The sequence below is a fragment of the Arvicanthis niloticus genome, chromosome 10, assembly GCF_011762505.2.
Source record: "Arvicanthis niloticus isolate mArvNil1 chromosome 10, mArvNil1.pat.X, whole genome shotgun sequence".
NCBI classification, from domain to species: Eukaryota; Metazoa; Chordata; class Mammalia; order Rodentia; family Muridae; genus Arvicanthis; species Arvicanthis niloticus.
Genome location: NC_047667.1, coordinates 17,114,414 through 17,236,309, shown reverse-complemented (window position 1 = coordinate 17,236,309; position 121,896 = coordinate 17,114,414). Strand labels below are relative to the sequence as shown.

Genomic DNA, 121,896 nt, shown 5'->3' with positions numbered 1-121,896 from the left:
CTTCTCAGACATTCTGTTTAAAGATCTGTACTACGTGAGTGCCTGCATATATGCGCACGTTGCAGGAGAGTGCTGGATCCTGGGACTGCATCAGGGATGGTTGTCAGCCACCATGGGGTGCTGAGATCTGAAACGGGTCCTCTACAAGAGCAGATAGTGCTGCTCTGAGATTTTCATTTACATTTTCTTATAGATGTGTACATGTGTGCCAGGGGACACCCGAAGGTATTGTTTTTCAGGTCTCAACCCTGAGCCTGAGAAACCCTTCTCCTCATGGTTTAGCCCGGTCATCACTAGTGAAGAGTGGGTGGGCTCACAGGGTGCATGCAGCACCTCTAAGCACAGCTCAGAGTTTTCTGTGCTTCACACTTCATGGACTTGTCCTGGGCCAACTACCTTATGCTACAGTGGCCTTAGTTCAGTCTTCCCCCACCCTCAGGAAGAGCAGAGCAAAGGGGGACATTGCACACTAGCTTTTTTGCACGTTGTAGCATTTGTCTGTATGTCATTAGTACAACACTGATACAGCGGGTATTTTCTAATATCTGAAATGAATAGCAGTAAGACCAAAACAACTGGATAACCACACTTCAAAAGGCAGAAAGGACAGACTGCAGACACTTCCAGTGACATCAGAAACAGCTGAAGCAGCAGAAATGATGAAGTAACAGAAAGGCTCCCAGGAAGAAAATCACAAGTCCATTTTATTAGGTAAACAATGCTATTTTAGACCAACCCCACATTGTAGAGTTCTCTCATCACTACCCAGAAAAGCAGACACTGCTGTCCTCTAGTTGTTCTGGCCCTCAGGCCTCAGCCCGTATCTGAGTTTCTAAGAAGCAAAGTCCAACATTTCAGAGGAGAGAGCAGTGTGAAGCCTAGGGGTCGGCCCCTGGCCCTCCTATTCACAGACAGACATGCGTCTGTGCACAACATACAGATAAATATATATATATATACTCTTTTTTTCTTATAAAAATAGCACAGGGGTTGTGCGGGTCTATTAACTTCTAAAAGTCACCAGGTGGAATTTACACTTCAGCAAAACCATTTTTTACTTTGGATTCAAGTGGGAATTTTAGGTCCCAGAATAACTTACAATCACCCAGGAGAGGCCCCGCAGCGTACTGAATGCACTCTGAGCTGCACAGAGGACAGAGCCGTCACCCTGCACCGGGTGCTTTAGCCCCAACTGCTCACAGCTACAAGAGCCAAGCAGCCCGAGTCATTCATTGCCTCGGCTCACCCACCACAGCTCACTAACTGCTCGGTGATCTATGTTCCCAGGATGTGTGTTCAACATGTGTCATATGACATCATTAAATATCATCCCTAGCCAGCAACGCAGAGACGTAAAGTGCAAAGGCAGGGGTGCAACCAAGAGGACTAGGAGAGCCTATAAGACAGACACAGAGAGAAAGCGCTAATCTGCAGCCACATTTCATGTACAGATTGATCAAAAGAAATACATTTGGTTAGTGACACGGGAAAACAAAACTGAAATTCTAGTTTTCTTCCTGGAATATTCAAATGCTCATCAAATAGCATAATAAAGCTGACCATCCATCTGGTGACTGAATAAACAGAATGTCACATGGCAGTTTAAAAACACAGATTCTGAGACTAAAGGCTCTACCACCAAATATCCAGAATGTTAACAGATAATCTATCTTGCATGTATAATACTAATAAGGCCAGCCACTAAGTGTCTACACAGATGACTGTATGACTGTCTCCCCAACGTGAGAGGCCTGCTGCTGATGCGTAGTTTCCCCCAACACAGGCCGTCTCCCCCAGGTGGAAGTCTCTGACACCTCTAATCTATCCATCTGGCTCAAGCTTGGTACTAGAGATGCCTCTGGATGCTGGTGTGACTCCTGCTGCTGGTTTGACAAAGTCGTCTCAGGTGCCCATGGCAGGAGCTGCCTCTCATCCTCCCCCTAGAAGAAGGAGGTGTCTGAGGAAAAGGCACCGGCAAGTCTGAAGTCCTCCTTGGTGAGCACGCTGTACATGCGCTGTGGCAGGGCCTTGGAGTAGGGAGCAGGTCGTGGCACAGTGGCCCTCAGGATCAGCTCCCGGCCTGCAGGTGGTGGGAAGTCTGACACCAAGGTCTGCCTTCTCTCCTCTGGGCAGCCTGACCTCTTCAGCTCCTCCTCTGGCAGAGCTACTGCGGCAGCCTTGAACAGAACCAAACACCAAATTCAAGAGCCAGTTGAAAGCTAAGTTACCCAAGGGCAGATGGATAAATACAAGAAACACACAATGACCTGCGTTACTTGGAAATGCATTATGTCCACTGTGTGTTATGATTGCTCAAAAGAACAAAAAAACAGAAAAGCAGAAAGCTGGAAAAGCTTGGGCACTAGTGAGGCAGCAGAGGTGGGTGGCTGGCACCCTGCTCTGAAAAGCAAGGGCCCCTCAGCAATGGCGGAGCAGCACTGGTGCCTGCATATCAGCAGGCAGTGACTCCCGTCTGAGTTAGACGTTAACAGGGCAGACTTACTCAAGTCTGGAAAGTCGATTTTTATCTCTGCTCTCTCAGTTCTTTTTCAGATTATCTTGCCAAATTAGAACCAGGACCACTGGCTTTGATTGCTGGGCAGCTAATGTGACAGCAAGCTAACAGATGGCCATGGCAATCACCACAGAGGAAAAGTGCTCAAGCTTGAAGGCACTGCTTGTTCATTCAAACTGCACCAGGGCAGCCAATCAGAGCCTTCAGAACGCAATACTGTCCTCCTTCCATGATTCCACTGCTTGGGAAAATTCTTTGGGCAATGGAAACATGAAGTCCCATTAAGCTGTACAGGCAGAGGGGATGCCAGATCCAGCCGGTTAGAGATGGTTAGTTAAGATGACCTAATGAAATTAGAGGGATGGGGAAGGACAAAGAACTATGAGGGACATAAGGCCATGTTGTTACCTCATCAGAAGATTCAGTCAGCTTGAGAAAGGTGAGAAAAGAAACAGTGATGAAGGGGCCGAGGGAGCTAAGGAGCTGGGCAGACTTGAGGGCACGTCAGGAGCGGCATGCACTGTGGGGCACGACTCCATCCAAGGTACTTGAAGGCGCACAAAACCACACCAGACACCAGACATGGCCAGCGCTCAGGCTCATGCATCTGATGGCCCAACCGGTGAAGGGGTCATTTAATGAGGAAATGACTGAAAACCCTCACTCTTTCAAACAAGATGCTGTTTCAAAAGGTGGCTTGACAGACAAACCATATATTTAAGGACAGATGTGTAGAAATAATTCAACTTAGCAAGACTGGAAGAAAGCAGCCATTTTTTGCTGAATTCTATTTAAATATATACATACCCAGACCTATATAGTCTCAGTCAACTTTATTACACTTCAGAATTTTAATATTTTACACTTTGGGTTGGGGGTGGGGCGATCATATGTGCATATGCCACAGCACACATGTGGAGGTCAGAGGACAACGTTCAGGAGTGGCTTCTCTCCACTTACCATGTAGGGTCTGGAGAATAAACTGCCCAACAGACCTGTGTTTACCCCTGAGCTGTGTCACTGGGCCTACAATGTATAATTCTGAAGAAAAGGTCTAATGTGTTATAAAAATTCAGCTATGCCTTAAATACAATTAAATCTTCATTCTTTAGTAAAATTGGTACAAGTATCTGCTCATCATGAGAAGTTACATAAACTCAACAGTTCACTGGAGTCAGACAGCTAGAGCTGAGTTAAAACACAACAATGTACTGATCATTACATGGGTCCCTGAAAGCACTGACTACCAGGGTAGACTGTGACGTGTTGCACTGTGTGAGACACACTCACAACATGAGGTCCATAGGGAGGACCCTAGAAGGCAGCACCCTCCTCTCGGCTGTGACAAACAACCTAAATAGAAACAATACAGATCACAGCAGCCCGAGTGATGAAACATGCTTTGGTGTGTAAGACGTGAGACTGAAATGATCTTCGGTTTCCTAGCCACTGTGTGGTTAGGAAAGGACTGAGGAGGCTGCCCCAGTTGAGGGGAATGATTCTGATCACCCCAAACAAGCAACACTCTTAACACTAAAAACCTAGACATTTCTGATTTTAAAACTTCTTAACTCACGATTTTCTTAAAAATCAGTAAAGAGTTTGAGTCTTCCCTGTTGAGGAGAAGCTGCAGCAGGGGTGACAAGGACACTCTTGTCAGCCTGTGTGTGATGATGGTGGAGATGTACAACATGTGAGAACAGAATCAGAGAGGAGGACAAAGCAGATCAGTGCTGCCTCCTCCTACACGTCATTAATTTATAAGCCAATAAGGTAAGTTTGTGTTTAGCTTTCAACATTCAGAACAATGTGTTTGACTGTATCTTTGAGTTTCTCAATAGGGACGATGCAAATGCTAGTCCATGTTCTGGTTAGATTATGTCAATTTGACACAAGTTACAGTGATCTGAGAGGAGGGAGCCTCAATTGAGGAAATGCCTCCATAAGATGCAGCTCTGAGGAAGCCCGTAGGGAATTTTCTTATTTACTGATTGATAAGGGGTTTGGGGTATTCCTGGGTTCTATAAGAAAGCAGGCTGAGCAAGTCATGGGGAGCAAGCAGCACCCCTCCATGGCCTCTGCATCAGCTCCTGCCCAGTCTGAGTTCTTGCTCCAGGGATTTCCTCCCCAAATTGATTTTGGTCTCAGTGTTTTATCACAGCAATAGTAACCCTAAGAAAGCCCATGTGTGCAGCAAGAACATTCTTACTTGGTGGAGAATGACTATTTCAAGGCTGAGCTGGTGTCCTTGTTTCCAGTGTCATCTTGTTCCAGGTCAGTGAAAACTGTATTTAGTGCACATCATACTGTCACCTGTCAATATTAATGTGCCCCAAAGGAATACTGCATTTTCGTGTGTGTGTGTGTGTGTATGTGTGTACCCCAAACTGGATTTCCTCCTGTGCTGAAGCTGTTTATACAGTTTTCACAGCCTGCAATCCTTTTCCTTTTGATGCAATCTCTATTACAGACTAGTCGGAAACTGAGGCTATACACACCTTTTCCCATACCATAGCTCTGGCCATTGCTAAAAATCCCTACAAGCTTCTAGAACAATGGGTGTGCGAGCCTTCTCATTTCCATAGTTAGGTCTGAAATACTCATCACTTTCCTTAACCCAGAGCATCTCAAAGTCTCAGGAACCCTGGAGCCCGTGCCTTGCTGTGCAGTCACCCTGGTGTGGGACTCAGACCACCACCCCGGGCCACAAGTAGCCGAGGAGGACTTTCACATACCCTCTGAGCATTCACAAACAGCTTGTGGATAGTTCGGCCAGCAGGTCCTCTTCCTGCCCCAGTGACTGATACTTCAGGCTGCTCCAGCAGGCAGCTGACAAACCTAGAGGAGGAGGAGGGAAGGGTCAGGCTGCTCTTGAGGTAGCCTCATTGGCAAGGTCTCCTAAACCCACCCACAGACAAGTGGGAGTAATAGAATCACCTGGTGGGAACTTAGCACAGCTCTTATCCTAAGAGAACTCCACATTTCTCTGTCTATTATCAGAGGGCAGAATATTTCATTTTGTTCTTTTGTTGCTGGTTCTGCCCTGGCTAACCTGAACAGCTCACTACATATTGCAGGCTATTCAAAGTAACCTCTTGCTTCAGCCCTTTAAGTATTGGGATTAAAGCCATGAGCCAGCCGCCATGCCATCCTCTCTCAGCAGCAGGCCCTCCTGTGGATAAACGGAGGCCCACAAGCAATAGTACCTTTCGAGATCTTCCTTTTCTTCCTCGTGCTCACATTTCTCAGTTCCAAATTTGGCCTTCAGGGACCGGGCTCGGGCTATTATAGCTTCCACAGTAGTGATCTGAAGGATGATTTCCTGGTATAGAGAGGGAGGCACAAGCACTGAGAGAGATGGAGAGCCTTTTAGCCTTTTTAGGAGCCAATGAGATGGCCCACCAGGGACAGGTGCTTGTCACTAAGTCTTACGTCCCGAGTCACAGGAAGGAGAGAACCAGTTCCCCTGTCCTCTGACCTCTACATATCCTGTGACATGCATGCATACCGACTTCACCATCCAAAAATGAGTGTAAAAAAAAAAAAACTGTAAAACACAGCTTTAAGAAAAATGTAAAGTAATTATTGCCAGGTGGGGGAGCTCTTGGCAAGACCCTGACAGAACAAACACTTACTTCCAATTTCTTGTCTTCAGGATTGGGGAAGTGCAGGACTTTGCTGGAATGGGCTATGACCTGCTTTATAATCTTCTTAACAGAAGGAATGTTTTCCAGACTTTCTATTTATTTAAAAAAAAAAAAAAAAAAATCAAAGCCACGGTTAAAAACGAAACCAAAAGCCCTTCTTTGGAAATGTGCTTAGGGACTGACCAACTGAGACATTTACCTTCTTCCTTTACCTTGAGAACAGATGCATGAATCACACAAGGCAGGAGGTGCCTGGCCAAGTCTGCAGGCTTCTGCATGGCCAGGTAGTGCAGCACCTGAGGGGGACACAGAGAACACAGAAATAGTGCAGTTGGCATGCCTGGGGCACAGAAGCCTGACCTCAGCCTGACCTCAGCAGCTATGGCGGAGGCCAGCGTCTGCCACTGAAAGCACGTAGGAACTATAATGACTATGTTCTTTGACTTTCCAAGTCTTTGTTACACATGCAAAGTAGGAACATGCAGAGAATGAGGACAATCTGTAAGTCACAACACCAACATGACAGTTAACAGCAGCGTTTGTCAATCGGGATTTTTCTTTAGGGCATTAGATATACCCAGTAATAATGAATGTGTAAGTGTTATTTTGTTACTTGATTTTCTCAGTATTTCTAAACATTGTTAGCAATCTTACACAATCTGTAATTTCTTTTTTTACAGAGTAGAAACTGTTTCTTCTTGTAAACATAAAGAGACATGTACAGTACATAGACTCCCTGTGTAGCTGTTAGTAGTAAGTAGAAGCAGCACCTCACAATGGGATTACAAAGATCTTTATGGGTTTCAACACTAAATAGAAGGATACTACCCAGAACTTGTCCACTTTCTGTCTGTCTCTATGTCCATTAAAACAAGAAATACAGATGGAATTTCTTTCTTAAAAACCATTCACATACCTTTTACAGTCTTGGCCACTGAATGGTGGTAGACTTTTATTTGTGGGTTAGAGTGTGATGGCTATTCTAGTTAGTCACTTGGGAGACAAACCTCTGGGCTTGTCTGTGAGGGACTATCTATCTAAACTAGGATGCCTACCATATGAAACTGGACCTAAGAGTAAGTGGCACCATCCCACAGTCCGGAGTCCTGACTGAATAACAAGAAGAACTTGAGCTGGGCATCAGCATGCACACTCCCCTCTACTTCCCAACTGCAAATGTCATGTGACCTTCCACAAAGCAGCCATCTAGTTATCCCAACAGCAACGTGAGACAGAGACACTGAGAAGCCATCTTTCTGACATGCTGGCTTGTTACATGGACTTGCAAATTTAGTAGTCTGTTTCATTAGGGCATTACAGCACTAATACCACATTGGTTAAACGTGAAGCCAGACCTATTCCCTGGTGGTTTCTTCTTTTCAGTCTAGCCTGAGCTGTTTTTACATGCTTATTATTAAGAAGAGTTCATTCATTTAAAGAACACAATTCAGCACTGTACAGTGAGTAGTACAGCCTAACATTTAGGAGTATTTCACCACTCTAAAAAGAAATCCATTTACAGCCAACTGTGTGTCAGTCCCACACTCTGAGGCTTTTATGTTTACTTTTCCAAATGAACATTAGTATCAACTCATCTGGGTTCATAACAACACCTTTTGGGATTTTCCTTGTAATTATGGTGAGGTAAAAATGACTTTAATAGGGGCTGGAGAGATGGCTCAGCGGTTAAGAGCACTGACTGCTCTTCCAGAGGTCCTGAGTTCAATTCCCAGCAACCACATGGTGGCTCACAGTCATCTGCAATGGGGTCTGATGCCCTCTTCTGCTGTGTCTGAAGACAGCTACAGTGTATTCACATATATAAAATAAATAAATAAATCTTTTTTAAAAAATGACTTTAATAATGTTCTATATATTCGGGTATTTTTGAGATTTTTCTTCAAATTTCAAGTATTTAAGTTTATGAATATTTTATATTCCTCTTGCTTATATAATGAGAAAATTAATCTATATCTGAGTGGATATATATATTATATATATATATATATATAATATATATATATATATATATGATTTCTACTAGTTGCTATATAGAAAACTGTTATTGGCCCATTTTCTGACTGGGTAGTTTGACATATTGTTTAGTTTTGTGAGTTCTTTGTATATACTAGTTATAATCTTCTCTGAGACACGAAGGTCTTCTGAAGCTTTCCAAGCTCATGCGGTCTCAATCGTCAACTGCTGGCGTTATTTCCTGAGTGACTGGAGTTCTTTTCAGAAAGTCCTGCCCTGTGCCTGTGTATCCTGAAGTGTTTCCCCTAACCTAACAGTTTCAGAGTTTTGGCTCTCTGATCCATTTGGAGGTGGTTTTTATACACAGTGAAAGTCAAGCACCTAGCTTCACTATTGTGCATGTGGATACCCAGTTCCCTAGCACCCTATGATAGCACCAAAGTGTGGTTTGCGGGTATGTTTCTATAGCTTCAATAAAAATGAATTCTTCAAATATCTTCTATAGCGCTAGTGTAGGAACCATGAATTCTGTCAGACTGATTTTTTAAAATATTGTCTGGAAATGTTATACATTGTTTTATGTCATCCACCCACCATTGCCTCCTTACAGCTCACCCCAAGACCCACCAAGTCTATCCCTCCAGACTTCTGACTATCATGTGGAGTTTTAATTTCTCCTTCAATTATGCAAGATTAGGGTGGGGCATAGTAGTCAGGACTGGCAGCAGCCATCTTTCACAGCTTCAGATTCATCGTTTCAATTCATCCTGTCTTTGAAGTTTTCTGTTGAGGTTAGCTATTATTCTTAGGGGCCTGCATTTACATGCATCTTGCCGTTTTTTCTCTTTTGCAACTTTTAATATACCTTCTTTGTTCTGTACATGAACTGTTTCGACTATAATACAATACAGAATGTTTTTCTTCAGTGTTGTCTACTTAAAATTCTAAATGCCCCCTGATCATAGATGGGCATCTAGATTTGGGGTAATTTCTGCTATAATTTTAATGAAAGTGTTTTCTGTGCCTTTAGCATGAAAAGGCATTAATTCTTAGATCTGGTCTTCCCATAGTATTCCATACATCTCAAATGTTCCCCTTCTTGATGAATTTTCATTTCCAACATTGTTCTCTGCTTGCTTGATTTCCAATTTCCTATCTTCTTGTTGTCTTCCTATTTCGTTTACCTGTTTAATGTTGTCTTAGAATTCATTCAGGACTTGTAACCTCTGGCTTTATTTTTCTTTTTAAAGACTTTTTATTTTGTGTGTATGAATGTCTTACCTGTACATGCCTGTGTATATCACATGTGTGCCTGGAGGCCAGAGAAATATCAGACGTTCTGGAACTGGAATTACAGATGGCTGACTTCTTTTGGCATTCTTCCTGAGCTCCACAATGCTTGTCATATCCCTGGGCAAGCCTTCTCAGACCAGTTCACAGATGCTGGGCTCAACTTTGAACAGGTCTTGAGGGACTGAAGTGGTATTGCTGCACTTGTAATCTTTTGAGGTCACGTTCAGGTCACTGGTGTTGGCCAGCACTCTGTGCATTCATACAGCAGTGTCAGAGACAGTGTGCCCTAGCTCTGCGCTGTCACTCCATGGTGTTGGCATCATACCACTTGAAACCAGTCTAATGGCTTTGCAGATTGTCCCCTATTACATTTCACATCAGTACTGTGAGGCTCTGATGCAGAGGTCCTTTTCTACAATCAAGAGACATCTGACTGGCCAGGTTTCAGCATGAAGTTCTGTAACACTTGTGATTCCAGAGGGCGGCTCACCAGTGGCTCTGGGAATAAGGCTCAGTAAGTCTTGCCACGGCTCCAGTCTAGGGTAGAGAGGACTCTCCCTCCTAGTAGTGTCTCTTCCCGCTGCTGGTGCCATGTGAACTTTTCCTTCCCTTCCCCCTACTTCTTTTCCTCTTTACAATGCCTGTAAAGAGAGTGTGTGTGGCTCTGGACCTACAAGCCTTCATGATGATGCTGTCATCAAAACACTATGATGTTGAGTAAAACAAAGCTATCTGTAGGGCTTACAATGCTACTGTGTGTGTGCTGCCCTTCTCTATTTTGGTAGCATCACAAATGGAAACCACCACCTTCTGCAGTTTCTATAACGGAAGGCAAGCAGTGGGGAGGTGGAGCACTGTCTTTCATCTCTGTAGAGTACTTAATCTTCCCCTCTTACTTCTTTCTCATCCTTTTTCTGTCCCTAAGGGGTTATCGTCTCTTTTCTATAGAAAGCTGTGCACTACTAAAAGATGGAATATGTTCTGAGAAATTCACCATTGATTTCATTATGTATGAACATGAAAGACTACGTAAGACAAACCAAACTGCTATGTCAGTCGCTGGATATTATAGCCTCTTGATCAATCAAAAGACATGGTAAACAACAGACATCTGAGGCTGTGCCAGGATAACACGGTTGGCTTACAGTTAAGTATAGCAAATGCATTCCAGTCACAGCTGTCCAGGATTATTACCAAGTATTATGTACTTGGTTGATATTCAGCACTTTTTATACAGCCGGCAGAACCTGAGAGACGTGTGTAAGATCACCTTGTCCGATAACTGAGGCACTAAGAGGCAACAAGACCACATAATCTCCTTGGCCTGCCCTGGCCTCTGGGGTCCTGAAGAACCATTATACAGCATCTAACAATGGCAGCTTCTTTCAGTGCTCCTCTGTTAGTGCTCCGCTGAGGTAGCTCCTCTGTTAGTGCTCCACTGAGGTGGCTCCTCTGTTAGTGCTCCACTGAGGTGGCTCCTCTGTTAGTGCTCCACTGAGGTGGCTCCTCTGCTAGTGCTCCACTGAGGTGGCTCCTCTGCTAGTGCTCCGCTGAGGTGGCTCTTTTGATGACTTTCAGGATTCCTGCCCCCACCTGACACATCCACAAGCTTGCAGCACCAGGAGCACCACTGAAATCTGCCTCGTTTCTCTACTCACTGTTAATCTGAAGATCTCTATAAAATCTCTATAAAAGGCATGGATTTAATCAGTGGAGTGATAGGAGGGGCAGTCAGGGACCAGGCAGGGCCACTATTCTCTAGAACTTCAAGTATTTTCTTATAAAGTTTGGTTTTCTCCCTCTTCACTGAAGACGCTGAACAACACTCGTGTACACAGATCCCTGTTTCTCTCATTATTTCCCTAGTAAATACTTTGGTGGAACTCTAAGGACATGATCATTTTTAACACTTCTGATATAAAGTATAAGACAGTATAATGCAAATGTTCCATATAAACCATGGCTGCCTTTACAACTAGCTCTAAAATCTTAAATGTAACATTAGGTACAAAACGTTTACTAAATGTCAGTGCTTTGCTTGTTAAGTAAGAACAATTCTCATATCTAAGGTTTACTGGTAATTCCTAGTACCTTTTCAGCCTCTCGGGTATCATCAAACAGTCTCCTCTGGCGTCTCGCTGGAACAGGCTTAGCAGTTTCCCAGGCTTCTACCCACATGTTGCTGGGGATCTTCATACGGGCACTCAGCTCCCCCTTTAGGACCACATTGCCCTTCTCATCAGTCACCTCCTCCTCAATGTAGTCCCTTGGTGAGTACCACCTCACAAAATCTTCCAGAATACAGCCTGGATTAGCTGCCTAACACAAAACAAACAAAACAAAATCAGCATTTTCAGACAAGCCTAGTGCAAAATTATATTCCCACTTGAAGTTTGAACATCACACTTAAAATAGGAGGCATTAAAGCACCACAAGTATTGCTCAAATTACAGGAAAACCAAAAACCAAAAAAGCACCATTTTTATCTGATGACTTTGTTCAAACTTTGTAGTATTAGCTACTCAGTACTGAACAAAGTAGTAAATAAATAAAGTGTAGAGAATTAAATAATACACAGCACAACCAGAATAACAAAGTGACAGAAACTGTACCCTCTGGAGTTAGGCAGTACCAACACTGGCATAAATACCAGCTAGCCTCCCTCACACATATTCTATTCAGTAAGCAAACTCTAAGGCTTCACACAAAACACCTCTATCTAAACTACGTCTATGCTATTAAGGAACTGAAACCCCACTATCATTGTTCAGGTGTCTAAAAGCAAACATTAAAATTCCAGCACAACTACTTAGAATTCATAATAATGTATGCCAAAAACTTTTCAGCAATTCTACTTTCAAACCTAGAAGATAAATCAGCCTCACACTGCTTCTGGAGAGACAGGGAGGTCTTTCTTCAAGTACGCAGTATTGTTAGCAGAGTACTAAGGGTGGGCATGTAGCACTGTTGGAGAGAATACTTTGCTTCAAATGTGATGGCTAAACTCATGGGGCTTGGTGTCATCATTCTTAACCCCGGGGAGCCTAAGGAACCAGAAGGAAACTCTTCACTCGAACTGTAGAACCCGTTTTGGTTTTTGTTGTTTTGTTTTTCCTGAGTGCTGGGAATTGAACCTGGGTCCTCTAGAAGAACAGCCAGTGCTCTTAACTGCTAAGCCATCTCTCCAGCCCCATAGTATCCATTCTTGTAAGGCTGTGCCATGGTTTTCAACAGTGACTAGGATTTATGCACAAAGGTCTGGATCCTACCCATGCAGCATACCATCTGACTTGTAAAGGCTCGGCAGAAAGCAATATTCAGCTCCTATGTTACAGACTAGTGAAGACTTTGTACTACAGCCCTCCCCTGCCCCAAGTTCTTAGTAACATACCAGGCAGGCCAGGTACCTCAGCCATGGCTTATCCTCTTTTTACTGTTAAAGAATTAATTATAAGGGATGGCCCTTATGATGTATGGGTGCCTCGGGCACACAGCCACGCCCTACTCTGGGTTCTCTAAGCAGTTCTAATAGTAAATTGTTCCTACAGAAAGGGAAAGGCCACTCATATTTTTAGAGTTAACTACTTACTTTTAAGGGCATCTATCCCACAAAGCTGTATTCCTGAGAACCATCGTATGCATGTGCCTCTACTTTCTGGTTAAAATTATTATAAGGGTTGGAGAGATGGCTCAGCTGTTAAGAGCACTGACTGCTCTTCCAGAGGTCATGAGTTCAGTTCCCAGCAACCACATGGTGGCTCATAACCGTCTGTAATGGGATTGAATATCCTCTTCTGGTGTGTCTGAAGACAGTGACAGTATCACACATATATAGAATAAAATTTTTTTTTTTTTTTTTTGGTCTTTTGAGACAGGGTTTTTCTGTGTATCTCTGGCTGTCCTGGAACTCACTCTGTAGACCAGGCTGGCCTCAAACTCAGAAATCCGCCTGTCTCTGCCTCCAGAGTGCTGGGATTATTCAGCGTGCACCACCACTGCCCGGCTGAATAAATAAATAAATCTTAAAAAAAAAAGTTATTATAAATTTTTAGGTACTCAGCTTAGTCCAAAGAATTTAATGAGCAGCAGCAGTTCTGCAAGCACAATGTTAAAAGCACGGCACTGTCTGTAGTCTCTTCTGTGCTCAAATGCCACTGTTCCCTGAATGTGGGGTGTTGCACACCCAAGCCTTTATCCAAGGCCACAGTAACCCCTCCAGGTAGCAAATACCTACTTTTCCAAAATACTGACTTTTCTGAGAAAGTTCCCATACCTGCTCAACAGTTCAGCCACTTCCCTCGGACCTTGCATCTCCTGAAGACTAGTTAGTTATACAGAAATCTTCTTTCACAAGCTCAATAGACTAAATAAATACTGTATTTCCCCCTAACTACTCATAGTATGTGGCACACGTGTTTGTTGCATAAAATAATCCACATTTAAATCCCTGAAGTTCCCAAAGCCTTAAACTGGCTGAGCACACACAAAAGAAAACAACATCCCTAACACACAGAATATTCAATTCTCAGCGTTAGAAAGCAGGTTGACGTTCTTTTTCAAACCTAAGAAGTGAGTCTGACATGTCCTTTGGGGGTTGGAAGTAGCATTTTGTAACAAGTAATAAATCCAAACACTTAAGACATAGCCTTCATGTCACTTTTTAGTGTTGTTCACAGTTTCATCCCAAAATAGCTGAAAACAGACCCAGAGCTCTGGAAGTGTGACCTACCTTAAAAGACTCCATATCGGAGAGGAGACAGGCACTCTGCATGCGTGCTCGGAGGTGCGCCCCCTCAGCAGATGTCCCTAACTTTGCTAAGACCTCAGACTGCTCTTCCAGCAGATCTTCTGTCATGGGTGCTGGTTCCTGTAACACGCAAAAGGACAAAAGTCACCAGTGGCTCTTTAGAGACACAGCAGGACCATAAACATAGGATAAAATGTTTCTGCTTATGCAGCCATAGCATACACATTTGAAAAAATGTAACGAAATGCAAAATGTAACAAACAGATTCCATGAGCTTCTACTGGAGCGCTACACTTCAGAGCAGAGGCCCTAACTAACTCCTGATAGTAAGGAGCTACTTTTTATTGACCTGTAGCTGTGATGTCACAGGATGGAAGGGAAGGAATAGAAAAATCACTAAATAATAAACATGAATGACCCAAAACAACATGAATCCAAAATAAAACTATGCTGAAATGAATTACCCATATAAACACATACTATAAGTGAATGATGGCACTTGAAAGATGATGATGGCTAAAGGACTAAGAGTTTAAGATCATTTTCACCTTCACAGTGAATTCAGTACCAACCCTGGCTGCCCTAGTTAGGTTTCTGTTGCCATGGCAATGCTAAACAAAACCAACTTGAGGAAAGGGTTTATTTTATCTTATAAGTCTCAAGTCAAAACCATCGCTGAGGGAAGTCAGAGCAGATACTCAGGGCTAGAACTTGGAAGCAGGAACTGAAGCTAAGACCATGAAGGGAGGTTATTTGCTGCTTGCTCTCCATGCCTTGCTCAGCCTGCTTCTTTATACAACCTGCCTAGAGACAGAACCACCGCCGGGCCGTGGTGGCGCACGCCTTTAATCCCAGCACTTGGGAGGCAGAGGCAGGCGGATTTCTAAGTTTGAGGCCAGCCTGGTCTACAGAGTGAGTTCCAGGACAGCCAAGGGCTACACAGAGAAACCCTGCCTCGAAAAACCAAAAAAAAAAAAAAAAAAAAAAAAAAAAAAAAAAAAAAAACAGAACCACCCAGTGGGCTTCCTGACATCAATCATTAAGAAAATGGCCTATGGACTTGGCTACGGGCTAATCCAATAGAGGCAACTCCTCCAGTGAGGTGTCCTCTTCCCAGGTGTCTCTTGTTTGTCTCACATTGGCAAACACTAATCAGGACAATACTGTCTATGAACATATACTACAAGTAGTTCCATTTATTATCTATTTTATTTTTGTATGTGAACCCATGACACATCAAGTGAAGGGAATTACATAAAATAATCACATGCATTATTGGTGAGGATACACATCTATCAACCACTTAGAGACTTATGTACTTAGGTTATACTTATACCTTATACATTCAGTTCATACTTATACACTTAGAGACTTAACACTTAGTTCAGTAATCACTACTAAAACATTTCAAGATATCTAAACCAGTCAATTCACAGGAAGTCATGCCCAGTGAACACTGACAGATACTTAGGTTCATCAAAAGTCAGGGACATAGCCAGGCATGGTAGTGCATACCTTTAATTCCAGCACTTGAGAAACAAGAGAGCAAGCAGATCTCTAATAGTTTGAGACAACCTTATCTACAAAGTGAGTTAGGTGACTTTTAGACTAGCCAAGGTTTCATAGGAAGCATTTTCTTAAAAACAATAAAAAATAAAAGATCCTACACCACTGACAATGATACGGACTGGAAACATAGTTGATGAAAGTGATATAAAATGTAAGTAATTTCAGTGCTAGAACCTTAATGTAATTTCTTGCTAAACTGCCATAGCTACAGTGTGTCAACACATACTAAGCATTCCATCTATACCTATGAAAAGGGGAAAGAGTGTGAAAATTACTATTTCTTTACCCTTTAATTTACCACCGATGAGAATGTAAACCAGGTGTAACCTGTTTAAAGGGAAACTTGATAACATTGATCCACTTACCTAGTGATACCATTTTTTAATGTAAATGATGGCAGGGACTCATGATACATACTATTTAAAAGAGCAAAACCTTGCAAATGACACACATAGTGATTGACAGGAATAATTAAATAAGCTGTAGGACTTCGACATGTTAGAATAATATGCAGCAATTATAAATGACACAGATGTACATTTAATGGCATGAGGTGATCCTACTGACAGGATAAACAAGCTGCATATCAGTGCACACATTCAGAAATGAAACCAAATCATAAGTATCAATATGCACACATAAATACAAAGGAACAAGTATAAAAAACATAACTCGAACTAGTAATAATAGTTACTTCTGAAGATAAGAACTGAACCAGTGAGCAGGAGCCTGCTTTTTTTTAAAAACATAGTAAGTATTTACATATCACTTAGGCAAAACCAACCACCAAAAATGAATTGTTCTTCCCTAGATTCTGAGTTGCTGTTCAAATGGTATAAAATGACTTTAAAACATGTTTAAGAAATAAAGACAGCCCTAACTGAAGGGTTATTGTTTTTGCTCTTTCCAGTCTGTATTTGGAGTACTCCAAGAATTTCATCTATACCCATGAAAATACAGTTTAAGAACCAATAATTCCACAAGGCTCACGGTCCACTGTGAAGGAGGGGCACACAGCATCTTGTGGACACGACACAGCCACTCGTTGACTCACAGCAGCTGTAGCCGCCTGCAGAGGATCAAGCCAGTCAACATTCCAACATGGAATGGAAGGGGTTCATGAGCCCTGACATGTGGCTGAGGAGCCACGGACAGATGATGGCTTCCAGGTAGGAGAGACTTAGTTTTCTTTAAGGGTGTAGGTTCTGGTAGGCCAACCATGCTGCAGGGGAGGGCCCCATAACCAAGGAGTATATGGGCAAAAAAATTGGAGTTGATGGGCTATTAAAAAAAAAAAAAAAAAGGGGAGGGCACAAGTTAGGGAAGGTCGGGGAGGTACAGTGGTGGGGAGAAGGTGAGGCTAAGTATGATCAAAACACATTGTATAGAATTCTTAACGAATCAATAAATCCCCTTAGATAAGTACTATCTACTAAGGCTTCAAAACACTAGGCAATTTCAGACTGGCAGACCTGAAAGTTCCAAACCTAAACAAAGACTTTAAACAATCTCGCCTAACAAAAGCAATCACCTCCTCGAGGAAGGAGCTAGCCAACAACAAAGGGGTGCACCTACCTGGGTCACTGGAATGTAGAGAGGCTCTCCATTATGCAGCAGGGTGAGTTTCCCGTGCTGGTGCAGGCGTCCTTCTGGCTTTAAGTTCACCGGCTCCTTGAGACCTTTCTTACCACTCTCCTGCCCGTTTCCTTTAAGGTCTTCAGTATCACTCAGACATTCAAAAAACTCTTCTTCGCTGTCACTCCAGGAGTCCCAGGACTTCCCTACTTCCCCCTTGTCCTTCTCTGTGTCTCTGACATGGTCCAGGCCTAGCTGGCCTCCAGCTTTCCCAGCATCCCCTGGATAGGCATTAGTCATACTATCTGAGGGGCTCATCTTTTTCCCTTCATCACGTGCTTTCTTCCTTTCAATACAACAATTCAACATCTGAAAAACAAAAACAAAAACAAAAAAAAAACCCCAGAAATAGCATTTATGGTTGAATTAAGAGAAAAGCAATACATATCAATTGCTTCAGTATTTCTCTCTTCTCTCTCCTAAGACAAATTACAGGGATTATAAGCAGTGCATAGCAACACAAGGAAAACAGCCTATATAAGTCATTCCTACACTTTAAGTGTTAGAGTAAGCTTCAAGTTTTGCACATACATGTAAATTATGTAAATGTGTGCGTGTATGTGCTATGGAGAATCATTACCTGTAGCTTCTGATGTAGTAAACAACATCTTAGATCTGGTGGTCCACTTGCTAGTCTACCAAATAAGGAAAGGAAAGCTTAGTTGTAGTAAAGTTATACCAGATTAAGCCTACTTATACATTGCCAACATTTTTAACTATATTGTTAAGAAACCAAAACTAGATTTCCATACTTAAGAAAGCCAGGTTCCAGAAGGGTACACATGATTAAAAGTTCAAATTTATTTTATCCTATCTCACAATCAACACCTAATATAAAACAACAACAACAACAAAAAAAACCCAACCAACATCATGTGAAATATAAGGGCAAAGTCCTAACAGCTTTCAAGCTAGTTAGAAACTTGAGTCTAAACTCACCACAGGAAATAACTAGTGTTCAGAACTTTGCATATCACACAAACTAAACTCATCTGTCCATTCACCTTTCAATTGTATATATGCGGATTCTCATTATACAAGGCCTCTCTCTACCCCTATGTTGCCTGGACTCCCTCTGGTTCTAAATCACTAAATTCCTCCATTCAGTGTGCGCCTGCATGCCTGTAAATAACAGCCAGCAGTAACAGCCAAGAGAGAATCCAGATGAACAGAGACTGGCAAATGTCCTAACACAAAACACTTTCAGGTTAGTGGCCATTAAACTAGTCCTATCATCCTCTCCCTAGCAGGGCTGACAAGCACTAGCCTAGCAGTATTGGCATGTATGCACAGTTAAGAGTCTATACAATCAAGTATCAATATAAAAAGATTCTAGATTGGGGCTGGACAGATGGCTCAGTGGCTAAGAGCACTGGCTACTCTTCCAGAGGTCCTGAGTTCAATTCCCAGCAACCACATGGTAGCTCACAACCATTTGTAATAGGATCTGATGCCCTCTTCTGAAGACAGCTACAATTTATTCATATAAAATGAAATAATAAATCTTTAAAAAAAAATTCTACGTTATGTTTAGTACCTGAAATTACAGTGTACTTTAAAGGTATTTTCCTTCAAATAATAAAGTATGTGTACAGATGATTTAAGAAATACAAAGAAGAAACAAAGAAATTTTAAAAAAATGTATTTTCATACCTGGGAAAACTTGACTATGTTTCTCTCCAATCTTTTTTCTACACCTACATATCAGCATAACTGAAAGCATTCTGTGATGTATTACCATACCTAATTACTAATACAGTCTCTATGACTTAATCTTGTTTGTTTGCTGACACAGGGTTTGACCATGTAGTTCTGGCTGGCCTGGAACTTGCTATGCAGAGCACACGGACCTTGAATGCACACGAGATCTGCCTCTGCCGCTGCCTCGGCCTCCATGCCCAACATAAAGAGTTTCTATGCTATGGTTCTTGAGGTATGCAGCTGCAGCTCAGCTGCAGAGCATTTGCCTGGCATATATGAGGCCCTGAGTTCATGCCCCAATACACCACCTTAAAGGAAACAATAAAGATTCTAGAAGAGAACTTTGCAGACACGCAACACAATTTAAGCACTCTTCTGCTGACATTCAGGTTCTCACGCCTCCTCTTCTATTAGAAATGTACTGCACTCAACACCTGAGTCAAGCTGCATCGATATTCTTACAAAGAATTCCTGAAAGAAGTCAGATATTTGGTGATTTAAAAAAAAAAAATCTCAACAATTGGAAATTAAAATTATTACCCTGGAATCAGAAAGTTGTTTTCCCATCTGAAACGCATTTCAAGAACAAACTCTTGCCAGAGATGTGCCACTCCCTTCAGCCCTCCATGGTAGAAGTTGATCATACAAAGACACAAAGCCAGTTTGTATGTTAAACTGTCAGAGGGTGCAGACTTGAACTGATTGTAAAGAGTCTAAATTTAACAAAAGAAAAACAAAGCAAAAGCAGTTAACAGTAAATTTGTATACGTAAAGAGTATATAAGAATTAACCCATGAGAGTCTGCTGCAGGACAGACTTTAGGATTTGACAAGTGCTCTAACATCAGAGGCCCCAGCAGCCACGCATAGGATCCTCATGCTATTAGTTCCTACTCCCCAAGAAGCACTTGCCTTACAAAAGCTATCTATGCAGATGATCTAAGCAGCTCATCATCTGAGTGCCTGTGGATGCACTCAGTTTTCCAGATGGATTTTTAAATGAAAATATACTTAGGTATTGCTAGACATAAGCTGCATTTACAACATTTCAATGTTGAACTCCAACTTACATAGTCTCCGGCCTCTGCTGCAGGATTGCTATTGTCTATTGAAGCAGTTCCCTCTAACGGCTTCTCAGAGGCAGCATCTGGGAACAAGAACTAGGAGAGGGATAACCACATTATACTTGCCTTTCTTTCTCTCTTCAGAGTCAGTTCTCACTATAAAGCTCTGGCTAACTTGGAACTCAATAGTACACCAGGATGGCACAGCACTCACAGAGAACCATCCACCTGCTCACACCCCAGGTGCTGAGATGGGACCAAGAATATAAGCTACTACATCTGACTATTCTGTTGTTTTTTATAACTCATAGAAGAGACTGTCTGACTTTCCAGTGGATTTGCTGTTAAAATTATGAGAATATTCTTATTGTGATGTCCAGCTGATTCTATATTGTCATAAGAAGAAAAATATTTTCAGCAATTCAGAAATTTTTCATTCAAATAACCATTTGATTCTGTGAAGTAAACAACACAGAAGCAAAAAAAAAAAAACCATCACACTGACTCAATACTCATCAAATGCTAGTAAATCCTGAATTTAAGAAAGTATGAACCCCTTTAAATAGAGTCAAAACTCTAACCAACAATCTCCAACACCTCTGTATTGCTGAGACTCAGTGCTAAGATCATCCACAGGTTTCCCTGTATGAAATACTGAAGGCATGGTAGGAACAGCCCCTAGAAATGCTAAAGAGCTAAAAGACTTGACCAGAAAAATGGCAAGACATTGCTCAGCATCAGGTCCAGATACAGCATTCCCTTCCTTTATTACACTATTTCTGAAGGGTTTCCCTGAAGACTATATTATAACTGCAATTACGATCATCTAATAAAGGCATATTACATGCCAGGTAGTACCTCATATGGCCCTTTAATTTTACAACAATCTCAGGAAAAGTTATCAGCTTCATTTTTTCCCGTTCTTTTTGAGATAAGGGCTCTTTATTATGCATTTCTAGCCGTCCTAGAACTCTCTAGGTAGACAAGGACTCAGAGATCTGCCTGCCTCTGTCTTCCAAGTGCTGGGATTAAAGGAATGTACTACAGGAGTACCAGTTTCATTTGTGAGATGAGAAACCTGCAGTGGCTTGTTCAACATCACGCAGGAAGTCAATATTCACCCTGCCATGTGGCTCCCAGGTTATACCCACTCCAATTGTACTATACCTGGGATCCACCTTAACATTCTTCTTTCGTCCTCTCTAGTCCTTATTGTACAGATTTTTGTAGGCTATTGTCATAAGAACATCTTAAAAGTTCAATTCCTGTCACAAACTGATCTGTTTCAAGTGGTGTTACTACAAAAGTGCAGTGCTATGTCATGTAGGTTTCTAGCTACCTGCCCACCCTTACCCTGACCACTCTCAGGGAAGCATTCAACAACGCCTATTTAGCATGCACTCAGGCATGGAAAAGATCCTGGGTTTGGTCCCTAGCACTGCATAGCAAAACCTTACATAGCACACAGCATCCTCTTTAGGAAGCATCCTGACTTCCACTGTGCATGTTAGTGCACACAGTCATACAACCCCACCACCACCACCACCACACACACACACACACTTTCTGCTCTACTCCCACTCCCTCCTTGTCCTATTTCTAACTTGCAACCTAGGACTGTAATACTACGCCTCTCTCTTCTTCTCACTAACCAGTATCTGAATGTGGAGCTTTGACTCTACCTTATGCTACTAATCCAGTGCTTGCCATAAAGAAGAATATATAATTATCATGTGCTTATACAGATACACATAGAGTAAGGCGGCTACTTACCAAGAGAATGGTATTGAGAACATCGTTGTTCAATGGTGACTCCTCTCCCCTGTGCTTCCGTATTTTCTTCTTTGCAGTGTGTACCATATTTGAAACTGATAATTTATGAATTGGAACTGGTGCTGGTTCAGTCAGCTTTGACAAAGCATGAGTTATATCAGCAACTTCTATAAAGTAGAAATGAATGTAAATTATATCAAAAGTGGAAGGAAAAGTGGTCAGTAAGCTGATAGCATTTACATGTTTGGGTTCTTCTTTACAAAAGTATTAAATGTTCTCAGAATTTTAAAATTATAAAGTTCTGACTCATGTGTTCAGCTTTACATGAAACATGGATGCCAGAGATATCACACAAATTCTTTTTCCTCTGGAAACCTCAAATATGAATATCTAAAACTCTGCTTTTCCAAATACCTGACTATCGTTTGTTGTTGTGGGAAGAAGTGATTGAATGCATCTGCTGCTTAAGCTTTGAGTACAGCCTCAAAAGAAAGGCCAGCAAGTGCCATCTACACGGGCTTCTCCAGCTCAGTTCAAAGTGATTCAAAGGTTGCCAGAATATATGCCAAAGAGCAAAGGCAAGGTTTTAGAGAAATGTGAAAGAGGAAACGTAAGTTACCTCTTCCTTCCTCCTCAAACGTGGATCGTCCAAGAATTTCATCAGTTGATTCCTTTCGACGGCAAATTTTTAAAAACTCAGTAACAAAATCACCTACAAAGAAAAAAGTTATTAATTTTTGACATTTAAGTCTAAGAAATCATTCCAACAAAGGCACATGTCTGTTAACAAAAGCTATAAGGTAAGATATGGTGGGGAAGCCCGGCAGTGGTGGTGCACACCTTTAATCTCAGCGCTTGGGAGTTTAAGGCCTGATTTACCAAGTGAGTTTCAAGATGGCCAGACAAACTCTGTCTCAAAAAAAGAAGCAAGCACGTAAAGATATAGCGGGGAAGCCAGGCAGTAGTTCTTTTAATCGAGGCAGAGGCAGAGGCAGAGGCAGAGGCAGAGGCAGAGGCAGAGGCAGAGGCAGAGAGGCAGAGAGGCAGAGAGGCAGAGAGAGAGGCAGAGAGAGAGGCAGAGAGAGAGGCAGAGAGAGAGGCAGAGAGAGAGGCAGAGAGAGAGGCAGAGAGAGAGGCAGAGAGGCAGAGAGGCAGAGGAGAGGCAGAGGAGAGGCAGAGGAGAGGCAGAGGAGAGGCAGAGGAGAGGCAGAGGAGAGGCAGAGGAGAGGCAGAGGAGAGGCAGAGAGGCAGAGAGGCAGAGAGGCAGAGAGGCAGAGAGGCAGAGAGGCAGAGAGGCAGAGAGGCAGAGAGGCAGAGAGGCAGAGAGGCAGAGAGGCAGAGAGGCAGAGAGGCAGAGAGGCAGAGAGGCAGAGAGGCAGAGAGGCAGAGAGGCAGAGAGGCAGAGAGGCAGAGAGGCAGAGAGGCAGAGAGGCAGAGGCAGAGGAGGCAGAGGCAGAGGCAGAGGAGGCAGAGGCAGAGGAGGCAGAGGCAGAGGCAGAGGCAGAGGAGGCAGAGGCAGAGGCAGAGGCAGAGGCAGAGGCAGAGGCAGAGGCAGAGGCGGCAGAGGAGGCAGAGGAGGCAGAGGAGGCAGAGGAGGCAGAGGAGGCAGAGGAGGCAGAGGAGGCAGAGGAGGCAGAGGAGGCAGAGGAGGCAGAGGAGGCAGAGGCAGAGGAGGCAGAGGCGGCAGAGGAGGCAGAGGCGGCAGAGGAGGCAGAGGCGGCAGAGGAGGCAGAGGCGGCAGAGGCAGAGGCAGAGGCAGAGGCAGAGGCAGAGGCAGAGGCAGAGGCAGAGAGGCAGAGGCAGAGGCAGTGGAGCTCTTGAGTTTGAGGACAACCTGGTCTACAGAGCAAGTTCCAGGGCAGCCAGGGCTACATGGAGAAACCTTGTCTTAATTTTTCTCTGAGGAAGACAAAACTAACCCTATTTCAGAAGTGATCTTGGTTTTTTTTTTCCATCTGGGGACATAGAAGAGTCTTCTTCTCTGTATTCCTCCTGTTTGGGATACATGCTTTCCCCTGAGCTCACTAGCTTATTCCCAGTCTCAAGAACGCTTTCTCTCTCAATAAGATGCTTCTATATTCCTATTTCTAAAACAAAAAATTCCTTCTAGAATGAATGAAAATAAAATACATTTCATACTATTAAACTTTCAGTGAAACTGAAGGTTTCACTGTTACCAATATCATTAAATTATAAAATTTATAATATAATTATCATTATATTATAATGATAATTTATAATTATATAAAATATAAAATTATAAATTATCATTAAATCATAAAAGTAACAATATTACTATACATCATTCTTTCCTGTTACCCTATAATTCTGAAACAATGAAAAACACATATTAAAAATAAGCTGTAAAGATGTTCAGAGAGGATGAAGAAATCATATAATGTGAAGCTATTACATCTTTGGTTGCATATTAGTGATGTAAAGATGAAATTTCCTATGTTTTCAAGAGCTGCAGAGTTAAGCTTGGTATTGACAGGATGGCCCAGTGGGGTCAGCCTCACAGCCACACATGGTAAAAGGAACCAATTCCCTCAAGTTGTCCTCTGTCCCCATAGAAGCTATGGTACATGAATGTCTTATCTCCCCAAGTAAATATAATAAAAAACATTTTTAATAAAAAAAAATTATACATAGCAGGCAGGCCATGACCTCACTGTCACTGCCCTTAGCACCCACATCCTGAGACTCCAGGAAGCTACCCATGGAACCATGACTGTCTCTCCCACAAAGCTTTTCACTGGGAGGTTAGGAGAAGGATTGTTGTCTTCCCTCGGTCAACTTCTTTCAGCTATGATCATGTGTGGCAGTGCCCCCTGTAATCCCAGCATTTGGGAGCTAGAGGAGAAAGGATGGGGCATTCAAGGTCATCCTCAACTTACACAATAAACTGAAGACCAGCTTGGATAACATAAGAGAGTGACTCCAAAAAAAGGGGGGGGGGGGAAAGGTATGTTTACACCAATAAATTTAACAAGTTTAACAAGAATTTTCAGTACCAAAATACAATAAAAAGTGTACATTTAAGTTTTAGAATTTACCAATATTTCTTTATTTCTTTTCCAGAAATGTAGAAAATTCTAGTAATTTTGTCATTAAAAACTATACAAAGAGGTGGAGTGAGATCATGAAACAGTAACTTAATATTAGAATGCTTCTTAAGTTCTTACAAAAACCAGATCAAATGAAGAAAAACAAGGTATTAGGAGGTCATCTAGTAGGTAAATTTGCCAATGTAATGTATCAATTATTATACAACACACACACTGCACTTTCTATGAAGAGGACATTGGTAAGTGTGACACGCATACAGATGGTTACTTTGCTTCATCACCCTAACATCCTGTGAGGTGTGTTTCACTGACAAGGCTACTACTTTGAGAGCTTAGGATGTGGGTTTGTTCAGCCTGCATTGCTGACAATGCTGTCTCTCTAAGGTCCCAAACAAATTCACCAAAGGCAGAAGAACATTTTCTCCACTATCAGGTGCCATACGGGCCAAGTGCTAACTGACATGTGATGAGCAACACATAATGAATAATTAAGAGCTAAACAAAGTAGTCTGGAGAGATGGCTCAGAGGTTAAGAGCACTGACTGTTCATTCACAGGTCCTGAGTTCAATTCCCAGCAACCACATGGTGGCTCACAACCATCTGTAATGGGATCTGATGCCCTTTTGTGGTGTATCTAAAGACAGCAACAGTGTACTCACATACATGAAATAAATCTTTAAAAAAAGGCCAGGCGGTGGTGGCGCACGCCTTTAATCCCAGCACTTGGGAGGCAGAGGCAGGCGGATTTCTGAGTTCGAGGCCAGCCTGGTCTACAGAGTGAGTATCAGGACAGCTAGGACTACACAGAGAAACCCTATCTCGAAAAAAAAACAAAAAAAAAAAAAAAAATCTTTTAAAAAAAGAGCTAAACAAAAAAGTATGAAACTCTGAAAGAATTAAAAAATATTAGATTTAAAAACAGCAGCTAAGAGCACTGACTGCTCTTCCAGAGGTTCAATTCCCAGCAACCACATGGTGGCTCACAACCATCTATAATGGGATCTGATGCCCTCTTCTGATATGTCTGAAGACAGCTGCAGTGTACTCATATCAATAATATAAATAAATCTTTTTTAAAAATAGAATTAAAAAATACTTTGAAGAAACATCACTGTCATTAGTAAGTACTATTTTATTTTACTAACCACCAGTTGAATGCAATGTCAGGTGATACAGAGTAAAGGTAGGAGTGACTAAATAGAAGAAATGAAGAAAACATCTTCATGTGTACTCAGTGTAAGAAGGAAGATAAGGAAAAGCTATGGGTTTCAGAAGACCTGGCAAGATAAGCCTGAAAAAAGGAAAGAGAAGCACATGTCGTTAATCTCAGCAACCAAACCCTAAGACAAAGGGTTCAACTGAAGATGCAGACTGTGCCAGGAAAAGGTGACATAGTGACATGAGAAAAGCAAAACAAGAGGTGAGAACGCTGCAGAGAATGCTGAAGTACAGATTCATTAAAGGGAAGAAATCCTGCTATTGCTTGTTAATAAAAGATTCACTATATTTGTTAAATACTTTTTCGATAACACATTAACCGAGGAGGTCATAAAAATGTAAAATAGCATTCTGAATAGGTGAAATGTATTTCGCATTCCAATTTGGAAATTTTCAGAAAAGGAACAGAGAGTACCTTACCTAGTAAACACTGGGGGTTATCAGCTTTTCGAACTCTAACCGACCAATGGGGAGCTTGAACAGGATCCAAATCACTAGAACACAGTAAGACAGTAATTATGAGTAATAAACATGTCTACAATGCAGTGGAATGAAGTTCGGTGGAGTGGCACACATCTGTAATCAATGGACTACCAAGATCAAAACAAAATTTAAAATTATAAAAGCCATGAGATGTGCACCCAAAACCAAGTGAGACAAATATATTTTTTAAATACAATAAAAAATAAGAAACAAGTATGCACAATTATCTTTTTTTAGATAGTTTATTTTTCCAGCCCCTATATAATCACTTAAGCAAACTGTTTTTAATTTAATATCACTATTAATGAAAACAGAGACTATAAACCTTGGACGAAACCAAAAGCATTCTGCTTCCTAAAGAATACTACAGAGGATCTATTCAATGATGTATTATGCATAATTATTTTTAAAATTCATGACCAGCAAGATGGCAGGTAAAGGTACTTGCCACCAAACCTGACCCCCTGATGTCAATCTCCAGGAAGGACCCATACAGTAAGAGGAGACAGCCCTCAGTTACTCTGTTTTCCACACATGGACCACGACACACAAACACCACAAAAGGCATAAGATACTAAAAGAATAAAGCAAATTGATAAATAAACATTAACTTTAAAAACATCTACACTAAGGTTTAACAGGCTTTTTAAAACTATGTCTTTATTTCCCTACTTGCACTAAATTCCCTAAGTGAGGACATGCATGTTATTACTTTTACCATCCACAAATAAAGTGACTTTCCTTTAACTGTAAAAAGACAACATGTCTGTTTCTCACCATTCCACACACAGAATAAGAAGGATCTAATGCTTTTTTCTTTCAGTGAACTCCAAGCTTACAGACAAGTTGTGAGCTGCCATTTAGGTACTGAGAATTGAAGGTAGGTCCTCTGGAAGAGCAGCTAATGCTCTTAATCACCACTCCAGCCTGCTCACCACTTCAAATTACTGCATTTTGTGAAATAATTGGGGCGGGGGGCGGGGGGGAGAGGAGGTGAGGGTGTCAAGCTTAGGGTCTTCCACATACTGAGCAAGTACTCTACCACTGAGCTATACTCCCACCCCTACAATGATTCTTAGACGCTAAGAAAAGTTCAAGAGAATTACTCACTAAAGGGTAGAGATTAGATTTAAATAGTGTACTCCCCTGAAATAAGGATCACCTTCCCAAAGTGGCATCTTAAAAACTCATCACAAATACACATGAACAAGTTTAAACGTTTTTTTTTTAAAAATAAAACTTTGTACTAAGCACTTGGTTAATTTATAGGAATGAAGTTCTTAACATACTTACGAATAAACATCATTGTCTATAATGATCCCTTCTGTCAAATGAGGCCACGTGGTTGCCAAGTGGAGTTCACTACAATTAAAAAACAAAAAAATTAAACCTGTAAAATGCGCTCAGAATGTTTAATTCTGTAATATGTCCTCTGATCCAGTAATTCTATTTCTAGAAATGTATCCTGAGAAAGCAATGCATGTAAAGTGATGTGTGTAATGGTTGCTAGGGGAGGGAGACACTTTCTTCACTGGCATAGCCCCGGTGAGTTGCTCATACTGTTGTAAATAATCCTTCACCTACATCCGCACCTATGTTCCTGTAAGTAACTCAAGAGTCACCAAAAGATAAGAGAAAAGTAGTGAGGGGTACTGTGGTGGTTGGAATGAAATGTCCCCCACTGGCTCACAGGGAATGATGTTACTGTGCCCTTGTTGGGAGTAGGTGTGGCCTAGTTGGAAGAAGAATTTGGTGGGCTTTAAGGATTCAGACACTCAAGTCAGGCCTAGTGTCACTCTCTCTTCCTGCTGCCTGCTGAGCCACATGTAGAACTCTCAAATATCTCTCCAGCATCATGTCTGCCTGCACACCGACATGTTTCCCACCCTGATAACAGCTAAACCTCTAAACTATAAGCCAGCTCCAATTAAATGTTGTCCTTTATAAGAGTTGCCATAGTCATGGTGTCTCTTCACAGCAATAAAACCCTAACTAAGGTACTAACTAGGAAGAAAGGAGATCCTCATGCATGAATCTATAAAACCCATATGTATAATTAATATGTGCTAATAAACTTTAAGAACATTTAAAAAGTAGTGCTATGTATAATAAACTAAAAACAACTAGTTTAAAAAAGGAAAGCATAGCCATATGAAATTGTCTTATAGATATAAAATGTTACATTATATAGTAAAAAAAAATAAGTAAAATATCCATTAACTGAATGGATAAACAGAATGTGTTATGTCGTAAGCATAAAGGATAACCACATAATGGCATATTAGAAAGAATTTCTTTTTAAAACTGCTTGTAACACAGATGGGCTTCAATTACCCTTCCCTCATCTCCACACCCGGGCCTACCTCCACACCTGGCCCCAAGCCAGCTTGTTCACTAGTAGCCATGGCAGGCTAAGTGGCTTTTTTTCCTTTCCTACTCTTCCCTCCACCTGCTGCCATCTCAACACCCACAGATCAAGCTACAAACCCAAAGCCCTAGAGCCTACTCTGTGTGTGAGCCACTTTGGCCTGGTGAATTGCTCCTTCACTCTCCCATCCCATCCTTCCCTTCATATACATAGGCCTAGCCCCAGAATCCTGGTTCAGGAGCCATCTTTGCCTGGGTCAATTAAAACAGCTTATGCCCCAGCTCTACCCACTTAGCTCCAGTCACACCACTCAGCACTGGCCCAGTCTAAAGCAGGCCAGATCCTCACACCAGACACACAACAAAAGAAAGAAGTCTACATGCCCAGGTAACATCACAAAAATAAAAACAAAATGAATGGCCAAGACAGGATTTTTTTCCCATGAAATTCTAGTCCAACAAAAATGTTTCTTAATAAGAATTACCGCTAGAGAGTTGGCACAGTGGTTAAAAGCACTGGCTGCTCTTCCAGAGGTCCTGAGTTCAATTCCCAGCAACCACATGGTGGCTCACAACCATCTGTAATGGGGTCTGTTACTCTCTTCTGGTCTGTCTGAAGACAGCTACAGTGTACTTATATACATAAAATAAATAAATCTTTAAAAAAAAAAAAAAAAGGGGGGGTAGAGAAAAAAAGAATTACCTAGATAAACCCCAGGATACAACTTAAAAGAATGATCATGAACTTTACAACAGAATTTAAGAAGTTTGAAAGACATGATCAATCAATCACACACAAATAATATAAATTTTAAAGGAACAGCTTCTCTCCGAGGTATTTAAAATGTTTTAGATTTATACAGTGATAATGTCTGCATAAAGCTCTAATAAAAACCACCACACTATTCACTGTGAAGTGCTGAACTTCATAGTAGATGAATTTTCTCAACTTTGAAACCAAATCCTATTATAGCGATGAGCTGGAAACCTTGTCAAACAAAAGCCAAAGAGCAAATATTTGGCTTTGGGAGCCATGTACAATCTGTTATATTCTTCTGAGTGTATTTTTATACATACTTTTAAAATATATAAACTACTATGAGCCACAAAGAAACAGACACTGGCCATATCTGGCCCACAAGCCACAGACTCTGTGCTGGGACTGAACCCATGCCATGCAGCCACTTCACCCCTAAGCTAAAACCCCAACCCCACAACTTGCCAAACCTTAAGAAGAGTATTAATTTGGGAAGTTCTCATGTGATGTTATAAACTAAAGAGAGCAAGTATAGTTATTTCCAACATTACTTCAACACCCTGCAGTGTCATACAACAAACTTCAATATAAACTTTAAAAGCAAAATAATCCTGTAATTTAAGTGACAGGCTGAAATTCTCACCTGATAGGATCTTCACAGGCACCGAACGGCAACTTGCCGAACTCCAGGCCTCCAACTTCTCCTCCCACAAGGGCATCTATATCTAAATAAGGGGAAAACATATTCCTTGATTTGATAAAAAGTACATAAAGCACTACAGTGAATTCCAAGCTAGCCAGGACAATAGAGTGAGATCTTGCCTAGTTCTGTTAAACCTTTCAGAAGGTGATAGCTCTGAGGTGCCTGTGACTGCAGACAGCAAGTTAGGCATGAGCTAGCACATGCAGCAAGACCTCTGAGAATGAGAGCCACACTTCTGAGCATCCACTGTTTCAAGTCGAACCATCCAGTGTAAATTTTACTCTTGTGAAATATTTCTCAACTACTAAAGAAAGAAATAATCCTGTACTTTTCTCCTTTTTCTAAGAGTATGATTAATAAAATCTAAAAGGAACGGTTATCTAAGAACTAAGAAATTTAATCATCAACTTATCAGTTTTGAGGTCAAAAATTTCTGATTAACAAATTACCAATTTGCCATTATTAGTAGTAAAATTCTCTGCAGACCATAAATGAAATACTGAAATTCAGGAAGAACCTCTTTTCCAATATGAATGGTCTCTCCATGGGAGGAATGCAGAAAAAGTGTCACTGAACCCTTAGTTCCATCCTTGAGAAACTAATACTTCTAGGACATTAAAAGGATTTCTCTCCCTGAAATAATATATATGGAGGTATTTAATTAATATTATACTAGAAATTCATAAATTTAAAGTCTATTGTTGAATTACAAACATCTCCCAGATTTGTTTAAATCAATATTTGACAACTTATGCCCTAAGTTACTAAAAATAGTCATTAAATGTTACTAAATTACAATAATTCTTCAATCAATTCATTCTATTTTACAACTTAAAGAATGCTTACAAAACCAAAGATCATGTGATTAGTTTTACAAAATGCATACCTTTAAGAGCTTCAAACTTTACATGCATTCTCATAAACTGATACATTAAAAATAATTAGCAAAACGATAGTACAGAAGTTCTAATTAAAAGTTGATGAGTAACACTCTGGGTGAGAGAACCAGGAAGCTGGAGTTGTCTAATACATGAAGGCAGACTTGATCAACTAGGTAACCATGTAACATCAGCCGTCCTGAGTCTTACATTTTCTGAGAAATGCAACAACATTTATATATCACAGAAAATAAACAGAATTAAGCGGGGCTGGAGAGATGGCTCAGTGGTTAACAGCAGTCACTGCTCTTCCGAATGTGGCAAGTTCATGCCAGCACCCACACAGCAGCTCACAACTGGCTGATTCCATCTTCTGGTGTGCAGATAAAATTATCCATACACATAAAAACATAAATAAATACATCCTTTTTAAAAAATTAAACAGAAGATAAAAATGCCAAGTGTAGTATCTGGCTCATAATTCCTGCTGGCCTCTCTCTCTCTTAGAAGAGAAAATGCTGAGTTTATATAGACTCCAGCCTACTAAGGAATGTTAATATTTTTATCCACATTTTTAAAAATCTGGCAACAGAACATCACCAAACACCTTATTAGCAATGAGAATTACAATGTAAGAATCTGGCCCTTGGACTTCTTAAGATCATTAGTGACTTCAACACCTTGGAACTGGGCAGTTAGGATTAAATCACATATACTAAGTATATATACTCTGTCACTGGGATACACACCAAGGTTCTATCTTGGCAAAGGTTTGAAACTTATTAACAGAGTAGCCTTGGGGAAAAGGAGAAGAATGGAAACTTGTCAGTAGCAGATTAAAAACCAGGCAGTGGTACTGCTGTCTGGAAACCAAAGGCTTTTCTCTTACCTCCCCTTTGCTGTGGTTCAGATGTACCTCTTTCATTGTACATTAGAGTTCTAAGTGGTACACATAACTACCAAAAGCTGACTATGTACAATAGTAATTCCAGTATTACCTCTAACCCAGCAATTATTCTCAACATTATAGCCAAAGAGCTGGAACAAAATAAAGCATGAAAAATACTATTTTGGTTATCTCTGGAAACAGTACACTAAAAAATGTTTTTAAGCTAGATGTTTATTGATATATGGGTGTGGTGGCTTTTAGTTAACCCTTAGCATTTGGGAGCTGAGGCAGGACTGTAATAAGTTCAATGCCACTGTGGGCTATAAAAAGTCAGTACCGAGCCAGCCAGAAACTCACAGTAAGAGCCTATCTCAAAAAAAAAAAAAAAAAAAAGAGGAAGGGGTCTTCTAGTTATTTACAAGTCTGTATTTATTTCATTTCTTATTACATGTATTTCAGATACAAATACACTCATAGACCTGGCTTACAGAAGACTGTGTCTTTTAAAATGGAGTAGAGATGAAATGATAGATAGCCCAGTAAGCAGTGTGCTTGCTATGCCCACATAAGGACATTAGTTTGGATTTCCCAACACAGACATAAAAGCTGGGTACAATGACAAACACTTGTAACCCCAACTAGAGGGTGAAGACAGGCAAATCCTGAGGACTTGCAGGCCATCCAGTCTAGTCAAAATCCTAAGTTCCAGGTTCAGTGAGAAGACAAAATGAAGAAGGGCTGCCTGGGGAGTGAGTGCATGGTGTGGACCTGAGGGTCCTTCACCCTCAACAGGAAGGACTGCAGAGTGGGTCTCCAAGAGGGTTATTTCAGAGCCCAGACCCAGAACACCCATGCAGGTCCACTACAACTGGAAGAAGGAATGTGAAGCTGACTGCAGATCCAAGTTTGAGAGCTGTGGGTCATGTGAAAGCAGCACAGGTTCCAAGTCCCACAAGGCACCCCAAGAAGGCTTCGTACAATGCCCAATACTAGTAGACCATCTGCATGAACAAGCCCTGCACCTACAAGACCAAAGCCAAGAAAGTGAAAGCCAAGGGCTGAGGCCAGGCCAGGATGCCAGACAGGCCCTGGCCTTCCAGGGGGCCCTAGTAGGAGCCTCCACCAACCCCGAGTAATATAAAAGCCATCAATGCCTTTGGTCTTCTTATCAACTTTACCAAATATGCTCTGCCTCAGCCCTCTCATGGCCAATAGCAATAGCCCAAAGTTGACAGGAAAAAAAAAGTTCTGGGGAAGTTTGAGCCTTCCCACAGAGGGAATTAACTATCAGCACCCCCATTTGTTCTTTCCCATTCTGGTATTTGTTACTAAGAAATTAGTAAAATGTACTTCTAATCAATCAATCAATCAATCAATCAATGTGGGGAATGAAAGAGGAAGATATCTAACATTGATCTCTGACCTTAACCTCTATGCACACCACTCATATGGCATGCGTGTACACATACACACACAAATACACAAATAAATATAAATAAATAAAATTCAAAATAATCTATTATATGCAACTATACTAGGAATCTAGTCTGCATACCACAAAAATACCTGTTATATTCACAACAGCTCAGATATGGACCATCCTTGATGTCCACTAACAGATGAATAGATGAAGGAAATATGATATGTATATACACTATGGAGTTTGCTTGTGTCATTAAAAAAATTATGTCATTTCCAGGAAAGTGAGTCAGCATGTTAAACAAAAATCAGACTGACCCAGAAAAACAAATGTGTTCTCTATATTTAGGGGTGTACACACACAAATGCATGTGTGTGTGTGTGTGTGTGTGTGTGCGCGTGTGTGTGTGTATATAGGATGTATGTATCTTTGCAAGGATGAAGAGTCTAAAGGAAGAAAGCAAATAAGAGACAGTAATGGGGAGATGAGACAAAGATTGTTTTCTCCCATATCAGCATATGTATGCACATATTTGATGACTTAAATGAATATTTCTTTATGAAACATCACTTTGTACAATGCATATATGATAATAAGAAGTTTTAAAAAGAGGGTCAGGCATGGCGGCACATTCCTTTCATCACAGAGGCAGAGACAGGAGAATCTCTGAGTTCAAGGGCAGCCTGGTTTACATAGTGAGCTCCAAGACAAGCCAGGACTACAAAAACAAAACAAAAGTATTTTAAAGGAAATATAGACATTATTTCAGAAAGAAAATGGATGACAAAAAGAATACTGTGGGTCTGGCAAGACAGTTTAGCAAGTAAAGGTGCCTGCCACCAAGCTTGACAACCTGAGTTCCATCTCCTGAACCTACATGGGAAAAAAGAACTAACTCTCACAAGTTGTCCTGTGACTTCCTCTGATGTTACACACCATGGCACATACATATACACACAACATTAAATAAGTGGTTATTAAAAGAAGTACTATGAACAATTAATTATATCCAACAAAGCAAGCAGGAAAAAAACCAAATCAAACAAAAACCTCAATTAGGTTCTAAGTCCCTCAGGCTGAGCTTTTCTAGAAGTTAGGTGATACCTTGTTCATATCTGAGTCCTTGGCATAGCCTGGGATACAACTGGCTAATAATTAATGACTCTTGAATTGATAACTTATCAATGACTAAGCATGAATCTAATGACATTTTACTAAGTCCATATTAAATATTCTCCAATCTTCTTCCATAAGACTATATACAATCTTAATTTTCTTCTTTTCCCAATACTCTAAGGCAGTGGTTCGCAATCCTCCTAATGCTATGACCATACAGTCCCTCATACTGTGGTGGCCCCCAACCATGAGATTATTTTCATTGCTAAATTCATATCTGTAATTTTGCTACTGTTATGAATCATAATGTAAATATCTGTGTTTTCTGATGGTATTAGGTGACCCCGTGAAAGGCCTGTTCATCCCTCAAAGGGGTCACAACCCACTGCTGCCCTAAGGTTTCTACATTACTGTTTTCAGCTAATGAGGATGGCTTCTCTGACATTCTAAACATGGGTATTTTAATCATTCACTATATGGTAATGCACACAATGTTCTATCACAGGGGTTGCTTTATAAAATCATATCAGCTTTCACAGTTAGACTGTCAAATATGAAATAGCACGGTCTCTAAAACATGAGAGCTTTTTTTCAGGAGAAAAAAATTACACAGACAACAAAATCAGCAATTACATTTGAAAGAGTATAGATATTTCTAGTATGAAACACCATTAGATAATTTCTTAATACATTTTCTTTTCAATCTATATTTAATAGGTTAAACAGAGTTCCAAATGTTCTCACCTGGAGGCTGCTGAGGCCAGAAGTACTGCTGCCAGTCCTGAAGCACATATGTGAACCGAATAGCAATGCTAACTGGGGGCAGCGGAGTTAAGGGACAGCCCTGGAAACACACGCAAAGACAGCGCATGTGAATGCTTTAGCCTGCACTCTAAAAACTTCAGCAACAGCTTTCAAATTTATGGAATACTACCCTTGAGAAACTAGAATTTAAGTTTACAGTTTCAAACAATAGTGTATAGAGTCAAACCATAAAGAGAAAAACGAGACTGACTAGTAGTGTATAGTTTAGAAAACCAAGAAGGAAGATACTAGCTGAGCATGGTACATGCCTTTAATCCGAGAGAGAGAGAGAGAGGGAGAGAGAGAGAGAGAGAGAGAGAGAGAGACAGAGACAGAGACAGAGACAGAGAGACAGACAGGACAGTGAGAGCTTTTTGAGTTCAAGGTCTGACTTGTCTATACAGCAAGTTCCAAGCCAGCTGCACAGTTATACATGCCTCAAATAAAATTTTTGGAAAGGAAAAAAACTGCAATCCCAACTGACACATTTATAATGCAACCTGTGCAACCTAAGCCTCAGAGGGCATCACCGAAAGGGGATGGAAAGATTTTAAGAGTCAGATCTTAACTTTTAATGTCTGTGTGCACATAAGAATGGGATTGTAGGAATAGGTACAGCCTATGAAACTGAATAGGGAACTATGAGTGGGTATCAAGGGGGGTTGAGAAAAGGGAAGGACAACATGTCACATGACATTCAAGTGGAAAGGGGCAACTGGGGGTAGGAGAGCACAAGGAAGGGGAGAAGTAGTAGAGACAAAAGCATCACAACGAAGAGTAACTTTTTTAAAGCTAATAAACCTTTTTATGGAAAGAAAAAAGGAGGAAGAAACTACAGAAAGAAATAGCACTGGCAATTTTTTAAAACCTTGTTTTAAAAACTGGAAAAGCAAACTCCAGGAAGTGTCACTATTATTTGACTGTGTATTTGAAGAGCAAGAGATCTCTTTAATTTCTGCATATTTTTCCACAAATATTTTCTCTAGTGAGAAAGTTATGTATATTAAAAAAAAATTAAGCTGCTGTATTCGCACAGTCCCGGGGCATTCCAGCCCAGCCTAGGCAATACAGTGAGACTGAATGTCTAAATCCAAAGAAATACACATAAGGTCTAAAAGCAATGCCAGGGAACAAATTACCTGAAAATAAAGTGCTTAAACTACCACCAGAAAAGAAAATATATATCCCACTAATGAAGTGATCTTCAACTGTGTTACAAAGCACAGCTGGGTGTTTGTGCTGCCTGCATGCATGTCTGCGAGCCATGTGCGTTTAGTACTCAAGGAGATTGAAGAGGGCTCAGTTTCTCTGGAACTGCAGTTACAGGTAGTTCTAAGCCTCTACACACACACGTGTGTGTGTGTGTGTGTGTGTGTGTGTGTGTGTGTGTGTGTGTGTGTAATCAAATCTGGGTCTTCTATAAGAGTAGGGGGCAGCGATGTTAACTGCTGAACCATCTCTCCAGCCCCTATACTTTTTTACCATCCATTTCAGACACTGAATGTCATAGAGAATTATATACTTTTTAGAGCTTATCAATACATTTAGAGAAATGGTGTCTTTTAAGTAATATGGAAATCAAAAATCAGGTGTAATATTTAAACATGATTACTCATACAAAATAGATTATATTAAATAAATCAACAAAAGAACACTCAGAATTATCCATAAGAACACTATAGCAATAATAAAAATTCTATGGCCCTGCCTTCTCTCCCATTAAGTAGAACAAGATTAAAACAGGTTCAGGAGTCACATAAGGACACACATGTGTTAAGCACAGGTTTGATATTGTTCCCTTGAATACTATACCCCTGAGGAACAAAGCTATAGAATCATTTAGCTCAGAAGCAGCCCATATACATGTCACCGGTAATATAGGATAAACAAAAACTCATTTGAAAGTCTAACTACAAGGTGGGTATGATGAGAAACAAATTCAAATCCCAGTCTACTATGCCCTAGAAAAGAACAGTATGATTCTGGTTGGTTTTTTTTCTTTTCTTTTTTTTTCTTTTTTAGGCCCAGTATCAAATGAGGTAGAAGTGGCAGTTCAGTCATTCTGACAGATAACTTCTGCCCCAGTCCCAAAGCAATACAGATAAATGTAGACTGAGGTATCTGAAAAGACTAAGGATCAAACATGGCACAGATGTTTGTAGATCCTAGAGCAGGCATTCTGAAAAAACTTGGGATACTTTATTGTTAAAAAAAAAAACCTTCAAACAATCAATCTTGCTCCTTTTAAGAAATATTAATGAACATTTTCAGATATTTTTGTCTTTCCTCTGTATAACTCAAGCTTTCTCTTTGGAAACCTCTATTGTAAAGATACTGTCTTGATGTGTGAAACCTAACTTACATATACACCACAAGAATGTGAATGTGTGTGCATCTGCATGCACACATACAAAATAAGTGTGATAAAAAATATATGTTTAAATAAAATAAATGTAAGGTACCAAAGTCTTGGGCACACCAAGGGCATATCATACCTTTCCACAGAAATCAGAGTTAGCAAGGCACATTAGCCATATGCCTGAAAAGTAACTGTGAGGGGAAACCTGTCATTCTCACAGCGTGAGCAAAGAAACTCAAATTCCAAGATCATATAGACAACACTTCCAGTATCAACAGAGCAATAAAGCACTGCTTTAAGATCTGGTTCTACAATGCTCTATAGACAGCAACCATGAGTTTGTAAAACTAACATGCACGATGTCTAGAAAAGTTAAAATTTCAAAATAAAACTTAATTTCAAAAAATTTGTTTATTTTATTTTCTGTGTGCCTGGTGCCTGTAAAGGTCAGAATGAAGGTGTCAGATCCCCTAGAACTGGTGTTACAGATAGTTATGAGCCAAAATGTAGGTCCTAGAAATTAAACTCAGGTTCTCTGAGAGCAGCCAATGCTCTTAACCATGGAGCCACCTCTCTGGGCCCAAAACTTTTATTAAAAAGAATAGGCAAAAAGTATAGTTCTAAAACAAACACCCAAATTAGCTCTTAAATTATAAAACCATGATTTTAAGGACTATGAAAGAACTAAGAATATTAACATTGAAAAGGAAAACACTGAGAAGGTTCAGACATTAGAAGTATGGTGGAAGAGATTTAAACTTGTACTTTACATGATAGCAAATACCAAAACTGGGCCATCAACAGGAGTCCTTTCCTAAAAGTTAGCATTCTGTGGAATGAAATCAGCTACTCTAACAACAGGTAACATCTAAAGGATAACTTTATAAAGATGTGGATAGCTTTAACTATGCAGAAAACTTTATAGTACCCAAAGTAATTATCAACTACCTTAAATTCAATTTTCTCAGATCAATTTTGAGAGAAGCCTACCATCAAGAGTCCTGTAAAATTCTGAAAGACTGAGAGGTGACATGGTAAAGTAACAATACTTCTCATTTAAAAATACAACTATTGACAGCCAAATTTAAGTTAGGTTTCACACATCAAGACAGTATCTTTACAATAGAAGTTTCCAAAGAGAAAGGTTGAGCTTTACAGAGGAAAGACAAAAATATCTGAAAATGTTCATTATTATTTCTTAAAAGGACTAAGATTGTTAAGTTTTTTTACAATAAAGTTTTAGTTACCAAAAGAAAGAAAGAAAGAAATTACTTCTGATCATTAAAAAAGAAACAAGGAGCCAGGCATGGTGAGGCATGCCTTTAATCCCAACACTTGAGAGGCAGAGATAGGCAGATCTCTGTGAGTTCAAGGCAAGACAGGTCTACAAAGCAAACCCAAGACAGCAGGGCTACATGGAGAAATTCTGTCTTGGAAAAACTAAAAAAGAAGGAATAAGGTTAGCAATATTGGCATCAGACCACAAATTTCACAAAATGCTAAATTCTTTTTTTTAAACACTTCTGATGTTTAAAAAAAAGAAAAGAAAATGAAGAAAAAACAACACAAAGCTGAGCTGTTCAAAAAATTCCCCCATATTATATATAGAATTAGACGCCGGGCAGTGGTGGTGCATGCTTTTAATCCCAGCACTTGGGAGGCAGAGGCAGAAGGATTTCTGAGTTTGAGGCTAGCCTGGTCTACAGAGTGAGTTCCAGGACAGCCAAGGCTATACAGAGAAACCCTGTCTCGAAAAACCAAAAAAAAAAAAAAAAAAAAAAAAAAAAGAATTAGACAGTGTGGGTTTCAAAGCCCGGAAGACTTAGGAAAAGAAAGTTACTACATACATCAAATGTTTCCAAGGCCATTTTTAATTGAGACAGTCACAAGAAATTATGTTAAAAAAAAATAAATGATAAAAGAAAGACTTAACCTTAAAATTCCTATCCTGTGTTTCAAATGGATTTGTGTGTTTAGCTGGCCAGGCAGGCTGCCTCCTTCCAAGCTCCCTCCCTCCTTCAATTCTTCCATTCTTCCTTTTTATAGTACTGGGAATGTTCTTAGTTACTGTTCTCTTGCTGTGAAGAGACACCATCGACTAAGGCAACTTACAAAGCGAGGCAAGTAACTGGGGTTTGCTTACCGTTCCAGAGGGTTAGTCTGTGAACATCATGGCAGGGAAGCATGTGGCACTGGAGCGCTAGCCATGGCTGAGAGCTCTACATTTGCTGAAAGCAGGCAGCAGGCAGAGAATGGAAAAAGACACTTGGCCTGGCATGGGCTTTTAAAACCTCAAAGCCGACCTCCAGTGACACACCTCCTCCAACAAGACATCTCCTAATTCTTCTCAAACAGCTGCATTAACTGGGGACCAAGCATTCAAACATAAGAGCCTGGGGGGGGGGGCTATTCTCATTCAAACCACCACAGGATGAAAGGTCTCATGCCAACCTTCCTTTCTGACCTTTCAGTACTGGAGATAGAACAAGAATCTCATGCATGCCAGGCAAGCTTTCTACTACACTAAGCCAGATCTCTGCTCCCATGTTTTTCTAATCAAATTCTAATCCTAACAAACAATACCTATTTAAAAAGAGAAATTCCTTTTTAAAATAGTAAAATGTTTAGGAAAGTTGGAAAATGAATATAATCAACACCCACATGACTTTTGCCAAGTTCTGTGGCCCAGAATCCTCCCCTCTACATGTGGATTTTTTTTCCTGACCCTTTAAAATTTGTAATCAAGGTAGTTCACGTTTCAGTACCTTAGCAACTACTTAAGAAGAAGGATGTTTTCCTATGCAGCCGTAACGATTAACATTAGAAGTTTACTGTCAACACTATTTTAAATACTCAGTACATATTAAAACTATCCCAACAATACTAAATCAGATCTTTCCTGTCCTGCTTTGATCAAGTAAAAACCACTCACTGCATGTGGCAGTCACCTCTCATTCATCTTTAATGTAAACAGCTACAGCTTTTATTTTCATGAGTCCAGATCAATTACTTTGTTTAAAAGGTTCAACTTTGGAAATAAACGTTTGCTTTTACACATTTTACATTTTTATTTATGTTAAACATCCTGACAGAAGTACTACTCAGAAGAGTCTTTCTCAGTGGATCACACTAAAGAGACATGCAATATCAGTTGGTTGCTTTTTCTTTTCAATTAATTTTTCTTTTCTTTTTATATTTTAAGTTTATTGAGGTTTTGCTGTACGTGTATCTGTGCACCACACATGTGTCTGGTGCCCTCAGAGGTCAGAAAAGGACACTGGAGTCACAAAAGGCTGAAAGCCACCATGTGGGTGCTAGAATGGAGCCCAGGTCCTCTGCAAGAAAAGCTGAGTCATCTCTTCAACACCTCAATGAATTTTTTAACTAATACATAAAATCATAAATTTCATTTACATATGTTAGTTCAGTTTGCTAATCAAGTTTGATTATAATTTATTACATTATTGATATTAAAATTATTCTATATGCTCAAATTACCAAACTGCTACCTTTATCTGTATTTCAAGTAAGATTGACAATACCAATGTCAACTCACAATTTTTGATTTGAAGATGTCCAGCAGGCCTGACAAGTGAGTATACTGATTTGGCACTTTTCGAAGATGAACCATTTCAAAGTCAGTTCGAACACCAGGACCCTGACATTCTCCCATGTACATTCGTCGCCATTTGTGATGTATCTGGACAAACAACGGTACCTGGCTATGGGATAGAGATAAAAAAGGACCAGAAATCAAGCTCACTCATTAAACAGTAACTAATCCTAAACCTCAAAACTGTTCCTGCTATTTTAATTTCAAATAGTTTCAATTTCTACAGGAAGACAACTTTTAAATACAGATTCTCATTTATTACAAAGATACGCTTAGTTTCTCCACTCCTTATCCTAACAAGCTGATGGAGTCTACTAGCACCTTAGCAAGAAGACTTTAAAACCAACTTTGTAGTGAAGAATTTCTTTCTTTCCCATTTAAAGTTAGAGATAATTCTCATTAATCACAGGTCTTTGCTTCTGTAAATCGTCTACTCACTAAAATTGCATCTGTAACCCCCAAAAGAGTATTATCAGCAAGCAGTACAGAGTTATTTGCAGATCTGCAGAGCAGAAATCGATTATGCTTAATGTTTCAGATGAAAAATTAGGTAATGAGGCCCCTTCCTGTTTCAACTCTCAGACTATAAAATGTCCTTTGATGATCTAGGTGGATCTGAAAGCAATGTTCCTAAGAGCCAGAAGGCTGTAATATGTCTTACAGACAGATATGTGTAAAAAATGATTCATTCAAAATGAGTTACAAGCTTTCATGAGTTGGCTGTGAGCTCAATCTCAGTGGATCAACAATACATATTAGTATATAAGAACATAATATGATATCTTTAAACAGAAACATACATAAAACAAAATCATAAAGTACAGAATTAATAAGAATGTGACCAAAAGCTCATGAGAACCCTTAGGAACAATGATTGATATAGGACAACAGCTATGGTGTTTCTAGAACACAAATATGGTGAATTACAGGCTACAAAATACATTCCCAAGTTACAATACTCTGTTGTAAATACAGCTTTGCCAGTTTTTTTATGGGAAGAAATGACTGGAAAGATGGCTCCACCATTGAAGGCTAAGCTTATGCTACCAAAACATAACAAAATTTTAAAAAGTCCAAAATATTCCTTAGGGCACTCTAGTGCATCAATTTGTCCACTATTAAATTTACATTAAGAGTCTCCTGGTCTATCTGATATGCCAAAACAAAACAAAACCACTCAAAGTAGCTGAATGGATAAAGCTAACTTCATGTTCTTAAATACTTATACCTAAGAACAGAGAGTTGCTGAGCATGGTGGCACCCGCCTTTAAATCCAAGCACTCAAGGGAGAAGAGGCAAGCAGACCTATGTGGGTTTGAGGCTGCCCTGCTCAGTGTTCCAGATCACCTAGGCCTACAGAGTGAGACCCTGTCTCAAAATCAAAACAATCCAAAACAAAAAAGAGGAGGGGAGGGGCCACAAAAATACACAAAAGAATTCATTGAAAAGTTAATCCCCTCCCCCCCCAAAAAAAAGAAAAAAAAAGTTAAGCCCAAAATAATGTCTAGTACTATACAAATTTTTAAATCAGACTTTATAGTAAAATTCATCCCTCATTTGAAATATACAAAGAACATTGGATTTTCTTTAGGAAGGACTTCCCAAAGGGTTTTATTAATTATATTCCTTTTGGGGGTCTTGGTTTATTCTTCTCTTGAGACGAGGTTTAATGTACAGTCCAAGCTGGCCTTAAATTTATGATCCTCTTGCCCAGGCCTCTTGAGTGCTGGGATTAAAGACTTGTTCCACCATGCACAGCTCTAATTTCATCCTCACATACCAAATTCTACTATAATGTACAAGGGTAGGAACTAAATTCTTCATTATAGAACAAAAAGCTAACAGTTAATAACCAATTACCTTCCTGAATTATATTACTACAAGTATTTCAACACATTTTCAACATCTGTGAAGTTTACCTACCAGCCAGTGTTTCCCAAAGCAATAGAAATGGAACTAAGGAGGAGGTTACACTTGGATTCACTGAGAACCGCGTCACTGTGTGCAGCGGGAGCGATCACCACAAACTCACGCAGGCCATACCTTCAAGAGAAAATCACCACAGTAAAGACAGCCATTAGGTGAGAAGTATGAGAAGTTTCCATCCAGGAAATTTAAGCCAAATCTGTACTATCAGACTTTTTACTTCCCCCTAGTCCAACCCCGCATTGCAACTGCATGCATATACATTTGAAACTTTATTTTAAAAAAAAAAATCAGGGTGTATATGTGTGTGTGGTTATGCCTGTGCCACAGTGCACATGTGAAGGCCAAAGGATAACTTTCAGAAGTCAGTTCTCTATGAGTGGGCTCCAGGGATTGAATTCAGGTTGTCAGGATTATACCCAAAGCATTTTTACCTGCTGAGCCTGAATTTCTTTTTCCTTTTTCTCCCTGGAGGATTAGGGGTCAGAAGCAGAAGCCCATGCTTGCTAGGTAACTGCTCTACCACTGAGCTAACCCCAGGCCCTGACTTTTCTTTAAGAAGTATTTCCATATTTTTCATCGCCTCTATTCATTAGAAATGAAGTCATTTGTTGAAATTATAGTAACCATTAAATAACAATTTTGTCTTAAAAATTAGCTTACAGGGCTAGTAAGAAGGCTCTTGTTACACAAGCCTCGCAACCTAAGTCCAATCCTCAGAACCCCCATAAAAATAAAAAAGAAAGCTAACTAAACAAAGCTCTCCTCTAACATCCACAAGGACCCCATGGCACAATATACATATACATACATACATACATACATACATGCACACACACACACCCCTCATTACACATATATACAAATAAAACTCCAGTTTACAATATGAAAGAATTAAGTGAATTCTTACCTTAAATTACTGGCAGTACTGTGTCCAGCAATGTAGAAAATAAGCTAGACTACCTGAATGCCAGGGAAATAATTACCAGCCCTGATATACATATACAGTGTTGAGATACGGTCATGAAGTATCTTAAAAGGCTTCTTGTATTCTTTTACTCAAGATACATATTAGACAAGGATTATAACATTATTAGGTATGGTATCTAAAACAATAATATTTTCTCATTTAGTTGCCAAGTCATTAAAGCCACAAATTTGTGTGTCTCTATATGTGTATGAGTGATTTGCCTGGATGTATGTCTATGCACCACATGCATGCCTGGTGCTAACTAACATAGGCCAGAAGAGGGTTTTGAATCCCCTGGAACTGGAGTTTTAGATGTTGTGAGCCACCTGTGGGTGCTGGGAATCAAACCCAGGTCCTCTGGAAGAGCAGCCAGTGCTCTTAACAGCTGAGCTATTGCTCTGGCCCCTGCTGCCTAACTTTTAGAAAATAGTAATAATTTAAGGCCAACTTGATGTTCTCTCTGACCAACAACTCATCTCCTTGATACTCTTAAGTGAATTTTATTTAATCATTTTTAAATAAAGAAAATAATTTTTTGAACAACATTACTCATATCACTTGCCTATTTTAAGTTAGTCTCTGCATGTATAGTCATAAATCCTGGTTTTAATGAACTTTCTCAAGAAATCCCTTGAAATGCAGTATATAAAAACTCTTCTTTACCTTGGCCACCAGATTGGAACTGCTGAGACACAGACTATCTTTCTAATAAATCATCTCATAATTAAAAAAACAAAAACCAAACTAAACAAAAACCTTTTCCTCAAAGTCTAACTCATACTGTTTACTGTTTAGATACTACTGTGACTCTGACACAGTTTGGGTTTCCCCCAAAGAATCATGAGCAAAATGTTTCACTCCTCACTCAGCTCATCGCCACTCTGACACATGAAATTAAGATTCACTCTGTGGAGGCAGCAGCAGATAACTGAAAGAAACCAGGATGTGCATGAATGATCCTTGGAAGAAAACAAGTTTCTTGATGTTCTTCCAGAAATGTTCCATCTGTTCCTAACTTTCATGGACCAATCTCTACTGACCAGTTCTGCTCCCAGGATGCTGGTGTTGAAATAACTTAATGAGCAAATTCTACAAATGTAACTGTACAGTACATTCCTGGAAGTTAAGTTCCAGAAAAACGAGAACATCTGCCTTCCTGACACTGATACCTGCTGCCAAATAACCCTTTTGATTTAATAAACTGTGGGTGCCTAAGTAAAAGATTTTTTTTTATTTTCTTCTACCCTCTATGCTTTTCTGTGTGAATGCTATACACACGCACGTACGCGCACGCACGCGCGCGCGCGCACACACACACACACACACACACACACACACGCGTACAATCTTTAGATCCAAATCTTTTAAGGAGTTATCTTAAACATCAGCTGATGATCTCCATTAAACATATATCCTTCTCTGAATTTTAACATCTTTTCTTATCATTATGATCTGTTTGCTGTCAAAATAATTCATTGGTTTGAATTTTCTCACAAGCTCTACTTGAGACTTGGAACTATTCCTTTCACCAAGACAACAAACACTAGTGTAGGTATTAAAAGAGAAAGAGCAAGAAAGTGTGTGCAAAAAACTAGCAACAAAAAAAAGTGAACAGCTAGGTTTTTCTAATTTTTTTCCCCTTCCTTTGACAGGGTCTTACTATACATCACTGGTTGACCTAGAACTCACAAAGATCTACCTGCCTCTGCCTGCAAAGTGCTGGAAGAATCAAAGGTGCACCCCTGGCCAGCTAAGCAACTAGATTATTTTAATGAACAAAGGATTCAGACAACTATCATCTCCCAAAAGGTTGCACAACTGTTTTTAAATCCCATAAAGAGATGGTGAACGTCAGTAGTCAGCAGAAGGCATGCGAACCAGAGCCACCGTGAAACATTTCACTATTTCACTATTATCAAAAAGGAAAGCTAACCTGGAACTCTAGCTTTCCTGGTGAGGACAGAATGCAGTAAAGCTGCTGTGAGAAATAGAACGCAAGTCTCTAAAATGTTACAAACAGTGTGGTGGTACAATCACTCAGAGACAAGAGGATCTCTGAGTTCATGTCCAGTCAGGTCCACACAGCGAGTTCCAGGCCAGCCAAAACTCCATCTCAAGAATAATAATAAAACTTTTTAAATTAAAAATGACCTACCACTCATCCTAGCAATCCCACTTCTGGGTCTAGACCAAAAAGAACAAAAGCAGGCACTCCTGTTCACAGCATCCAAACAAAGAAACAACCAGAATGCCCATAAAAACCTTGAGCCAACACACAAAATCATACAATGGAACGGTGACCCTTAAAACAGAATAAGTGCACCTTGAAAGCATAAGCCAGTTAGTCACAAAAGGATAAAACTCTACTTTTATGAAGTACTGAAGGAGTCAAAGTCATACAAATGGAAGATAAATGCTGCTTTACCAAAGCTTATAAAAGGACCGCCAGGTGACTAATGGCTATGGTGGGCATTTCATCTTCAAACTAAAACAGCTAGACTTACTCTCATGTGTCCTTGAGGATTAGGGTGCACTATCAGCCCTTCTAAGAAACATTCTCCTGACTTGGTCCATGTATATTAGGGGGATAGACCTTCCATCAAATCTGTATGCATGAGCATTTATCACACAGTGTGGCCACTGTCTATTTCCTCACCAAAGCCAGAGCTTACTGACATAAGGAACATATTTTGGTATGTCTGTATCTGGCTCACAGTAAGTGTTTTAAAATGTTGGTTTTTTAATGAAAGAAAATACAGGCACATTTAATATGTTTCATTTTCAAATAGTTGGCTGCTGTTTTTCTAATTTTTAGGAAAAATGAAAGAGAACAATCTCCCAGTAAACTACCTGCAATATAGCAAACATTTTAGCAAGGTCTCTCCTGTTTCCACCTAAGTACTGTGATTACTAGCATGTATTACCACACTTGGTTTATGAGGTCCTAGAGATCAAACTGAGAGTCTCATACATACTAAGCACTCTACCCACTGAGTTATGTCCCCTAGAGAGAATACTAAATGTACCCTCCAACATAATGTTCAGAGACTGAATAACTGAGAAAGATCAAAAAACTTCAAATGCAAGATGCCTCTTGCATTAATATCACATTTATAGTTACTTAGACATCTGGGTTTTGATTTTATCACGTGACTGTTTGAAATCAGCATTTTACTTAAATTTATAATAATACACACTAAATCTATGATATTTAAGTGTTCTCTACTATTCATCAGAATTGCTCATAGGTATCACTCTGGGTTATAATGTGCAGTGTGCAGAAGAGTTCAGAGCAAGCACAAGACAGCAGTCCTGAGAGATGCCTGGTTAGCATCTGGGAATCTGGACCTGGAGAAGGTTCTCATCATTTTTTTTTTTTTTTTTTTTTTGGTTTTTCGAGACAGGGTTTCTCTGTATAGCCTTGGCTGTCCTGGAACTCACTCTGTAGACCAGGCTGGCCTCGAACTCAGAAATCCGCCTGCCTCTGCCTCCCAAGCCCAAGTGCTGGGATTAAAGGCATGCGCCACCACCACCCGGTGGTTCTCATCATTCTCAAGTTGATAAAAACTTACTCAGTGTATTTAAAATGCTTGTACAAATAATATGGCTACATTTTACACCTGTCCTCCTTTTGGGAGTCTGAATTTTGGTACACACTATCCAGACAAAGTATCCCTACTGACCAAGTCCTTTAAAGCTTTGAGGAGTGAGCATCTGAAAAGCCTTTCTGATAGATGTTTCATATGCTGTCATACTCTGTTGTGGAGGAAACAGAGTATAACCTATAGGACCTTATTAGAAAAACTGCTAAGTTTGATGTCAGCAGGTTTTTAATTCCTGTCTTCTGTTGACTGTACCTTGTGCCTGTTGTTATAATAAACAGCTTTAGTAACAGGCAGTCACTGGTCCTTTCAGTCCCCTAGTCAATCACCGAACCTAGAGTTAGTCTTGGGCTTGCCTTAAAACACACACATTTACTGGGTGTGGTGGCACACACCTTTAATCCCACCATCTGGAGGGCAGAGGGAGATCTGTGAATTTGAAGTCAGCTGGTCTATACAGAGTTCAGGACAACCAGGGCTATGTAAAGGAATCCTATCACAAAACAAACAAACAACAACATACACACACATACACACATTCCTTCTTTCTCTCTCTCTCTCTCTCTCTCTCTCTCTCTCTCTCTCTCTCTTTCACACACACACACACACACACACACACAACACACACACACACAACATCTGAATAAAAAGGATACATACCATCTTACCAGACAATGTGCTCTTGGAGGAAAGTCATTATTCATACATAGCAAATCTTGCATTGACTGTGGAATAGCATCTACAGAAACATTTGAGAGTTAAAAAAAAGTCTATTTAAACTTTAAATTTTTAAGTGATTTTATACATGCTTTGAGGAAAGCATGTCTTACTAGACTGCAGACTAGCATAGCAATTGTCAGTTTGACTCCTGACAAATCCTTGTCACTTCTTACAGACATCTTTAAAATTTTATAAAATCTTTCTCACGTTCTCATTTCTAACCCTCGTATCTTTAGCATTTATATCCTGATCCATAATCAGGAACTGACACAAATTATCATTATATGTATCAATAAATATATAACAAATCTAAAACATAAAAACAGTATTTGCTTATAAAATGTATCCTTGTTAGTTATAATTTTTACCAAATTATTTATTATATATATTTTACTAATATTCTAAAATAAATGGAAAAGCATCAATATTTTGAAACCTTGATTTACCAAATATAATAAAAGAAACTCCAAAACTCTTGGTCTTCCTACTGTTGGTAATATAGCTTTAAATGTGCATCTCTAAGCAAACTAAAATGTTTCTTCTAACTCCACTAGTTACAGCGTTGATCACAACCAACTAGAAAGGAAACTGCATAGTATAACCCATACAAGCAACAATGCCTTCACTGTCTTCACCTTCTCTTACACCAACCCTCTCCATCTGTTTGACTTAGAGACGCTCGTCTGAAGCACTCTCATCTCTAGCATCCTGACTCTAATATAAGGCCTTTCTCAAAACCAACAAAACTTTATTCTGAAGTTCCCTTCATTTATCAGTATATTATAGACCTGAATATCCTTGATTATCATCCCATAAAATGCAAACATTTCACACCAGCTCTTTCTTGCAAAAAAGATACTTCTGTTTGTGTTGTTACATAATTATCTTACATATATATGTCTATTTGGTCACTGTTATTACTCTGCTTTCTCATTCTAAATGCGGAAATCATACAGTTTTGTCTATAGAAACATATACAACAGAAAAGGTACCACACCATCCCTACCTAGAGAAAGCAGATACTTTAGGCCCATGCTTATAAATGATAACCTGCTTTGACCAAAAGAATGGAACATATTGTATCTACTTATTTTTAGAAAGATTATGATGGGTATAGTTCCACCACCTTTTGCTTTCTGGAGTTTCCTACCAAATATGATATTTTTCCAATGATATTTAATGGAAATTTTCAAAAATAACATTTTTTAGTAACTTTCATTCATAACTGTTCTATTTTACTAATTATTGTTGGCAATCTCTTATAGTGATGACTTATAAATCATGCTTTGTCACAGGTGTGTGTATTTGTAGAACATGCTATACAGTCGATACTATGTATGATTTCAGGCATCATGGGATGAATCCCATAAGACAAAGGGAGGAAACTGACTACTGTGTTTGATTAGCAACTGTAACCCCCTGCTCACCTTTACACACTAGTGCATCTCAGAGCAGACTATAGATCACATGACCTACTACCAATCATAATTGCCATTTACTAAGTCAATGACTAGTGTACATCAGATACTGAGATAAGGGCTTAGGTTTAATGCTTTATTAAATTCCACAGTAACCCTCCAGGTACTAAGTACAGATGAGATAACACAACTTTAAAAAGGTAGAGTAACTAGCCAGTTCAAACAATCAGAATGCTAATGCACTTCCTACAAGTAGGTCCACTCATCAGCCCACAAACTGCCTTTACTTGCACTCCTTCATAGGCTGGCTTACCTCAATCTCCAAATAACCTTACCTAATCTCCTTCTCCTGATTAAGTCATCCCCACAACTTCAGTGGAATGTCACCTGTCCTTAGCATGCCATTGGTCACTCTCTACCTCTCTACCTTTTACAGTTACTTCCACACCTTATCTTCCCTACTGAAATGCACATTCAAAAGGACATAGCAGAATATTCAGCATGTGAGTCACTCAGTAAATATCTGCTGCTTCAACCGGTTTAAAAGTGACTGTCACTGTGGCTCTTCCTCTACTTCAGATGCAGTACTAGCACCTCAGCTACTTCAAATGTGGTTACAAAAAAATTCCTCCTATGGGTATTACTGAGTTATGAGAACTAAACTAATAACTAAAAATTAGACTCTTAAGATATTGTACAAACGTGAACCACCCCCCCCCCCCAAAAAAAAAACATACCCTCTGATTCTTCATCCTTTCCTTCTTTATCAGGAGACTCTTGTACAAGATAGTGATGAGTGACTGAAAACCTAAAGTCAGCAAAGGAAATTTCATCTGATCGCTCTTCCCATGTGCCAGAAGTAAATATACCCTGCATTTCACAAGAGAAAGAAAAAAACAGCCAGCTTATTCAACAGTCATCACAGTGTTTACTATGCAGTGATTTCTGTCTCTTCTACACATTAATCAGAGCACTGCATTCGACAGTTATCTTCTACGTGATAAAGGCAAAACATTTTTTCAGAAGAATAAATGACTTATCACAGTGGCTATTGAAAAAGAAGAAGAGTTTTGGAGTCAGCAAGATGCCTGAAGACCTAAGTTTATCTCCTGGAAACCACGTGTAAAGACAGAACTGACTCCTCCAAGTTGTCCTTTAACCCCCCCACACACAAAATAAATAAGTAAATAAATGTGATTTTACAAAAAAATCCCAGAGTATTGAATATCAAGTGACTTACAAAAATCCTGACTTCCAAATAATTTTATGGCATGTTTGAAATCATGAGTAAACAGTAAGTCCCATGTTTGTTTGTTTAAAAAAATGGGTCAACTAAATACAACCTGTTTACACTATGTGTCTTATGCAACACACAACAAAACAAGGTACTTATCATGTATTCTGTTAAGACAATTTACTGAGAATATACCAGGCAATGAAAGTGTTACTGGTTCACATCTTCTCCATCATGGTCAGACACAGATGGCTCAGCTGGTTAAGACACTTGCTGCCCTGGCACAAGGCCTGGATTCAATTCCCAACACCTACATAGTGACTCACAAAATTGTCTTTAACTTCAGTTTCAGAGGATACAATCTCATCGGGCCTCAAGGCCCTAGGCATGTACACGATGATGTACATATATGCAGGCACATATATAAAACAATCTTTAAAAAAAAAAAGTCACATCTTCTGCTGCCAGACCAAAAAAATAAAACAACAACAATAACAAAAGTTAAGACATGTTCAAGACCAGCCTGGGTTATGTAGCTCTAAAATAGCCTGAACTACAGAGTCAGATACTCTCAAATCACAAAACAGAAATAAAACATAACAATAAAAATGTAATTGCCAAAACCCCCACAAAGTCATTATGGTTTTAAATTGTTTTTATAAAAAATACTCTTGTTGCATTTATTATTACAAAATGTGATCTATATCAAGAAGGAAAATGTAAGTTATCATTTAATAAAGCTGCACATCAATTTTTCCTTATTTAAAGAATATTCATTTCTATAATCAAACCCACATATAAATTGCATGTTTATGAAGTTAATATATAAGACTTACATTGCTTATGCTTATAACAACTTGTAGTGTAATTTCAATACATTAAATATTGCCTAAAATAAGTGAATAAATAGTTTAGGCTAAGACATTTCTTAACAATTAAGAAAGACCTTTTGGGAGAATGGTAAAGAACTATGTGAAATACAAATGATCTAACCAGGTAAACAGGTACAAGGGAGCACTTAGAAAAGGGGGAGGGAGGCAAATAACGAAGTGAGGAGGTGAGGAAAATAACAATAAAGATGCCTTAGGTCCGTCTGCAGCCGGAGCTGATGCTATGCCACAGCACTCCAAACCCAAATACCACCAGGAAAGAGCTGGTCTCCCAGGAGTGCAGACACGCCTGTGAGCACAGGTGAGACCACCACTTCCGCTCCAAGGGACCTGCCCAGAGCCCTCAGGACACAGGAACCAAGGAGCAGCCTGGGATCCTTCCAGTTTCTGGCTGCATCCCAGAGCTGACACTATGCCACTGCTCTCCATACCCAAATTCCTCCCAGAGAGAACCTGTCTCCCAGGAGTACTGACAAACAGGTTTGCAGGAGGGATAAGCCAGTCAGAGACAGCAAAACCAGCTAACACCAGAGATAACCAGATGGCGAGAGGCAAGCCCAAGAACATAAGCAACAGAAACCAATGATGCTACCTGGCATCATCAGAACCCAGTTCTCCCACCACAGCAAGTCCTAGATACCCCAACACACCAGAAAAGCGAGACTCTGATTTAATATCACATCTCATGATAACAATAGAGGACTTTAAGAAGGACATAAATAACTCTTAAAGAAATACAGGAGAACACAGGTAAACAGCTAGAAGCCCTTAAAGAAGAAACACAAAAATCCCTTAAAGAATTACAGGAAAACACAACCAAGCAGGTGAAGGAATTGAACAAAACCATCCAGGATCTGAAAATGAAAATAGAAACAATAAAATCACAAAGGGAGATAGAAAACCTAGAAAAGAGATCAGGAGTTATAGATGCAAGCATCGCCAACAGAATAAATACAAGAGATAGAAAAGAGAATCTCAGGTGCAGAAGATACCATGGAAAACATTGACACAACTGTCAAAGAAAAAACGCAAACTGCAAAAAACTCCTAACCCAAAACGTTCAGGAAATCCAGGACACAATGAGAAGACCAAACCTAAGGATAATAGGTATAGAGGAGAGTGAAGATGCCCAACTTAAAGGGCCAGTAAATATTTTTCAACAAAATTATAGAAGAAAACTTCCCTAACAAAGAAAGAGATGCCGATAAACATACAAGAAGCCTACAGAACTCCAAATAGATTGGACCAGAAAAAAAATTCCTCCCATCACATAATAGTCAAAACACCAAATGCAAAAAAAAAAAAAAAAAAAAAAAAAAAAAAAAACAAAGAAAGAATATTAAAAGCAGTAAGGGAAAAAGGTCACATAACATAAAGGCAGACCTATCAGAATTATATCAGACTTCTCATCAGAGAGTATGAAAGCTAAAAGATCCTGGGCAGATGTTATACAGACCCTAAGAGAACACAAATGCCAGCTCAGGCTACTATACCCAGCAAAATGCTTAATTACCATAGACGGAGAAACCAAGATATTCCATGACAAAACCAAATTTACATAATATCTTCCTACAAATCCAGCCCTACAAAGGATAATAGATGAAAAACGCCAATACAAGGAGGGAAACTACACCCCAGAAAAAGCAAGAAAGTAATCTTCTTTCAACAAACCCAAAAGAAGATAGCCACACAAACATAAAAATAACATAAAAAAATAACAGGAAGCAACAATCACTATTCCTTAGTATCTCTTTTTTTTTTTTTTTTTTTTTTTTTTTTTTTTTTTTGGTTTTTCGAGACAGGGTTTCTCTGTATAGCCTTTGGCTGTCCTGGAACTCACTCGGTAGACCAGGCTGGCCTCGAATTCAGAAATCCGCCTGCCTTTGCCTCTGCCTCCCAAGTGCAACATCAATGGACTCAATTTACCAATAAAAAGACATAGACTAACAGATTGGATACGTAAACAGGACTAACCTAAGGATAATAGGTATAGAAGAGAGTGAAGATCCCCAACTTAAAGGGCCAGTAAATATTCTTCAACAAAATTATAGAAGAAAACTTCTCTAACCTAAAGAAAGAGACACCAATGAACATTCAAGAAGCCTACAGATCTGCAAATAGATTGGACCAGAAAAGATACAGGAAATTCACCTCAGTGTCAAAGACAGACAGTAACTGGAGAAGTTTTTAAATTTCACTGTGTTTCTGTGTGTCTGCCTACAGAGAACAAGTAGAAAGGTGGAGAGTGCTGGATTCCTTGGAGCTCTAGTGACAGATGGTTATGAGCTGCTCAATGTGGGTGCTGGGAACCAAACTCAGGCCCTCTAGAAAAGCAGTAAGTATTCTTAACCTCTGACTAAGCCATCTCTCCAGTCCTCCAAAGATATCTTAAAGGCTCTGTAGAGTAGTTAAATGTAACCACAAACGGAAGAGGAGTTCACTTATGAGAGGAAATGTATCTGATGAGACTTGCAAGTTCATAGCTTTTTGTCTGGCCCAATGATTCTTGACTGTTTGGATCTAGGGCCTGGATATACTCTAAAAAATTACTGATTCCATACTTTAACTTAAAAGGAAGCATCTGGTAATATAACTTATTGGTACAGCATGTACTTAGCATGCCTAAAGCCTCGGACTCAATTCCCAGCACCAAATAAATAAGAAACAATTTAAAATATTGATTACATCACTTACTATAAAAATAACTTCTATATCAATGACTTTCTAATGATGCTTTCCAGAAAAATAGAAATATAACACTATTTCATATTTTTGCAAGTTTTTTAATTTATAGGTTTTTTTGTTGTTCTTTTGGTTTTTCAAGACAGGGTCTATTTAGCCCTGGCTGTCTTAGAACTCACTCTGTAGACCAGGCTATCCTCAAACTCACAGAGATCAGCCTGCTTCTACCTCCAGTGCTGGGACTAAAGGTATGAGCCACCACTGCCTGACTTAGCTTTAAAATAAATATATATGTGTGTGTGTGTGTGTGTGTGTGTGTGTGTATACATATATTCATATATTATCATATATGAATGATAAGATCTTATTATGTAGCCCTGTGGCTAGTATAGATTTTTCTACTGAAATGAGGTCAAATTAACCTGGAATTTGGTAAACACAAATTCTACAGTCATCACTTCCAGGCTGAGCATGATCAAGCAAGAGCTGGGGGATAGCCTGAGCTATACAGCAAAATCTGCCTCTGGGAGGGAAAAAAAGGAACCTATTTCAAAAATCTAGCAGGGGTACAACTGAACAAGAAATGGTCAAAGATTAACTGCTAAAACTGGGTGATGAGATTTATTATACTATCTTATAAATTTTATATTTTGAAACTGTCTTTAACTAAGTTTTAAGATTTGTTTTTAATTATGCATCTCTGAGACAGATGTGTGAACACGTGAGTAAGGTACCCACAGAACACAGAAAAAATGTCATGACCCCTGGAGCTGGAGATAGACAGTTATGAGTGGCCCATCGTGAACATGGGACTCAGACTCAGGTACCTAACTGCTGAGCCATCTGCCCAAAATTAAGTTTTAGAACAGTAATTTGTTTTAAATTCCCTCTCAGTAGATGAGAACTGGTAATCACTGCCTTTTATATGTATGAAAACTTAAGCATTATCTAAACTTTTGTTTTTCAAGACAGGGTGTGTGTAGCCCTGGCTCTTCTAGAGCAGCTGGCCTGGAACCACTGCGATCCACCTGCTTCTGCCTCCTGAGCACTACACCAAATTAACCCTTCATTTACGCTTTCTTTAATCCTCCCAATGGAGTTCATTTTAAAATCTGCAGCTTTCTCCATCTGTCAATGCACTAAGAAGGAAACGGCTTGAGCTTACTCTTCTTCAGCCTCAACGATGTGCCTGGATGAAGCTACTATAAACGTATACCCATTTAAATCCTAATCTAGTATCTTAACCTCTTTCCTCATTACTTCTCTCTCATTCTTGATGGCAGCACGGGTCCTACTTTGTTCATTATTTCTACCACTATCACCTGATTCACACCAAGTACTTAGTAAACAGATATAAAACAAAGGATTCAAGACCGTAATACCAGGGAGCATGCATGCGATCCTGGACAACGATGGCTCTACAACCCCGAGTGTGATGACAAGGGCCGCTGCAACTAGACCCTGGTGTGCTGGTGCGTAAACTCTGTGGTGCTCCCCACGGACAAGGGAGACTTGAGCCTGCACTGAGAACACACCATATCCTCATTGAGTTGGGATATACCAACAGACCGACTGACCGACCGACCGATCTGACCCTTCATCCTGCAGCGACAAGCTACACCCCAGCTTCCTGTCCGCGGTGCATTATGGCCAGTCCACCATCCAGACAGAGCTGCGGCAGAAAGTGTGGCAGACAAGCCTGAGAAGCATAGACATCTAGACATCGCTGACGCCATACTTCAAAAGGGACATCAAAGGTGAGTCAACTGTTCACGTGCAGGTGCGTGGGGACCTCCGAATGTGGAGCGGATGCGCATCTACTACCAGGACGAGAGAAGCCCCCCAGTTCTCCATGAAGCACCTCACCTCCAGCCTCACTGCCGTCATCGCTGCGTTGCGGTGGCGCTAGTGGCCAGTGTGGTGGTTTTGGTGGTCACCAACCAGAGGAAGTCGGGAAAATACAAAAAAGTGGAGCTTTAAGGAACTGGGGGGAGATGAGAATCGAACCTAGGGCTTCCTCTGTATCTCAGACCAGATGGGTTGGCCTGTTGATTCTTAGCCACGAGGTAATTTTCCTCCCAGCTGTGACCTCTTTCTTCTTTATCCGAAAACAAGTTCTCTAGATGCTGAGTTGAGGTCACCTCCTCGCCCTTGGTTTTGAAAGACACATTTCTGAAATTCCTTGTCCAGTCACCAGACACCTGACCCGGAGAGTTAAGCAAAGACTTGGTAGCTTGGTTAAGAAGCTAGTGCCAGGCAGCCCAGTCGTTTCCCAGCGACTTGAATCTACCCAAAGTCTTAAACAGTTTGAAACGGGAAAGCAGCGCTTTTGCTATCCTGGGTTGTTGGTGATCCATTCCTTCCCTGCCTCACAACCTTCAGGAAAGGAAGAGCAGTTCACTAATTGATCCTGTGTAGTGTTCATCTGCCATTCATACGTCTCCAGTCATTTTAAATGTCTTTGTTGGACTGCATCTATTTTTCTGCTTGCCCTTGATGTAGCCGATACTAGAAAGTTTTCTTTTGTAAAATGTTTGTACAGATGCATCTTTTTTGATAATGCTGTTTTTTTTTTTAAAGCAACAACTCAAGTTTAATAAAATATGGAAAAGGCAAAAAAAAAAAAGTAATATCAGATCTCAGAAGTACCTGGGATAGCTCTTGCTTTTAAAACAGCAGTTTTGGACTTTCGGATATAGCCAGCTCAATGCATCTTCAACTGATCTTGTTGGAATCCATACAAACGTTGCTATGTATGTGTTTCAAGTGCAACAGAAATATCTGTGTTTGAGAATTTCACATTTTTTTCTTTATTCAAAAATTTAAATGAGAATATTTTAATATAGGACACCAATTTACTCTGTATATTTCACCATATCTTTAAATACTGCAATTCCTATATGTAGTTTGCTCATATTCATACAGGAAAAGAATCTTACTATCTAAATTCTGTTATCACTACCATGAAGCTGAAACCTTCTAGCAAATATTGAGATTGAAAGGTCTTTTCAGTATAATAATAAAAACAGTGATCAATTTTACTTTAAAAGAATAGGAGCCAGGTGGTGGTAGTGATACATGCCTTAAATCCAAGCACTTAGGAGGCAGAGGCAGGTGGATCTCTGTAAGTTCAAAGCCAGCCTAGTATTAACTGATACCACCGACTGATGACCTACTTTGACTCCCCAGGACCCACTTCATGGAAGGAGAGAACCAATGCATACCTACAAATATGTGTGTATGTATATACGTGTGTGTGTGTGTGTGTATGCACACGCGCTTTTTTTTTTAAATTAAGCATCTATACAAGCTTAAGATCAAATTGTATTTCTTCAGTAAACTGAGAAATCTATTCTCAAAATATTCTCTTGAGGAAACATCTAAAGTGTAGTTTATTAGCACATTATCAATACAAACTGAGTAAAGTAACTGTAGCTGATAATTACATAACAGCTTGTTATACCAAGAAGTTTCCTTACTAAATGAACTATTGGTAAGTCCAATTTCTCTCTGATCAATTAAAAAAAAAAGAAAAAGTATTTACTGGCTAAAGGAAAACTTAGATTTTGAGAAAAGTAAACTCAGAATTAATGAAACCATACAAAGAAATGTATCATATATAAATATGATTTTTAAAGGTTTCACAAGCAAATCCTAGTGACACATGCCTTTAATCCCAGCACTGGGGAGGTAGAAACAGGTGGACCTCTTAAGAGTTCCAGGCCAGCCTAGTCACCACAGTGATCTATAGGACAGCCAGGGCTACACAGTGGGAGCCTGTCTCAATCAAATCAATCAATAAATAAGCTTTGCAAATATCTTACATATATCATTTGCTACAAATTCAAATCCCAATTCTTCCAGATGGTCATTTGATGTTCATTAAGACTTGTTATAACTTAAAAACTCAACATTTTAATGCAAATGCATTATCTGTAGCAAGGGGCATAAAAATAAAGATTTCAAAGTAAATACCAATCTAGAAATAAAAGCAAATAGATCTGACCTTTTCCAGTGGCTTTCCCAGAGTGTGTCCAATCAGTTTCCAGTCATTCAATACTTCTTCAACTTTGGAAATAAACCTAAGAAGGAGGGAAAACTTTCTAAATATATAACCAAACATTTTCTCCTCGAACTATTCAATTTCTTTAAAAAGACATTTCCTTACATCCTAACATTTCGATTGGAGAATGCTCAACAAGTTTAATATGTGAGCCTAACTTAGGGATATAAAAGAAAAGTAGAAACAATGTTGTCTAGTTAAAGAATTCTTAAATTTTGATTCATTTAAACCTAGTCACCCAATAAAAGCATTCTTTCCACAAAACATAAACTAAGAACAATTCCTCCTTTACTATGATAAAATAAATTTAGAAGAGAAGAAAAAACTGGCAGATTAAGTTAATACTAATTAAGGATGGTTTTATAACTGATCACTTTTCCCTGCCCTTAAAATCTCCATTCCCAGCCCCAACATAGAGGCTCACAACTACCTGTAACTCTAGTTCTAGAAGATCAATGCCTCCTTCTGGCCTGATGGTACCAGACGCACACGTGATACACACACAGGCATTCCAACAAAAGCACTTCACACATATGACAAAACAAATCTTTAAAAGTAGACCACACCTGACTAGCAGATGAACTTGAGCATCAGCAAATGAAAGCTGTCACGCTTAAATTAGAGAAATGTGATCCAATCTAGTGGCTGCAATTGTACCTAAAACATCTAGAAAGTGCTTCTAGACTAAAATCAACTGCAGTCAAAGGCGTCAGATTTTTTTCTTCATTGACATTATGAGTTAATGCATTTCTTTTAAAATATTAATGACATCAAATAATAAATCAGCTTATGATTTAACTGAACCGTCTATTAACTCCTTAAAATTTCAATTCAGTAGACCAATGCATACCCACTAAAAATTGTTCTGAAGAACAGCTGAGGAAATAAGAAAAAGGTCTGTATGTTAAGTGAACAAAGAAAGCTGTAGAAACAAGCATTGATATAGTTTGATCTAAAAAAAATTTACACACACACAATTAAAAGAAAATATGTCAAAATTTAATAGCTATCTTTGTAGAATGTTTAAATGTATTTTTTTAACTACAAGGTACTATTGCTATAATAAAAATAATTTTAAAAAATATTTTCAGAGTAAAAGAACCATCTTTTTTAAAAAAAAAAAATTTATGTTTGTATGTGAGTGCTCTATTTGATTGTATACCTGCATGACAGAAGAGGGCATCAGCTCTTGCTACAAATGGTTGTGAACACTATGTGGGTGCTAGGAATTGAACTCAGGACCTTTGGCAAAGCAGCCAATGTTCTTACCTGCTGAGTCATCTCTCCAGTCCCAAAGAAACATCTTAAAATATTTTACTTGTGAATTGTAGCACTGGCTAGGAAACAATTATATTCTGCACATACTGACATTTGACTAGAAAACTGCAGTAACTCTTCAACAGCTCTCCATATCTTAGCTGGTGAGTCACTTACTCCTTTTCCTATACTAAGTTCTTTTGTACATGCTTTTGGAGAAACAGGTTTCTTTCTATTTCCCCTTTGTAGCTTTTATGTTAACTTGTAATTACAGACTAGTCACATTATCTGATTCGTGTCTATTTCTTCTGCCAGACTATACTTTCAATAAGAGCAGGACCCCTAGCCAGGGGATGGGAAGGGTATATTCGTAGTGGTACACACCTTTAATCCCAGCATTCAGAAGTCAGAGGCAGGTGGATCTGAGTTTGAGCTCAGCCTGATCTACAGTTCAAGTTTCAGGGCAGCCAGGGCTACACAGAAAAACTCTGTCTCAAGAAATCAAAAATGAGAGAGAGAGAAGGGGAGAGGGGAGAATGGGGGAGGGAAGGAGGGAGAACACACGCCATTTCTTTTTTACTACAATACTAGGGATTGAACCCAGGTCAATGAGTTTACCAAGCCTTACCTGCTTTTATTAGCTACTAAATCCCTAATGTCTTACACTGTGTCTTACATATGGACATTCAAAATTAAGTTTTTACTTAGTCCTCTTAATAAATTATCTGTATGGTATATAACACACTTGTTAGGTCTCAAGAACTTCCTTTTGCCAGTCTGACATTTAGACAAAACGTTGGTTTCCTAGGAACTTTTGTTCCTACTTGCTACAAAGAGTCATTCCCTTTATCTGGCAACATATATGTTCATATTGCTCTTCCATTAACCTGTGCTGTGCTAGTGGTGCCTATTAGCATATCAAGGTCTCTGCTAACCTCTAGACTAATACAGGAAGCACTGAGACTAGACACCAGCAGGTTCTGATGCATACATAATCAAGTTTGAGAACTTTTAGTCAAGTGCACCAACTCTAGATTCCTCCACTTTGGCTTTGGAAACTGAGCTCACTGTATTATTTTTATTTATTTCCCAGCGATAACTCCTCACATGTCTAGCAATGTCAGTTCCTTCTCATATCTAACCGAACCCTGAACCATTTTCCCTTTTCTTTCTTGAGGTAGTATGTTAGATTGCTCAGGCTGGTTTTAATTCCTTAGCTCAGGTGACCCAACTCAGTCTTCCCAAATAGCCAAGATTGCACACAGGTGTCACCTCACCCAGCTTCTATCTCCCGTCCCAATTTCAAAGCAGGTATTTTCTATCTTTTCCCTACAAAAATGTCTCCAACAATTTTGTAGCCCACGTTTTCCCTACTTAACTGGTTCTTTGTTGTTAGTACCAACTGGCTTACATTTTAACTATTTGTTGAAGTTTTTTAAAGGTATATTGATTTCCCAGATCTTAGGAGAGTTCCGGGCACACAGTACTTGCTCATAAAGTCTTGATAGTGTGTTAAGTTTTACTGATTCGATGAAGTGTGGGGATGGGCACACAAGTCAAACTATTTCATCAAAGATCTTTTATATTTTCCTATGTCACCAACTGACCTGAGAGCCACACATTGTTTGTAAAGTCTACAAACATTGCAACAATAACCTCAATAGCTATCTAAGCTATCAAGCCAAAAAGCTTAGTTTTTAAATAACTTAGATGATAAAACATGTTCATCGGAACTCAGTGGTTCATCTGAGTTGGACAAGTTCAGGAAGCCTAGGCACAGGACCAAGTTTAAAATGTAATGAAGTGAATCAAAACATTCCAAAGACGTATGTCAACATACTGTTTGTAAATATGAAGAGAAGTGGAAAGGGGGTCAGGACGGAAAGGATTAGAGAAAGATTAGAATCTTCATTTTTTACAGGATGAAGATGGCAGGAAGATGGCAGATGAACAATCATCGGTACACTAAAGGAAAGTCTCTTCCAATAAACACAGGAAGCAAACATAGCAGCTGCTTAACTGGCGGCTTTGATGACAACTGAGGCAAATTGACATGAAAGCAGAAGACACAGGAGCGACCTCGGAAATGGTTTTCTGTGTCAGGGAAGTGATCTGAAGTCAACACAACTTGTTTTAAAGGCGGAGTCTGAAGGTTGGTCTGACCTGTCTGTATGATTGATGCGGAAAAAGCCAAGGCCGCCAGGGCACAGAAGAGACGAAGCGTGGGCGTCTCCCTCAGAACCCGCGTCACCTGTGTGATGCCGCCCGGGGCCAGACAGGAACAAACACACTACTCACCTTTCCCACTCTGAGGCTGTGGTGAAGTCTGTGATCTCAAACACTTCGGACTCCGGCTGCGGGGAGAGAGTAGAGTACAGACAGTAAGCAGCGGGCCACTGACGCCGGCGGCAGAACTCCGTGACAGATGCACCCAAGGCGCAGAACTCACCTCACTGTCCGCCGCCATCTTGCGGAGCGGAGCGTCAGGCCGCGCGCGAAGGCTGTCGGGAAGAAGGGAGCTAGGAGGCGGGCACTCAGTGACCATGGGCGGGACCTTGGTGCGTAGTGGGTGGAGCCTCGAGGAAGGCCCGCCCACAGAGGACCTGGTGGAAAGCGGGGTTTTTTTTTTTCTTCCAGACAAAAAGATCACATACGTTGTCCCACAAGGTGCTTTACTAATATTTTTAAAAATTCTGTAGGGGCTGGAGAGATGGCTGTTCAGTTAAGACTACCCGCTGCTCTTCCGCAGAACCTAGATCCCATTTCCAGCACTCACATGGCAGTTTACAAGCATTTGAGACTCTAGTCCAAAGGGATCCTATCCCTCTTCTGGCCTCTACTGACACCAGGTATGCACGTGGTGCACAGACAGATTTACATTAAATAAAATTTACAAATATTCTTTAAAGACTTAAAAGTAAAAATAAGAAAAGTATTCTGTAGACTCAGGAACTGCTGATGAACATTTTGACATTGTTACATGAAATTCTTATCCACAAACGTATAGGGCTACATTTGTAGATATCTTGGGACATATGTAATCTTATATGGCAAAGACCCTAGACATGCATGGTCAAAATTGTATTTAAAAACGTAAAGCACTTTGTGTATCCATTCAAATGTTTTTTTGGTTTTGTTTTTGAGATAGGATGCATAACCCAGCCTCAAGCTCATTGTGATGAGAAGAATGAACTGGGGTTTCTGATCCTCTTGCTTCCTTCTTCTGAGTATCCTGATTGCAGGCATGTAGCACCAGGCTTGGAGTGTATGGTGTGGTGGTGAACACAGAAGCTAGCCCATGCATGCTAGGCAAATGCTCTGCCGACTGAACTACATCCTCAACTCTTGTCCAAACATTACAACTCGTAGACACTGACCGAGGTCCTTAAACCCACTGTCTCCTTTCCTAACCCCAGGAAAAAAAAAATCTACACAATTAAAGTTATTTTTAAAAAAATCAGCCAGGCATGGGAGTGCATGCCTTTAATCCCAGCACTCAGGAGACAGAGGCAGGCAGATCTGTCAATTCAAGGCCAGCCTGGTGTACAAAGTGAGTCCAAGACAGCCAGAGCTCTGTTACACACTGAAACTCTTGTCTTGAAAAACATAAACAAAACAACATCATACAAGTTACATATATTCTGAGAAGAACATGCTGTTTGATGAATGCTTCACTTTTAAACCACTGAAGAACAGGAGTGCTAACTAGCAGTTGGAATTCTGTTAGCGACTGCAGAGATGGCTCAGCAGTCAAGAGTACTGACTGCTCTTCCAGAGGACCTGGATTCAGTTCCCAGTATCCATGTGGCTACCTACAACCCTCCATACCTTTAGTTCTAGGGGATCCAGCACCCTCTTCTGGCTTCTGTGGTAAGCAGAAATGTACACAGTACACATATATACATGCAGACAAAATAATCATATACATAAAAATTAAAACTAAATATAAATTTTTGAGGCTGGCTCTCTTTATTATGTAGCTCTGGCTGTCCTGGAACTCACTGTGTAAACCAAGCTGGCCTCAAATTCAGAGAAACCCACCTGCCTCCGCCTCTGTCTCTGCCTTCTCTGGAGTGCTGGGATTAAAAGCATGTGTCGTTATGCTTGGCCTTTAAATAATATTTTTAATATATTTATTTATTTTGTGTACGTGAGTACACTGTCACTTTCTTCACACACACCAGAAGAGGGCATCGGATCCCATTACAGATGGTTGTGAGCCACCATGTGGTTGCTGGGAATTGAACTTGGGACCTCTAAAAGAACAGTCAGTGCTCTTAATTGCTGAGCCATCTCTCCAGCCCCCAATAATAAATCTTAAAAAGAAAAAAAATAATAATAGTTCTTTCTCAGGCCAGTGAGATGGTTTAGCAAGTAATGGCACTTGGTGCCGAGCCAGAAAACCCAAATTTTGTCTCAGACACCAACATGGTAGAAGAAAAAAACCAAGTCCTACAAATTGCCCTTTGACCTCCACGGTTCTGCCAGCCCTCCATGACTAAATAAATAAATAAATGCAGTTTTTTAAAACATGACCTTTCTATATGTGATAGGCAGTGCATTCAAACACGGGCACACACCCACACAGACACCCACACATCAGTCAATAATAAAGTGTGAAGGATTCTGTCATACAAATGAAATATTGCATATGAGCCTGTTTTATGTATCGCTATAGATCAAACCCAGAGCCTCACTCATGTTTGACAAACATTGTGCTAACTAGACTACATCTCCAGTCCCTTAAGTTCACTTTAAGGTTGGGAAAGTAGCCAATGTTCTCTTTGGCTGTATATAAAAACAAAAGAGAAAGACCAAGATCAACAATTTTGAAGGCAGAAACAAAGTAACAATACATTTTCATAGTTAAGAAAAGGAATAAAGGGATGTAGCTAGATGCTTGTCCAGACTGCATGAAGGCCTGAGTTAATCCACAGCATCACTGGATGTGGGAGTGCGTGCCTGTAATTCTAGCACTTTCTGGCCACCCAGTCTAGGGAAATCAATTAGTTGCACAAAAGAATAGAAAGAGGGCAAGACATAGAGACATAGGGAAATTTATACACAAAAAAGAATTGCTTTTCTTTGCCTGCATCACACAGATGCAGTGCCTGTAGAGCCCAGAAGCCAGAAGAAGGCATCAGGTCTTCCAGGCTGTGAGTTGCCAGGAATAAACCTGGGTCCTCTGTAAAAGCAGTTGGTACTCTTAGCCACCGAGACATCTCTTCTTCCCCTGAACGAATCTCTTTTTCAGATGTAAGATCCTTAAGGTGAAGTGAGCGTGTGGGCCTTAAGGTCAGACAGATCTGATTTGAGCCATTTACTAACTACATAACTTTGTGCAAATCATTTAACTTCCTTAGGACTGTTTTCATTAGTAAAAAGAGACCTGTAATTACCATGTAGGACTGTATTAAATACTGAGTTCACATTAAAGCAACCCAATGTCCAGCCAGAGATGGATAACCAATTAGAGTAGCAGTCTTTATAAGGAATGTCCCCTGAAAACTAAGAACACTACTTACATACAGGGCATTACTCTTTTCTCTCCTTAATATTAGAGAATTAAAGATGGTTCAGTAACTAAGATCAGAAACTAAAAGAATCTCAAAGACTTTGCTCCCCAAAATTAAATTTTAGACAATATATGATGCCTCTGAATAGGTTGCTAAGGTAAGATTTCTTCCAAGATATTTTTGGCTTCTTGTCATCTCCCTAGAGAAATTTTTAAAATAAGTTATTTGTTACAGCCTAAGTGTGAAGCCAGGATGCTAATGATGTTGAAGCCCGTGGGAGACACACTTTTATTAGATCCCCACCAACCACTGGCTCAAAAAGCAGAAAAGATTCTGTTGCTGCAGGATGAAACGCTGTTTCAGTCAACATCCCGAGGCAACAGTTTTTCCTTGCAAGCTGGTTTCCTCACTTAGTCTAATTCAGTTATTTCAAGGTGTTAACCAATAATGGCCATGGGGAGCTATTTTGACACACAGGCAATTTAAGAGATTAGAAGCGGTGGAAAAATCACCCTCAGCTGGGATCCCAGGGGACCGTGGGGGTATAACAGTTTAATTAGGTCATAAAGAAAAAGAAAACATTGTGTGTATGGAACTCCACTATTCTCATCCATCTGTCTTCATAACGCTGGGCAGGACAAAATAGGAATTCTCCATGATGCAGTCAAGAGCCTACAATAGATGCTACGACTGGAAAAGACACTATCTTAACAACAATCTTCAAAGAGAGATTCTCTAAAAAATTAAAACTGCTGGAGAGTGTTTTTCTCATTCGTTCAAAAGAGTGAACTTGTACCTGGTACTGTAAATCTAGGTGAGACTTGGGTTTTGTTTTGTTTTTGTTTTTGTTTTCAGACAGGGTCCTATTCTATAGCATAGGTTGGCTTGGAACTCACAATGTAGCCCAGGATAGCTTCATAATCTTGAATTGAACTATAGATATGATGCAGCACACCCAGTTTAAATCCACAGTTTATTGAACCAAAACCCAAGATTCCCTAGAAATGAAACTCCAGAGAATGTGAAGCAAGGTAATTCTGTATTTGGCTACACACCAGTGATTCAGCCATCTCTTCATTCAATAAACATTTGTTTAAAAACAGCTACTCCTGGGGATATAGACGCTTGGAGGAGTGCTTGCCTTCCATGTACACAGCCCTGGGTCCCATCTCCAGTACTGCACAGACAGGCCACTGAGGTGCACACCTGTAATCATTGGAACCCAAAAACAGGAGGACCAGAAGTTTAAAGTCATCCTTCACTATATGAGTTTTGGGCCAGCCTCACTTACATAGGATCCTGTTTCAAATCAAATCAAACCAAAGAAAAATTAAAGCAGCTATTTTGTGTTCCTTACTGCTTTAAAAAAAAAAAAAGAAAGAAAGAAAGAAAAGAAAAGAAACCCAAATTTAAAAGGTACATGTCTTTTTAAAAAATATTTATTTTATTTTTATTTCTCTGTATACACATGTGGGTTTTGTATCCACATGTGTGTATTTATGTGCACATGTGTGCAGCTGCCTTCAGAGGCCAGAGAAGGATGTCAGATCGCTGGAAGTGGAATACAGGCAGCTATGAGTCTCCAGACATGGTGCTGAGAACTAAACACTGGTTCTCTGCAAGAGTAGCAAGTGCTCTTAACCTCTGAGCCATCTTTCCAATCCAAGGTATATATCTTCAGGAAATTTAAATATAAAGTTGCTGAGTAAGGAGAAACAGCTTACTACAGCCCTTAAGTTTGTAACTCGTCTGGTAGTTCAGATAGCACAGCACTTACTGGTGGGTGAACTTACTTGCTCAAGTTTATGGGTTTCCTTTAAAAAATCTTTTCATGGATCTGGGTGTGGTATTGTACACCTTTAAACCCAGCACTGGGGAAGCAGAGATAGGTGGATCTCTGTGAGTTCAAGATGAGCCTGGTCTACACATTGAGTTACAGGTCAGCCAGGGCTATACAGTGAGAGTGGGTCTTAAAAACAAAATTATTTCTAGTTATTTGGTGTGTGTGTGTGTGTGTGTGTGTGTGTGTGTGTGTGTGTGTGTGTACATTTGTGCTCCCGTGGAGTTCAGAGGACAATTGTATGAGGTTAATTCTCCCCTTTCTCCTTTATATGGGTTCTGGGGATTGAACTCCAGACTTGCCTTTACACACTGGGCCATCTTGCTGGGCCCATTTTCATGGATCTTAAGCTCAGAATGTGGGAAACAAGATAATAAACTGAAAAAAAAAAAAAAAAACAGTCATGGCCACAAAGTACAGTCTTGAAGCTGGGTGCTTTGTTAAACATGGGTATATGTGTACATAGTTACAGCTACTCTATCTTATATGTTAATTCTATTTGTTTCTTTGTACTTTTTGTTTGTCTTGTTTTTTTTCCAAGACAGAGTTTCTTTATGTAACAGTCTTAGCTGTCCTAGAACTCTGTAGACCAGGCTGGCCTCCAACTCACAGAAATCTGCCTGCCTCTGCATCTGAGTGCTAGAATTAAAGGCATATACCACCAAGCTTGGCTGTTTGTGTGTACCTTTTAGGATAGAGTCTCATATAGCCCAGGCTGGCCTTGAGCTCCCTATATAGTCAGGAATGATTAAAACTCCTAATCCTCCACTTCCCCAAATGCTAGATTACAGGCATGTGTTACCAACCCAATTGACTCATTGCAGGAGAAAGAATGCAGGATTTTGCACATACCTGGAAATTCTTGTACTGAGTCACATCTCCAGTACTTTTTTAAAAAGGTTTATTTCATTTGCCTGTCTATCTTGTTCTCTTTCCTTCATCTTTTCTCCAAATAGAAAGGAGGAGGATTAGAACAAAGCTCCAGGGAACTTCATGTTCCCTAGAAGTAACAGACAGGGGCAGGAGAGATGGCTCAGCTATTAATAGCACTTGATTGCTCTTCCAGAGGTTCTGAGTTCAATTCCTAGCAACCATCTATATTAGATCTGATTCCTTTCTGGTGTTCATAAAGACAGAGGCCTCATATACATAAAATATATGAACACACACACACACATACACACATATATTTAAAAAGCAACAAACTTAGGCTGGGGAGATGGCTCAGTTGGTAAAGGGCATGCCATGCAAGCATGAGGACTGGAGTCCAATCCCCAGAACCTATGCAAAGAAGTCAAGCACTAAGGCATGCATTTGTAATCCCAGGGCATGGGAGGCTGAGACAGGTGGCTGGCTACCTGGGGCTTGCTGACAAGCCAGTCTAGCCTATTCGGTAAGTTCTAGGTTAGTGAGAGATTCCATCTCAAAAAAACAAGCTAGGTAGCATCTGAGGTCAGCCTCTGGCCTGCACGTGCACATGCACACACACATATTCATGTATATGTATAATTAAAATCTGCACACACACACACACACACACACACACACACACACACACACACACACACATATATATATATATATACACATATACGTATACGTATATGTATATGTATATATACATACACACACAAAACAACAGGCTCTTTCATGGTCTTTCTGTTAAACATAAATACATAAATAAACAAATCTGCTTTTCCTCACAACTATGCTGCAAGAGCAAAGAGGTCATGCTTAACACGCCAGCAATGCAGCTCACACGACAGTAGAGCTACCTCAGCAGAAAAGCTTCTTAAAATGAAAAAACCCGCTGGTCCTTTTCCTGACAAATAGATTGGGGTTGCCCAAGCATTCCAAAGCTATTCACAGGGCTCCCTTACAACTAACACTGGATTCAAAACTTTAATTGTCCTCCTTTCAAACTCATCGTTACAGCATCTAATTAGGCATTGACATCTCCTGTAATGGTTTCTCCTCTCTACATAGCCAAAATGTAAGAAAAATACAGCTTCTGCTAAGAACCTGGGTTCTCTTTCAGCGAGAAAAATGCTGATGCATGGAATTTCACTGCTTCAAAATTCTTGGGCATACAGTCAGTTCTAGAAACATCCACCAAAAATATTCTCTATGTAAAGCATAGCAGAGGAAATAAAAGTAATTAAAGCACATCCTTTGTCCTCCAGAGAGCAAAATGACTATCATAGAGGGCTCACATTGTTGCTCTGTGGTAGAATGCCTGCCCAGCATTTACAAGTATTGGGCTTGATCCTCCATACAGAACTAGAAAGGAAGAAATAAAGAAGGGTGGAAGGGGAAGGGAGGGCGGGATGGAGAGAGGGAGGGAAGGAAAGAAGAAATGGAAAAAACAAAAAAGAAAAAAGGAGGGAGGGAAGAGAGGGGAGAGAAGAGGAGGGGAAGGGAAGGGACGTAGAGCAGAACTCTAAACTAAAGATGGCTATATTATCATAACAGAAATACAAAATGACACAAGAGAAGAGTGCATTAGAGGAATATGTTGGAGAAGTTCTTAGGGTTTCTATTGATGTGATAAAGCACCATGACCACAAGCTACTTAAGGAAGAAAGAATTTATTTCATCTTATGATTAGCAGGTCCCACACTCCATCACTGAAGGAAGTCAGGGCAGGAATCAAGGCAGGAACCCAGAGGCAGGAGCTGATGCAGAGGTCATGGAGAACTGCTGTTTATTTGTTTGCTCCTCATGGCTAGCTCAGCCTGCTTTCTTATAGCACTCAGCCTATGGTGAGCTGTGTTCTCTCACATCAGCTGTCAATCAAGAAAATGCACCACAGGCTTGCCCATAGACCAATATGACTCTAGCTGTGTCAAGTTTCATAAAAACTAGCCAGTGCACGAGGCTAAGAAGGCATCCCAGTAAGAGTAAGCTTTCAAACATTTTGGCCACCAGAGGGAAGTCTTGACCACTGTCTAATGTCTTCTCCTGCCCCCTTCTCTATCCCCAACCCCATGTGTATGAGTGTGTGTGCACAAAAGATTATATTATCAAGTCAAAATCAGATCTTACCTAGTATCAAGTTTTACTAATTAGACCAGTGAGAAGATTTAGTTAAAAGGACTTGCACCAAAGCCTAAAACTCGGACCCTTCTCCAGATAAAGGTGTTTATCCCCAGAACAACCCACATGGTAGAAGAGAACTAACATCTGCACGTTGTCCTCTTACACACACACACACACACACACACACACACACACACACACACACCTTGCACACATACACACACACCACACCACACACTGATACTGAGTGAATGAATGAGAGCCCTGCTTCTCTTCCGGCACATATTCAGCTACAGATCAAGTTTGAGACCTACCTGAACTCTCAGAGACAGAGAGACAGAGAGTGTTGATCTCACATTCTCTTAAGGTACACTTTTGGTTACTCTAATTCCATCACTGAGCCCAATGTCATATATATATCTCAACTTTTTACCTCTCATTTAAATAGTGCCCATTGTACCAGGCTGTCCTCAAACTCACATCGATCCATCTGCCTCTGCCTCCCTAGTGCTGAGATTAAAGGTGTACGCCACCACTACCACCTGGCTTATTTCAACTTCTAAAATGTCACTTTAGAACTGATGCCATTGCTTGTCATGATGGTGAATTTTTTGTAGCATATTTTGTAGTGCAGATCTGTTGATGACCAGTCCTTGCTGGTTTTGTTTATGTAAAAATGCTTTCCAGGCTAGGGATGTGGCTCACTCAGTAGAGTACTTGCCCAACATGCATGAATCTTTGGTTTTAAGTCCAAAACCCCATACTGGTAAAGAATGAATGGCCCACAATTATAAGTGTACCTACTTGGAAGGTAGAGTTGGGAGGATTCAATGTTCAAGACCATTCTAGGCTACCTAGCAAACAGAGGCTAGCCAAGGCTGTGAGAGTACCTGCCTTGTATTTTCATTTGTAAAATCTGGCAACCCACTTGCTGATCTTCTGAATCCTCAGCTAAACAGTTGGGGAAATGCTGTCTTTATTGAATGGTTGTTTTGATAGAGGAGAATATAAAAGAATCACAAAACAAATACAACAAATGCTATTATAATTATTAAAAGTAGATTTTTGGGGGGCAGTCAATGTCACAGCAAGAATTGCTCTAAATTGGCTGAAACTCTGTACAGCACAGAGAAAATTCTACATAACATTTAGAAGGATTAATATGAAGGGGTGGTAGGAACTCCAAACAGAAATAAAGCTTTATTTTTTATAAGTATTTATTTTTGTGTATGTGTACAGGTGCCTGCTGAAGCCAGAAGAACGTGTCAGATCCACTTAAGTTGTAAACCACCCACCCAGGGAGTTGGGAACTGAACCTGGGTCTTCTGTAAGAATAACAAGCATTCTTAACAAGGCATTTCTCCAGTCCTGAGCTTCGTGTTCTCAAATGTATCTAAAGAGTTTCTTGGTACCTCATTTTATTGAAAATATATACTATCATATGTTTAAAAAGACTCCACACGCCCTTCAGTAGATAATGGGAAAGACTAGCAGCTCCAGATGCTAGCCAGCCTTACGTTCAGGCATGTTCCTTTTGAGTATGTTTCTGTTTTCATGGTTTCTCTCAAAGCTGGGTTAGCTGTAGTCTATGAGTCTAACAAAAATGCATTCAATTTGCTGAAGCCTTTGTGTTAGAATACTACAAACCTCTCTAGACATGAAATGTAGCACCCAGGAGCAGAGGCAGGTTGATCTCTGTGAGTTTGAGGCTAACCTGGTCTACATAATGAGTTCCAGAACAACCAGAGCTACACAGAGAGACCTTGTCTCAAATAATGATGAAAAGAAGATGAGGGGAAAGAAGTGAAAGAGGAGGAAGAAGATGAGGATGAGGAGGAAGAGGAGGAGGAAGGAATGTGTTCTAATGATAGGATTTCTCAAATGTTTCAAATGTGGTTCAATGAATACCACTAGTCCAGGGGCAATCTATTGGATTGGATTCTTATTACCAATGTCATCAGGTTAAGATGCCTAAGTCTTAGCAATCCCTAACAAGTCAGGCTGGATCACTCATCTTCAATAGGCCATTTTAAACAGACAAGAAACAAGGAAAAGCAGAGAAAGGAGATTTATTCAATGTTGCCACACTGAGAAGAGTAAAAGAGGTCTAATGGCCCCCGACCCAAATCTATCCTTGAGGTCCTGATGTGAAGTTTAGGTTTAATAAAGGGCAAAAGACCTCTAGGCTCCAGCCTTTCCCTTTCCCAGCATGGGACTTCCAATTTCTTGGGGTGCATTGCTTCAATAGTCTGAGAGTCAGTTGAATACTGGAAGAGGTACCAGTGTCTCCTTAGAATGCCTTCATTCCTGCCTGTATGGTTTATACTATCCCTCTGACCTAACTTGGATTTGATTCAGCACATAGCCGGGACTACAGAGGCATGGCTCTTGTGGAGAGCATATCATTAAGTAGAGTGATAAAGGCAGTTGGGTCATCCATGGATGTGCACAGGGGCCCATCTTCTTTAAACACTCCAACAGCAGCTTAGAAACATGCACGACACTTGTTTTCCTTCTTCCATAAGACTGTCCTGCTTTTAATTCTCCAAGCTAAACACACTGCAGCTGGTTGCCTGGGTGACAGCCTGCGTAAACTAAGCAAGTCTCCTTGCACTGAGCCAAAGGGTTTGTGCACCCAGAACCAGATTTAAATACTTTTCTTTTTAAAAAAAATAAAATAAAATAAAGTGTTTGAACTGTGCAACACTGGAACAGAATCAAACAAAAGCTTCTGAATCTATGCTGCTTTTAAACGGAAACGTAGTTGAAGAGAGCGGTGATAGCTGGTCCGGAAATCAGAGCCATGAAGTAGGATGATTTGAGCTGCTAGACAACTGGGTGCTCTTTCAACTAGGTCCCAACTCCCTCAGCAAAACTGACTCTAGGTAAGCGTTTTTCACCCTGTTTTAGATAATATCGTATGTTGCAACTTTTGTTTTCCTTGGGAAGAATTTCCTTGGGGGTGGGGGGGTGGGGTGGGGGAACTGGTGGAAGAAACTGTATCCTAAGCTTGAGTAATTATATCCTTAGAATTGTAATAAACTAGTTTTGACTTTTCAAATAATGCCTTCCAAAGCTTTATGGCAATGCCTCCGGACCATAGGGAAAACTAGTACTGACAAGAAAGGTGTATTAATAAGAAACACTCTCTTCCACTGAGTTCTGTGCAGAGGTAATCTTGTACTTTAATCACCTAAGTATTTGTAAATTCTGTGTAACTGCTCAATATTGTCTGCCTAGATTTTGGAGCACATTTTATTAATTTACTATCAAGTTTCAGTTGCTTGAAGCCTTTTCTATATAATATTCCAAACCAAATGTAGTCTGTAACAAACAGTTTTATTGGTAAGATGCCCAGGCTCTCATTAGCAACCTAATAGAAATCACTGTGCCACAAAACAGCATCAACAAAGGCATGATCAGAAGGGGACCAGCAGGGAGCAACTGTCACCAGCTGGGAAGAGGAAGGGATCAACCAACAGGCCAGGCGTGGGAGAGAGACAAGGGTGATGGGGGTGAGAAATATCAAAGGAAATTATATACACATATGACAATGACATCATGAAACCCTGTGTTGTGTATGGTTAGTTATGAAAGTTTTGACTTTACAAGTAGATAATACAATTAAGAACAAAGATGTCTGTTACCCAACAGAAGATGAACCTCTGCTTTAGCTATTTAGAACAAAGTACTATTGTTTAAAAATGATTGAAAAAAAAAAAAAAAAACCAACCAACTTCTCAATGGGAAGTTGAGAAAAGTTTTCGCCATGCAAAACTTAAAACTGAACTATTCAGGCTGGAAGCCAGAGGACGAATGATGCTTAGCCCTAAGAGGCAGTGCAAGTGGGTCCATGTTACTTGGGTGACTAATGTGTGGACCTTACAGCCTGTCCTTGATTCTCCATTGTCTTTCTCTAGGCATCCTCGAGTGTGACGTAGAGCACCAAATAAAAATCGCAATACCAATCTTCTGGTGTCTGGATAATTTTGAGATTGCAATTAGGCTAAATTCATATCTTAAAATTTATTTTTATATTAGCAAATAGATACTACTTGTGAAATGCTCTCTTAAAGATTATACAAGATCCAGGTGTGGTGGTACACAATGCCATGTCAGCAACCAAGGGTCTGAGGCAGGAGAATGAAGAGTTTGAAGCCAGCCTGGAACCTAGGCCAGCCTGAACTGCAAAGCCAAACTCTACCTGAGAAAAAAACACACAGACAAAAAGGTTACATGAACAAGTTCAAGCACAGACTCTAAACATTCATTGCTAGGTAACAACCTTGGAGAAAAATATCACTGGATAGGTGAGGTTTTATTTATCCTTTATGAATAACCTGACGATATAAATACATGGTTTTTGCCTGGTAGTTATTTGAATACATGGTATTTAGCTTTATTGAAGGACAAGATGTAATTATCCTCTGTTGTTTTTGAAAGCATTTCTTGGCCTTGAAGTGATACTGCATTTTGAGAAACAACGTACAAAGATAAATCCAAGTTGTGAAATGATTTGCTAGGAAGTGCATGTGTACTGGCTTGAAATTTTTCTGTGGCCCAATTTTGAACATATCATCTGCTCTTGCCACCTTTAGTGAAGTTCCAAGCATGACACTTATTAAATGCTTCTGATCAGTGTAGTGTGTAAGGGACCACAGTCAACCAGGAAAACAGCTGGCACTGTTGGTAGTGTAGCTTACTGAAGTCACTTTGGAGGATGTCTAGCACATTTTAGTGAAATTGAATATCTCTGACACATTAGTGCAGGCAGACTTTTGGGATATGCATAACAAGGCTCCAGTAGGGATATTATCATAGTCTTATTTGAGGAATGGAACATTGGAGGCAACTTGGATCACTGAGAGAAGAAGTAATATAATACAATACATGTGTAACAAATAACTGGAGTTACACATAAGTGCATGGATGTGACCAAACACAATAAGTAGCAATTTATACATTACAATATTATTTATGTAATTTTTTGAGACAAAGTTTCTCTGTGTAGCCGTGGCTGTCCTAGAGCCTGTTCTGTAGACCAGGCTAGCTTCAAACTCGGAGATCCTCTTGCCTCTGCCTACCAAGTGCTGGGATTAAAGGCATGTGCCTTTTATTTTTATTTTTTAAAGATTTATTCATGGGGGCAGGAGACCCCTGGCTGCTTTCTAAAACACTGGGGTTCAATTTCTAGCACCCACATGGCAGTTCATTACTGTCTATGACCCTAGGTCCAGAAGATCTGACATCCTTCACACAGACATACATGCCAGCAAAACACCAACACACATAAAATAAAAAATTTAAAAGATTTATTTATGACATAAAAATTTAAAATATTTATTTATGGTTTTTTTGTACATATATGTCTGCACACCAGAAGAAGGCATTAGATTCTTGGCACTACAGTTATAGACAGTTGTGAACCTCGATGTGTGTGTTGAATATTTAACTCAAGATCTCTGGTAGAACAGCCAGTGTGTTTTATTCACCGAGGCATCTCTCCAGCCCCAATGTTTTTATTTTTTATTAGTGTGTACATGCATGCATATCTGGGCAAAAGTAACTTGTATTTGCCAGATGTAATTGTCATCTCAGAGGCTCACTCCTGAGTTAACTCACCTTTTCTAGCTTTCTTGAGTCTAGCTGGCTGATTCAACTCAGCTGCTCTGGCTCAAACTCCTTTACCAGCTGACTGATTCAATGGCTTCTCTGGGCTTCTGACTAAATTGCTCTGCTAGGTCTTTGACTCTGGCAATCTGTTCTAATCTTTGGCTCATTCTGTCTTTACCTGCAACCTGTCTCTGCACTCTCTTAAATTGCCTCTCTTTCCCGTGCTGTTCTTGTGCAAGTTGAGTGTATCCTATCTCTGATTCATTTTGTCAAATCTTTCTCTGAGTTGTCACTTTGTCTGCCTCTCAATTAGATGTCATCTTCAAATGTGTCTGCTTCCTTCTACAAACTAACCTTACTTTCATTATTAGGTGTATACTAAGGTGTATACTAAGAGTGTGTTACAACCAGATCAGACTGTAATCCAGAGAGTGTCTGCATTCAAGCCAGATCACACAGACCTATAAGGTCTTCAGATGTGATTCCTTGCCAGAGCAGCCATGCTGCTGGATTAAAATGCCTCTATAATCTGTTGTGTATGTCTGTATGTCTGTGTCTTTATGTCTGTGTGTAGATGTGTTCCACAGCACACATGTGGAAGTCAGAGGACAACTTCTAGGAGTCGATTTTCTCTACCATCTAGATCCTGGGGCTCAAACTCAAACTTTTTTTTTTTTATGAGTGCTAGAGAATTAAACTCAAGTTCTTATCCTTGCAGAGCAAGTGATCTTACCAACTGAGCCATCTACCCAGACTCTGTTTACTATATTTTTACATCTGTGTGTGTATGAGGAGTATGTCTGTGTGTGAATAGATGGTGAGTGGGTAGGCATGCATGTGTCTGTAAATATGGAGGCCTAAAGTTGATGTTGGGCATTTTATTTATTCACTCTGCACTTTATTTATTGAGGCAGGGTTCTCTCTCCAGGTTGAGTTACTATCACTAGCCAGCATGTCCTGGGGATACACCGTCAGCCTCCTGAGTGGGATTACAGGTGGCAACAAAGCTTGCTTAGCTTTTCTGTGGGTTCTGAGAATTTGAACACACCAAGCAGCAAGTGCTTTGTCTGTGGAGCCAGTCCCTCATCACATCCTGTTTTTCCATATAAAAGAAGGCATCAAATAAAGGCAGAACATTTACATTGGAGCTACTCACTGTTTTGCTGGCTTTTATTGTCATTAAATCATTTTTTTTTTCTTTTCTAAGAAAATTATATGAAACCAGCAAGATGAACAAAAACAAACTGATTCATGATTTCCTTGAAGCGGTTTCAAGGGGTGATGTGGGATGCATTTGTGGCCGTATTCCTGAAGTCCACTCAGTCCTTGGAAACCTTGACTTTCAGCACCCACAGACCGGAAACACACCTCTCATTACAGCTGCGGAAGAAAACCTATCAGAGGTACAGGGGGTGCAGTGGCAGGAAGCAAGGAAGGGTTGCCTTTGGTTTCCTGAGACTTGGGAGCTTCCTGATCCTCCACTAATGAACTCCTGTTTTCAGTCCTTGCAAAGCCCCAGCTCAGGGGTCAGGATTACTCTGACAGCACTGTCTACTTCAGCTTCACGCTGCTTTCTGATAGATCTGGGAGATTTGCAGCCATTATTATTATATTATTATTATTATTATTATTATTATTATTATTATTATTATTATTATTATAAGCTTCCAATAGCTTTTTAGAAAAGAATGCCCAAAACATCCCACAAACAACTCTTTCACAGATATGTCCAGAGGCCATTAACACTACCCAGGCTGGTCTTGAGTTAGCCTGGGGTATATAGCCAAGGATGACCTTGAAGTTCTGATCCTCTTTCCTCCACCTCCCCAGCACTGAGATGCCCAGTCAACACAGTACTATGGACAAACTCTAGGGCATCATGCATGCCAGGAGACCACCTAACTTCCAAGCTGCATCCTCGGTCCTTGTAACAACTGCCTTCTAAAGTCCTCAGTGGCCTTCTTCATTCACACCACTCCAGTCTCCCATGCTCCCCTCTGCCATGACATTCACCACACTGTTTCTCTCTCATCTGTCTGTGTTCCCACCATCCTAAGAGGAGCTTGAAATCTGTGTGGTTACCTGGTTCCTTGTTTAGGACTTAGGACAAAGATGAGTCAGAACACACACACTGGGCACCTATGCCATACTTGTTGAAAAAAAAATGTTTACTTCAGCATTTGAATGTAGCCTGTACACTCTCTAGAGATACATAGCAGAATTATCTGCAACATCCAGGACTCTATAAGCCAGAGCAGAGCTGGGGTAGATTTCTATTGCCTAGCAAGCACAAGACCCTGAGCCCAACACTTGCTGCTGTACAGATAGCTAATAAAAATGTAGACAAATAAAATCTCATTGCAGGGGTGGGTTAGGGTAAATAGGTAGATGACAGGTAGATAGATGGTAGATTGGCTCATAGAGATGAGTAGATGAGAAGGAGCCAGAGAGGTAGAGATGACAGGGATGCAGACAAAAATAGATGAGTGACGATAGGTAGACAAATGATAGACAATCGATAATGAGTTTCGTTTTCTAAATTATAAACCACTGTGAGACTCCAGGAATCAGCTGGAATTTGGGGAGCTGTAGTTGTGGCTCAACTGGTAGGGTGTTTGCTTGGCATGCATGAAGACCTGGGTTTGAGTCCCAGCACCACATAAACCAGGAGTCACGGCCCAACCTTTAATTCCAGGACTTAGGAAGTAGAGGCAAGAGAATCAGAAGTGCAGGGCCCTCAAGGCAAGCCTGGACTATATAAGATCCTCGTTCAAAAAAAAAAAAAAAAAAAAAGACTTCAATGCTTATATGGCTTTAGAAGAAAATATTTATAGATCCCTAGTCTGAAAATACAGTTCTCAGAAATCACCCATATTAGAGTTGGTTTTGTTGTTATTGGTGTTGGGTTTGTTGTTGTTGTTTGGAGGGGGGTTTAGAGGTTGTCACTATGTATCCCTGGCTGACCTACAACTTAGTGTAGGCCACCCTGGCCTCAAACAGATCTGCATGCCTCTGCCTCCCAAGTGTTGGGATTAAAGGTGTGCACCACCACACCAGCTATTATAGAGATTCGGAGTCAACATTTGAAAAGGTAAATCATAGTTACCTGCATTCATACAGTTTGTTGTGGTGGTTCTGGGGACCACCTTACAGATGCTAGGCATGAGCGCCAACCACTGAGCTATATTACCTCAGCCTACAATCTTCCGTTTTCATTCCATTCTTATCGGCCTGCCCTTTATCATGAATGAGAGCCATATCTAGTCTTCTGTCAAACCCTGAAGGTACAGCTGCCACACAAAAGTATGAAGAATTCGAGAGATGGAGCTAGAGAGATGGCTCAGCATTTAAAAGCATTTGCTGCTCAACCATGGAGACCAAAGTTGTCATCCCAGCATCCATAGCAGGCAGCTCACAAATAACCAAGGGATCTGATGCCTTCTTGGCCCTCACGACCACCCTCCCCCCCCCCCACACACATAAATTAATTAAATAAAAAATAACTTGGTCAGCCAGGCATGGTGACATACATCTTGAATCCTAGCAATGAAGAAGCAGAGGCATGCAGATCTCATTGAGCTTGAAACCAGCCTGATCTATATAGCAAGTTCCAGGCCAATCAGGGTGACACAGTAAGACACTAGCTAAAAGAAACAAAACAAAAACAAACACCTGGGGGTGGTGCAAGTCTTTAATCCAGCCACTCAGGAGGCAGAGGCAGGTGGATCTCTGGGTTCAAGGCCAGCCTGGTCTCCAGATCAAATTTCAGGACAGCCCAGGGCTTTGGCAAACCCTGTCTCAAAAAACAAGACAAACAAACAAACAAAAACATAAAAGAACTATTAAACGATTGAGGGAGGGACGGAAATATGCTCAACATATATAATTATGAACATTTTTTTAACTAAAGATAAAAACACACTGTTAGAATCTTAAGGACTTTATTGTTTTTGCAGGTTGTTGAGATTCTTCTGGAAAGGGGCGTAGATATCACCCTTTGCAATTACAGCAATCAAACTGCGCTCCATGTGGCTAATGGTGACATCCAGAGACAGCTCTTGGCAGACAAGGGAATTCAGGCTCCCCAAATGCAGCTCCTGCGAAGTTCGTGGCAAGGTGACCTGGATCAGCTTCAACACTTGCTGGTTAGTAACAGTGATACTTACCGTGGGAGGAGGTGGGCAGGTGGGCAGCAGACAGACTGTGCTGTCCTGTGTCCAGTACAGGACTCCTAAAAATTTATTTTTATTTACATTTAAACTTTTACATTTGTGTATGTGTATTTGTGTGTGCATAGAAGTGTGTGTGTATGTGTGTGTGTGTGTGTGTGTGTGTGTGTGTGTGTGTTTACAGGTATACAAATGCTTCAAGAGGCCTCAAGAGGCTGTTAGATCCTCTGGAGCTGGAGTTATGGGAAATGTCTACTGTGGTTTTGGTAGCTGAACTTAGGTTCTTATAAATAAGAGTAGCGAGCGCTCTTAACTGCTGAGCCAGCTCTTCAGGCCCCCAGCACTCCTTCCAAAGAAGAAAAAAGTTATTTTCAAATGCAACCCCATAATGTTTCAGGCAGGAGAGTCAAGAAAGATACAGGACCAGACAGGATACACGTAGAAAACAAGATTCTAAGAGAACAGAGCAGCAACCTATTTCCACCCCCTTCTAGTTAAGTCAAGCTGCAGCCCCTGGGAAATGATGATCCCCAGGAAGACCCAGAGGACCGCTGTCAGCTTGCTCAGAGCAGTTCCCTGGATATCACTGCCATTTGCACAGTTGCTGTTTAGTTCCCTTCGGGCCAGTGGCAATTATTATCTTTATCCTGAAAAGGGAATCAGAGAGCCTACACATTGCACAATATTTAGCTAAGCCCAAAGAACTTTAGAGGAATATGTGTATATGTGTGTGTGTATACACTCTCACATGTGTTCATGTGAGCATATCTGCATATGCATGTGAAGGCCAGAGATTGACTGTAGGTATCGTTCCTCTGGTGCCATCCACCTTGTTTGTTTGTTTGTTTATTTATTTATTCATTTATTGAGATAGTCTCTCATCTGCCTGGATCTCAGAGAGTAAGATAGGCTGGCTAACCAGGGCTCCTCTTGTCTTCCCTGTCTCAGCAATGGGGGGTAAGAGGGCATGCCACTATATTATTGTGTGACACTATTCCTGGGAGACATGAACAAACATCTACTCACCCCAGATAGGGAACCAAAGACTGACAGAGGTGTAGATACTCCCAAAGACACAAAGGTAGGGGATAGAGGATGAGGGAGAAGGGAAGAACAAGGGAGAGGAGGAAGGGACTATTTGTCCCAGGGGAACAAAGGACTGTCTCTGGACAAAGTGGAACAAGATGTGCCATAGGAAAATGGCAGTCAATAAAGGTAAAAGGGGAAATCCCGTGTTTAATTTTAATTGGTCATGTTATTAGGGGAGCTGAAAGGGCCTTTTGATTGCTGGACATCAGTACTTTAATAGCTGGATCCTGGTTTAGGAGGTCAGCTTTAGGTGAAGGAAGTGGCCAAATAAGGAACTAGACCTTGGTGGCTAACTTTAGGAATATAATGTAACAGTTTTTAGCAAGGTGGAGGGAATGGGGGAGAAGGGCAAGGCCTGCCAGAGCCATGCTTACCCTGATCAAGCTGGCTAGAGCCCCTTCAGGTAATACCTCATGAAAGCTGGGAGCCTGGAGCTCCCTGCCCAACCTACAGGCAGCTCAGCAGGTTGGAGAATGCCCTGTGCAGTTAGTTCAGCTGGCCTAAACCTTTCAAGGTAGCTTGGCTGCTGTCTGTTTCTTCCAGGCAGTTCAATTTGACTCTACTTTTTCAAGGCTACAAATCTGAGATCTCAGCAGGGGAATAAATCTGGCCAGTTTCAGGGAGTTCCTGAAGCTACTATGAGTTTTTCCACTTACTATCTCTTTATGTTGTTGTTGTTGTTTGGTTTGGTTTGGTCATTGTTTTGTTTTTCAAGACAAGATTTCTCTGTGTAGCCCTGGGTGTCCTGGAACTCTTTATGTAGACCAAACTGACCTTGAACTCAGAAATCCATCCACCTTTTGCCTTCTGAGTGCTGGTATTAAAGGCATGCACCATCACTGCCTGGGCCAGCATTTTGTTGTTGCTACTGTTGTTTTGGGTTTGTCGTTTTGTTTCGTTGAGATAGAATCTCACTATGTTGCCCAGCTTTACTTCCTGTCTTACTGAGTTTCCCTGAAAGATGGGATGTTTGACCTCTCTTTAGAACAACATCCTGTTTATTTACCTTTCTTTAATATCCTATGCTTTAGCGGGCTCTCCTCCAAGATGACCTGTTTTAATCTCAGAGGAAATGACCACACAGCACATGCCTGGATTTTTATGTGGGCTCTGGGGATCAGATTTTGGTCCTCATATTTGCACTTCAAATACTTTACTGAGATGTCCCCCCAAGCCTGAAAATTCATTTTAAAAATCTATTTCTGTTTCTAAACGTGTGTCTGTGTGTGCATTCTGGGCACGTGAGTACAGTCCCCTGGAGTCCAGCAGGGCGCTGGATCTTTTGGACCTGGAGTTATGGGTGACGGTGAGCAACCCGGCAACAGAACTCAGGTTCTCTGCAGGAGCAGTGCAGGCTAAGACCAAGCCATCTCCCTAGCCCCAAGGATATATTTTTTTAAATGTTGTATGGGAGTTTCTGATCCTCTTCTTTAGATACTTCACCACAAAGCACCTTGCAAAACTGCACGAATAACTGAGGACTTCAGTTATCAGCAGTTCCTCACTCCTGGCATTGACTTTCAGCGTTACTGTGAGAGGAGACCAAGTGATCTCGAAACTGCCAGGAAATCCGTGCTGCCGCTAGGAAACTTAGTTTTGTTGTTTGCTTTTGTTTTCTCTAATCTCTTATGGTAAAGACACGAACAGATCTAGAAATGAAAGACATCCTAACCAGGTCAAGTTCAAGGACAATTGTAACAAAACCAAAGGGCATTTTCCAGTCTCTTGTTGTACTTCTAAAAGTATCAGGTTTCTTGAGCTGGGGCTTCCAAATATTTCCAAAAGGCAATTCATTTTGTTTAATGGCTTAATGATCGTGTTGTGTGTAACTGTAACCCAATCTGTGTCTCTGTAACGTTACTACTAGTACTTGATTTTTACCCCTGAAAATATTGGCTGGGATGTGAACCCAAGCTTGATCAACAGATACTAAATTGATGTGCTGCTGCACCCCGACTCTCAGCTCGAAACTCTCATATTGGCTCTAGATAATAATAAGCATTATCTAAGAGGTAGTTTCTTCTCAGAGACTGAGGGAAAAAAAAATTAACCAATTCCCACAGCACGCTGCTGAGGTAATATCATTATCTCCATTTTGCCCTGGGAGAAGCTGAGGTAAAGACTCTATTGCTATGGCAGAACTGAAACACAGGTGAAAATTAGCAAGTGACTTCGGAATATAAAACAAGCACTGTAGATAGTTTTGGCCTTCAATTTTTGGCTTTTCAATTCTGGCAATCTGAGTTGTATTTTATTCATTTATTCTTTCTTTCTTTTTTTCTTTCTTCCTTCCTTCTTTCCTTTTTTCCCTCCTCTCTCGATGAACCTAGAGTTTGGATAGAGAAGCTGGCCAGCAAGCTCCAGAGATCCTTCTGGCTCTGCTTCCTCACTATTGGGATTAGAGGCATCCTCTGCCACACTGGGCTTTTTTCTGGGGGTGTTGGCAATCTGAACTTGGATTCTCACGCTTGTAAAGCAAGCATTTTCACAAGAGAGCCATTTTCCTGGCCCACATTTTACTCTGACTAACGCATAATAATCATGTCCGCATGTGTGTCACTTCTGCTTTGGCTGCATAAGCTCAGTGAGACGACACATCTTCCTGTTGTGAATCATTCATTCAACAGTGTTCGGGGAGCACCTGCCCCATGTGAGTCATACTATTAAGTGACTTTCATAGTGTGTAACTGTCATGCAAACAACCCCATAGAGAAGCACTGGTATGTCACCCGTATTGTGTAACTTAGGTCAGTTCTTGGCCTTAGAAGGTCTGAGTTGCTAGGGCCAGCAAGTGACTCAATGGATAAAAACTCTTGCTGTGCAGGCCTGGCACCTCAAATTCTACGTCCAAGACCCAAATTGTATGTGCACACCTGTATTCACTCACTCACACACACACACACACACCATACATATATACATACACAATAAAATTTTCAAAATAGAGCTGCCAGATTTTGCAAACAAAAGTACTCAGTTATGTTTGGTATATCAGCTACAGAAGAGAAATTATGTGCCAAATGAAAAATGCTAAATTATTCATTTAACTTCTCATCCTTTATTTTATCAGAGTTATTTTTTCTCTGTGTCTTTGTGTATGTGTACATATTTATGTGCATATATGGGCACATGTGTACAGGAGAAGGCCAGGGTAACACAAGGGTTTTTCTTCTGTCTCTTCTCTCCTCTCCTCTCCTCTCCTCTCCTCTCCTCTCCTCTCCTCTCCTCTCCTCTCCTCTCCTCTCCTCTCTTCTCTTCTCTTCTCCCCTCTCCCTCCCTCTACTCTTCCCTAATCCCCTCCTTCCTCTCCCCTCTTCTCTCCTCTTCCCTAATCCCCTCCCTCTCTCCCCCCCCCTCTCCTTTTCCTCTCTTTTATCCAAAACAGTCTCTCAATTGCCTAGTAGAGCTTGTCAAGTAGGCTAGTCTGGCTGGTTATTGAGACCCACCTGTCACAGTGTCCCCAGCATTGACATCATGGGTGCACACTGCCACTCCTGGCTTTTTTTTTTTTTTAACCTGGATTAAGGTTATTGAGCTAAAGTCCTCAAATTACTCACTAAGCACTGTACTGACCAAGTCGTCTCCACAGCCCCATTGTGACTGACTTTTTCATCCCCAACATAACTTACACATTCGGTAAATACCCAGCTTTGGGCGCCAACACTAAAACGATGGGCTCTCTAAGGCCTGTGGTCATTTACTTTCCCAGCTCCTCAGGATAGGTACAGTGACAGAGTATTGAGGAGGCTGGACATGTGGCTTAGTTGGTAGAGTGTTTGTCTATCATGAATGATGCCCTGGGTTCCATCTCCAGCACCACATAAACCAGGTATGGTGGTGCACACCTGCCATCCCAGAGTTGGAAGTAGAAGGATCAAAAGTTCAAGATCACCCTTAACTACAGAGAGAGTTCAAGATCAGTTTGATCGATGTGAGGGCTTGTTAAAAACAAAACAAAACAAAAAGACCTCCATCAGGATATACATGCATGTCCTGTTAATGGTCTCAAGAACATCAACAAAGCTTAGAAGACCAGCAAACTTCAGGTGTCATCAAGCCCTGCTCAAAGTCATTGTCCTGTTTCTTGCTGTCATGGTGAAGAATGGCTATACTGGCAAATTTAAGATCATCAGAGATCTCAGAGCTGGGATAACCACTGGGATAATCACAGGCAGGTTAAACAAGTGTGAAGGCATCGGCTCCAGATCTGATGTAAAACTCAAAGACCTAGAAGATGACCAAACAATCAGTTCCCATCCCATCTGTTTGTCTCAATGTACTGTCAACCTCAGCAGCAGCACAGACTATGATGAAAACACACAGGAGGGAAAATCCTAGCATCCTAAGTAAAATATAAGTAAAATGCCTCAGTATGGGGGAGGGAGAACATACTGAAGTTAAGGTATATTTCAGTGCAATCCCCACTGCAGGGGAAAACAAGTTAAAAGGAGAATAGGCCAAGAAATGAAACTGGAAAGATTAGTTTAAGTAGCCATACAGGAAAACACAGCAGAAACAAAACCTCTTGTTGTTAAAGGCATGTGAAGAGTTCCTGGATATAAATTTCCCCAACTCGCACGGTCTGACCCCTCTGATGCTGGCTGTGAGAGATGTGGACCTATTTGAAAGCCTGGATGTATTAACAGTCTACAGACCTGATGAAGTCCTAGCCGAGCTCCTCCGGCACCACGCGTGAGTATGGGTGGCCGGTCAGCACCTGCTGGAAGGTGGCTGGTCTGCTGCAATACGCTGAAATTACATGCAAACCTAGGTGACTGATTTTTTTTTTATATCTTTATAAAAAGGATTTCATTGTAGTTTTGAGGAATGGACCAATATTGAAATTGACCATTATTCTTAAGATATCTAGCTCTTTTTGGATTAGATAATTGATGTTTGGGTGCTGGAGATGTAGCTCCATTGGTAGAGTTTAGTCTCCAGACATATGTGGCCTATGTATCTGTTACCTCAGCACATAGGAGGTAAAGGCAGGATCAGAAGTTCAAAGCCACTGCCAGCTACATAGCTGAGTTTGAGGTCAGCCTAGAATGGAAGCTCATGCCTGGCTGTTTAGCCTTAAGGATGGAACACATGGGTTTGTGCATATTAAGCAAGCACTCTACCAATTGAGATACACTCACTAGGCTTCTTGTTTAGAATTTTGAGAAATGCTCATTCTCTCTGATGTGTTTTGAAAGAATTATTATATACCCAACTTAAGCTTTCTGTGTATTTGATGTGAGTGTTCTCATGTCTTAACAGGTTTAACCTAACAATCTTTGATGCTTCTTCTGTTCTTCCCAGAGATCCTAAGCTTTGTGATTTCAGTGGCAAGTCAGCAATACATTATGTGTCACAGATTGGCAGCTGGAGGAAGCAGCAGTTATTGGACATCCTGATGAATTCTATGCCCAAACCAGGTCAATATTTCTCTCTGGATGCAGATTCCCCAGTTTAAGTCCTGTTTTGAAGTCTTTCTGTTTTTACATCTGTATAATAGCTCCATTTATCTGTTTGTTTGAGACTAAATCTCACCTATGTATCTCTGGAACTCAATCCATAGACTTGGCTGGCCTTTAACTCACAGACATTCTCCTGCCTCTCCCTCCCAAGTACTGGGATCAAAAGTATGTTCCATTACTGAAGTGTTTATAAAAAGATAGAGACAAAGAGAGTATGTTCTGTGGGTGTGTGAAGAGGTATGGGAAGGGGATGTCTCAGCGGGCCCATGTAGAGGCATCTCTTCCTGTGAGGGACCAGTCACACACCGGTATAGTATAGAATAGAGTTTATTGAGGGCATGGGGAGCAGAGCCAGGAGGGTAGTAGAGGCAGAGAGAGAGAGAGAGAGAGAGAGAGAGAGAGAGAGAGAGAGAGAGAAAGAGAGAGAGAGAGAGAGAAGCAGAGAAGCAGAGAAGCACAGAAGTAGAGGCCAGCCATGACCACGTGGAGAAAGAGGAGGGGTGGGGACAGAGAAGCAAGAGAGTAAGAGAGAGAGGGTAAGAGAGTAAGAGAGAGAGGAGGGGGCAAGCAGCCCCTTTTATAGTGGACCAGGCCTACCTGGCTGTTGCCAGGTAAATGTGGGGAGGAGCATACCTGGCTGTTGCCAGGTAACTGTGGAGGTGGAGTTTAGACAGAATACTAACAATTACACCCAGTTCATTTAAATAAACCAATCAGTGACTCTTTATTGAGCAGTGAGTCTTCGAAGAGCAGGGTTACGTGCTCTAAAAAAAGGCAAAGAAGTCCTGCTCCACACTCTTGTGTGCGTGTGTCTATGTCTGTATGCTTCCATGGGTAAGCTAGAAGCCAATCTCCAGTGGTTTTCTAAGGATGGTGCACATCTTGAATCTATGCATTAAGGAATTAATTTATGTGTATGAGTGTGTGCCTACTTGTATGTAGTGCTCCTGGAGGGGCAAAAGAGCCCTGCTGGGGTAACAGGTAATTGAGAGCTGCTGTAGATGCTGGAGAACAACCCTGGCTTTCTGCAATAGCTGCAAATGCTCTTAACCAATAAGCCATCTCTCCAGCCCCAGACTTTGCTTCCTGTAACTAGGATCTCTCACCTTTTCCTAGAGCTTGCTTATCCAGCTGGGCTGACTGCCTAGGTAGCCCTAGGGATTCACTTGTCTCCACCTCTCCAGCGCTAGGACTAAAAAGTCACACCTGGCTTCTTTTTCTATTTTGAGATTTATTCACTTTAGTTTTAACTGAATGGGTATTTTGCCTGCATGTATGTCTGTTTACTACCTGTGTGCCTAGCACCAATAGAGCCGAAAAGAGGACACCAGATCTTCTGGAAGTTAAGTCACAGACAGTTGTTAGCTACCACATAGGTGCTAGGAATCAAGCCACCCAGTTCTCTGGCAGAGCAATCAGGCAGTGCTCTTAACCACTGAGCCACCTCACCTTGTAAGGCCCCCACGAATGGAGGACCTCACCCAAGCCTCAGGAATTCAAGGCCACCCATTAACTGCAAGACACCAAACTTGACGTAATCAGCAAGAGGCATATTTTAATCAGTATACTGAGGTCAAGACCTGTAGCCCATGCAGGGGCAATGGGGTCTGACCCCGGGGCTTTGGAGACAGAGAGAATTTAAAGCCCAAAACCACAACTCAGGGGGAGTAAGGGAGGGCTATTGGAGAGCACCTGTGGAAAGTCCCAGCCCATTCATTATTCAGTTTGTGACAGGGTACAAGGAACAGGCTATTCTCTAAGAGCCTATACGTAATCAGCCATCTATCTTGTGGTCAGCCAAGTTCCTGGTATCCAGGGTGCACAGGCATGCTAACTTGAACTCCCAGCTCAAACCCTATTCAATCTATCTTCCTGGTACCCATAGCACTTGGTCACACTGTCCTGAACTCTCAGCTCTGAACTCTTATCTTACTTATTTTGTCTTATGGATAGCTAGTTTCCTAGGACCCAGAGTGCAGAACAAGCTGATCTGCACTCTTGACTCCATCTGTAGAAGGTTTAAAAAATTTTAACTCTTTCAACCTCTCCAGGCCTTTTAAATTTCAGGTTTGGGGAAATGATCTCAGCTCCTTATGTTTGCTGGAAAGCACTTTGTCAACTGAGCCCTCTCCAGAGGCCTAGGTCCAGCTACTTAAAGGGAATGAGTGGTCTTCACAAATCCCCCCATCACTTTTCACTCTGATTTCTCTCTCTTGCTATCATATCATCATGAGACTATCAACTCATGAGACTTTTCCAGAACAAAAAAGCCAGTTACCAGGCAACACAACCTTCAGTATTCTAGGCAAATCAATTTGGAAGAGAATAGAGAGGCTCCTTCCCACCCATGCACCAACAGAAATCCACTCAAGGGTTCATCTTTAGTGAAAGGAGAAAGGTAAACATCTTTCCCCTTCTGTAGGACCCTGAAAGATGGGATCATCAACCCTGTTGATGGCTCAGAGGGTTGAAACGTTCTTCTCTGTGTTCCCACACCACAGAGGGTGTGGCTGTGAGAATGACATTGAGACTGAGTTGCTATAATCATGTTGAGCCAAAATCTGACTCTTGGTAACTTTTTTCTTGCATTCATGTGTGTGAAGTATGTAGGCAGTGTGTGTGTGTGTGTGTGTGTGTGTACATGCACACAGAGGTTAACATCAGATGTCTTTATTACATTCCACTGAATTTACTAAGGAAAGTTCTCTCACTAAACCTGGAACATACTGCCCCTCATAGAGGAACTAGCCACCTTGCCCTGCAGATCCCATGTCTTCAGCCTCCTGGCGCACAAATCAACCTGCCTGGCTCTTATTACCTAACGTTTCATCAGAAGGCCTGACCATCATTTCAGAGCAATTTGTCAAAATGGAGCTGATCTCAAAACCCAGAGACAGATCTTCCCATGCGTGGGACTGTTGGGCCTTATCAGAACACAGTGTTGCTTCTTTTTGACAGAAAGACACGCCGAGTCGCTGCTTGACATCTGTCAAGAGGCAGGCTCTACTTCAATGGATATGACAGTTTCCAAAACGGAAAACATCACCTTGCAGAGCATCAGCAGCAGTGAGGTAAGAGGAGCCGGGCAGAGAAGTGGGGAGGGGAGAGGAGGAGGGGAAGGGGTAGGGGAGGGAGAGGGGAGGGTGGGGAGGTGGCTCAGCAGGGAAGAATGTGCTCTGCATCTGCAGAGGACACAGGTTTAGTCCCAGCACCTGCATGGTAACTCACAACCACCTATAACTCCTTTTTAAAAAATGTATGTATGTATGTATGTATGTATGTATGTATGTATGTATTTAATGTATGTGAGTACACTGTAGCTGTCTTCAGACACACCAGAAGAGGGCATCAGATCTCATTACAGATGGTTGTGAGCCACCATGTGGTTGCTGGGAATTGAACTCAGGACCTCTGGAAGAGCAGTCAGTTCTCTTAACTGCTGAGCCATCTCTCCAGCTCCTATAACTCCCTTTTAAGGAATCTAATACCTTCTTCTGACCTCCAAAGATACCAGGCATGCAGGCAGAACATATATAAACTTGTAAGCAAAACATCTGTGTAGATAAAATAAGATGAATAAATCTTAAAAAAAAAAAAAAAAAAAAAAAACAGTTTAAAAAAGAGCAACAGTAAAAATGAAATGTCCGGTCCACCTACTATTTTATTTGTACTTCCTCAGTGTTTTGTAATAATCATATATGATTTATATAAATATCAATATCATGTATACATATTTTTGAGGCAGTCTTGTTATACTGTTAGAACTTACTATGTAGTGTAAGCTGGCCTTGAACTTTAGCTTTCCAGAATCCCATAGTATGGAACACCACATCCAGCTGATTACTTACAGTATTAATCATTTTTAGATTGTAAGTCAGGGGCTGGAGAGATGGCTCAGTAGTTAAGAGCACCAGCTGCCCTTCCAGAGGACTTGGATTTGATTCCTGGCACCCACATGGGAGCTCACAACCATCCGAAATTCCAGTACCAGGAGCTCTGACATCCTCTTCTGGCCTCAGCTAGGACTGCATGCATGTGGTAGACATACATGTAGGCAAAACACTCATTTACATATTTTAAAACATGCAAATCAGCGAGTTAACTTGGAACATGTATGTGTGTGTCTTAATTTTTACTGTCACAAAAAAATCTATATACTGAGTGAGTGGCTCACAACCAACAGAAGTTTAATCCAGGCAGTGGTGTTGCATGACTTTAATCCCAGGACTTGGGAGACAGAGGCAGGCAGATCGCTGTGAGTTCAAGACCAGCCTGGTCTGCATAGCAAGCTCCAGGACAGTCAGGGCTATTCAGAGAAACCCTGTCTCAAACAAAACAAAACAACAAAAACAAAAACAAAACAAAACAGGAATTTATTTCTCAGTTCTAGAGACTAAGGAGTTAGAATAGGTTGCAGTTGTGAGACTGTTTAGACGTAAACACGTCTAGACATCTGTCTGGATACAGACGATAGACCAAAGGAAAGATTCCATTCATAGCCAGCTCTGTGAAGTGTAAGGCTCCCATGAAGGGAGGACCTCACCCAAGCCTCAGGAATTCACGGCCATCCATTAACTCACAAGACACCGAACTTGATACAATCAGCAAGAGGTATATCTTGGTCAGTATACTGAGGTCAAGACCCATGACCCACGCAGGGACAGTAGGGTCTGACCCAGGGGCTTTGGAGACAGAGAGAATTTAAAGCCAAAAACCACAACTCAGGGGGGAAACCACAACCCAGGGGGAATAAAGGAGGGTTATTGGAGAGCACCTGTGGAAAGTCCCAGCCCATTATTCAGTTTGTGACAGGGTACAAGGAAGAGTCATGGGGAATATTCTGTATAGGCTATTCTCTAAGAGCCTGTATGTAATCAGCCATCTATCTTGTGGTCAGCCAAGTTCCTGAAACACAGAGCTCACGACCAAGCTGACCTGCATTCTTGGTTCTGTTCAGTCTGCTAGGAGGTTTTGAAAATTTTTAACCCTTTCAGAAGCAGTGAGTTTATTGACTTATTTATAGGATCATGGGTAAGGGGCTGTATACAGGACCCTGGGTGACAATGGCCATTGGATCACCAAAAACCAAATGGGTGATGGATCCAGGAAAGCTGCATTCTTGAAACTTGTGACCTATAGGTACCTCAATTAGAGAGTCTCTCTCTCTCTCTCTCTCTCTCTGGTCTCAGGGTCAGCCAGCGTCTTGGTAGCTTTCTGAGCTTCCTGAACCTTAGGAGCCCCCTCCTCTCTTCGGGAGGGAATGTTTCACCTCAGAGTGCTTACCCACTGGAAGCTTTGGTTGGTTCCTCTTTCTGGCTAGGGCCTCCTCTTTCTGAATAGGGCTCCACTCTCGTGAACCAATTCTCTCCTAAATTCTCTCCTAAAGGTCCTCTTTCTTCCTGCCATCACTCTGAAATTTAGGACTCAAACATAACATCTTTTTGGGGAAACAGACATTCAGTCTGTCCCTAACCTGTATGTGGATAACACAGAAGGCAGTTCTGGTTTTATCTGTACTAAAGTCTATGTCATAGGATTCCATTTATCTCAAGCAGTTTTTAATTTTCTAATTAATACTTTCGTTTCAGTGTGGGAGTCTTTTCATTCCTGAGTGTTTTTACCTTCTAATGGTATTTAAATATTTTAATGACGTTTATTTATGGAGAATAGAACTCAAATGCATATTACAGTATACATGAATGTCAGAAGACAACTTTTGGGGGTCAGTTCTCTCTTCATACCATGTGGGTCCCAGGCTCAAACTCCGGTCACCATTCTTGGCAGCAAGGGGCATTCCCCACTGAGATAGCATCTTTGACACTCCAATGGAGTTTTAAAGAAATCTGTTCACAGCCTAGTTGCCTATGCTTTATATTCTCCCCACCCTTCTTTCTCTCAGGTTTTTAAAGTTCACAGTGCTGGGGTTCTAGATGTGCCTTCCCATTTAAAAACTGTATTTATTTTTGAGACAGATCCCATGCATTCCAGGCTGGCCTCAAACTCGTTGCATAAACAAGAAAGACCTTGAGCTCCAGACCCTTCTGCCTCTACTGCCAAGTGCTGAGATTACAAACATGTGCCACCATGCCCAGTTTTCTATGGTTCTGGGCACAGTCAGCTACACCCCCAGCCTAGATGTAGAAAATTGAAAGCACAAAATCAATAGTAACAACTTCTATGAAAGGAGAATATCACCAACAATAACTCTGAGGCAGATGCTTCAGAAGGTAAAGGCGCTTCCTCCTAACAAGCCTGGCTACCTAAAGTCAACCCCTGGGACCCAAGTACTGCAAGTAGAAAACTGAATCCCACAAGCTGGCTTCTGACCTCCACACGTGCACTGTGCCACAAACATGTGTCCTCACATGTACACACACACACACACACACACACACACACACACACACACACACACACACACACAAATAAGCTCAATAAAAATCTTTTTAAGTCAGGTGGTGGTGGCATGCACCTTTAATCCCAGTACTCAAGAGGCAGAGGCAAGTGGATCTTTGTGAGTTCAAGGCCAACCTGGTCTACAGAGCAAGTTCCAGGACAGAAACCTTGTCTTGAAAATAAAAATAAAATGAAATGAAAATAAATTTTAAAAAATTAAATACAATGTCTTCTATCAAACAAAGAAAGCATTTCCCTTTAGAAAGTTCTGAGTCTTTAAATAAACTTTTTTATAAATCAAATTGGCTTTCAAACATAAGGATTATTTTCTAAAAGGCCAAAGGCAGTTTGAGAAGTTGGGCCCCATGATCAGATCAGAAAGCAGTCCTAGAGAAAACTGTCATCAGCTTGGCTGCCTGCTTCCCTCCGGGGTTCTGTCTGCAGGTTCCATGGGAGCAGGGGTTTCTTTTTCTTCTGCGAAGCCCCAGGGACCAGCCGTAGTTGCTTCCCTGTGACGGTAGCTGAAGGATTCTTTCCACTTATCCGTGCAGAGGGTATTTATAGCAGCTTAACCTCCGGGATGCTGAACCCATAAAGTAGAAAATACTGAGGGCGGAATTTCAGCTTTGATCTTCCGTTTTCATTATGCAACTAATCGCTTCTGCTGGGGGGGAGGGGGGGCGGGGCTGAACCTTCGATGTTTAAGCCCTAAATACTTTATCCAATTTAGAAGGAATCCACAGTGTCAAAGTTTACCCTTGGAAAGTCAGCATTCATCCTGCCAACAAAACAGTGTCTCGAATCACCACTTTAATGTTTAAATTTAGAAAGTGTGTGTGTTCTCACATGTGTGTATACATGTGCACACATGTGGAGGCTGTTGTTGCTCAGGTGCCTATGTATCATGGTTGGCTCACCTCAGGTATCCCCACATGCTCCTGCTTCCCCGAGCTGGTATTACAAACGTGTGCCGCGGCACCAAGCTTTTTAATGTGGATTATGTTTAACTGAGCATCGGGTGCTCAGGCCTGTTTGACAAGTGTCTGACTGAGCATCTCCCCAGAACCTCTCTGAGCTTCTGTTCTGTGATCTTACAGGACTTTGACCTTGAAGACGACTTCAACCCGCCCGTATTGGCTGGGGAAGGGGCAGCTCCCAGGAGTGAAGGCTGGCCACGAAGGACAGAAGGTATCCACATCTGTCCACCACCTGTCCCTAAGGATAGCACTGGTGCTTTGGGGGTTCTCTGGCAATTCCAGAAGTATGTGGTACAACTTTGAAAACAACAGACAAAAGAAGAAACGGAAGCTGGAGAGGCAGCCCACTGGTGAAGTGCTTGCTTTACAAGCACAAGCCCCTGAGTTCCTTCTCCGGAGCCCACATAAAAGATGCAGGGTGTGGTGTGAGTTTGTAATCCCAATGCCCCAGCCTACCTGGTGAGTTTCAGGCCAGAGAGACCCTGTCCCCCAGAGACAAAAACAGAACTCAAACAAGAAATCAGGATGGACGACAGTGCCTGAGGAGTGATGCTCTGGCTTCATGTGTCTGTTCACATACATGAACACACATACTCAGGAGAGGGAGAGGAGGGGAGGGGAAGGGAGGGGGAGGGAGAGAGACTATGACTAACACCCCCTCCCCCATTCTGTTATATCCTTTATCTGAGTCAGTCACTCTCCCCCTCCCCCTCCAGAGGCCACCTGCTCCAGCTCTCTGTGGTTACCTAGTTACTGCTCCAGCTCAGCTCCAGTCTCCGGCTTTTAATTTCCCACTATTCCTTTCCTCTCGGAATCTTCCCTCGGCTCCAGGGTTCTGTTCTTTTCCAGCCCGTTTACCTTTTCCTTGGGCTCTGTGCCCAGCTGCAGAGCACAATTTGGTAACAGTTAAAACAAGAGCATCATGGAACCTGGAAAAACGGATGAAAACAAACGGCCCCTGTTTGTCCTCTGGAAGAGTCCTGTGCTCAAACCGCCTCAGAGGGCCCTACTGTGTGTCTCAAGATGCCTTCCAGGGGGTTGAAAGGACACTTAATCCTGTTTGATTTAGGGACAACTTGATGTTTGAAATGCCGGTTTCTTTTCAGATGGATTTATAATGATTTGGTTTTCACACAGGCGCCATGAGCTCTCTGCAGTACCTTTACAGAGCTCTTAAGGTTTTAAACCTTAGTAAGTCAAAGAAACCATGATCTTTCTGACAGAGTTTCTCCTCGCAGCTGATAGATTTCAGTTAATAAAGGTACTCCAGGAGGCAGGTGCTGTCTTACACTCATTGTCTCCAAACAGGACATTGATCAGGCAAAGACTCTCCTTTCTAGCTGGAAGATTACATTTTAGTTATTTTTTTCTACATGTATGTATGTGGCTATACACATACCTCAGCTCATATACACAAATCAAAGGACAACCTGCCAGTCAGTCCTTTCCTTCCACCACATGGGTCCTGAATATAAAACTCAGCTCATCGGCTTGTGTCAAGCAATCCCGCCCTGCATCTGGAAATTACCATAAAACCAATCTTTTGATATTATGACTTCACACTGTCATCCCCAAAGTTCACACTCAAGAACAGTGCACTCTAGTTACACACACACACACACACACACACTTTTGTGATACTTTAGCCAAGTATATAATTTTGCGGTGGGGTCACATTCACTGCTATTCTTAGCCGGAGGTGGCGCACACTTGACACAACACGGACATGCTGAAGAAAATGGCTAAGCTCCACCCTGTAACTAACATTTTTTCTATGATCATTAGGAATAAGCTTATCCAAATAGACTAAAGCGTTTCTCCCTCATCCACTGGGAGTTCACTGCTTTCTTTCTTCATCTACTCCTGTCATGACTTTCTACAGGTGTTGAGATTATTGTGACGTTTCCACCAGATCCTCCCCAAGAAGCAAGTCAAGAAGGTTTGAAAGAAATCAAGTAAGGAATGTCCTCCAAGGTACTGGATTGTAATTTAAGTAGAAAAGATGACAGTTGTGTGGCAACAAATACTACGAGGAGGGGCCGGATAATAAATAGACATTTCGGGTGTGGGGGCCACATGGCATCTGTTGCAGTGATGGAGCTCGGTTGGTGAGAACCCTTGCTGGCAAGCATGAGGATCAGAGTTCAAATCCTCAGCATCTATGTAAAATGCTTGGCATGGGTATGTGCGTGCCTATAACCTCAGCACTGTGGGGAAGCAGAGACAGGAGGATTACTGGGACTTGCCGGCTGCCAACCTAGCTTCAGGTTTAATGAAACACCTTGTCTAAAGGGATACGGCAAAGAAGGTTAGTGTGAGACACTCAGTGCCCTCCACTGGCTTCCGTTTCAGCGCACATAGCCAAATGCACCTGCATGCAGAGGAGTACCCCTCAACACACACACACACACACACACACACACACACACACACACACACACACACACACGAGGAAACAGGCTGAAGGTCTGATTTGGCTTCAGGGCCATAGTATACATTGTTCTGGAGAAATGCTATCTACAACAGGGTTCTGTCGACCATGAGCAGTGTAAGATAACGTGAGTACAGACCCTGAGGGTGAGCATCACGAATTTGCTAACACAATCTTATGTCCACTGATGAGAGGGTGAGAAAACAGAGCCTATTTTCTGCATGTTTTGATTCTCTGCATTCTGCTCTAGTTCTCCTTACGTTTGTCTCACTCCACCATGACTTGGAAAGTTTTAAGGTGGGTTCTTCTGGCACTAGAATTCAGAAGTCAGAGGCAGGGAGATGGCTACAAGCTTAAGGTGAGCCTGGTTTACACATCAAGTCCCAGGCCAGGCGGCACTATTGGGAAATTCCCTTCCCCAGTGACATGTAAAGTGTCTACCCCTCCTTATAAGGCTCCAAAGACAAAAACTAAAGCATGGCTTTACCAGAGTTCACTTAGAAAGCACAGGGTGGGGGTGGGGGTGAGGGGTGGCTTATAGGAGCAAGGAAACCTCAAAGCAACCACACTGGAAAGTCTTCAACCAGTATCCTTGTTGGCTTCCCCAGAGTCAGGAAAGGAGTCTTTGTCAATTAACCTTCCTCAGCCTTTATCCTCTAACACCTCCCGAGGTCCCACACACTTAGGACAGAATTGTGTACAAATGGTTGGCAGGACTAGATAGAATCTCAGGTGAGGTTCCATGACCCTCCTAGCGAACTGGCTACAAGCAGTTAAATCTCCTACAAGCAGGCACATTCAATCTGATGGAAACGGTGGCTGTTTTGCTTGGAAGATTAACTATATAATAGCAAGGCTCTGTCTCTCTCAGACGATGGAGTGGGAGATGCAGCTCAGCATACATGAAGCCCCGAGTTTGATCTCCAGCTGGGCATTAACCGGATGTGGTGCTGCATGCCTGTAATCCTAACACAGGCAGGAGGCTTACAAGCGTAATGTCATCCTTGGCTACAGAGCTAGTTTGGGACTAGCTTGGAATACATGAGTCCCTGTCTCAAAAAATAAATGAATAGAAAATAAAAATAAGGTAATAAAAATAACTGATGAATATATATATATATATTGATGAATATATATATATATATATATATATATATATATATATATATATATATTGGTTTTCTCACTGCAGACAGTTTGACGGTACTGGACTGGTTAATTAATGTGTTTTGAGACAAGGCTCCTGTCCCAGCCTTTTGTCTCTGACTCTCCTGTTCACAGAAATGAGGACTGAGGAAGGATCACTGATTAGGACTGATTCAGAGGACGGAGCTGGCAGGATCAGGCCTGAGCATGTAGGGGGCCTTACCTTGTCTGGAGTCCACAGCCTGGCTCAGCCAGACCATGTGGGAACCAAGTTTCCAAACTTTCCAACAAGTTCTCTGACCTGAGAACTGTAGCTCTGGAGAATACGGGGAATGTGCCATCAGTTTTCTGTAACTGGCAAAATACTTATTATAGTGTACAAAGAGGAATGTGTTTTGGTTTCAGAGGTTCACTCCATGGTTGCTTTGGTTTTTATGGTGTTTCACTTCCTGGTTAAGACAGCTGCACAGCTCGGTGGAGAGAGAGCATGTTAGGGAGAGGGCTACTTCCTTCAGGGTGGCCAGAAAAAGAATGGGATAGTGGTGGGAAGTACCAGAACCCCCTCCAAGGCATTCTCCCAATGAATTAATTTCCCTCCATTAGGCACCACCTCCTCCGACACGGGCATATGCTAGGGACCCAACTTTGACCACAGAGGGACCGTCTGAGATCTGAACTATACCAGCAAATGAGTTTTTAACTGTCTCCCTGCTTTCAGTCAGGTGACTTCAGAGCATCAGGAGTGGGGACAAGTGCATCCTGTCTCTCCACCAAATGAAGTGGAGATGGTGGACCTCACGGCAAGGATGCTAACCACACAGCCGTCACTCCTGAAGACGGAAGGAAGCTCTCAGGAGCTCTGTGCTGCGGACGTGGCCCTCTCACCACCCAGACCTTGCTTAGACCCAAGCACTGCTACATCTGCAGCCAGGGAGGAGGATCCTCATGCTCTGAAACTACAGCAAAGGAAATCTGATGGTGAGTCAAGCATTTGCTTATGTATTTACTGTTAGAGTATCCATACAGGTACATAGTGTATGGCAAGCCTTTCCTGCTCTTCCTCTCCCCACCCCTTCTTCCTGTCAGTCCCCTGCCCTCTAAACAGTCTTACTTCTCTGTTCATGCCATATTTACACACAGGATTCTATGTATCTCTATAAAACTATGGAAACCACAAATAAGGGGAAACATTAAGTTGTGCTTTTAATTCCGCAGTGGAGCTGGAGAGAAAAGTCAGTCAGTAAAGTGCTTAGCTCGAGGATCTGAGTTCAATTCCCCAAGCCCATGTTTAAGAAAAGGCAGATATGATGACATGTGCTTGTGACCACTTTTCAGCCTACTCCTAAGAACACCCAATTCTTGTTTCCTTTCTTCTAGAGTCTCCTACCACTGACATGAGGTACAGTAGCCGAAGAACCGAGGTAAGATTAGTTCCAGCACACTTGACTTCATTAAACAACAAGAGTAGTGGAGGTGCACACCTTGAATCCCAGAACTTCAGAAGCAGAGGCAGGTGAATCTCTATGAGTTCAAGTCCAGCCTGATCTACAGAGTTAGTTCTAGGACAGTCACAGCTATACAGAGAAACCCTGTCGCAAAGAAAAATAACATAACCCAAAACACTCAACGATGACAAGCTCTAGCAAACTATTCAAAGTCAAATCCTCAGCAATGATACTGTAGAGAAAAATTTAAAAACGATGACTATTTTATGGAGAAGCTCATATTCATGGGAAAATCATTCATTGCCTGGTGACTTGCTTTTCTGGGTAGTGAGATGAACAGGTCTCTTCGTTTTCTTTCACTTAACTCTTTTTCTTTGTCTGCTTCTTTGTTTCTTGATGCATTTAAATTTTGGGGACACTGTCTCACTATGTTGCCCTGTCTGGCCTTGAACTCAGAGAGATCCCCCTGTCTTTGTCTCCCTAGTTCTGGGATTAAAGGCGTGTGTGGCTCGCCACACTATTCACCTTGTACATTTGCCCAAATCCCCTGTAACTTGTTGCCATTCACCTCCCACCCCGATGGTGGAGAGGCTTCCTGCTCCTATAAAGCTTTAAAAGGAAAGCTTTTGGGACAATACTTGTCATTTTTCAGTTTTCTCAGCTTTCTTGGCCTTCAGTGTCCTAGGAGACATACAAACATCTGTGCACACCTGTGCACACCCGTGCATCAGCACGAGTGACACCTGTGCACACCTGTGCATCAGTATGATGAGTGACACCTGTGCATTAGCAAATCAGTGACAGCTGTGCACACCTGTGCATCAGCACATGAGTGACACCTGTGCACTTGTTTCCCAGGCACTGTCCACCTTGCTTTTTGAGGGTCTCTCACTGGCCAGTTACATGAGGCAAGTCAGCCAGCAAACTCCAGGAATCTGTCTGTTTTACATCCCCAATACTGGGATTCCAAACTTGTTCCAGCACAGTTATCTTTTTAAATGTGGGGTCTGGGGACTAAACTCAGGTGTTTGTACTTGCAAGGCAAGCAGTTTACTGACTGAGCCACCTCTTCATTTCTTATTTCCTATTTTTGAGAAATGGGAAAAAAATTCAGGCAATAAAATTGAGAAAGATAGATATTTCCTGACACCTGAGTTTCTAGTAGCTGGGTTTTTTTTTTTTCTTTCTTGCTTGCACCTAGTTGGCAACTGAAAATTCAAACCATAGCTCTCAGTCTCTATGCATAATCCATGTCTATAAATAATCACATATGATTAGGTACAGAGTTTGTGTACATAAGAAAAGGTCATAAAGAAACAAAAACAACCAAAAAAAAAAACCACTTAAGGACTTTATAGCTTAAGGGCCACACAGTTGAATGCTGTAGTTTGCATTACACTGCCCTCTAGAGGTTGGTAATAATTGAAAGAAACTGAGTTTGAAATAGTTGGAGGGCAAAAGATAGTAAGAGTTATTAAGGAGTCTGAAGAGATGGTTTGGCTCTTAAGAGCACTTGCTACTGTCGAGGACCTGGGCTCAGTTTTTAATACACATAGGGCAGCTCACAACCATCTGTAACTCCAGTTCCAGGGAGTCCAAGAGACACTTTGGTATACACACACACACACACACACACACACACACACACACACACACATATATATATATATATATATATATATATATATATATATATACACATGCAGGCAAAACACCCATACACTATACACATTAAATAAACCTTTATATTGGCACGCAGCTCAGACTGGCCTCAACCTTGCTATGTAACTGAGGATGACCTTGAACTCCTGATCCTTTGACCTCCACCTCCATAGTCCTGGGATCTCAGGCATACATGCACTACCACATCCAGTTTATGGATTGCTGGGAGATTGAATCAAGCCCTTTCTGCATTCTAGGTGAACTGTAGCAACTGAGCACCTACAAAGCATTGCTAAGTTTTCAAGTCTAAAGCTGTCCCCAACTAAATGATTCAGCAAAACAATGAGTGCATCAGTCCTGGAAGGACCCTTACACTAGATATAACAACAAGTTTAAAGTGTTCTCAAGAGGCCTTTAAACATTTTAGTCAGTCCTGTGGAAACTAAAAAGAAAAGAGAAATAAAATACTTCTCAGTTTAAATTCTAACATTTAAGCTGGGCATGATGGCCCAATGCTTTAGTGCCATCACTTGGAATGAAGAAGCAAGTGGATCTCCAAGTTCAAGGTCAGCCTGGTCTACAGAGTGAGTTCCAGGACGAGGACAGACAGAAACCAGCTAGACAGCCAGACAGAAACCCTGTCTTAAAACAAAACAAACAAAAAACAAAAGCAAACAAACAAAATAAATAAATAACACCACATAATTAATAAATATAACCATGAGTCCTGATATATAAATTTTAGCCTTTTTATTTTTAAACATTTGATAAGTATGGGTGTTTTGTCTGCATGTACATCTGTGCACCATGTGCATACAGTGTACATGAAAACCAGAAGAGGGCGCTCTTATGCTATGTGCATGTCAATGGCTAAGGATGCCAGAGGTATTAGGTCCCCTGGAGCTGGATTTACAGATAGCCATGACCTACTCAACATGGATGCTGGGAACCAAACTTAAGACCTCTGCAAGAGAAATCCACACTCTTCTGATCCAACACTACAGCACCTAATTATCTACCTTTTAAAAGAGTCACTTAATCTTGGTTCCGAAAACATCTTGAGAATGATTTTAGTTATTTGGTGTTGCCACCCCACACCCCCATTTTTAGTGCTGAGGATCCAACCTAGGGCTTCATGTATGCCACTGAGCCAAATCCCAAGCTGTGAGATTTATTTTTTTAATGTGTGTGTGTGTGTGTCTATGTGTCTATGTGCATGTAGAAATCAGAGGACAACTTGGGGGGGGGGTTGGTTCACTTTCTCTGTCCACTTTGGTCATCAGGCTTGGTGGCAGGCGCTATTACCCACTGAGCTATCTTGCTGCTCCCGATTTGGGATTTAGTTTATGTATGTATGCACGTATGAATGTATTGGTAAATACTCTAGTCCAGGATGTATGGCCTATGACCTTACACCTCTGATCCTCCTGCCTCTGCCTCCCCAGCCCCGGGGTTACAGGTGTATGAATACAGCGCTGGGGACCAAACCGGGGCTTTGTACACACCAGGCAGGATCTACTATCTGAGATCCAGCTCCAGCTCCACATTTTGGTTTTCGAAGTTGTGCTCTTTCCGTCCTGTTGATATATTGATGTAGCTGGATGTAGCTAAGTGGTAGAGAGCACTTGCCCAGTGTGCACGGGCCCTGGATTTGATCTCTCTCTTAGTTAGGGTTTCTGATCCTGTGAAAAGACACCATGACAGTAGCAACTCTCATAAAGGAAAATATTTATTGGAGTTGGCTTACAGAGGTTTCGTCTGTTATCGTCACGGTGGGAAGCACGGCAGATACTTGCAGACAAGGTGCTGGAGAAGGAGCTGAGAGTTCTGCATTTTGATCTTAAGGCAGCAGAAGGAGACTGTGAGCAGCTTGTGCATATGAGACCTCAAAGTCCACCCCCACCGTGACACACTCCAACAAAGCCACACCTCCTAACAGTGTCACTCCCTGTGGTCCAAGCAAACATATGAGTGTTTGGGGTCCATTCTATTTAAACAACCACAATTACCAACTCCTTTTTGTTTGTTTGTTTCTCTGTGTAGTCCTGGCTGTCCTGGAACTCACTCTGTAGACCAGGCTGGCCTCGAACTCAGAAATCCGCCTGCCTCTGCCTCCCAAGTGCTGAGATTAAAGGCGTGGGCCATCACTGCCCTGCTCACCAACTCTTAAAACAAACAAAACAAAACAAAAAAACAAAACAAAAACCCCAGTGATTGTTAGGACAGCGTTATACTTAAAGGACTTCTGTAAGTGAATATCAGAACATCTTAACTTAAGCCAAGCATTAGTAATGCAATTCTTTAATCCCAAGGACAGCCAGGGTTACACAGAGAACCTTTCTAAAAAAAAAAAAAAAAAAAAAAAAAAAAAAAAAAAGCATTTACTTTGCTATTTTTCTTCATTCATTGTTTTCTTTCTCTTTTAGATTCCTCTGCCACCACTCTCACTCTTGCCCATGAGATCTTGTGTCTTCAATATGGAAAAAAGCCCCAAGTTCCTGAGGCACAGGGAGAGAAAGGTCCCCAGCCTCAGCCTGTCAGTGCCTAAGCTCCTGGAGCCTCTTAGCCAGCCTCTTAGCCAATCGGCTGAGTTTAGTTCATCAAAGAACCATCAAGAAGTCACGTGGGAAGGAGCCGCAGGACACACCCTCAGGGGTTCTGACTGTGCCATCTGGTCTAGAAACATGTGCACTTTCCGGAAGAGCGGAAAACACGGGGGAGTAGCAGAGAATTGGCGATCCCAGAAAACGCAAGGGTGGGATAAAACTGAAACCTCCGGCTTTGAAGACGGGCCATCTTTGTTTTCCTGTGAAAGTATCAAGGAAGACACTACTCCTACAGAGAGGGCAAGGGATAGCGGGTGCCATGTTAGTGAAATGAGAAGAGGGGGCGAGGACGCCCAATACCTTTTATCAAGAAAAAAAGAGAGTTTGACAGCCAGAGTGGTTGAGCAAACTTCAGAGGTTGAGCATCCCATTCTCGGCAAGCTCCTGGAAGCCTCGAATTCAGAAATAACCCCAGCTGAGGAGAAAGAGGTCGGGAATGAGAAAGATCCTGATTCCAAAAGCAACTCTGTACACAGAGCTGGAGCGGTGGAGCCACACGCAGTGTTGGAAGAGGTCAGTGTTCCCAAGAACATACCCAGTATGAACTCTGACGGCCCCACTGAAGAGCTCCTGGAAGGCTTTAGAGACACAGAATGGAACAGAAAAACACCAGTAGAGGAAGAAACAAATCCAGAAATGAATGGGGTGGTGTCACATACTCACATCACATTCCCTGGAGAAGGGACACGCAAGGGACCCACTAGAGCCAGACCAAACCTACGAAGGAGAAAGCACCCAGTGCAGAACAGGAATAGCTTCAACATACTTGCTCAACAAGAACGCGGCAAGCTCCAGACAAATACTCATGGAACCAAGTTGGACTCAAGGACCAAGGCCGGGAGCAGACCACCTCCTGACCTCATGGTTCCCATCCAAGCGGCCATCAAGCCCAGCATGCATAAACACAGCATAAAGACTCAGGTTTTCCCTGCTTTGGAACTTACGGACCACAGACCTCATCCGCCATCCAAGTTTCAAAGGAGGGCACCTCTGACAGAAAAAAAGTCCGCGTATCAGACCCAGAAACCTAAAAAGCAAGCATTTCCTCGAATCTGTAAAAACGCGGGCATGAAAAAGCCAGGCATTCCCCTCTCCGCTGAAACAACAGACCCGAGACTGCACTTTCTGGACTTGAAGTACAGTGACATGTTCAAAGAAATCAACTCAGCCTCCAATGGACCAGGTATCTATGAGATGTTTGGAACTCCCGTTTATAGTCACATTCGAGAGGCAGAAAGGCATGAACACAGATATTACCGTGAGCTATGTACAGCTCCATCAGGCCGATGTGTCCTTAATAAGTGCCAGTCTTCCCAAAGTGACAGATGCACCAATGGCCGGGCAAGACTTCTTCAGAAGAGATCACGCGTTAAACCCCCAAAGCCTTCGCTTGGTCTCAAGCAAAAGCACAGAGGGTTAATTTCTAAAGATAAGGGTTGCAAGGGTATGGGTAGCCACACAGAGGATAGCGTTTCAGAACCAGATTGGCAGATAAAATCTTCAGGAAATGACTTTCTGTCTTCCAAAGATGAAGGTCAACTCACATACTTGACCCCAATCCCTGAGCAGTCCCCTGAACAGAAAGAAACCCCTCCTGTCTCAGATCTATCCATTGTTGAGGAAATCTTCACTGAGGACTGTGCAAATGAAGAAGGCATTCTCAACAATGACAGTCTTACCCAAAGCCTTGAAGATCTGAAAGAGCTCGAAGGCCTGCACCCCCAGACCCCGCTCGGTCCTTCAGAAAACAGCTGGGCTGTGCTCAGTGAGAAGCGTTCAGGCAAGCATGTGTCACCAGAAAAGCACGACGTAGAACCTCCTGACAAAATAAACGATGGCCAGATGTTCACAGGTTACCTGGAGTTCGATAGCCTTTCAGATAATTCTAGAACACTGGTGAGCATTTCCAGCTTCTCTTTCCAGGAGAACCCAGAATGTGCACCTTCCCCTACAGAACAACTCTGGGCACGTTCTTTGGATCAGGATAGCTTAGAAAATAACTCCACCACATACCCAACATTTGGGAAGATTTCCCAGGAAATCCTAGACCCAGGAAAGAAGGAAGAATTGACAGACGAGTTGCTAGGTTGTCTACTTGAAGAGCTCTTAGCCCTCGAGGAGAAAGATAACAGCTCTTGCCAAATAATGACAAATGAGGCAGACGCCAAAAACCTGAATCTTGTCTTCGGTAGGAGAGGCAATACCATCGAAGAGCTGGACAGAGGGACAACAGATGTCAAACTACAGGTTGGTCTGATTAGAATCAGAGGTGCACTGGGGTTGGAAGGACCTTAGAGTCAATCTGGTTCAAAACCCTTATTTTTAATTACATGTATTTGTGTGTATGTTTGTGTGTTTGTTTGTGTGTGTGTGTGTGTGTGTGTGTGTGTGTGTGTGTGACACACACATGTGACAGGGCATATGTGTAGAAGTCAGAGGATACCTTCTGGTACCCTTACTCCTTCCACCATTTCAGCTCCTAGGATCACACTTACATCATCAGGCTTGGTGCCTCCTCCCACACAGTCACGGCTTCTCAGTCTTCCTAGTGCTGCAACCCTTCAATACAGTTCCTCATGCTGTGGTGACCCCCAATCATAAAATCACTTCATTGCTTCTTTGTAACTGTTTGTTTATCCAGCCATGGTTTCTCTGTGTAGCCCTGGCTATCTGGGAACTTACTCTGTAGACCAGGTTGGCCTCAAACTCAGAGACTGCCTGCCCTTACCTTGAGAGAGCTGGGATTAAAGGTGTGTGCCACCACCACTTGGCTCATACTTCATACCTGTAATTTTGTTATCATTATGAACTTGATGTAAATATTTGATATGCAGGAGAGCTTATATGTGCCCCTGTGGAGGCTGTGACCCACAAGTTGAAAACTGATGCTGACCTAGTCATCTTGCTTCCCCCTAAATTTTTTATTTTTCAAACAAGGAATTTTATACATGCCAAATAGTAATTTCTTCAAGATCTTATAGTTTGTTATGCAGAATTGGGATCCAGGTTCCTTGATTTCTAGGCTATGATTCTTTACTGTGCCTCTTTTCTTCTTTGAGACAAGATCTTTTGTAGCCCAGGCTGGTTTTGAACTCATTATGCAGCTGAGGATAACCTTGAACTGTCAATTTCCTGCTTCTGGCTACTTTATGTGGTGCCAGCTGAGGATGGAACCCAAGGCTGTGTGAATGCAAAGCAGGCAGTCTACCTATTGAGCTACATCCTCACGTCTCATTGTGGTCTTACTTCTGGAATTTAGCTAGTTTGATTTTCTACCTTGAGATCACCTGGAGAAAATAAATAAGGCAAAACTTAGTAAGTCAGTATTTTGTTCAATGATGACATTTTCAGTTTATGGCAGATAATTTTCAGTGATGACCAGACGGTTACAAGCAAAGCTTGGCAGTCAGCTCTAGGGCCTCACAATTGCCTTAGCAAAACAGCAAACAAACAAACAACAAACAAACCTCATGATGCTTGAAGTAAGTTTATGATTTGTGTTGGGCCACATATACTCATGTCTTCCCCAGGCTGCATGCATGCATGCAGGTGGCACATTGGGACATGAAGGCAGTAGGGTCAGAAGTTTTGAGGTCATACTTAATTTTATGGTTAGTCAGAAACCAGCCTGGGCTACCTGATATCTTGTCTCAAAAAAGAAGGAGGAAGAAGAGGAGAAAGAAAAGGAGGAGAAGGAGGAGGAAGAGGAAGAGGAAGAGATGGCAGAATTCTTGTTCTTGACTCCACAACAAACCAGAGTTTAATGATAATTTTTTTTCTCATTTTCCCAGAGATGTATTAATGGATTCCGGATATATGATGAGGAAAATTTTCTTACCTCAAATGAAAAGAAGACACTTTCTGACAAGAGTTTAAAACATGAAGAGGCTATATTCTGGACCAAGGGTGAGATCCTTGGGAGAGGAGCCTATGGCACAGTAAGTCAGCCTTGAACCCCTCAATGCTAGAATTCTTCACCTGACCTGGCCCCTCTCTTCCCTACTGCCTGTACTTAGAACATTTGCAGCTGGAAGCCACAGAAAAACCCAAACTTGCTTCAGGGGGAGTATGTTTCTTGCTTTATGTATTTGAAAGGTGTGGCGATGATTTGATGTTGGCCCACAAGGTTTTAGAGACTTAACCATTTCTTCACGATCTGCTGCTGTCTCCCAGGCCTGCCCTGGTCCCTACTCTCCAGCAGTGATCCTTTGTGCTAATCTCTCATCACTCCAAGTCCATGCCCTGGGTGCGGTGATTCACATGGTAATCCTAGCACTCCAGAGATAGAGACAGAAGGGTCAGGAGTCCAAGATCATCTTCAGCTATGAGACTCTAAGAAGCAAGAGAAGGGCTGGAGCGATAGCTCATCAGTTCAAAGTATTTCCTGCTCTTCCAGAGGACCTAAGGTGCATTTCCTGCCTCCATCCACACTGGGCAGCCCATAACTCCCTATAACTCCAGCTCTAGGTGACCCAATACCCTCTCCTGACCAGACATATATGCAGAGATACATCTAGATAAGATACATACATAATGATATAAATAAAAATTAAAAAAACAAAACCAAAAATTTCAGGCAGGGTCTTACTATGTAGCTCTCTGGCTGACCTGGAACTGTGTAGACCAAGTTCTCTTTAAACTGACAAATCTCCCTGCTTCTGCCTCCCCTATGCTGAGATAAAGGCAGGTGACAAGATGTCCAGCTTTAAAAAAAAAAAAAAAAAGACAAGGAAAAAAAAAGTACAACTTATCTAAAAATAGATGACTGAGGAATGATGAAAGCAGAATTTGTATTAATCTAATCATGCGACTATAACTCAGTGTGTCATCTACTCGGCAAGCTTGCTGGTCGCCATCTTGGCTCCCTGGAATGCAGAACTAAGCTTAACTATGTGTCATTCAGCTAGGGATGAAATGAGTTAGAGGACAAAAAAGTGTCTGGGAAGTGAAGGAAAAACACTTGAACATGTGATTTTCATCTAAATGTAATTGCTTTGCATCGGCTTGTTTGTAGGTATACTGTGGGCTCACCAGCCTGGGGCAGCTAATAGCTGTAAAGCAGGTGGCCTTGGATACGTCTGATAAACTCGCTACTGAGAAAGAATACCGGAAACTGCAGGAGGAAGTGGATTTGCTGAAGGCACTGAAGCATGTAAACATAGTGGCTTATCTAGGGACATGCTTGGAGGAGAACACTTTGAGCATCTTCATGGAATTTGTCCCTGGTGGTTCCATCTCTAGTATAATCAACCGCTTTGGGCCACTGCCTGAGATGGTGTTCTGTAAATACACAAGACAGATCCTGCAAGGTGTGGCTTATCTCCATGACAACTGTGTGGTACATCGAGATATCAAAGGGAACAACGTCATGCTCATGCCAACTGGAATAATAAAGCTGATTGACTTTGGCTGTGCCAAGCGTTTGGCCTGGGCAGGCTTAAATGGTACCCACAGCGACATGCTCAAGTCCATGCGTGGGACTCCATACTGGATGGCTCCTGAGGTCATCAATGAGTCTGGCTATGGAAGGAAATCAGATATATGGAGTATTGGCTGCACCGTGTTCGAGATGGCCACAGGGAAGCCTCCTCTGGCTTCCATGGATAGGATGGCAGCCATGTTTTACATTGGAGCCCACAGAGGCCTAATGCCTCCTCTACCTGACCGATTCTCAGAACCTGCTGTAGACTTTGTGCGTTTGTGCCTGACCAGGTAAGAAAGCCAAAGGAGAAGATACCTAGAGTCCCAAAGTAGCTATTCCCTTTAGAGTCTATGGCCCATTCAAAGTTCTGTTTCAGGGGCTGGGGATGTAGATAAATTGGCAGAGTGCTTGCCCAGAATGCTCAAAGCCCTGGTTCAATCTCCATATGGCATAAATTGGGCATGCTGGATGCCTGCAGCTTCAGCACTCAGGAGGTGGAGGTAGAAGGATCAGAAGTTCAAGGCCAGCATGGGATGCAAGAAATCCTGTCTCAACAGACACACCCAAAGAGTATAAATACCCACTGTTAAATGTCTTTTAAACTCTGAATAATGGTGATGATGATGATGATAATGATAATAGTAATAATGTGGGGGTTCTCTATGTAGCCCTGGCTGTCCTTGAACTCAAGAGATCTGCCTGTCTGTGCATCAAGAGTGCTGGGACCAAAGGTAAGCGCCTCCACTGCCCAGCTTAAACTCTCAAGTCTTTATTTATTTATTTATTTTTAAAGATTTACTTATTTCATGCATGTGAATACACTGTTGCTGTCTTCAGACATACCAGAAGAGGGCATCAGATTCCATTACAGATGGTTGTGAGCCACCATGTGGTTGCTGGGAATTGAACTCAGGACCTCTGGAAGAGCAGTCCGTGCTCTTAACTGCTGAGCCATCTCTCCAGCCCTAAACTCTCAATTCTTAGGAAGTGTTATTACATTTACCTGTGTTGGCGGTGAGGGATGGACGTGCACATATAGAGGCCAGAGGATAAATTATAAGAGCTGGTTCTTTCCTTCCACCAGGTGAGCTCTGGGGATTGAACTCAGGTTGTCAGGCTTGGCAGCAAGCACCTTTACTGTTGAGCATTTTCTTGCTTGTCCAAATTTAAAAGTGAATAAAATGCCAACCAAAAAACTTATTGCATGGTACCCATGAGGGTGTGAATTTTTAACTATATGTAATTACACTTTAAACTGACCGAATAAAAATATAGAAGAAAAGTCAGGCCTAACTAGGAATGGTGGAATATATTTGTAATCTCAGCACTCAAGAGGCAAAGATTATAGGTCCAGACAGGGCTACATAGAAAATTCCACACTAGCCTGGGCTACTTGGCAAAATCCTGTCTCAAAATAACCAAGATTAAAAAAACAAAAAGTTGGGACTTGTTTTTAATTGTAAAAGCTACCACATTTTTTTTTTAAAGCTAGATATTAGCTGGGCAGTGGTGGCACATACTTATAATCCCAGCATTCAGGAGGCAGAGGCAGGTGGATCTCTAAGTTCTAGACCAGCCTGGACTACAGAGTGAGTTTCAGGACAGCCAGTGTTACAGAAAACTGTCTTGAAAAACAAACAAACAAACAAACAAAAAACCCCAAACACACACACACACACACACACACACACACACACACACTCACACACATACTCACACAGCCATGCACATACACATGCATGCACACCCCTAAAAGATAGGTATTTAATCCTTCCAATGAGTTAGGGTTTGTTTTTTAAAGAACTTAAAATTGAGACAAGGTCTTCTGTAGCCCACAATGGTCTCAAGTTTTTCAATTTCATACTTAGCCAAGGATAACCTTGAATTTCTGATATTCTTGGTTCCACCTAAATACTGGATTACAGGGGAGCACAGCCAGGTCCAAATTACACAGTACTTGGATCTTGTGTATGTTAGACAGGCACGTCACCCACCTACCCACAGCCCCAGTCTATAGGCATCATTATTAATTCCCACTTCACAGATGAGCAAAGTTTGGGCCACTTGTTTCAGGCTATAGTTAAAAACTGGAGTTGGGGCTCAAGCCAGTCCATTGGACTGTCACAGTTGTGCCATCTTTATTTTAATTAATCAGCACGCGTGTGCACGAGAATTATTGTTCTTTGCAAGAGCAGCAAGCGATCCCAATTACTGAACTGAAGCATCTCTTCAGCCCCGTGCCTCCGTCTTTACCGTCTATGTCAGAGTCAAGTGGATCTTGGCAGCGGTCATGTCACTGTGTGCTGCTTTTAATCTGTTGTCTTCCTCTTAGGGACCAGCATGAGAGACCGTCTGCTCTCCAGCTCCTGAAACACTCCTTCCTGAAGAGAAGCCAGTGAGCACACACCAACTTCCCGCTTCAAACCCCCAACTCCCTGCTTTGCTGTGGGGAATGATGGTTAAGGGATTTGCTTTCCTACTGTAAATCCAACCTAGCCCTATTTAACCAGATTCTGCAGCATTATTGGAAAGTTCTAGTTATGTACTGACCTTAAATTTCAGGCAGACTGCCTATATGCATGAGAAGAACAATTTCATAATATTAAGAAACCTACCAAAACCCCCATTCCAGTGTTACAATTTTGATTGCTCAAAAATTATCTCTACTGATTACTAGACTTCTTTTAGGGTTTTGTTTGTTTGTTTGTTTGGTTTTTTTTGTTTTTTTGTTTTTAGACAGAATCTCATACATAGCCCTGGCTGTCCTGGAATTCCCTGATGTAGACGAGGTTAGCCTTGAACTCACAGAGATTTGCCTGCCTCTACCTCGGAGTGCTGAAAAATAAAGGCGTGAGCCACTATACCAGCTTAGTTTCTTTAAGTTTAAAATAAATAGTACACATTTTGCCTGGTAATATGCTTATTTGTGTGTCTGTGTATGTGCTTGTGTGTGTGTGTGTGTGTGTGTGCACATGTGTAAATCAAAGGTTGACTTTGGTGTCTTCCTCTGTTGTCTACTTTATTTTTTGAGGCAGGATCTCTCACTGGATCTGGCGCTCGCCCATTGGATAGGCTGGAGAGCAAACTTAGGGTGATCGTGGCTCCAGTCTCTACGTTCCTAGTGATTTTTTTCTTTTTGATTTTTAAAAAAATATATATGAATGCACTGTAGTTATCTTCATATACAGCAGAAGAGGGCATCAGATCCCATTACAGATGGTTGTGAGCCACCATGTGGTTGCTGGGAATTGAACGCAGGACCTCTGGAAGAGCAGTCAGTGCTTTTAACCACCACTGAGCCATCCCTCCCTTAGTGATTAAATATATATATCTTTAATGTGTACCTGAGTGTATGCATGTGCACCATGTGAGTGCAGGTGTCCACAGAGGTCAGAAGATGATGTCAGATTCGATGAAACTGGAGCAGGTAGTTGTGAGCCACCTGATGTGTGTGTCAGGAACCTTGTAAGAGCAGTACATGCTATTAACTCTGTCAAACCACCCTCCAGCTCTGCCCCAGTGATTTTCAACATGGTTTTGGAGGAGGGTGGGGATGGCTGAATTCAGGCCTCAAGCTTGTTCAGCAAGCATTTTAACCACTGAATTAACCCTCCAGTCACCGATGAATTAATTAATTCTTGCAAAAGAAGTCTGGAAGGAAGTTGAGAAGGTAGGGTGAGAGATTCCAGAGGATGCTGACTGTGATAACCAACCTGGCAGAAATGTGTGTGTGGTGTGTTTGTGAGTGCACATGAGCGTATCCTCGACACTTTTGTGGTCAGGCTTTGGAGCAATGAAGCTCAAGAACTTGGAATTTGTCCAGGAATCTCAAGGAGCTAAGGGGCGCCTTGCATTCTTTCTGACACAGAAGTCTTCAGGAAGCTGGGATCTTCACTGCCCGCTTTTCTGAGTTCTAGTTTTTAAAAAATGTAACTTTTGGGTTGGAGAAATGGCTCAGAACTAAAGAGTACTTTTATATAGGTAAAAAAAAAAAAAATCAGTATTTAAGGAAAAAAAAAACCACTAATTTTTCTTTTGCATCTCTGTATTTTCCTTTTCATTTTGTTTGGTTTTTGGTTTGAGATAGGGTTTCTCTGGGTAGCCTTGGCTGTATTACCTAGAACTTGCTCTTTTGACCAGGCTGGCCTCAAACTCAGAGATTTCCCTCCCTCTGCCTCCGCAGTGCTGGAATTAAAGGCTATGTGACACTGCCTGGCTTGTAGTTTTTAACACACTTTCCTTGATGCTTTCACATGATGGTTTCTCTGAAGACCCCCGTACTGGCTAGTTTTATGTCAACTTAATACAAGCTAGAGTCACCAACAGAGAGGGAATCTCACTAAGAGAATGCCTCATGTGTGCTGGCTGGTTTTGTGTGTGAACTTGACACAAGCTGGACTTATCAGGAGCCTCCTTTGAGGACATGCCTTCATGAGATCCAGCTGTAAGGCATTTTCTCAATTAGTGATCAAGGCGGGAGGGCCCACTGTGGGTGGTGCCATCCCTGGGCTGGTAGTCTTGGGTTCTATAAGAAAGCCAGCTGAGCAAGGCAGGGGAAGCAAGTCAGTAAGTAACATTCCTCCATGGTCTCTGCATCAGCTCCTGCTTCCTGCTTGAGTTCCAGTCCTGACTTCCTTTGGTGATGAACAGCAACAACGAAGTGTAAGCTGAATAAATCCTTTCCTCCCCAACTTGCTTCTTGGTCGTGATGTTTTGTGCAGGAATAGAAACCGTGACTAACACACTCTAAGATTGGTCTGTAGGCAAGTCTGTGTGTAATGCTTTTCCTTAGTGATTGACATGGGAGGCTGAGGGAGACAGTAAGCAGCTCCCTGTATCAGCAGCTGCCTCCAGGTTCTTACCCCGTTTGAGTTCCTGTCCTGACTTCTTCAGTGAAGGACTATCACAGAGCAGTATGAGCTGACATTTTATGTAGTGGTGTTTATCACAGTAATAGAAATTGTGACAAACCTACCTGGTTTTTCTACAGTGGCTTGCCCACCTCCCAGTGACGTAGAAGGCCTCACCTTCTTTTGCCAACTCCCTCCTCCCACCAGCTGCTGAGATTTACCACGTGCTTGCCCTGCTGTTTTTCTTTAGATTGTCTTAATTTTTTTCAAATACTTTTAACTATTTAAGGGCTGGTCATAAACCCCAGCCCCGTTTTGACAGTTGCTCTTATGTAGAGTCAGGTTACTCACTGGAAGAACTAGCTAAGTCACAGCTAGGAGGACAAGAACCAGATCTGCTGGAGGGAGCCAGAATAGCACGTACGCTTGTTACAGAATTCTGGTGACTTTACTTGCGGCCATCCCCACTGTAGTTATTCAAGTACTTTCATTCCTTTCTTCATCCTTTCCTTTCCCTTTCTCTCCCTCCCCCCCCCCCCTTCTCTTCCTTCTTTTTGTGCTTTCTCAAGACGGGGGCTTTTCAGTTGAGTTCTGGAACTTGTTCTGTAGACCAGACTGGCCTTGAACTCACTGAGATCCACCTGCCTCTGCCTCCTAGATGCTGAGAAAGTCATGGGCCACCACTGCCTAGCTGAAATGTTTTTGTTTCTAAACACCATCAACAGTTGTTAAAATCATAAGCTCTTTTTGCAGTGGTAGCCTGTTCTGATGCTTTTTCTAAGGTTGAGAGCTGTTGCCAAAGACTGTATTATTTGATTCTTTTAAAGGCAGTCACCACAAACTCAGAATGCTGCAACAATAAAGCAGCTGTGGGTACAGGACTGGTGCAGCTGCAGGGCTCAATGGAACGATCCATGTCTAGGTCCAATCTCTGCAAACACACACACACACACACACACATGCCCGAATGCACGCATGCACGCACACCATCCCTCCCCCCAACCCCCCGCCCCAATTCCAGCACTTGGAAGGTGGATGGAGGCATAAAGGATCAGAAGTTCAAGGTTATCCTCTACTGAGTTCAAGGCCAGCCTGGACTACATGAAACTCCGTCTTACCTCTGTACCCTGCATGTAGGTATATCTTAGACTAGTATCAGTCTTTGTCAATGTCAAACTACATTTCTGCTTGTTTTTGATAAATGCAGCCTGGGGAGGTAAAAAGATTTTTACTGTGGCCCACCTGTAACTTCAAGCTTGGATTCTTTTCCTTCATATTCCTATTTTGCATATTTAATATGAAGGAGTGAGCATTTCTTATTTTACTTGGATGGCACCAAGACCAAAATCAGTGTAATTTTGGCCAGGAGTCATGGTGCGCACCTACATTCCCAGTACTTGGGAGGCAGGATGCTGTGTAAGCGTGAAGAACTGCGTCTGGATCCCCAGCACCCACTTAAAAGCCAGGTGAGGGGTCTATCTTAGGTAACCCAGGGCTGAGGCAGGGTAAGATGGACCATAGGGGATCACCGGCCAGTCAGAATCGCTAATTGGTGAGCTCGGAGTTCAGTGAGAGACAGTCTCAAAATGTAGACAGCAGTGAGCGAAGTCCCCAGTGTCAGCCTCTACCACACACTTATCAAGGCTACACAGCTAGTCTGGAGAAACTAAGAGCTCTACAGTCTTATACAAGACTGTAGAGTATCTGCATCTGTATTAGGTGCTGGCAGAGCCTCTCGGGACAGCTGTACCAGGCTCCTGTTACCAAGTGCTTCTTGGCATCCCAACCCTCCTACAATACCTTCCAAGGATGCAGTTTGGAAATGGTATTAGCTATATTCCATTTTACTGAAAATAAATCAAAGACACATGTCCAGTTCACACTTCAGTGAACCTTCAGTGGTGTGAAAAACCTGTCTAGTCTCCACTTAGCAGTGACACTGTTTCCCTTCATGGTCTCTGCTCTTCACCAGACCCAGTTGCCCCCATTTTTTAGACAATCATAGTAAATGCATTAAAGGCATATGCTACCATGTCTGGGCAGATTATGTTTAATTTTCCTATAAACTCTGTGGTCAAACTCAAATACAGCAATGTTAACTCCCAGGTACTTTTGTGTGGGCTGCAGGTGTCCGTGTGGACAAGACAGCTTTGACTGTCAACCCTTAGGTGCTGTCTACCTGGTGTTTGATTCAGTGTTTCTCATTGGTCTGGAATGACCAAGTAGGCTAGACTAACTAGTTGGTGAGCCTGAGATGTACATGTCTACCTCCCCAGCACTGAGATCACTAACACGGGCCCTGGGCCAGTGCAGTTTTAGTTCATGCTAAAGAGTATAGGTAGAGGTCAGGGTCCCAATTTTGGGGTATCAGGTTAGCCTTTTAAAATTTTAAATGTGTTTTGGGGATCAAACTCAGGCTCCATTGCTTGTACAGGGGGCAAGCAGTTAGACCAGAAGTCCAGTCATCAAGTATAACAGGCTCAGTACGTTTGCACACTTCTGAGCCACTAAACCGGGCTTTTATGAAGAGGGGGCTCTAGAGCTTAGAGTGGAAGAGTGCAGGTCTCTCTCCACACACTTCCCTCTCTTGAAACCCCACAGTAGCAGATTTCAATGGGCATTCTGTAAAAAGGGTGAGCAGCTGAGATCACAATGCACTCCATCTCATCATGCTCTCCAAACCTTCCTAGGCTGGTCTTTTCTCTACACCTGCTTCATGTACAAGCACTAACTCCTTTAAAAGCAGAGGTTCCTAGGACCCAATGGGGATGATAGTAGCCAAAAATACCCAACAACGGGAAGGCAAAACCTGTAGAGACCACCTCCAGTAGATAGGCATGGCTCCCAGTTGAGGGAATGGAGCCAACAATCCATCTAAAAACATTTAAACCCAGAATTGTTCCTATCTAAAGGAAATGCAGACAAAAAAAAAAAAAAAAAAAAAAAAAAAAAACAAAACACAAACCGGAGCAGAGACTGAAGGGAGGCCATCCAGAGACTGGCCCACCTAGGGATCCATCCCACCTTCAGACACCAGACCTGACACTATTGCTGATGCCAAAAAGCACTTGCTGACAGGAGCCTGGCATGGCTGTCCCCTGAGAGGCTCTACCAGCACCCAATACAGATGCAGATACCCACAGCCAACCATCAGACTGAGCCCAGGGACCCCAATGGGAGAGTTAGGACTGAAGGAGCTGAAGGGGATTGCAGCCCTATGGGAAGAACCAAAGAGTACACATGGAGAGACCCATGGCTCCAGCTACATTATGTATGTAGCAGAGGATGGCACTGTTTGGCATCAGTGGGAGGGGAGGCCCTTGGTCCTGTGAAGGCTTGTTGCCCCAGCGTAAGGGGATGCTAGAGGGGTGAGGTGGGAATGGGGGTGGTTGGGGGAACACCCTCATTGAGGCAAAGGGGGGGGATGGGATGAGGAGTTTGTGGAAGGAAAACCAGGATGGACACTTGAAATGTAAATAACCAATTCAAAAAGTTGTAAACTTTAAGTCAACCAAGCTTCTGCATAAGCAGTACGCCACAGTACCGCTTCACTGAGAGACTTTAGTTCTTTTTGCTGTTGTCAGCACGTCCCAGATTATGAAATGTGGTGGTTAAATTCATCTGTAAAGGGCCAGTGAGATGGCTCTCTCCAGGTGGAGTTGTTTGCCAAACTGCATGGTGTTCAGAATCTCGACCTCTGTAAGGGTGTGGTGGCAGCTGCCCTCCACCCCCACAAGCCAAAATACACAGAAACAAAATAGAAGAGCTGTCTTTAGAGACTGGCTTGAAAACTTAAAGCAGACATGTAAAGGTTTAAAATAAACCATGCATAAGACAAGTGGATGGCTTTTTTTTTTGAGAGTTTCTCTGTATAACAGCCCTGGCTATCCTGGATAATGTACTTTGTAGACCAGGCTAGCCTCAAACTCATGAGATCTACCTGCCTCCAGAGTCCCTTTTTATTGAGACAGGCCAAAGGCGGGATGCTTGAGCAACTTGTACCAGGTCATAGACTCAGTACTAAGAAGTGATTGCACGTGTTACGTTAATGGAAATCTGTGTGCTATGAAAGACATCTATTTATATTTAAGCTTAAAATGTGTTTTGCTATAAAATGTATAAAATCTATATTTTGTATACTATAAAATATATAAAATGGGTATTTACTAAGCAAACTTCCTAATTCTACTTTATTAAAATCATGAATAGCTTTCATTCTCTTTTAAGCAGAAAGCACTGGAAACTGGAGAGTATTTAAGAAACACTTAAAAGGCAGCACAAGTCAGACGTAGTGCTGCGTATCCGTACTGTGGCACTCGGAAAATGCTGACTGCCAGCTCAAGGCTGGGCCAGCTACCTAGTGAATCTGAGGCCAGCCAGTCAGCCAGCCTGAGCTACACATTAATAAAAAAGACAAACAAACAAACAAAGGCACAAAACCCCCAACTCTCTCTATGGCTACTACTGTCAGGCTGAGGTAACACTATGAAGTAGAACACCGATTCCAGTCTAACTCCTTCCTAAATAATACACGAGTCAATTCTATTATGGCGACCTTCCCATTTTCCCAAGAACTGTTATTTTGGACTCACATAACTTAAAACATGTTACAGCCTTGGATTTGGTTGTCAATAAACAAACTTTATTAATAATTCCTTATGTAATGAGAAGCTGAAATTCAATGGCTAATTCATGCCAATATACACATTTTTTTGTTTCATTCAATTATCCACAAGGGTTTTGAATGTTCAAATTCAAACCGTTCATAACAAAATGGTACTCCAGGGAAGTTTTCCTAATCAAGAGAAGCCACTCAATACCGGGCGGAGCAAGTTACACAAACTAGTAAATCGACTTGTCGGCTGGAGGATTTTAAGTGAGGCTTCCTCTCCAAACTTGGAAACAAAAGAAACTACAGAGTTTACAGGATTGACTTGAGATTACTGAATTGCAATGAAGGATGAAGTCAGCTTTATACAGACAGAACTGTTCCCACCCATGAAGCACACCTCAAGAAATATGCCAGGTGGGAGAGATGGTGACTTATAAACCAGAAAAGGGGACTCACAAAGCCAAGAGCTGGCCGGGCACACTTCAAAAACTGAAATAATGGAACATACTTAGAGCATGTAGTACCAAGACCGCCGACTAACAAGTTCACAACGAGCATCTGTCTGACTTGGCTTCTGTCTAGGCCAAAGCTGCCTTCCAACCGTCTGCTGGCCTGTACTACAGCTGTGCCTGTACACCCTCATCTCAACACCAAGTACTGAGGGAAAAAAAGGAATGTATTCTGCCTTTAGTCAGTACACATGTTTCAACCCACCTACCTTAAACCAACAGGCACAGAATTAAACCCAATCTCAACTCCTGGTCTCCTAGTGTGGGCTTTGTGGCCTCTTCCCCTGTGAAAATGTGGTGAGTGGATCCTACTGCCTCCTGGGAAAGGATGGGGGGGACACGGACGCTGAATCTAGAGATAGGAAGTCAAAGGTCCTTAGTTACTAAAAGCTTCCAGATTTTTCTCTCAGAAAAAAAAAAAAAAAAATCAAAAAATCCCCAGAATCTTCTGGCAAATTAAGTCTAAGTTTGAAGTACTTTTTTGCTTCTGTAAGATTTAATCCAGGCATGGGTGGAGAGGCAGGAGAATGGATGACAGTCAGCCCTTTTCCTTGTTATAGAGCAAGACTGTCTCATCTCAAAGATCCCAGAGACTTTTCTCTTTCTGAGAAGTTATCAAAATAAGCCATCTCCATAATGCAGGAGCCTTAAGTCATCCAACCAACAAATCAAATTCCACTCATGCATTATATAGGCAGTGGCTTATATAATGCAAATAAAATCAGAATTAAAATTCTAAGAAAATATACTTTTTTGAATTATCTTAAGGCAAGGTATTTGGTAACCAATGACAAGATTTTAAACTGGTTGTCTAAAGTAAATCCTAACCTGTTCTATTTTTACTCCAAAGGAACAGTTAGGTCCAAATGTCTGGGAGTTCTGTATAATTACTATCTGTTGGCACAAAGTGTGTACTTATGACATTCCTAAAGAAACCACCCAATACCACGAAAGACATCTTCAAAGCTGAACACTCTAACACTAGTACTCAGTATGCTTTAAAGTAGAGCCCGGACTGACACTGACTGTTGCCTTCACTGCTACTTGCTACCAGGAGACATGTGGAGCCTTATCCACCAGTGGGCACTGGCACCGAGCTTGTAATACAGGCCTCCAAGAAGGCTCCTGCAAACAAACACTGCGTTGCTTTGGTTCTGAAGACTGCTTGTGTTTGTAGCTAAGGCAAATATTTAGGAAGCACATTTTGACTTTAGAAAATGAGCTGAGAGAGGTAGACAGGAAGCCTCCGATTACAATGTGCTTTTGCAAAAAGGTCACAAACCTAGGGAAACACACCTTAAGAATGAATCACTCTTTTATAGGATGATGTAAAGATAATGCTTTTTAACTATTTTCAAGTATTAAAAAACTCATCAAAAAATCTATCACCTTAACAGTACTACGCACATGTGAAATTTCACACCTAAGTTTGATACTATTTTGGTTATTTATGGCTACTTACAAGACTCACAATAGAATGTCCATTTATTGAGTCTTTTTTCTTTGGTAGTCTAATGGGACCATGCAAATGAACTATGTTATGCAAACAAGATAGTTCAAGCAAATTCATGGTGATATGAATTATGAGGGTTTTCCTTAAGGGAAAGGAAACAAGGAGTCATGAATTTTCCCCCATTGTGGTTTTAGCATCTTGTTCTGAGGTTGAAGAGCTTGAATAGTTCACACAATCCTGTAAAAATCACAACTGACTGCCTTTTAATAAATAGTCATCGTAAAGAATTACATTTACAGAGTGAAAAGTGAGTACATAGCATTTCAAAGTCAATTCTGGAAGTACTAGGTGTACTTATCCACAGCGTATACACTATCTGTTTAACTACCCATCATTAGCACCAATGAAGAGTCAACAAAATTACCTTTATTCCCATATCTAAAAAAACCAAAACAACAAAAAACAAAAACAAACGAAAAACAACACATTTCTGAAAGTCCTTAGTGAAGTTTAACTATAGTCCCAGACCTTAAATATTCACATTGTTTTCTATGTCATACTGAAAATAAGTTCACTCCATCTCTGGATACTCTTTACAAAAGCTGATTAAAATTCCTGGCATCACTCCCAATGATACAGTAGCACGACCACCTCATGTCAGTTCACATGATGCTCTGTTGAGGTTTCACATCTAAATCACCAAGAACAAAACCCTTCCCTCCCTCACCTTGTACTCTGTTTAAACTCTATGCTAGTTCTTGGAAATGTACCCCGGTAAAACTAACTGTATCAAAATCATCATGTTTATGATACAATAGTATACCACACAGCAACAAAAATCACATAGTAACAAAGACAAGAAGAGAGTGAGGACTAGCTGAGTTCCCACAAAGAAGCTCCTGACATCTCAGGTTCAAATTACATTGACAAAATAATCAACAATTTTCTTTAAAACGAAAACAAACAAATAGCTACTGGCAAATGAGATAACTGCTAAATAAAAGTAGAGTACAAGGCTCAACTCTAATATTTACAACCACAACATACTTGAATAAAATTACAATTGTGCACAGATCAGTGGCTTTATAACAAAACATTTCATATACAGAGGAAAACTTGTGATTCAATACAAGTTGAATCCGACCCATCTTAAGAGACTCAACAACTAAGACCACAGAAATAAATTCAAGATTACGCAAGAGACAAGAGCCATACTATTGGTGCTTACACCAAAATTTAGACAAGTCAGTCTATCCCCTGACCAGGCGTCAGGTGACAGTGCAAGCATTACCTCAATGAGAACC

At 41.4% G+C, this 121,896-nt stretch overlaps 3 protein-coding genes and 1 pseudogene across 12 annotated transcripts in view; 2 read left to right on the top strand and 2 right to left on the bottom strand.

Moving 5' to 3' along the window:
• Positions 1–686: 686 nt before the first annotated feature.
• Positions 687–62,889, bottom strand: Rab3gap1 (RAB3 GTPase activating protein catalytic subunit 1). Of its 2 annotated transcripts, XM_034512997.2 has the most exons (25): positions 62,805–62,889; positions 62,654–62,709; positions 59,042–59,117; positions 50,967–51,099; positions 48,752–48,830; positions 43,517–43,636; positions 41,537–41,702; positions 35,562–35,661; positions 30,455–30,536; positions 27,981–28,049; positions 26,625–26,698; positions 22,537–22,629; positions 21,918–22,084; positions 20,151–20,240; positions 19,622–19,794; positions 17,961–18,015; positions 17,321–17,689; positions 14,159–14,296; positions 11,521–11,748; positions 6,362–6,458; positions 6,151–6,254; positions 5,722–5,837; positions 5,251–5,353; positions 2,924–2,944; positions 687–2,177 (listed from the first exon to the last, which is right to left on the bottom strand). In XM_034512997.2, exons 1-25 carry the CDS (start codon positions 62,820–62,822, stop codon positions 1,941–1,943), a joined length of 2,964 nt encoding a protein of 987 aa, XP_034368888.1. In that variant the 5' UTR covers positions 62,823–62,889; the 3' UTR covers positions 687–1,940. The 2 variants fall into 2 exon arrangements, with proteins under 2 accessions (XP_034368888.1, XP_034368889.1); XM_034512998.2 differs by lacking the exon at positions 2,924–2,944.
• On the top strand, positions 55,933–57,158 carry LOC117716374 (tumor-associated calcium signal transducer 2-like; annotated as a pseudogene).
• A 10,429-nt stretch (positions 62,890–73,318) lies between the features above and the next one.
• Map3k19 (mitogen-activated protein kinase kinase kinase 19) lies at positions 73,319–113,830 on the top strand. Of its 4 annotated transcripts, XM_076941080.1 has the most exons (15): positions 73,319–73,635; positions 77,571–77,766; positions 80,320–80,508; positions 86,159–86,313; positions 86,926–87,041; positions 90,042–90,154; positions 94,577–94,667; positions 96,339–96,411; positions 98,752–99,011; positions 99,411–99,454; positions 103,567–105,993; positions 107,538–107,684; positions 108,761–109,458; positions 109,837–109,899; positions 111,501–112,083. In XM_076941080.1, the coding sequence occupies exons 2-14, from the start codon at positions 77,593–77,595 to the stop codon at positions 109,850–109,852; spliced, it is 4,503 nt and encodes a 1,500-aa protein (XP_076797195.1). In that variant the 5' UTR covers positions 73,319–73,635; positions 77,571–77,592; the 3' UTR covers positions 109,853–109,899; positions 111,501–112,083. The 4 variants fall into 4 exon arrangements, with proteins under 4 accessions (XP_076797195.1, XP_076797194.1, XP_034369491.1 ...); XM_076941079.1 differs by lacking the exons at positions 109,837–109,899; positions 111,501–112,083 and adding an exon at positions 113,768–113,830; XM_034513600.2 differs by lacking the exon at positions 109,837–109,899.
• Positions 113,831–120,832: 7,002 nt separating this feature from the next.
• Positions 120,833–121,896, bottom strand: part of Ccnt2 (cyclin T2) — a 32,647-nt gene continuing 31,583 nt past the window's right edge. For all 6 annotated transcript variants that reach the window (XM_034512792.2, XM_034512793.2, XM_076941077.1 and 3 more), the window contains one exon: positions 120,833–121,896. This exon is cut by the window's right edge. The gene's annotated coding sequence lies outside the window, so the exon portion shown is untranslated.

Bases quoted from the DNA above. Each gene is read 5' to 3' on its own strand.
- Rab3gap1 (XM_034512997.2), bottom strand. The intron at 59,118-62,653 runs GTGAGTAGTGTG...CCTCCTTCTTAG, and splicing joins ACAGCCTCAGAGTGGGAAAG to GTTTATTTCCAAAGTTGAAG. The intron at 2,178-2,923 runs GTAACAACATGG...GTTCTGTTCAAG, and splicing joins TGACTGAATCTTCTGATGAG to GCTGCCGCAGTAGCTCTGCC.
- Map3k19 (XM_034513600.2), top strand. From the start codon at position 77,593: ATGAACAAAAACAAACTGATTCATGATTTCCTTGAAGCGGTTTCAAGG. The intron at 86,314-86,925 runs GTGAGTATGGGT...TGTTCTTCCCAG, and splicing joins GAGCTCCTCCGGCACCACGC to AGATCCTAAGCTTTGTGATT. The intron at 105,994-107,537 runs GTTGGTCTGATT...TCATTTTCCCAG, and splicing joins CAACAGATGTCAAACTACAG to AGATGTATTAATGGATTCCG.